The 144,179-nt window shown below is 33.1% G+C and overlaps 1 long non-coding RNA gene across 1 annotated transcript; it reads left to right on the forward strand.

Moving 5' to 3' along the window:
* Positions 1-18,666: 18,666 nt before the first annotated feature.
* LOC129532948 (uncharacterized) lies at positions 18,667-101,108 on the forward strand. The gene is made up of 5 exons (XR_008678918.2): positions 18,667-18,726; positions 94,282-94,507; positions 95,892-95,989; positions 100,604-100,714; positions 100,973-101,108. It is a non-coding gene; the product is annotated as an uncharacterized lncRNA (long non-coding RNA).
* Positions 101,109-144,179: the final 43,071 nt, after the last annotated feature.

Consider the following 144,179-nt stretch of genomic DNA (forward strand, 5'->3'; position numbering starts at 1 on the left):
TTTGTTGGAAGGATGCGTTTGGTTACTGATTTTATCTCCCCACTAATTACAGATCTATTCAAATTTTCTATTTCATTTTGACTCAGGTAGGTTTATGTTTCTAGGGATTTTTCTACTTTTCTTGGTTATCCAATTCATTGTCATATGGGTGCTCATACTTGTCTCCTGTGATTCTTTTATATTTTAGTGGCATCAATTGTAATGTATTTCCTTTCTTTTCTGATTTTGAGTCTTAACATTTTTTTGCTTGTTTTTAGCTATTACTGCTAACCATTTGTCTGCCTTGCTTATTTTTTAAAAAATAACTTTTTATAGATTTTAAAATTGTTTTTATATGCTTGATGAAATTGCTTTGTTCTCTAATCTTCATTATATTTTTCCTCTGGTAATTTGAGTTTGCTTTAATTTTTCCATTTATTTGAAGGATAGGTTTAGATTGGTTGTCTGAGATCTTTCTTTTTCTAATGTAGGCATTCTCATAATAAGCTTCCTTTTTAGTACTGTTTTTGTTTCATCATATAAGTTTTCATATCTTTTCATTTCTATTTCTCTCAAGGTATTTTCTAACTTTCTTTCATTCTTCTTTACCCCATATATTGCTTAATAGAATCTTATAAAATTCCTACACATTTGTAATTTTTTTAAGTTTTACTTCTGCTATTGAGTTCTAGTTTTATTTCGTTGTGATTGGAAAAGATTGGCATAATTTTAATCATCTTGAGTTGTTATGATTTGTTTTATGACTTAACATGTAATCTATCCTGGAGAATGTTTCGTGTGCACTCAAAAAGAATGTATATTCTGCCGCTGTTTGGTGGAATGTTCTGGATAAGTCTGTTACTTCCATTTGATCAATAATGTTATTCGGGTCTCCTGTTTCTTTATCAATTTTCTGCTTGCATATTCTATCCATTATTGAAAATGGAGTATTGAAGTCCCCTGTTATTGTATTTCCATCTATTTCTCACTTAAGTTCTGTTAATATTTGCTTTGTGTATTAAACAGCTTTGATATTGTGTGCACATATATTTTAATTGTTGTATCTTCCTGGTGGATTGACCCTTTTATCAATATATAATAACTTTCCTTATTTCTTGTAACAGTTTTTGACTTACAACGAATGCCAAGTATACTACTAAACTTAATTTTATTCTTTGTACTACCTTTCCTACTCTTTTTTTTCTATATTTGGTAGACCTGTGATTATAACTTTGTAGAAATATTTAGCATGTATGTAGAAACAAATTCTGATCAAATTCTGATGTTCTGCCATTGTGTCCTACCTACCTTAGGTTCAGATTTTACATCAGATATGCAGGAATATAAAATTGAATATTTTTAATAACTGAAGCTCAGATTCAGAATGTAAATTCTGAAAATTTGTGGACCTTATTCTCTTTCTTTTTCTATATACACAGGGGATCTTTTCAATATTCTCTATCTTAGTTTGTCTGGAGCAAGGTCAAAAAAATAATTAAACACCTCATTGTAAAACATTGATATTCCTCTCAATACTTCAGATTCTATTAGTCTGGACCATATAAAAATGACATTTTTAAAAGTCAAAATCTTTTGACTATGACAGTTGCATAAGGCTTCACTTAATATTTTCAAATATTTCAAATTTTCTTTAGACGTGTCCTAAGTTATTGAGAACTATTGAATGACAAATTTTAATATTTTCATAATTCTGTTAGAGGTATAAACATGTTTCATTTAGTTTAAATTTCAAAAAATCTAGTGTTCAATTATATGTCTGTATATGGTGTTCAATTATATTATGTTACAATTTACTACAGAAATTTTGATGTATTTTCTTCTGCACTATTGATTGATCATTATTTGTTGATTCCTCTGACATTCATTAAATTAAAATCATAACACTATGATTTATGGAGTTCTGATATTATGGTTATAAATGGACAAGTTTCATTTTTACAGTATGAAATTTTCTCAGACTATTTTATCATAATAATGTACTTTACAAAAGATTTAATACTGCTTCTCTATCCATCTGAAATGCTTTTAATGTGTGTCCAGATATTATGAGAACAGACTTTTATGAATAATCCAGAGCTTTCATTTATCTCAGCTTTTTGTTCTAGATTGCTGTCATCACATACGCACATACACTGAAAAATGGTCCAATAAGCTAGTACCCTAAAATGTTTTCTGTTACCATGAGCTTTCTATAGAACATGGCTATGACAAAAAAACAAATATTTGGAGAGTATTTTAAGACAAAACAAATCTTATAAGACTTTCAGCTGAAATAAAAAAGTAATAAGTTAAAAATTTATTAGAATAGTTATTTCAATCCACTTCCATCTCTATCCTCCAACTTGTAACCACCACTACAAAAGCCTATAAATGTATTTGCTTCTATTATAAATTGACATGAACTTTTATTTTAACTGCTAAAACAGCAATTATTTAAATATATGTTGAAATAAGAAATTTTTCACTGGAAGTTGAACCATTCGCTTTATTTTTGTCTATCTCAGAAGTAAGATATGTCTACCATTAACAGATTTTCTAAAAGTCTACATTTAATTAAAACAAAGTCCTAAATGGCAGGTTTTAAATTTTTCAAATACGTTTAAAACTTTTTTTTTATATGATGTGAAAGCTTCTTTTTTGAAGGTTTTTGTTTTTCCTTTTGTCTTTCTCTGAAGAGTTGTGGTACAACATTATTTATATCTGAATACATGTGCTTTGGAGACAGTCCTGGGCTTTAATCCTAGATCCACCACTTACTATCGCTAATAAAGTCCGTGAAGCTTTGCTTCTTCATTTATAAACCAGTGATAATAGTATCTCTCTCTAAGCATTCTGATGAGCATTCAAAGCTATTTAATTTGTAAATTTATATTGCATGCAATACGTACAGTTTATATGTCTACCTACATACATCAAATGCTACATGATCAATACATGGAAGATACTATTGTTCCAACATGTATAAAGTCAATTCCATTATTAATTAACTATTTGAAGCCTCAGGCTAGGAATACAATTTCAATCCATTGGTTAATATTATCCCTACAGTACAAGGAAAGTTGTCTTAAAATGAAAATAAAATGTCAAAATTACAAGCAAATCTGATATTTTAAGATTTAATTTTATGCTGTCAATGTCATTTATGAAAGTAAATTAAAGATTTTATATTTATTCTCACAGAACCAGTTACATGAGACTTCTATTTGTTAATAAATGTGTTCCATAGATGATTCAAGGAATCCACAGATATGAGTATTGCATATTCTAAAATGAACAATTAATATATCCACCTAAACCACCATTTAAAGTATAGGTTAACTCCATTTTAGAGTTAGAAAATTAATCAAAGATTTTAGACTACTTAATTTCAAGCTAACACAGACACAAATACACACAAACACACATGCCCTCACATATCATGCAATGTGATAATCTTACATATTAAAATGTATAAAATTAGCCAAATAAAATACTAACACAAAATTGTATAGGAGAAAATCTGTAAACAAATATTTGCTATATATTAGACAAATATTATGCAGGTATGTAACAAGTACACATGTGACAAAACTTTCTGATATCCTCCATTGCCCATCTGGGTGGCATAAAAGAGTGTAAAGATATCCACACAGTAGCCACTCAGATCAAGAATATTTAAATTTTATCATTGAAGCAAAGTAACATTTTACTTATACTATTTATTTATTTATTTATTATTTTTCCATAAGTTATTGGCATACAGGTGGTATTTGGTTACATGAGTAAATTCTTTAGTGGTGATTGGTGAAATTTTGGTGCACCCATCACCTGAGCAGTATACACTGCACTGTATTTGTAGTCTTTTATCCCTCACCCTCCTTCCACTCTTCCCCCTCAAGTACCCAAAGTCCATTGTATCATTCTTATGCCTTTACATCCTCATAGCTTAGCTCCCATATATCAATGAGAATGTATGATATTTGGTTTTCCATTCCTGAGTTACTTCACTTAATAGTCTCCATTCTCACCGAGGTCACTGCAAACACTATTAACTCATTCCTTTTTATGGCTGTGTAGTATACTATCTCATATATATAATATATATATTATACATATATAGAATATATATAGAATATATATTATATATAGAATATAGAATATATATTATATATAGAATATATAATAAATAGAATATATATCGAACATATATTCTATATCGAGTATATTATCAAATATATATTCTATAGAACATATATCGAATATATATTCTATATAGAATATATATAGAACATATATCGAATATATATTCTATATAGAATATATATAGAACATATATCGAATATATATTCTATATAGAATATATATAGAACATATATCGAATATATATTCTATATAGAATATATATAGAACATATATCGAATATATATTCTATATAGAATATATATAGAACATATATCGAATATATATTCTATATAGAATATATATAGAACATATATCGAATATATATTCTATATAGAAGAATATATTCTATATTATATAACATAGAATATATTACATATATTCTATGTTATATAATATAGAATTATTTTATATATTCTATATAATATAATATAGAATATATTATGTATATTCTATATTATATAATATAGAATTATTATATATATTCTATATGTATATTCTATATTGTACAATATATTCTATGTTCTATTATATATATGTTCTATTATATATATGATACATATATATGTATATATCACAGTTTATTTATCCACTCATTGATGGGCATTTTGGTTGGTTCCACGATTTTGCAGCTGTGAATTGTGCTGTTATAAACAGAGGTATGCAAGTGTCTTTTTTGAATAATGACTTCTTTTTCTCTGTGTAGATAGCCAGTGATGGGATTGCTGGATCAAACGGTAGCTCTACTTTTAATTCTTTAAGGAATCACTATACTGTTTTCCATAGTGGGTGTACTTGTTTACATTTCCACCAGCAGTGTAGAAGTGTTCCCTGTTCATTGCATCCACACCAACATCTACTGTTTTTTGGTTTTTTGATTATGGCTATTCATACAGGAGTGACTTGGTATAACATTGTGGTTTTGACTTTCGTTTCCCTGGTCATTAGTGATGTGGAACATTTTTTTTCATATGTTTGTTGGCCATTTGTATATCTTCTTTTGAAAATTTTCTATTCATGCCCTCAGCCTACTTTTTGATGGGATTGTTTTACTCTTACTGATTTGTTTGAGTTTGCTGTAGATTCTGGATATTTAGTCCTTTGTTGGATATATAGATTGTAAAGATTTTCTCCCACTCTGTGGGTTGTCTGTTTACTCTGCTGACTGTTCACTTTGCTGTGCAAAAGCTCTTTAGTTTAACTAGGTCCCACCTATTTATCTTTGTTTTTATTTCATTTGCTTTTGGGATTTTGGTCATGAAATCCCTGCCTAAGCCAACGTCCAGAAGGGTTTTTCCAATGTTATCTTCTAGAATTTTTATACTTACACTTTTTAAATTGCCACTTTATCAACAATGGAAAGAATGGATAAAAAGAAAACAAGATTTTACTAGTAACCTATTGAAAATCTATCATATAATATCATTGTATTGAATTTTATTTTCTATTTCAATTTGAATTATTCAGCAATTCTGACTATTGGCCTCAATGTCTCTGTGGAAGCAAGCATTTTCTGAAGCAACAACAATAAATACATAACAGTCAAGAATTCTGAAAAAAAATCATGCCTTTAAGAAGTATACTTTAAATATTTTGTTAATATAGAGAATAAGTGGTAAGATTCCAATAAAAATTGTCTTACGAAAGGCATTTATGCATTTTCTATTTTAAAAATATAATAATTTTAGATTTTTCTTAAAATATAACATAATAGTCTATTGGTTATCTAATATCATAGCTTATATAGAAAAGGCAGAATACTTACTCTACTTACCAGTATTCAACATAATGTTCTGATTCACAAAACTCCCTTTTTGCTGTATAAATATGACTCATGTATTTTAAACATATTTGATCTGTGTCAATCCATTGCAAATATTACACTTAATAACAATTTTCTTTTTATATGCATTTATATTTTTCAGACATATAATGTATACAATGTTGAATTAAATTTATCTTTTTTAATCTGTAGTTTTAATAGTGAACATAGGAACTTTGTTAATTAAAAAGAAATATTAAAATATTAAGACTTTGTTTTACTTCTGGCTGTAAGATGGTGTAGCTTTGAAGGCCCTTTGACCCTACAGAAATACAAACCTACTCTTGATGAATTAAAACCATCCCACCTCTAAGTACATTTTTACTTCATCTGAAATCTCAACATAATGTAAGATCAAGCTGAAACCAGAGCAAGAAGAGATCAAGGAGGTTGGATGAAATGGGGACAAATGCTGATGGCTGGAACCGAAGCTTTGGAAAATAAAGTTTTCAAGGCAATGGAGAAGATATTTAGATCTAAGACACACAATGAAAAGAAAGCAATAGAAGGACCAATATCATCTGTTAAAGTGTGGCACAGAAAACATCAACCTTTAAGAAGAGTATCAATAAAAAATGAGGATAGTGTTACTGATATTTTGCTTAATCACAATTAATGTAAGTTCTTAATTTTAAAAAAATCAAACACATGAAGAGACAATCCACTAGGAGCAATACTGAGTAAAAATACCAAATAATAGATTGAGTACCCTGGGACTTCAGATGTTGAAATATATACAATATAAAATAATAACTTATGAGGAGGGTTTCTAAAAAGTTGTAATTAAAAATAAAATAAAAGGAATGAAAGAATGAAAATATATATGTTTGAAAATATACCAAAACAGAACTTTTAAAGATAGAAATATTATATATATATATGTCACTAGATGTGCTAGATAACAGTTTAACACTGAAAAGTAGAAAAGAAGATTATTATGAGAAAAATGAAAGAGTCATGGAATGATGAATCTTATATTAGTGTGGGAAACTCAAGATATTTCTCTGATTATTTTTAAATTTTTGTTATAGAAAAACTTCAACCTATTCAAAAGTAGGTAGAATGGCATGGTGGACCCCATATACTCATCACACAGCTTCCGTAATTATTAATCCTGCTGGTTTTATTTCAAATACGTACCTATTATTTTAAGAAAATTCCCATTATCCATATCATTTCTGCCCATAGTATTTAAGTATGTTTTACTATCAGATAAACACTCTTAAAAATAGGCATAAGTTCAAATATCTACTCAATGTTTTAAATTTCAATTATCACATCAAGTTCAATTTCATCTTCAGTTTGTTTGAATGAATATTCAAACATGTTCTACACATTTCAATTTGTAAGACTCTTATGTCTCTTTTAATTCAGAAGTGCCGCCTACATTTGTTTTTTTTTCTGCAATTCATTTGTTGAAGAAACTGGATCACTTGACCTCTAGTACTTCTCACAGACTGAATTTTGCTAACTATATCCCTGTGGCATTGTCTCTGTATTTTTTGAAATGTGGTCATTGGCTCTAGAGGCTGATCAGATTTGGATTTGCTTTTTTTTTTTCTTTCTTTCTTTCTTTTTTTTTTTCTTTTCAAGTATCCTTAATAGGCAGTGGAGAGTACACTTCTATCCTGGAATACATGCTATCTAGTTACCTCTCTTTTTGTGAAGTTAGTAATCATTGATGATCAATGCTTAGGTCCATTAATTTATTCCAGTGTCTCAAAGTTGACTATAATTCTGTCAATCTTTCCCGCTTTACTAGCTGGAATGTTTTTGGAAAGAAAAATATTTCCTCATCTATTATTGGTTATCTGATATCATAGCTTACATAGAAAAGGCAGAATACTTACTCTATTTACCAGTATTCAACATAATGTTCTGATTCACAAACCTCCTCTATTAATTTCCCTTTTTGCTGTGTAACTATGACTCTAACTATGATTCACGTATTTTAAACGTATTTGATGTGTGTCAATCCACTGCAAATATTACACTTACCAATGTCGAGATTTTTCCATCTTTGGAAAGTGTAACTATCTGCAACTTGGTTCCTGAGTCCTTTTGGCATGATTTTTGCATTCTTCCTTGTTTCTTTGCTGTTTAATATGTCAAAATATTAAAGGAAAATGGTATTTAGAAAACAGACTCTGGGTCACATGTTTATTGCTACCGAGTTGGTTGTGCTAGCCCTTATCAGTGGACTAGATCGAATAAATAGTTAAATAACTTTTTTATTCTTAAAGAGAGCACACATTATAAATTTATATTAAACTTTCTATTAAGATTCAAGACTACAAAGGCTTATCCTCTTATATCACACATTCTTTTTCTCTCCCAGAGCATCTCAATTTGCAACTACATGAAAAATAATGAAATTAGAATATCATATTTGCTTTACCCCATAATGCAAACACAAAACCTTAAATTACCAATTCTAGCTACAACAAAATATATTTAACTATAAATACTTTGTTTTTATCCTTATAATATGTATATAGCATTAAGGCTTTAAAATCAAATTATCATATTTAAAGTCCCACTTTCTGATTTTCATCCAAACTCCACATATGTGCATTGGCATCTTTTAAAAACTATTTCCCGAACCACCTTATGATGTTTGTCAAATGCTAATTATTTATTTCCATCATTTATTCTACATGTATTAGTTGGCATTTTATAGTGAAACAGAGTTTATCATTCACCTCAGGTATTTATATACTAATTTATATATTTATAATGGAATAGACTCATGAATTTTTCATTTATCCAATAAGTTACAATGTCTTACTTTCATTTATTTTGATGTTCAAAATTAACCAGATTTAGCCAGCATAAACAGTGTTAAGAGGAAAGGTTCTCATGTTAAATGACTATTTCAAAAAGTTAGAAATATCTCAAATTAACAATCTGACATCATTATCTAGAGGAACTATAAAAACAAGAATGAGCTAACCTGACATATCACAGAATAAATAAAATGAATAAAACCAGAACAGAATTAAACAAAATTTAGACCAAAAATTCCATATAAAGAATCATCAAAATCAACTTTGTTCTCTGAAAGGACAAACATTATTGATAGATTGGCAGATAGATTAATGAAGCAAAAAAAAAGAGAAAATCAAAATAAGCACAAACAGACATGAAAAAGATGAAATTACAATCAATCCCACAGAAACATTTAATACAAAAGATCTTCAGTGACAATTATGACCACTTCTATGCACACAAACTGGAAAATCTGAAGGAAATGAATAAATTCCCAGAAATATACAACCTCCTGAAATTAAGTCAGGAAGAAACTAAAACCTTGAACAGACCAATATTGAGTTTTGGAACTGAAGCAGTATTAAAAAACCCACCAACCAACAAAAGCCCCAGATCACATGGATTCACAGTTACATTCTACCAGTCACACAAAGAAGAGCTGGTAGCAATTCTGCTGAAACAATTCCAAAAAATCAAGGAGAAGGGACTCCTCCCTAACTTATTCTATGAACCAAGCATCACTGCATCACTCCGCCACCAAAACCTGGCAAAGACACAACAAAATAAAGAAAACTATGTTCAGGCCAATGTCGCTGATGAACAAAGATGCAAAAATTCTCAGCAAAATACTAGCAAACTGAATCCAGCAGCACATCAAAGAGTTAATTCACCATGATCAATTAGGCTTCACTCTTGGGTTGCAAATTTAGTTCAACATACAAAAATCAATAAATATAATTCACCACATAAACAGATATAAAAATAAAAAACATATGATCATCTCAATAGATGTGGAAAAAGTCTTAGATAAAATCCAATGTCCTTTATGATAAAAACTCTCAAAAAACTAAGCATTAAAGGAACATACCTCAAAATATTATTTCTTGGTTTCGCATATGAAGTTTTTTCTTATGGCAGTCAATTAAAAGTTGCTGCTTTTCAGATTATTTTTCCTTTTACTCTTAAATCCCTATTCTCCTAGAGGTGTCATTCAATATTTCACTGTCAAGTGTAATATTAGATCTAGGTTCTTCCTTGGTGTTCTTTATCAGGTTGAAGGATTTACATTCTACGCCTACTTTACTAAGAGTTTAATAGGAATATATCTTGGAATTTGTCAAATGATCAATCTGACATTGATGGACATTTCAATTTTAAATAAGACTTTTGTTTCTGAATAGACTCCACTTGGTTCGGATGTGGTGTATATACATTCATATGTGTGCACATACACATATTTTGGTGTATACAACTTTGTTATTTGCTTTGTTGAGGATTTTTGTATTCATGTTCATGTACTATACTGATGTGTAATTTTTTTTGTACTGGTTTTGGTATTACAATTAATAGTGGCCTCATAAGAGTCAAAGAGTTTTGCCTCCTCTTCTAATTTCTGTGAGAAGTTTGGTAGAATTTGTGTTTATTGTTCTTTAAAATCTGTATAATTTTCCAGTAAAACCATGTGGACCTGGAGATGTTTTTTGAAAGCGTTTTAAATTACAGAGTTAATATCTTAATTGTTATAGTACTATTCATATAATCTTTTTCATCCTGAGTGAGTTTTGGCAGTATTTATCTGAAGAATTGGTTCATTTCGTCTAAGTTGTCAAATGAATGCAAGTAAATTCATTCATATTGTTTCATAATTATCATAATTATAGTATTAATGTCTGAGGGGTCTTACTTATATACTCTCTCTCATTCCTAATTTCTGATACTGGCAAATTTGTTCTCTCTGTTTCTTTATTATATTTATTGATGAAATTTCAAAGAGTATTTTATAATAAGATGTTATGCCCAGTCACTATCTCAGAATCATGAGTGCATTTGTGTCAAATTCCAGTGATGAAATATGTAGGAGAGACCCATGTAATCTACAACTGAAGAGAATCCTGATTGTATCTTCTCTCAGTTCTTTCTTTACCACAGTTCATTCCTTCAGCTAATTGTATGGGCACACAGAAATCCGTCAGATAAGTGCATTTTTTGCTTAAGTAAAATACAGTTGATTTTTGTTTTTTACCTCTAAGAACATTAATGTGTACCTATAAGACCTTATAATATACACAGAAAAATGCTGATAGATACTTGTTAAGGGAAACAATTCATTTATTCTGGGTCACATATAATATGAAGCCTTGAAGGGAAAACATCCAAAGAAAAATGTGTACGATGGTACTAGGTGACTTTACAAACACTTGAAAATGAGCAAGAACTATAATTTTAATGGAATTCTTCTTTTAGTTGAAGTATTTAATTTCTGAACCTACACTTTATTTTCTGTAAAATTAAATTAATGAGGAAAAATAATGGAGGAGATCACAGTAGCAGATACTTTAAGAGCCAAGATGAAAAGAAGCTCCTGGAAGCCAACAAAGTGAAGATTGAGGGACACAGAGATATAGAGAAAGCTTCTCACTCAACATGGTTTTCTGAGAAACTATAAAGTGCCATTTAGAAAAGAACTTTACAGAAACTTTCAGTTTCTAAAATATGTGTATATATACATATATACATATACATATACAATATATACATATACATACACACATATTTTTAAAACCCTGAAAAAAATTGGTTACCTCTGCCTACCACACTTTATAATTTTGTTGCTTTTATTTCTAACTAACCATGACGAGAAAACAGATCTAATATTTGTTTAGGAAATATATTTAAATCACATTTCATCTACTAAAAATATACCTTATATTAGTGAATCATGAGCATAATTCCTTTGCCCTTCTGCTATCAATATTTCTATCTTTTTTCCTTGAGCAATCTATGGATATTTTTATAACCTTTTTCCACGCTCAACATTTAGCCTAATAGATAAAAATTTCCAAGACCATTCCTGGGGTGATATGAATCAATTGCCAGAAGAACAAGTGCAAGCACAGGATTTAATTCAAATAATTTAAATTTGTGGCTTTGAGCCATTAGTCCAATTAAAAGTGGCATCATTGCCAAATAAGTAGGACAACAGAAGAAAGAAAATGGGGCCGTCTGAATAGAAAACAATATCTACCTTTGACATATAAAAATCTACTCTTGATATATCCCTAAATATTTATGGTGTCAATTTAATTTAAGCATAAGATTATATTTAAAAAATACTTGCTAAATGCTTTTTCAAATAATTAGGAATTCATAATTGTAAAGTCTTTACTTGTGGCTATTACTAAAATAAGATCTTTTAGGATAGTGAGAATTAAGACACTCCAAGGCGCAATTTCAGTCATGTAGTACTAGTTGATAAAACTAAGGTAGTAGGCCGGGCGTGGTGGCTCACGCCTGTAATCCCAGCATTTTGGGAGGCCAAGGCGGGCGGATCACGAGGTCAGGAGATCGAGACCATCCTGGCCAACGCGGTGAAACCCCATCTGTACTAAAAAAACTACAAAAAATTAGCCGGGCGTGGTGGCGGGCGCCTGTTGTCCCAGCTACTCCAGAGGCTGAGGCACGAGAATGGCGTGAACCCGGGAGGCAGAGCTTGCAGTGAACCGAGATCGCGCCACTGCACTCCAGCCTGGGCGACAGAGCAAGACTCTGTCTCAAAAAACAAAAAACAAAAACAAACAAACAAACAAAAACAACTAAGGTAGTCAATAAATTCCCTCAGTGAATATACTGAACTTTTTCCATATGCAGAGTGAATTTAATTTTGCACCTCATAATATAATCTTTGTCCATTAGCAGACGTTTAGAAACCAAGTGCTTTGCATCTTTTTTCAGTTACACATTGCCCCAAATAATTGTATTACTAAGAAGAAGAACTGAAAGTAATTTGATCAGAGTTAAATATATTATTAAACGAAGGACATAGCTTCTGGTTTGTAGAAAGAGGATTTTCCAATGACTGAGTCTATGTAAAATATTGGAATTGATTCCTTCAATAATGCCTTAGTTGTAAAATTGCCCCGTAGCTACCACCTAAATCATTGCCTTAGGACGCCCTGGCTGCAGAGATATCAAGGAGGTTTTTTCTGGGATTTAGAGAAAATGATTTTTTTTTTGGAAGGTTTTGCCTTGTAACTCCCTTTCTTTGCTTCTATCTTAGCAGTGGAGTATTAAGTTATAGAGTCAAAATATTAAACAGTGTGCTCTAAGAGGAGCAGTCAAAGGGTTTATTAGGCTCTGCTGTATGATGGAAGGGATTTTTAAGCTCTAAGATTCATCTAAGGCAGAAAATCCACCTAAGAGTTTAGAAATAAAAGTTAGAATTCTAAAATGCTTGATTGTGCTGTATGTCTTTGTGCACTTCTTGCATGGATTTGTGGCAACCGAGGATAGTATAGAAGATATTTGCATACCAGTTCTTAGAATAGCGTTTACATCTCCTTTAAAGAAGAAAGGTGACATACTACATACATGTGAAGCACGTATTGCTTCATTGCTTCAGTCCCTATTTTGGCTGTCATAAATCTGTCATACAAAATACACTTTCTAGATTAAGGCATTCATAAAATTATTTTCTTGTAGTATTATTTATGTTGAAAAGCAAATTCAAATGTATTCATTATATATGTAATGTTTAAAAAGTCCCAGTTCATAGTATCACTAATAATTTGATAGTTGATAATGTGACCTTGAATGCATCTTCTTATTTATATTAATATCCCTACATGATGGAGTTATATGGATAAATTCAGGGCTAAAACTTTAGTCGTTCTATGCAAATATGTTTCCAGGTTTGCAGACTACTCCATATTTACAATCTACTAATCAATTGTCATTTTTAAGGTATTAAAAACATATTCTCAGACATTTAAGTGCAAAAGTCAAACCTAGGTAAGATTCAATAGCTATTACAGTAAATAGAGAGAAGAGAGGTGAAGAACGTGTGTGTGTGCATGTGTGTGCATGTGCGTGTGTGTGAGACTGAGGCCAGGTGAATGTCAGCCTAGAAATAAAAAGAAAAAAAAGCAGAAGTCCTAAACTAATATCTATGCTCTAAGGTAATTTTCTAGTTGGAGTTATTTTCTTTTATCTTCATTTCCTTGATCCACTATTTATCTCATATTTATCAAATACTAGCAAATTAGAAAAGTCATATCAATGCCAGGTGAAGATGGAAGGGTAACATCATATCAGCTCCCAAATTTGGGTGATTATATTATTGCAATAGGATAAAATAAAATCATTTCTAGTTTTGATATTACAAAACAAGTCATCTATAAATACTAGTGTACAGGTTTTTGTGTTAACATAAATTTTTATTTCTTTTGGGCAAATATATAGATGCGGAATTACTGGGTAGCATGATAAGTTTATGATTATGTCTCCTAGAAACTGCTAGACTATTTGCCTAAGTGCCGGCACCATTTTGCATGTCCACCAGCGATGCAAGGTAGTTCAATTTCTAAGCATCTGTACTAGTACTTAGTATTTTACTACTACTACTACTACTGCCGTTACTACTATTATTTTGTATTCAAGGCACTATAATAGGTGTGTAGTGATATCACATTGTAGTTTTAATTTGCATTTCTCCAATGACCAGTGATGTTCAGTTCCCTCATATGTGTTTATTTGCCACCGATATAATTCTTGGTGATTTGTCTATTTAAATGTTTTGTTGATTTGTAAAAATTATGTTATTTCTCAAAATTGAAGGTTTAAGAAGTTTTCATATATTCAAAAGATAAATGGTTTATCAGATATATATATTATAAATATATCCCCCAATATATGATGTCTTTTCAATTTCTTAAAATGTCATTTTAAGACCAAATGGTTTTAATTTTTATTAAGTTCAGTTTATCAAATTTTATTCCATGGAGTATGCATTTGGTGTCATATCTAAGCTATGCTTTGTCTATTCCAAAGTCACATTGCTAAATATTTCTCCTATATTTTCTGCTCCTCCTCTTCCTCTTCTACCTCCTCCTCTTGTCTCTCCTTTAGTTTTAGATTTATTATCTATTTAGAATTAATTTACATATATCATGTAATAAATTATAAACAAAATAATACAAAAAAGTCAAGCTTTTTTTTAATGTGGATATCCAAATATCCTATCATTATTTATTTAGAAGAATTTATTTCTTAATGGATTTGCCTATGTATCTTTGTTGAAAATCAATTGGCCAAATATGTGTACTTTTATTTCCAGACTCTTTTCTGTTCATTTGTTCTATGTCTAGTCTTTTGGTGGTACCACAGTGTTTGATTACTGCAAGTTTAGAGTTCACTCTTAAATAAAGAAAAGTGCCTTCCAGCCTTTTTCTTTATTTTTTTGAAAATTGTTTTACTGTTTTTTGTTGCTTTACTTTTGAATATAAGTTTTAGAATCTGTTTGCTAATTTCTAGAAATTCCTGCTAGAAATGTGATTGGAGTTGTGTTGAATCTATAGGCAAAACAGAGCAAATTGATTTTTTTAAATATTGAGTGTTTAAAACTATGAAAATAGTATATTTCTCTATTTAAGTTTATTTTGATTTATTTCATTTATGTTTAGTACTTTTGACTATATCTTTCTTGCCCATAAATATTTTAATATTACTGTTACATAGTTTCATACATATGTTACAAACATAATATATAAAATATATATCCCCATATAATTACAAAAACAAATTCAATTTTGTAAATATAATTTTATATATTTACTTTGTATCCTGCAAACTGCTAAACTTATTATTAGTCTTGATAACATTTTTGTCATTTTTGATATTTATTTTAGATAGACAAATAATATGCAAGTAGAGACAGCTTTATTATTTTTAAAAAATCTGTATGACATTTATTGATTTTTCTTATCCTATTGCACTGACTAGGGTCTTCAGTACAATAGTAAATAGATATGTCTTTGTTCCCTGTATAAGAGAAAACCTTTTAGTCTTTCTACATTAAATATTTTAGACATAAGCTTAATGTGAGTTTCTCAATCTTTATCAAGTAGAGGAAGTACTACTTTCTTCTCAGTTTGCTGAGAGTCAGCCTGTCTCTGTGTGTGCGTGTGTGTGTTTATATGACGATGTAAAAATTTGCTAAATTTACTTTCCGCAATGCACTTTTGTATCTGTGGAGATGATTATATGGTTATTCTTCCTTAGTGTGTTGACTTGGTAGTGTAGTCTGAATGTTTGTGTCTCCTAAGTTTCATACGTTAGGACCTAAGCCTTAATGTCATGGTATTGGGAAATGGGACTTTCTAAGAGGTTATTAGGTCAGGAGCACGGAGCCCTCATGCATAGTATTAGTGCCCTAATAAAATACGCTGAAAGGAGCTCATTTATCCTTTGCAACATGTGAGAAACAGTGCAAAGGTGTCATCTATGAGAAAATAAGCCTTCACCAGACACCGAATATGCTGATGTTTGATCATATACTTCTCAGCCACCAGAGCTGTGAGAAATAAATTTACTTTGTTAGTAAGCTGATCGGTCTTAGGTATTTTGTTTAAGCAATGCAAATGGACTAAGACATATAATGAATTGCACTGATTGGTTTTCAAATGTTAAATCAACCTTGCATTTTTAAAATAAAACACACTTGGTTGTAATGTCTTGTCCTTTTCTTAAATTTTTGGATTGATTTGCAAATATTTTGTTGAGGATTTTTGCATATACATTCATAAGGAACATTGATCTGTAGTTTTATTTTTTAATAATTTTTTTTTCCAATTTTGGTACCAGGGAAATGTTGCAACGTCATATTATAACAAGTTCCATCTCATAAATTAAAATATTTATTTAGTATTTAGAAATTTGAAATCTAAAGTAAAATGTGATAAACTTATATGGAAATGAATAGCTGATATTGAGACTTTTTAAAAATAAAGGACGAAATGGAGAATGTATAATACTAGCTATTAAGATACGTGATTTAAAGTTTTAGGAATAAACGCAAGGTGCTGTTAAAGTAGAAATATCCAAGAACTCTGGATCCTCTATTACAATGATTTACTCAAATAATGTATTTGTAAAACAAATTCAAAACTGTGAGTTTTGTTTCTTCTTTTCCTTTCGCCTGAAATTATTTTTTCCTAAATAACCACATGGAGGTTATTCTCTACTCTTTTAGCTTTCTGTTCAAATATAACTTTTTTCACCTTCCTTTATAAATTATCACACATCACTATCATGCTGTATATGTTTCCTATGAATATTTTGTTCTCATTGCACTTATAATCACCTTACATACTTCAAGTTAATGTGTTTGATGATTGTCCATATCCTCAAAAATAGGTAAGCTCCACTGAGAAAAGTGATTTTCTAGTATTTATTTAGTTTGTTAGTTAATTAGTTTTTATTACTTTTAATTTCTGTACCCTAAATGCCTAAATTTGGGCCTGTTAAAAAAATATAAAGTCAATAAATTTATTAATAATGAACGAACTAAAACCTGTAGGGAAAAATGTCAACTACTTTGACATGAAAAGAAAACACAATTCTATACAAGTCTGAAAGAGAATATTTGCAATTTCTAAAACTAATTATACATTAATATATTTTAATCCTGAAAAAAACTAAGAAAAATAGTAAATATATTAGAAAAATGTTCAAAGGATGTAAATGGCCAGTACATAAAAGGTAAACAGGTATAAAAGATGTCTGACAATATTCTTAGAGTAATAAGCAACACAAATATGAGCAACACTAACATAGCACCTTAGCCTGTTAGGATTAAAAGAAGTAAAATTTTGGTAATACCAAATAATCACAATGATATGGATATTTGACAACACTTTCCCTTTCCTGTTATGAGCAGATGACTTTGACATTAATGTAAATTCTCTACGTACTTACTATCTCAAAATTGTATTTATATGCTTAAATTTAGTAACAGATCATTTTAGGAACAGATATTAATATATTCATGATACCAATAAGAGGGGTGGCAGAAATTTAGATATAAGGTCTATCAGTGGGAGTATGAATAAAAGTAAAGTGTGCTGGGTATGTAAAATGGAATGCTGTGATGCAGGCAAACACAACTAACTGGTTGTGTACAGAAAAATAAAAAGGGTAAAATTTAATTTTATGTTAAAATATGATTCATAAAAATACTGGTTTTGAAAATAAAATATAATTCAATACTATACCTTCAGATGATATTTATTATATATATAAAGGTATGTCTTATTTTAAGTAGAGCAAAGTAGGTGTCTATGTATGGAAGGGGATAGAAATTGGGTCTAGGATTGAAAATGAATATCAAGGGCTTTTGCAGGGACAAATGAGAGTGAATAACCTGAGGTTAGATTAATTCAACTATTTGCATATGTGGTCTTACAACTTTTAAAGAGAGTTTAAATATCCAAGGCAAAGAGATACAAGCACATGATGATAGCATATGTCTAGAGTGATTTAGTTGGGAACCTGTCACGGCCTATGTGTTTGGTAATTGTGTTAGAAAGATCCGTATAGTGAAGATTAACATATCAGTACATGTCAGACTTATGACACAAGTCATCAACCTACTTTGAATAAGCTATTTTGATAATCACTGAGAAAAATTCAGATGATAATTGGCAATCCAATTAGGTTGGAATATAGTGACAGGAAATACTGAGTGAGCACAAATATCTTGTTTGCTTATTACATTTCTTTTTTAAAAATAAATGTGACATTTATGTTTTAAGTAAATGTGTTTCTTATTGAGTGTAGTTTCCATGAGAGGATTTGGGAAGCTATTTTCTTATTACTGAAATAACAACTGATTTTCCAGGCTTGCAATGGTAAACAACAGACCCTGGAGTTTGGGGACAACACCAAGGTACTGCCATACTTGAGGAGGAGATGGCATTTCTCAGGTGAGATACTCCTCCATTTCAACATTTCTGTTCCATCTAGGATACCATTTCCTCCTCAGGTTGTAAGGTTAAGGTAAGAATCATAAAAAATTAATTATTAATTTCTTTGTTAATTTTTAAAATGGTGATTATTGAGATACACATTAACACCATAGTAGACATTTTACATCTCATTAAGGAAGGCATGTTAAAAAGGTAAAAAATGGAAAAAATGACAGAGGAAATATTATTTTTTCAAAAAACAGAATAATTTTTTGTACAAAACTTGCCTTTTATAGAGGTTGCAGTGAGCCGAGATTGTACCACTGCAATCCAGCCTGGTGAAGGAACGAGACTAAAGTCTAAAAGACAAAAAATAAAACAAACAAACAAAATAAACCTTGCCTATTCATTTACCTCTACATAAGGATTACTACACTCCACATTTCCTCATCTGACATGAAAATGTCTATGTACTTGTATCATTTTAGCTTTAGAAAAATATTTCAAAAGTGGATTGTTTGGAGTAATCTAAAAATCGATCTATTGTAATATTTAGAAACTGGTGGTTTTCAGTTTGTTTGCACCATATAAGTATTTTGTATTGGCTGCTGAAAAATATTTGGACTAGCACTTAAAAATTAGCATTCAGACATTTGAAATAAAACAGTTTGATATGCATGCAAATAAAGAAATTTGCTGTATTACTCCAAATTCCTGCATGGTAACAATTTCAGAAGACCATTTTGGAAGGAGTATTTACTCTTTAGTTTGCTGAAATTGTCACCTGATAAATTTAATTAACTTAAATTACCTATCACTTCTGTGTGGATATTTGAATCTATGTCTCATATTCAGACTAATCATTTAATTTCACAGGTGAGAAATTAGAGTTTAATTATAATTAGAGATAGGTGACCTCACAGAAGATGATGGTGACGAAAATTGGTTAGAACAGAAGAAATCTTTAAGTTTGATTTATGTTTCCATCATACAGTGGTAATTCATCCATTCTGACAGTTTGAAAATTATAAGCAATGTCTTTCGATTATTCTAACACATAACCACATTTTAAAAATATAAAGTTAATTGTCAATCACTCTTAAGATTAATTGTCATTCTTAAGAGGTACCTTGGCTAGGATACACATGTTAATTTATTTAAATAATTTAATGAGCAATAGAGTAACATTTTGAATTTCTGAACTTTACTTCAATTTTCTAATACTAATACAATGAGAAGGTGTAAATTGCTCCAGTGTTTAATGATTGGTAAATTTTTTAAAGGTAGAATTCAGCATGCAAGAATATATCAATAAGGCATAGAGCATAGGTTTTGTGTTGTATAGTTTTGCAGATAAGAGAATACTCCATTTAGGACATTAATTTTATTTTTTTATAACAATAACAATTTGTATTAGAGCCTTACTGCCCGGAAAAGTGTGAACAATGGACTTCCCAAAAACATATTTTTGAACTTACTTTTAATGGGAGCAGCTCTCCATTCTAAAGCTGTACTCTGTTTTAGTTTATCAACAAGGCAAATCTAAGTTACAGATAATTAACTATTTTGCTTAAGTTCACAAAGCAATTTCAACACAAGAAGCAAATACAAACAAAACCTCTGTCTCATAAAGCTTGCAGCCATGGCTTCTAGAGTTCCCAGTAATTTTATTCTTTATCCTTTCTCGGGAATCTCCTATCACCCAGTTGAAATACATGTCTCCTAAACCTTTCTTTTTTCTGATTTGTAGATAAGTTAATTTCTCTCTTTGCTCTTATTTATTAGCTGATGAAATCAGATAATGTTAAATCTATAATGATTTCATTTAACTTTAAAATGTGTTTTGAGATGAATTTTGCATAAAAAAATGTTATAGAAAGTAACACTCTATTGTATGGCATTATGACCAGTCATTAGGTTTGGTGAATTGGTTCTTCTTGCTAATGTTTGTGTTAAATTAAAAACACGAAATTGAGATAATCATGCATGAATCTTGCATGAGGCATTAACAATATAATGCTGGAAACAAAACTGATATCTATTGCACTATAACTAGTTAAAGGAGAAGAAAATCTTAATGCTGCAAACATTGTATGATACTTTCATCTCCTCTGGAAAGAAACAAATAGTATTATTTCAGTTCCAACAATATTAATATGGTACAGTATAATTAGGAAAAATATAAAGGTAAGTAACTACATTCAGGCAAGCCAAAAACAAGTATGTTTCTGTAGAATTACTATTTCCAAGTAATGAAAGATGTGTTAACTACCAAGGTTTACTATTTCGATTTTTTTTAAAAAGAAAAGTTTTAAATAAGAGTAAGAATTAGCTCACAGCAGCTTAATCCCATGGCATGCTCCTAATAAATACAAATCTACTAATAATGCATTTGCCCTAGGGAGCTTTGCAAAGGCTTACAGTACTTGTTCATTCCAACAGAGTCATTTCACTCATCTGTTACCATTTTTGTTGTTTTCCTGTCTACTGACTTTTAATAATTGAGATTGTATACTGCACCCACTCCCTTCTCTGTAAACATTGACCCTTAGCTTCGGTGGCACTTGCCATCTGGAACTGTCTGTCCTCCTCTCTTCACGTCACTGGAAACCTAATTTACTGTTTGCTAAAGTACAAAACTCCCATTTAGCTCAGTGGGAGTTTGAAGAAAGATGACTGGTAGATTGAACACTGATAATCTCCTGCCCAGTTTTGAAATGCAGCCAAAATATCGACACTTTTCTAAAAAAGGTACCTATTTTCCATGTTAGGAATGAGCATATTTTTAAAGAAAATATCACCTCAAAAAGAGTAGTTGATCAAACATACTCATCTTAGTCATTTGGAAACATATCAAGCACAAATTGCAATGCTTCTATTTCTGTGATGGAGGCAGTTGAAGAAGTAACCACTACATCATGAAGTTAAATACCATAAATCACATATGTCAGTTAGGTGATCCCTTGTGATTTATAAGTCACCAATACTTTTGTCTTTATTTATTCGAAAAAGGGAGATATTCATGATTATCTCAATAGATGCAGAAAAGGCCTTCGATAAAATTTAACACGCCTTTATGCTAAAAACTCCAATAAACTAGGTATTGATGGAACGTATGTCAAAACAATGAGAGCTATTTATGACAAACCCGCAGCCAGTATCGTACTGAATAGGCAAAAGCTGGAAGCAGTCCCTTTGAAAACCAGCACAAGACAAGGATGTCCTCTCTCACTACTCCTATTCAACATAGTATTGGAAGCTCTGGCCAGAGCATTCAGGTAAGAGAAAGAAATAAAGCGTATTGAAATAAGAAGAGAGGAAGTCAAATTTTCTCTGCTCGCAGATGACATGATTGTATATTTAGAAAACCCCATCATCTCAGCCCAAAATCTCCTTAACCTGATAAGCAACTTCAGCAAAGTCTCAGGATACAAATTCAATGTGCAAAAATCACAAGCATTCCTATACACCAATAATAGAGAGCCAATTGTGAACTGCCATTCACAATTGTGACAAAAAGAATAAAATACCTAGGAATACATCTTACAAGAGATGTGAAGGACCCCTTAAGGAGAACTACAAACCAATGCTTGAGGAAATAAGAGAGGACACAAACAAATGGAAAAACGTTCCATGCTCATGGATAGAAAGAATCAATATCATAAAAATGGCCATACTGCCGAAAGTAATTTATAGAATCAATACTATCCCCATCAAGCTACCATTGACTTTCTTCACAGAATTAAAAAAAACTAAATTTCATATAGAATTCTTAAAAATCCAAAAAAGAGCCCATATAGCCAAGACAATCCTAAGCAAAAAGAAAAAATCTAGAGGCATCATGCTACCTGCCTTCAAACTATACTACAAGGCTACAGTAACAAAAACAGCATGGTACTGGTAACAAAGCAGATATATAGACCAATGGAACAGAATGAAGGCCTTAGAAATAATGCCACTTATCTACAACCATCTGTTCTTTGACAAACCTGTCAAAGCAATGGGGAAAGAATTTCCTATTTAACAAATAGTGTTGGAAAAACTGGTTAGCCACATGCAGAAAACTAAAACTGGACCCCTTCCTTACACCTTATAAAAAATTAACTCAAGATGGATTAAAGACTTAAGTGTAAGATGTAAAACCATAAAAATATAGGAGAAAATTAGGCAATACCATTCAGGACATAGGCAAGGGCAAAGACTTCATGACTAAAACACCAAAACCAATGGCAACAAAACCCAAAATTGACAAATCAGATCTAATTAAAATAAAGAGCTTCTGCATGGCAAAAGAAACTGTCATCAGAGTGAACTGGCAACCTACAGAATGAGAGAAAATTTTTTTCTTTTTATTTATTTATTATTATACTTTAAGTTTTAGGGTACATGTGCACAATGTGCAGGTTAGTTACATATGTATACATGTGTCATGCTGGTGCGCTGCACCCACTAACTCGTCATCTAGCATTAGGTATATCTCCCAATGCTCTCCCTCCCCGCTCCCCCCACCCCACAACAGTCCCCGGAGTGTGATGTTCCCCTTCCTGTGTCCATGTGTTCTCATTGTTCAATTCCCACCTACGAGTGAGAATATGTGGTGTTTGGTTTCACTAGGCAGCCATAAAAAATGATGAGTTCATGTCTTTTGTAGGGACATGGATGAAATTGGAAAGCATCATTCTCAGTAAACTATCGCAAGAGAGAAAATTTTTGTCATCTATCCAACTGACTAACAGCTAATATCCAGAATCTATGAGGAACTTAAACAAATTTACAAGAAAAATAACAAACAACCCCATTAAAAAGTGGATGAAGGCTATGAACAGACACTTCTCAAATGAAGACATTTATAAGGCCAATAAACATATGAAAAAAGGCTCATCATCACTGGTCTTTAGAGAAACAGAAATCAAAACCACAAAGAGATACCATCTCACGCCAATTAGAATGGCAACCATGAAAAAGTCAGGAAACAACAAATGCTGGAGAGGATGTGGAGAAATAGGAACACTTCTACACTGTTGGTGAGAGTGTAAATTAATTCAACCATTGTGGGAGACAGTGTGGTGATTCCTCAAGGATCTAGAAGCAGAAATATCATTTGACCTAGCAATCCCATTACTGGGCATATACTCAAAAGATTGTAAATCATTCTACTACAAAGACATATGCACATATATGTTTATTGCAGCACTATTCACAATAGCAAAGACTTGGAACCAACCCATATGTCCAACAATGATAGACTGGATTAAGAAAATGTGGCACATATACACCATGGAATACTATACAGCCATATAAAAGGATGAGTTCATGCACTTTGCAGGGACATGGATGAAACTGGAAACCATTATCCTCAGCAAACTAACAGAAGAACAGAAACACAAACACCACATGTTCTCACTCATAAGTGGGAGTTGATCAATGAGAACATGGACACAGGGAGGGGAACATCACACACTGGGGCCTCTCAGGGGTTGGGGAGATAGGGGAGAAATACTTAATGTAGAAATTAGCAGAAATACTTAATGTAGATGACAGGATGATGGGTGCAGCAAACCACCATGGCACGTGTATACCTATGTAACAAACCTGCACATTCTGCACATGTATCCCAGAACTTATAGCATAACAATAAAAAAGAGAGATACTTTCACATAAACTCAAGTAATAAGAGTTTTATCACTATACACAAATCAATTCTTACTATACAACTTGGTCTTTCAATAACTCAGAATAATCAATAAAATTAGGCTTCAGGGGAATAAGGAAAGTAATAGAGCTATCAGATAATATATCTTAAAGGGTATCTAAAATTCACAACAGCCTCACCATATCAATTTTTATCCCAGCACAAACTATTTTATTCATTAATAATAATTATAAAATAAACTAATTTCATCAATTGCACTCTATTCTCTCTCTCTCTCTCTCTCTCTCTCTCTCTCTCTCTCTCTCTCTCTGTGTGTGTGTGTGTGTGTGTGTGTGTGTGTGTGTGTGTCAGGACTGACCCTAGGTTGTGAGGGCCCAGTACAAAAATTTTTTTTCCAGGGTGTCTTTCCATATCCATGTGCTCATGGATGTATATCAACTTGTCAATAAAAAAAGGCTTGTTACTTGTCTTTATTGATGAATAGCACAAATTTAAGTCTTACCCAGAGTGTACTGGAAAAAGTGGATGATTATTTATTTTCTGGTTATATTATATTTACTACTGGAATATTCCTAGCATAAATGTAGAACAGCATATCTGCCAACTATTTATTCCCTTAGCTTGTTTCTAGTTTATCCTGCTGGATATTCAATTTTTCCTTATAGGCCTCAATAGGCTCAGAAATGTCACTTCGCAGATTCTACAAAAAGAGTATTTTGAAGCTGGTGAATCAAAACACAGGTTCCATTCTTTGATATAAAACAGCACATCACAAAGCATTTTCACAGATAGCCTGAAATATGCATACTGTAACCACTGCATTGTATAGGGATTATATAATATATTTTATAATATATTTTAATATTGATGGCATCATGATTCCGGCACCATATGAAGGAAAATGGAAGGGATTCATGAAGAAAGCAAAAAGAACGCTCTATTTGTGCAAAAATGTACATCACTTAGCCAGATCAGATGAAGATCTTCCCAGGATAGTATAGCATGATCAGAGGCCAAAGCAAGCATCAATGGAAGTATCTGTCTATTGGATTTGTAAACCAATAAAGTCTTTGAGGAAACAGGTATGACCACTTACAGAGGATAACCTGAACAAATGTAGAGTCTGTGGTGGGGTTTGGGTAACTACTCTGGGTGTCCACAGCAGAGGGTAAAGACAGCCAAGAAGGCCTTCTATAACATCTGCCCTTCTTTTTTTTAATTACTATTATACTTTAAGTTCTAGGGTACATGCGCACAATGTACAGGTTTGTTACATATGTATACATGTGCCATGTTGGTCTGCTGCACCCATTAACTCGTCATTTAGCATTAGGTATATCTCCTAATGCTATCCCTCCCCCCACCCCACAACAGGCCCAAGTGTGTGATGTTCCCCTTCCTGTGTCCATGTGTTCTCAATGTTCAATTCCCACCTGTGAGTGAGAACATGTGGTGTTTGGTTTTTTATCCTTGTGATCGTTTTCTGAGAATGATGGTTTCCAGCTTCATCTATGTCCCTACAAAGGACATGAACTCATCATTTTTTATGGCTGCATAGGATTCCATGGTGTATATGTGCCACATTTTCTTAATCCAGTCTATCATTTTTGGACATTTGTGTTGGTTCCAAGTCTTTGCTATTGTGAATAGTGCCGCAATAAACATACGTGTGCATGTGTCTTTATAGCAGTATGATTTATAATCCTTTGGGTATATACCCAGTAATGGGATGGCTGGGTCAAATGGTAATTCTAGTTCTAGATCCCTGAGGAATGGCCACACTGACTTCCACAATGGTTGAACTAGTTTACTATCCCACCAACAGTGTAAAATGTTCCTATTTCTCCACATCCTCTCCAGCACCTGTTGTTTCCTGACTTTTTAATGATCGCCATTCTAACTGGTGTGAGATGATATCTCATTGTGGTTTTGATTTGCATTTCTCTGATGGCCAGTGATAATGAGCATCTTTTCATGTGTCTTCTGGCTGCATAAATGTCTTCTTTAGAGAAGTGTCTGTTCATATCCTTCACCCACTTTTTGATGGGGTTCTTTGTTTTTTTGTTGTAAATTTGTTTGAGTTCATTGTAGATTCTGGATATTAGCCCTTTGTCAGATGAGTAGATTGCAAAAATTTTCTCCCATTCTGTAGGTTGCCTGTTCACTCTGATGGTAGTTTCTTTTGCTGTGCAGAAGCTCTTTAGTTTAATTAGATCCCATTTGTCAATTTTGGCTTTTGTTGCCAATGCTTTTTGTGTTTTAGACATGAAGTCCTTGCCCATGCCTATGTCCTGAGTGGTATTGTCTAGGTTTTCTTCTAGGGTTTTTGTGGTTTTAGGTCTAACATTTAAGTCTTTAATCCATCTTGAATTAGTTTTTGTATTAGGTGTAAGGAAGGGATGCAATTTCAGCTTTCTACATATGGTTAGCCAGTTTTCCCAGCACCATTTATTAAATAGGGAATCCTTTCCCCATTGCTTCTTTTTGTCAGGTTTGTCAAAGATCAGATAGTTGTAGATATGCAGCATTATTTCTGAGGGCTCTGTTCTGTTCCATTGATCTATATCTCTGTTTTGGTACCAGTACCATGCTGTTTTGGTTACTGTAGCCTTGTAGTATATTGTGAAGTCAGGTAGTGTGATGCCTCCAGCTTTGTTCCTTTGGCTTAGGATTGACTTGGCAATGTGGGCTCTTTTTTGGTTCCATATGAACTTTAAAGTAGTTTTTTCCAATTCTGTGAAGAAAGTCACTGATAGCTTGATGGGGATGGCACTGAATCTATAAATTACCTTGGGCAGTATGGCCATTTTCAAGATATTGATTATTCCTACCCATGAGCATGGAATGTGCTTCCCTTTGTTTGTATCCTCTTTCATTTCATTGAGCAGTGGTTTCTAGTTCTCTTTGAAGAGGTCCTTCACTTCCCTTTTAAGTTGGATTCCTAAGTATTTTATTCTCTTTGAAGCAATTGTGAATGGGAGTTCACTCATGAGTTGGCTCTCTGTTTGTCTGTTATTGGTGTATAATAATGCTTGTGATTTTTGTATATTGACTTTGTATCCTGAGACTTTGCTGAAGTTGCCTATCAGCTTAAGGAGATTTTGGGCTGAGACAATGGGGTTTTCTAGATATACAATCATGTCATCTGCAAACAGGGACAATTTGACTTCCTCTTTTCCTAATTGAATGTCCTTTATTTCCTTCTCCTGCCTGATTGCCTGGGCCAGAACTTCCAACACTATGTTGAATAGGAGTGGTGAGAGAGGGCATCCCTGTCTTGTGCCAATTTTCAAAGGGAATGCTTCCAGTTTTTGCCCATTCGGTATGATATTGGCTGTGGGTTTGTCATAGATAGCTCTTATTATTTTGAGATATGTCCCATCAATACCTAATTTATTGAGAGTTTTTAGCATGAAGAGCTGTTGAATTTTGTCAAAGGCCTTTTCTGCATCTATTAAGATAATCATTGGTTTTTTGTCATTGGTTCTGTTTATATGCTGGATTACATATATTGATTTGTGTATGTTGAACCAGCCTTGGATCCCAGGGATGAAGCCCACTTGATCATGGTGGATTAGCTTTTTGATGTGCTGCTGGATTCAGTTTGCCAGTATTTTATTGAGGATTTTTGCATCGATGTTCATCAGGGATATTGGTCTACAACTCTCTTTTTTTGTTGTGTCTCTGCCAGGATCAATTTAACAAGAAGAGCTAACTATCATAAATATATATGCACCCAATACAGGAGCACCGAGATTCATAAAGCAAGTCCTTAGTGACCTACAAAGAGACTTAGACTCCCACACAATAATAATGGGAGACTTCAACACCCCACTGTCAACGTTAGACAGATCAACAAGACAGAAAATTAGCAAGGATATCCAGGAATTGAACTCGGCTCTGCACCAAGCGGACTTAATAAACATCTACAGAACTCTCCACCCCAAATCAATAGAATATACATTCTTTTCAGAACCACACCACACCTACTCCAAAATTGACCACATAGTTGGAAGTAAAGCACTCCTCAGCAAATGTAAAAGAACAGAAATTATAACAAACTGTCTCTCAGACCACAGTGCAATCATACTAGAACTCAGGATTAAGAATCTCACTCAAAACCGCTCAACTACATGGAAACTGAACAACCTGCTCCTGAATGACTACTGGGTACATAACGAAATGAAGGCAGAAATAAATATGTTCTTTGAAACCAATGAGAACAAAGACACAACATACCGGAATCTCTGGCGCACATTTAAAGCAGTGTGTAGAGGGAAATTTATAGCACTAAATGCCCGCAAGAGAAAGCAGGAAAGATCTAAAATTGACACCCTAACATCATAATTAAAAGAACTAGAGAACCAAGAGTGAACGCATTCGAAAGCTAGCAGAAGGCAAGAAATAACTAAGACCAGAGCAGAACTGAAGGAGATAGAGATACAAAAAACCCTTCAAAAATCAATGAATCCAGGACGTGTTTTTTTGAAAAGATCAACAAAATTGATAGACCTCTAGCAAGACTAAAAAGAAGAAAAGAGAGAAGAATCAAATAGACGCAATAAAAAATGATAAAGGGGATATCACCACCGATCCCACAGAAATACAAACTACCATCAGAGAGTACTATAAACACGTCTATGTAAACAAACTAGAAAATCTAGAAGAAATGGATAAATTCCTCGACACATACACTCTCCCAAGACTAAACCAGGAAGAAGTTGAATCTCTGAATAGACCAATAACAGGCTCTGAAATTGAAGCAATAATTAATAGCTTACCAATAAAAAAAAGTACACGACCAGAGGGATTCATAGCCGAATTCTACCAGAGGTACAAAGAGGAGCTGGTACCATTCCTTCTGAAACTATTCCAATCAATAGAAAAAGAGGGAATCCTCTCTAACTCATTTTATGAGGCCAGCATCATCCTGATACCAAAGCCTGGCAGAGACCTCTGCCCTTCTTGCCAGCCATATAGTGGAGTCTGCATTGCAACCACAACACAGATGCAAAGTCAATTCATACCCTCTCACACACAATTACACACCTCCAGCTCAAGAACTGATAGCAGACTATTGGACATCCAAGCTAATGTCCTCCTTTCAATGTCTTCCTTAGGGAGCAATAGTGTAGGTTGGGGAATCCCTCCCACATTGATGGCCATTTTATTTTTATTTTTCAAATTTTTTTCCAACTTTATTAAGGTATAATTGGCAATTAAAAATCATATGTAATTAAATATTTAGGCTGTATAACTTGATAATTCGATATACATATGCATTGGGAAATAATCACCAGATTTGTGAATTTTGACATATATATATTCGTGTAAACACCACCACAATCATGGTACTTAGAACAGTCCTATCACTCCCCAAAACTCCCTCACGCTATGCCTTTATAGTCACATCACTATGGCAACAACTGATCTGTTCTCCAACACTATGGTTTTGGCTTTTCAAGAATGTAATATAGATAAAATCATACCGTAGGTAACCTTTGGATAGTGGCTTCTTTCACTCAGCGTAAACCTTTGAGATTCATAGAAGTTGTTGCATGAAATTCAAGTAGCCTGTTCCTTTTTATTGCTGACTAGTATTTTAATGCATGAGTCTACCACAGTTTGTTTATCCATTCAGACACTGCAGGAAATTTGGACTGAGTCCAATTTGGGCAATTATGAAGTAGCATTTCTACCAATATTGACATACAGGTTTTTCTGTGAACATAAGTTTCCATTTCTCTAGGGTAAAGGCCTAGGAGTTGGCTTCCTTGGTGAAATGGAAGTTGTGTGTTTAACTTTATAAGAACATGCCAAACTGTTTTCTGGAGTGGCTGAACTATTTCGCATCCTGCTAGAATTGTAGGAGAATTCCTATTGCTTCACATCCTTGTCAGGAATTGGTATGGTTGTTTTTTGAAATTATTTTAGCTATTCTTATAGATGTTCCCCATTTTATGTTGTGTCACAGAACCATAGAATGGGTAGTTTACAGACAAAAAAAAATCATGAAGTGTTTTAGTTCTAGAGCTTGGGAAGTCCAGTATCAAGGTGCCAGAATCTGATGAGGGCTTCTTGCTGTGTCACCCTATGCAGAAGGCGGAAGGGCAAAGGAACACACATGAAAGAGAGCAAGAAGGGGCCATACTCACTTTTTATAACTAACCCTCTCCTGTAATAACAGAATTAATCCATTCATAAGGGCAGAGCCCAGGACACAAGCCTTTGTCACCCAGGATTGTGTGCGGTGGTGCAATCATGGATGACTGCAGCTTCGACTTTCTGGGCTCAAGCAATTTCCCACCTTAGCCTCCTGAATAGCTGAAACCACAGGCACACAAAATCATGCCTGGATAATCTCTTGATTTTTTTGTAGAGATGGGGTCTCATAATGTTTCCCAGGCTGCTGGGCTCAGGCAATTTGCCCACCTCAGCCTCCCAAAGGGCTGGAATTACAGGCATGAGCCACTGTCCCTGGCCATTTGCATTTTGTTCTTTTTTCTTCATAAGTTATTGGGGAGCAGGTGGGTTTGGTTACATGAATAAGTTCTTTAGTGCTGATAAAGAACAGGAATAGACAATTCACAAAAGATGATAATATACAAATAGCCAACAAACATATAAAAAAATGCTCAACATCACTAATGATCAGGGAAATGAAAATCAAAACTGCAATGTGATATCAACCTGCCCCTGAAAAAATGGCCATAGTAAAGAAAAATTTAAAAATAGTAGAAGTTGGCATGGCTGAAGTGAACAGGCAACACTTCTGCGTGTGAGAAGATTCCTTAAAGAATGAAAAGTAGAGCTACCATTTGATCTAGTAATCCCACTACTGGTATCTATACACTGGAAAAGAAGTCATTATGTGAAAAAGATGCTTACACACACTTGTTTGTAGCAGTACAATTCACAATTGTAAAAATGTGGAACCAACCCAAATGCCCATCAATCAACGAATGAATAAAGAAACTATTATATATAAATACACACAATATATATAGTATATATATATATACACGTATAAAGTATTCCATCAGTAATTTAATATATCATATATATATATATTATAACTGCTCAGTCATAAAAAGGAATGAATTAATGGCGTTTGCAGTGACCTGGATGAGATTGGAGACTATTATTCTAACAGAAATAACTCAAGAATGGAAAACCAAACATCGTATGTTCTTACTCATAGATGAGAGATAAACTATGAGGATACAAAGTCGTAAGAATAACACAATGGACTTTGGGGACTCAAGGAAAAAGGGTGGGAAGGCAGTGAGAGAGAAAAAACTACAAATAGGGTGCAGTGTATGCTTCCCAAGTGAGGGATGCACCAAAATCTCACAAATCACCATGAATGATGGTCATTTAAAATGAGCTTAAGAGTTACTTTTTGTCAGGCTAAGAGAGTGGAGAAAAATACTTATGGGTGGTGGGTTCAGGTGTATCACTGCATCCAATTTCATTGACTATTTTATCTTGATGTACCTGCTTTTTTTTTCAGCCAATCTTGGCAGATTGAGGTACTGCAAAAATCATGAGCAGAAGACTTTATGCCATTGAATGCCATTGAGACTGTCAATGTAACAAAGGACAGCTGTTTGTTTTTCTTCTGCTTTTCATGGTCCAGTATCAACTAAAGATTGTCAATTTTTAAGACCTTACTTAAGGATGCAATGATTAGTAAAGAAAATTCAACAATCTTATGTTTACCTCATAAATATCTTATGAGTGTATGCTCCAGGGTACAACAGGGGTGAAAGGTTAATCTGTCATTTTGTTTTCTTTTTTTCTTTTATTTTTTTTAATTGAGACGATCTTGTTATGTTGCCCAGGCTGGTCTTGAACTCCCGGGCTCAAGAAATCCTCCTGCCTTGGCGTCCCAAAGTGCTGGGATTAAAAGCGTGAGCCACCATTCAGACTAATTCTGCTCTCATGTAAATGTACTATCAGTCTCACAGTTTGAAATCTGTAGACTGGCACTGCCTTCTATCTACTTTAGCCAAGCCCAGGTATCAAATGTGGTCAATGGTATACTCTATATCCAGTACCCTCAAGAATTAGAATATTTTTAGTTAAAGGGACAAGTTTAAAAAGATGGCTGACTCACATATTACTTAAGGTCTGTAAGCCTAATGTCATTAAAAATATGTTTTTTGCTTCCTACTTTCATCAGTTTTAGCTTAATTTTCAGTCATTTGAAGAAGTCTAACAATCCTTTATATATATCATTCCTACATCCTTGGGCATTGGTTTTGCTAGACACCATTATCCCAACACTGGTGACAAAAATGAGTCTTAATGATAGAGTTGTATTGTGTGTTCAGACCAAAATATGTGTGTATTTATGTTGTGAAGATGTTACTACTTCATGAACCACATGAATGAATTGAGAGTAAAGAAATGATGGCTCTCGAGAAGAAAATCAAATATCATTTGCAGAAAAATTGAGTGAAAACTTGGCTTTTTATAGTGGTAATCCATTCTAAGAATTTAAAATGTGCTGTAAATAATGTAATGTAAAGAATGTAAGTAGTATACACTAAGATTGAGAATTAGTATGAGCAGTATAAAAAGATCATCCAAGTTCTCTTTCTAATTTCATTGATGGGTAGCATTAAAAGCTTCTTTATTATTTACTGATTCATGAATCGTAGAGATTGTGAAAAGTAAAGAAACAGCTCTAATTATTTCTAAGAATTGGTGATTTCAGTCTCTTACGTACTTGTGAAACTTGAAGGCAACTCCTGGAGCAGCTCTCTATAAGTCAGTCAAGAGATTCTCAGGACTGTGGTGCAAGACACAGAATTGACAAATATCTAGATTTTGTTATGAAGCTAACATGATGTCCAGTCCATATTCTATAAATAAATTACTATTAGATTGAAGAATGAGATATTCTGGTAAATCAAATATCCAGGAATGAAATTATCATGTTATTATATTTAAATTTTTAACAAATAATTAGACTATAATAAAAGATACTTACAAATACTATATTCAGCATTAACTTGATAAGTTACATGGGAATTTTTCATGCAAGCTGTATATTATTTCCAGTAAACTATTGATTACTACTTATATCTATATGTGACCTCTCTATCTCACTAGTCCAGATATCTCTTGAAAAGCCACTCTGAAGTTTCAAGATATTTACAAATAAATATAACTTATATTTGTTTGATTTTATTTTTGAATATGTGCTCTCCTGCTGTAAGTAACAGCAAGCTGTCAAAGTTCATTTTTAAAAGAATGCAGTGGCTCTAAAGGTATATCCAAAATTTATTGAACGTTGGAGTCATTATCATGAAGTTCAGTTTTTTCTACAATACAGTAGTATAGAGATGCCAGTTAATAGATAATTTGTTATGTGATGAAATGTGAATAAAATTGTTTCATCTCACTGAAATTGCACACCATTTTCTTTAATTGTGTATGCAACAGTATCTTTCCTTAAACTCCTGAATTTCATAGTATAATATTAGATGTTGTTAAGACAGCAAAATAAGTTTTTAGATTACTCCACGTAAAACAAGCAAACTAAAATATTCCAAAGGCAGATACAGTAATGTAATGGTTTTCATTAAAAGAAATAAAAATCTCCAAAACTTTTGTTCTTCAAATTTCTCCCCTACATTAGGTATGCAGATTCCACACACATAATATCTGTAACAGAATGTTAACTTATTGAATATTATGATTTGCTGCCCAGGGCAATATATATTAGGATGGCTACATTTCAATTTTGTGAGAACTATCATTTACTATCCCTGATTAGACTCATCAGTCATTCCTTTTTTATGTGAGAAACAATTTAGCTTTTCCATCCCCAAGACTTCAGTGCCTTCACAACAAAGGACCACATGGTCATCTTTAAATTGCACACTTGGCTCTAGTAGCCTTAAGTCTCTCCTATCTCACACCATAGCTTCATCATTTGCATTATTTTAATAATCTCTTTCATCTTTAGTCTTTTTAAATTAAAGATTCAGTTATACAAACAGTCTTGAATTTATGCCTATGTTCATTGTGTGACATAATTTTCAAAGAATGATTTCACTTCAAATCAGGAAAATTTGCTTTTTGAGGTGTTTAAGAATTATCCAATAAGGCCGGTTGGAAAACGATTTTTGTAAAAGGTGAGATAGTAAATATTTAAAGCTTTTCTTCTGTCACAATTATTCAAATTTTCCATTGTAGGGCAAAAGCAATCGTAGAGAATAGACAAATTAGTATGGATGTATTTCAATATAAGTTGATATATGGAAACTGAAATTCTCACTTCATACAATTACCAAAAAATATTATTTATTTCATTTATTTTCAATCTTTAAAAGTATAAACCTGTTAGCTTGCAGGTCATATGAAAAATAGGAGGTGAACCAGAATTAGCACACAAGCTGTGGTGTGCAATTCTTGCGCTAAGACAAAGGAAGCCGTCTATATATAGCTTAATTTTAATTTAATTTAATTTAATTTAAAATAGTTTTAAATTATATAGAATACAAAATTAAAGCATTATAACATATTACATATATAATAACATTATAGAATAACTTAAAATTAAAAATAAAATTACTTTCTATATTCCCTGAAATAGATGGCATCACTTTATTTGTTGTTTATTTAAAAAATCCAATGTACATGCACACATATTAGTTTTAAAATTATAGTACAAATAGTATTGTAATCAGAAGCAGCAAATCAAACACGATGTCTCATCATTGAATCTCCTTTTACTATTCTTGTTATTCATTGTTCTGTCTTAGAAGAAATATTATTGTGATATGGGAACTACAAAAAACATTTTCTAATTATCTTTTTTTTATCATTTTTGACTACCTTTTGAGAGCTGAACTTGGCATAGTCTTTCAAAGTATCCAGTTCAAACATTCACATTTTCAGTACTTCAGATAATCATGTATGTCAAAATAACATGATTACATTATTTTTTGATTTATCAACTTTCCAGTGCTCTATATTCAACCTCTCATCAAAGTATCGTTTTTTCATTTATTTCATTAAATAAACTTTGAAACTTTGTGATATTTTAAAATTTTTAGTTCATATTATATTGAATATGAATAATTCTTATCTTCATAGCCAACATGTTTTTATGACAATCATAGATGCTCTACTGTATAAAACAAAAAGTATAGTGTCAAAGTAGGATATGTGTTTTATTTATTATTATTACCAAATTGCTGAGTTAGCAATTATTTTAATGTTTATAATTTCTGCTAAGATTATAATATAGAAGAATTAAATAGAAGATGTCATAGTTAATAAACCAAATATCAGTGCTTTATTTCTGTGCAACTTTTCATGTTCTAGGCTGCTACATAATATAAATCCTTTATAGTGGCAGCAGACAGGCTTGGGCTTTTGGTGTGCCATGTGTATGCTGCTGATATATATTTATAGCTTAACTTCTCCAGTGTATCACTCAATGAATCATTGGCCTGCAAAGGTCATCCTGGAATCAACCTCTTGTTCTAATCTGGATGCTTTGCTCTCTATGATTGAAGCACAACTGCAACCTTGGAATTTCTCTAATCTGCTATCATTTGTTACGGCTACTGTTTTATGAACCTCACATCTTCTTGTTTTAATTTATCTCCTTGATTTGTTAGAAAGCATCTTCTATTAGCTTCCTATGAAAGTATGCTTAAGAGGTAGATTTTTCTGAATCATATCCTGTCTTTATTTTGCATTTACCTTTGGAGTGTGTAACTAGACATAAATGGTACACTAAAAATCACTTTCCCAGTGTATTAGACCATTTTCATGCTGCTGATAAAGACATATACAAGACTGACAATTTACGAAAGAAAGAAGTTTAATTGGACTTACAGTTCCACATTGCTGGGGAAGCCTCACAATCATAGCGGGAGGCAAAGAGGAGCAAGTCTCATCTTACATGGATGGCACCAGGCAAAGACAGAATGAGGAAGATGCAAAAGCAGAAACCCCTGATAAAACCATCACATCTTGTAAGACTTATTCACTAACAAGAAAACAGTATGGGGAAGCCATCCTAATGATTCAAATTATCTCCGCTGGGTTTGCCCACAACACATGGGAATTATGGGAGTAAAATTCAAGATGAGATTTGGGTGGGGACACAGAGCCAAACCATATCATTCCACCTCAGGCCCCTCCAAATCTAATGCCCTCACATTTTAAAACCAATCATGCCTTCCCAACAGCTCCCCAAGGTCTTATCTCATTTCAGCATTAACCCCCAAATCCACAGTCCAAAGTCTCATCTGAGACAAGGCAAGTCCCTTCCATCTGTCAGCCTGTAAAACCAAAAGCAAGTTCATTACTTCCTTGATACAATGGGGGTACAGGCATTGGGTAAATACAGCTTTTCCAAATGGGGAAAAATGGCCAAAACAAAGGGGCTACCAGCCCTATGCAAGTCTGAAATCCAGCAGGGCAGTCAAATCTTAAAGCTCCAAACTCATCTCCTTTGATGCCATGTCTTGCATCTGGGTCATGCTGATGTGAGAGGTGGGTTCCCATGGTCTTGGGCAGCTCCCACCACTGTGGCTCTGTAGGGTACAGCCTCCCTCCTGGCTGCTTTCAGGGTCTGGTGTTGACTGTCTGTGGCTTTTCCAGGCACATGGTGCAAGCTGTTGGTGGATCTATCTTTCTGGGGTCTAGCGGATGGATAGTGGCTCTTTTCTCACAGCTCCACTAGGCAGTGCCCTAGAAGGGACTCTGTATGGGGGCTCCAACCCCATGTTTTCTTTCCACACTGCCCTAGCAGAGGTTATCCATGAGAGCCCCATCCCTGCAGCAAACTTCTTCCTGGGCATCCAGGCATTTCTATACATACTCTGAAACCTAGGCAGAGGTTCCCAAACCCCAGTTCTTGACTTCTGTGCATTCGCAGGCTCAATACCAGTTGGAAGCTGCTAAAGCATGGGACTTGCACCCTCTGAAGACATGTCCGAGCTCTACATTGACCCTTTTTCATCATGGAAAGAGTGGCTGGGACACAGGGCATCAAGTCCCTTGGCTGCCTACAGCACAGGGGCCCTGGACACAGCCTATGAAACCATGTTTTCCCTCCAGACCTCCGGGCCTGTGATGGGAGGGGCTGTCATGAAGACCTCTGACATGCCGTCAAGACATTTTCCCCATTGTCTTGGGGATTAACATTCAGCTCTTTGTTACTTATGCAAATTTCTGCAGCAGGCTTGGATTTCTCCTCAGAAAATGAAATTTTCTTTTCTATTGCACTGTCAGGCTGCAAATTTTCTGAACTTTTATGCTGTTTTCCTTATTAAACTGAATGCCTTTAACAGCACCCAATTCACCTCTTGAATTGTTTGGTGCTTAGAAATTTCTTCCAGCAGATACCCTAAATCATTTTTTTGAAGTTGTAAGTTTCACATATCTCTAGGGCAGGGGCAAAATGCCACCAGTCTCTTTGCTAAAACATAACAAGAGTCATCTTTTCTTCAGTTCCCAAAAAGTTCCCCATCTCCATCTGAGACCACATCAGCCTGGACCTTATTGTTCATATCACTATCAGCATTTTTGTCAAAGCCATTTAACAAGTCTCTATGAAGTTCCAAACTTTCCCACATTTTCCTGTCTTCTTCTGAGCCCTCCAAACTGTTTCAACCTCTGTCTGTTACTCAGTTCCAAAGTCACTTCCACATTTTGGGGTATTTTTTCAGCCATGCCCCATTCTACTGGTACCAATTTACTGTATTATTCCATTTTCACGCTGCTGATAAAGACATACTTGAGACTGGGTAACTTACAGAAAAAAGAGGTTTAATTTGACTCACAGTTCCATGTTGCTGGGGAAGCCTCACAATCATGGTGGAATGCAAGGAGGAGAAAGTCCCATCTTACATGGATAGCAGCAGGCAAAGAGAGAATGAGGAAAACATCAAAGCAGAAACCCCTTTTAAAACAATCAGATCTCATTAAACTTGTTCACTACTAAGAGCACAGTATAGGGAAACCACCCCATGATTCAAATTATCTCCCACTGGGTCCCTCTCAGAACAAGCAGAAATTATGGGAGTATAAATCAAGATGAGATTTGGGTGGGGACCCAGAGCCAAACCGTATCATCCGGCATGCTCTGTTTGTATTCTGTTTTCTAGAGTGGGTCTTTTTTTTCTGTAAGACACATATTCTTCAGTCTTTAGGAAGTTTTATTATACTATTTTTGATATATTAATCTTCTCCTTCTTATTCATTGTTCTGTCTTTGAAGAAATATTATTGTGATCTGAGAACTCCACAAAATCATTTTCTAATTGTCATATTTTCTTTTTGTCATTTTTACTACCTTTTAAGAGGTTAACTTGGCATAATCTTTCAAATCTTCTATTGAAAAATTTCAAATTGTAGATATTAATTTTCTTAAGAGCATCTTTTCATTTTGTATTTGTTTTATTTGTTTTGTTTTGTCTTGTTTTGTTTTTTGCAGAATCCTGAATCTATTCTTAAATTCATGGTGCACATCTTTCCTTTGTCATCCTTAGAATCTAGTTTTATTTTAAATTAGATCTCTTGTTCTTTCAAAACACATTGTTACCTCTGAATTCTTTTATTCCTCATTTTGTAGATTGTCATGTTTGGATATTTGCTCTCATAACTTCTGATTCTTGATTATCTGTTTCTACTAAAAAGAGGAAAGTACTAAACCAACGAGAAATTTTTGGCTGTGCATAGGGACAGTCAGCTTGTAGGATTCACTGCATTACAATTGCTGCAGAGTAAACTACTTTAATGAGGCATCCCCCAGATTTTAGTAGATGGAAGTCTTTTCTCTATGCTCTTTGCTTTCTTCTTATAAGATCCATTTGATAAGTTGCTTTAGAAAGAGCTACCTTAGTGTCTGTGTTCCACATAAGGTGGAGAAATCTAATTATTCAATACATTTTCTTTTAAATTGGTGTTTAATGTGCATGCAATAAAGTACATGAATATTTACCATATCGCTCAATTAATTTTATGTATCAATATTATTTACTGTCACTATATACATTAGGAGAGATTAGTATGCAAGAAGGCTGTAGCACATCACCCTGTAGACAATATGTCGCTTAACCACTTACCTGACCTCTACAACCATAGATCAATTATTTCTATATTTGAATGTAGTACAAATACAATCTTACAGTATATGGTCTTTTATGTCTGTCTTCTCTCATTCAGCATTATTTCTGCAAAATTCATCCATGCTGTTGTTTCACCAGTGGTCTATTCTTTTTCACTGATATGTAGTATGACATTGTGTAAATGTACAAAAACATATTTTATTTCTGTGGGTTGTTTCCAGGTTGGAATTTTATGAATAAAACTGGTTTAAAACTTTGTTGCTCTTGTTTGTATGTTTGTATTTTGGTGGACATGTAGTTTCATGTCTTTTGGCTATATAGCTAGGATAAAAATTGTGTGTCACAGTGTAAGTACACATTTTATTAGAGTCTGATAAAGAGTTTTCTAGGGTGGCTGTAACAATTTATACCCACAGAAAATCTATGAGAGTTTCAGTAGTTTCAGTAAGTACGTTTTGGTTGATCTAATTTGAACTTGAAACACAGTATTTTGTCTAGTGTTAGTTTTTTGTTTAGTATGCCCGGTATTGCCATTATTCCTAGGATGCAGATTGGAAGATTCAGTATTGCTAAGATGTCAATTCTTCTCCAATTCATCTATAAATCCAATGGGGTCTCAAATATTATTCCAGAATTCTTTTCATTACCAATGTTGAAATTTCCAAGCTGATGATACAATTTATGTGGAAAATAAATGGGGCTTTAGAATATCCAAATTTATTTTGAAAAAAAGAAAAAGTTCCTAAGACTCACCGCCTTACTCCAAAACTTATTAAAAAGATCCAAGAATAGACTTAATATGACTAAATAACATTGTCAAAGTTATTAAGACAACCCAAGTTAAAGCCATAACATATTTAATAGACAATATAGCAAAATATTTCCATGAAGGCAACTCTTTTGTAGACAGGTAACAGAAAGCAGTGAATATAAAGAAAAATATAATAAAATGGAATTGAACAAAATTAAAAATTTCTACTCATCAGAAGATGCAGACAAAGTTAGAAAAATAAATACACACATGCTGGAAAATGTTAATATAATATATATCTGATAAGGGATAACCATAGATCAATTCTTTCTATATTTGAATGTAATACAAATATTGTATTTGTATTAAGAACCTATGCAATTCAGTTACAAAAGGCAAGGAAAGTCAGAATAATTCAGAAGAAGTAGTTGGAAAAATGGAACTACTTACTCTAAGTGGTTAGAGAAATGGAAAGTTGTTAATCATCTAACAAGGAGGAAAAAGAAAAGTTTATTTTAGGCCAAATACTTATATAGTTAAAAGCAAATCTGAGACTAATGATTTTTGATAAAAATTTACCCTATCATTTAATTAAAAGAAGACTTCTCAACGTATGTTTATATTTTATGATTTTAGCATTTACTTTAGATTTGGGGGTATATTTGCAGGTTCGTTACATGGATATATTACATGATGCTGAGGTTCGGGATATGAATGATCCCATCATCCAGATAATGAACCTGGTACCCAGCATTAGTTTTTCAGTCTTTGCCCCTCTTTCTGCCTCCCTGCTCTAATAGTCCCCAGTGTCTATTGTTGCAAAGTTTATATCCATGGGTATGCAAAATTTATCTCCCACTTGTAAGTTATAACATACAGTATTTTGTTTCCTGTTCTTGTGTTAATTCACTTAAGACAGTGGCCTCCATCTGCTTCCATGTTGCTACATGAAGTACAAGATTTTGTACTTTCTTATGGCTACATAGTATTCCATGGTGTATATGTACCACATTTTCTTTATCCAGTCCACCACTGATGGACACCTAGGTTGGTTCCATATATTTGCTATTGTGGATAGTGCTACAATGAACATATGAATGCATGTGGCTATTTTGTAGAATAATTTATTTTCTTTCAGAAATACACCCACTAATGGGATTGCTGGGTGAAATGGTAGTTCTGTTTTAAGTTCTGTGAGAAATCTCCAAATTGCTTTCCACAATGGCTGAAATAGTATACATTTTCACCTATATTGCATAAGTGTTCCCTTTTCTATGGAGTCTCACCACTATCTGCTGGTTTTCGACTTTTTAAAAATAGCAGTTCTGACTGGTGTGAGATAGTATCTCATTGTGGTTTTGATTTGCACTTCTCTAGTTATTAGTGATATTTAATATTTTTTCATATGTTTGTTGGCTGCTTCTATGTCTCCTTTTGAGAAGTGTCTGTTTATGTCTTTTGCTCACTTTTTAATGGCGTTATTTGTTTTTTGCTTGTTAATTGTTTAAGTTCTTTGTAGATTCTGGATATTAGATCTTTGTTGGATGCATAGTTTGTGAATATTTTCTCTCATCCTCTAGGTTGTCTGTTTAGTCTGTTGATAGCTTCTTTTGCTGTGCAAAAACTCTTTAGTTTAATGAAATCCCTCTTGTCAAATTATTTGTTGCAATTGCTTTTAAGGTCTTAGTCATAAATTCTTTGCCAAGGCTTACATGCAGCATGGTATTTCCTAGGTTTCCTTCTAGAATTCTTATAGTTTGATATTTTACATTTAAATATTCAATCCATCTTGAGTTAATGTTTGTATATAGTGAAAGGTATAGGTCCAGAGTCATTCTTCCTCATACAGCTAGCCAACTATCCCACTACATCTATTGAATAGCAAGTCCTTTCTCCATTAGTTATTTTTGTGAACGTTATTGAAGATCAGATGGCTATGGATGTGCAGCTTTATTTCTGGGTTCTCTGTCAAATAAGATTTTTGAAATTTGTAGGGCTTGATTATTTTTCAAATAGTTTTCTCTGCATACTAATTATGAAGGAATTAAAATATGATGAAATCTATAAGAAATGCTATATTTTTAAATAATCTGGGCAAATTTTGCAGTATTTGAAAGTTTAGTGAGAAAATTGGGAATCTATTGATATAGAGATTCTAAACTAGGTATAGAAAATTCAAATGTCTGTTGTGGCTACACTGAAAACATAATTATAAAACATTGTCAGAGTAGTTCATAAAGAAGTGGTAGTCTGTAGGTAGAGTAAAATGTAATCCCAGTTTAGAGTATTAAAAGTATTCTTTGTAAACATTGATGAGAATTAAACACTTGGCCAACTTTCCAAAAGCTTTCCTACATTAGCACATATTGCATAGTTACTAGATGTATTAGTCAGGGTTCTTTAGACAAGCATAACTAATAGGATAAATAAAGGAGAGTTTATTAAGGAGTATTGACTCACACAATCACAAGGTCAGGTCCCACAATAGGCCATCTGCAAGCTGAGGAGAAAGGAAGCCAGTCTGAGTCCCAAAGCTGAAGAACTTGGAGTCCGATGTTAGAGGGTAGGAAGCATCCAACATGGAAGAAAGGTGTAGGCCAGAAGACAAAACCAGACTAATCTTTCCACATTCTTCTGTCTGCTTTTATTCTGGCCCCACTGGCAGCTGATTAGATTGTGCCCACCCAGAATAAGGGTGTGTTTTGCTTTCCCAGCCAGCTAACTCAAATGTTAATCTCCTTTGGCAACATCCTCACAGACACACCTAGGAACAATACTTTGCATCCTTCCATCTAATCAAGTTTATACTCAATATTAACCTTCACACTAGATTTTTAGCTGCCAAAATTCTAACTCAAACTTTTGGTTCTATTGTATTGAAATACTTCCAAAACCAACTATATTATATTATTTCTCTACTAGAATAGAAGTTTAGGAAGCAAGTGCATATATATATATATATATGTGCATGTATATATATACATACACACACACACACACACACAAAATGAGGTTTTATGTGTTTCCCAAAGTATCAGAAAAAAAAAAACAAGAAACGTTGCTGATTATAAGCACGTCATCATGACATATTAAGAAAACACAAAGGGAGATTCCAAGAGCAGTTCTGTTCCAGAAGCTACATACCTGTGCCTATAACCTGTATTACATGTAAATTTTCAGAAATATTCGTGTTTTTAATTAAACTTCAGAATATCTCTTTATGTAAAACACTTTAACTTGCTATTAAAGTGCAAATATTTTTAAATATCCGTGGACTATCATGAAATAACACAACAATTTTGAAAATACTTTTTCAACTTAACAAATTAAGAATGTTAATTCTAAGAACATTTTCTAGGAAATTAATATGGCCAATAAGAGTTTCAGACTAAAGTTTCTGCATCAATAATAAAATAAAGTATAATAATAGTTTTAAAGTTTACAGAATATAAATAAATCTAAAGGATAAAATAGCATTTTAAAAGTGAACTTAGGTAGATAGGCATATTTTTTCTTACAGACAAACCCCAAAAAGTGTCACTATCATCATCAATAAGAAACCTATAAAATAAGATAGAACGGTATTCAAAATATGTAAAATGTGAACATATTTTATCAAATAATATAAATTAAAATACATGTAAAAATTCAAAACAATATTTATGTTTCAAATATGTATTTTTCTTCTAAAGACAAAATTTATCTTTACAATTAAAAGAAAACTTGCAAATAAATTATAGTACTTGAATGTCAAATGTCTAAATCAAAATTATTTAAATAAAATTATTTTAGAAAAGTAAAAAATATTTATGTAGTACTTGGGTACATTATAAATAAAGTTTAATAGTAGAAAACTCTTGTATGTTATGATGCTCAACTCATTATTTTTATTGCTTTCATTATTTTAATAAAGATGAAAGACTCAAAGAAAAGCCACTGAGAAGGCTTAATGAAAATATGCTAACTTTACTTCAAACTAAAAATGTTCAAACATACAAATAAAACTTGCAACCCCTCTATTCCAAAACAGAATCGTTTAGCACAGTATTTCTGTTAATGATGTCATCATTCTCTGTTATCAGACTCAAAAATAATTTTTTTGAATTTTCTGTCTTTGTGCCTAACATGCTGTTTGTAGCTATGAGATTTAGATTTATTAAATAATCTAAGGCATTTCCCTGAGAATCTCTGTGTTTCAGTGTTCTGACAATTTACATGATAAAAATCATGTTTGTGTTGAAATTCTATGCATTACCAAATTAGTAAATGTTTTTAACTATTACATAATGTCAGGTATTGTTATTCTCACAGGAAACAGACACTGTATTTTCTTACCTTAAGGGAAATGTAATGACTTAGGACAATGTTAGCTAGAAAGTTTACCTTTCAGCTCGTAGCCTGATGGTTTAGTTCTTAATATCACATTTCCCTGTAGAGAGCTTGAATGTTTTATGATGCATAAAGAAAATATTATTCCAAATGTTTTATGTATTATTACAAGCTTCAGGTTTATTGTGATATTGGGAGAAGTAGCACAATTCTGAATTAATATGGTTGTAGTTTTGAAAACCATAGAATGTAATTCAAAAACTATAATATTTACTGTATAAAGTCTAAAGGTAATTAGAAAAAAATAACTGAATAAGATGAATATTTCTTGCTTAAAAATAGGATCTAGAATTTACTCATGACTTAATATATATTTGGAACCAGGCTAAATGCTGTATTAGCCACATTATCTGTGTAAAGTTCTATTATCACCTTCGCTTTACAGATAAATTGATATATTGAGACAAAAAGTAACTTACTCAAAATCATACAGATAAAAAAAGTTGAAAATAGGGTAAAATTTCAATATTGGTGACGATAAACCTAACACTTTTAAATATTACACCTAGTATTTTTAGAAGTGTGGTCTCTGAACCACCTATATCATAACTGACTGAAGTGCTTGTTAAAAATGCCTATTTCTAGGTCCCACACAAAATTTTAACTAAACTTACATATTGAGGGAGAGAGCCAGGGAATCAGTATTTTAGAGGTTATCTTAAGATTGTACAGATTTGAGAGTGAGATTAGTATACTACACTCTGTAAATTAGCACATCATATGTATGAAAAACTCATGTGAAATATAATATATATTCTATGACAAGAAGATATATTCATATCTTAGTGTTATGTAAAAGTAGGATAGTTTGATCTTCTACTTTTAGGTAACTTAATTAGGTTAAAGCATCTAAGTACAGAAGACGTAATCTAGAGTACAGTTTATCTTTTTACAAACTTCATATTGTTTCCTTGGAAAGAAAAATAAATATAAAACAAATGATCATACACCAAATACAATTTAAATAGGTAATAGATATATGATAGATAGATGATAGATAGATAGAGATAGATAGATATAGATAGATAGATATAGATAGATAGATAGATAGATAGAACTAAAATAAAAGAGGAAATAAGGCAATGCAATGTCAATCTAATGGGTATAAAGAAGTAATTTTATAGTGGAGAAATTTGACAAGTGCTACCTCAATCAAGGTCAACTTCTACAATAAGTCATGCTTAGTATGATCTTATGGAAATGAAACTTTACCTCTGTAGCCTTCTTACCCAAACCTATCACACAAATGCAATCAAAACACAAATATCAGACAAACACCAATAAAGGAACATTACATAAAATTTCTGGCCAGTGCTATTAGAAATTGTCTAGTCATCAAAAAGAAAAGGAAAGGAAGAAAATGAGATATGAAAGGAAAAAGGAAAGGAGAGGAGAGAAGGGGGAAGGGAGGAGAGGAAAGGAAAGGGAGAAAGAAAGAGGAAAGGAAAAAGGAAAGGGGAGAGGAAAAACAGAAGGAAAAAGAAAAGGAAAGGAGATAAGAAGAAAGAAAATGAAAGAAGGAAGGAAGAAAGGAAAGAAAGAAAGAATAAAGAGAAAGAAAGAAAGAGAGGAAAAGAAAAAGAAAACAAAAGAAAAAAGAAAGGAAGGAGAGAAGGAAGAAAGGAAGGAAGGAAGGAAGGAGAAGGGGAAGGGGAAGGGGAGAAAGAGACAGAGAGAAAGGAAGAAGCCTTTAGAAATTACCAGGAGACATGACATCTAAATATATTGTGTTTTCCTGGATAGGATCCTGAAACCCAAAAGTGGCATTAGGTACAAACTAAGAAAATATGAACAAAATTGACTTTAGTTAATAATAATATACCAATATTGGTTCATTAATTCCAGCACATGTATCATACTGATGTAAAACTGATTGTAAAAATACTTGGAGATAATCTAGAAATTTTATTTTCACTTCTCAGATTAAAATTGTGAATTCCGTTGAGGTTATGTGACATTTCTAAAGTCTTATAGTTAGTTATTAGCAAAACTGTGTGGAATCCAGGCTTCTAGCTATGTTGTTCACTAAAATAGGAGGTTATTCGTAGCCCATACATAATCTGGTAAGTATCTTGTGTATTTATAAACGTTTTAGTTTCATGTTTAAGTCAACCAATAAAAGAAAATTTTTTAAAAGTAAAACAGAAATTTATGTGTGCCCTTCCTGCAAATGATCTGACAGAGAACAGAAAATAACCGTGGGCAGGCCAGGAGATCATAAATTCCCCCTAACATTATTTAGGGAGTGAAAGAAAAAAGGAAACATAGTGAAATTTCAGCAGAAAAGGTAAAATAAGCTAATCATTAAAATAAAATAAGATTAATCATTTATTCAAACAGTAAAACAAATACGGGATATAATCAGTATTCTATTTATTGAGCTATATTGAAGATATTGCAGGAATTTGTCTTTTAGCTTAACAATGTGAACAGAAACAATGCTTTTAAAAATACTACATAAACTTCAAGCAACTTTTATCCTCCAAGCAACTTAAATAATTTAGCATCAATGTCAGCAAACCACCACACACTCATGAATACATTTTGCTCCTGAGGACTGCTCTGTTCAATGTAGAAATTTAAAGCAATAGAACCAGAGAGAGTAATACAAAAATTGACATGAAAAATGAAGATTATCATAAGAATAACTCAGTAAGTAATCCATTCAGGAACACATAGAAATCTTAATGGACAAGTAGAACATTTTGTAAAACTTGAATAAATTACTTCTTGGGTCAAACATAAATCAGATGGGATTAAGGAAAAGGCATACTAGACATGGTTTAATTATGAGAAGAAAGAAAATCCTACACTTGAACTTTTACATTCCTCGTAACTTTCCCATAAACTTGAGATACAGTCTCCAACAAATATAAAGTGTAAAAGTTGAAAATGTGTATGCATTCTCCCATTTATCTCAGCTTGTCAGTATAGATTACAAAATATAAGCAAATGTTTCTGAGTTTATTGCAAACATCTACGAAATTCTGCTGTTCATGGCCTCCTCACAGTTATTTTCTGATCTCTGTCAGATCATTTACAGAAGGTATGTATACAAATTTCTCCTTGGTGTTTTTTAACCCAAGCCTATCATCTAACAGAAAATGCACGTTGGTCATGCATTTTTTTTTCTCTCCTTTTGCCATCATGAGGAGTTCTACTGATACTCACATAGTCCAGTTCTCTATCAGATAAATATCTCTTTTCCCATTTAGCCAGCTAGAATCAGATACATTTTTTGAGTTTTCAATTCCTCGGTACCATAGTTACAACACAAACTAGAAAATGTGTGGTTTTGGAACAAAAGGGGCTACAAGCAATATCATTTAATATAAAGAAAATAATGGAGGAAGAGTTGAATCAACAATAAAATATTAGTGTAAACAATATATGATTCAGATCATAAGTATTATCCAAAGTATTATACTAAAGAAAATTAACCAATAACAACATTTTAGATGTATAACATGTTTTCAAACATTAAAAATACTTTCACATAATTTAATGTAATGAATCACATGCTGCCAGGTATGTGAAATGAACCCATGAATACAATGGATTCTTTTACATTGAAGCAATTATTTCTAAGAATGTTTGTTCCATTTACTCATAAATAAAGCACAAATATAACAATGTTTTAATGTCTATAAAGAATTGCAAAATTTTTGAGACTGTTCAGTTTACAGGAGAAAGTTGATTTACTTAATAGCTTATAGCATCTTGTTTTCTAATAAGTAATGATGGAAACATTTACGTTTATTTTAACATATAATAGACCAATGCTCCAACGAATGGTAGACATTTCTAATATATTAATAATATTATCTGTTCACATCTTTGAGGCACATGTGTAACTGCATGTTTTAGTTTCATGCAGCTGAAAGTGGCAATGTGACTAATGAAAGCCAGTATTTTGTGATCAGAAGTAATACATATTGCTTCCTAGCCAAAGCATGTAATTGCCAATTTGGGAGCCTCTGGAATTCTGTAACCTTTTCAATGTTGTGGGAAGTCAGGAACCCCAAACTGACGGTCTGGGTGAAGCCATGGCAGAAGAACGTAAATTGTGAAGATTTCATGGATATTTATTAGTTCCCCAAATTAATACTTTTATAATTTCTTACGCCTGTCTTTACTGCAATCTCTGAACATAAATTGTGAAGATTTCATGGACACTTATCACTTTCCCAATCAATACCCTTGTGATTTCCTATGCTTGTCTTTACTTTAATCTCTTAATCCCATCATCTTCCTAAACTGAGGAGGATGTATGTCACCTCAGGACCCTGTGATGATTGCATTAACTGCACAAATTGTTTGTAGAGCATGTGTGTTTGAACAATATGAAATCTGGGCACATTGAAAAAAGAACAGGTTAACAGCAATGTTCAGGGAACAAGAGAGATAACCTTAAACTCTGACTGCCAGTGAGCTGGATGGAACAGAGCCATATTTCTCCTCTTTCAAAAGCAAATGGGAGAAATATTGCTGAATTCTTTTTCTCAGCAGGAACATCCCTGAGAAAGAGAATGCATCCCTGAGGGTAGGCCTCTGAAATGGCCACTGCAGGGGCGGCTGTCTTTTACGGTTGCAGCTGTAGGGATGAAATAAGCCGTGGTCTCCTGTAGTGCTCCCAGGCTTATTAGGATGAGGAAATTCCCGCCTAATAAATTTTGGTCAGACCAGTTGTCTGCTCTCAAACCCTGTCTCCTGATAAGATGTTATCAATGACAATGCATGCCCAAAACTTCATTAGCAATTTTAATTTTGCCCTGGTCCTGTGGTCCTGTGATCTGGCCCTGCCTCCATTTACCTTGTGATATCTTATTACCTTGTGAAGCATGTGATCTCTGTGACCCACACCCTATTCGTACACTCCCTCCCCTTTTGAAAATCACTAATAAAAACTTGCTGGTTTTATGGCTCAGGGGGCATCACGGAACCTGCCGACATGTGATGTCTCCCCTGGACACCCAGTTTTAAAATTTCTCTCTTTTGTACTCTTTCCCTTTATTTCTCAGACAGGTTGACACTTAGGGAAAATAGAAAAGAACCTACGTGACTATTGGGGGAAGGTTCCCCCAATATTTCGATATGATGCAGTGATAAGATAATGAATGCTTTCTTGGCCTCCATAATTCCTTTATGGAAAACAAGTGTCTAATGATTTCACTAAAATGTGATAAACAAGAACTAGTAATGTTCTATATCAGTAAGATTGTTGTATTATTGAATATCAAGCTATGTCATAACTATCCTGACAAATAAAATTGACAAATAATAATTCAACTAATATGTTATTTAGTCAACTTTATAGATATGGTTAGGCTGTGTTCCCACTCAAATCTCATCTTGAATTGTAGTTCCCATAATCCCCATGTGCTGTGGAAGGGACCCAGTAGGAGGTCATTGAATCCTGGGGGAGGTTACCTCCGTGCTGTTCTCATGATAGTGGGTTTTCCTGAGATCTGACGGTTTTATAAGGAGCTCCCTGACCCCCTAATCACTCTGCACTTCTCCTTCTTGCCATTGTGTGAAGAAGGGCATGTGTGCTTCCCTTTCCATCATGATTGTAAGTTTCCTGAGACATTCCCAGTCCTGTGGAACTGTGAATCAGTTAAGCCTGTTTCCTTTGTAAATTATCCAGTCTCAGAGAGTTCTTCACGGCAAAGTGAGAACAGACTAATACAATAAATTCATACCACAGAGAGTGGGGTGCTGTTACAAGGCTGCCCAAAAATATGGAAGCAACTTTGAAACAGAGGCTGAAACAGTTTGAAGGGCTCAGAAGAAAACAGAAAGATATGGGAAAGTTTGGAACTCCTTAGAGACTTGTTGAATGGCTTTGACCAAAATGTTGATACTGATATGGACAATGAAGTCCAGGCTGAGGTAGTCTCAGACAAAGATGAGGAACTTGTTCGGAACTGGAGTAAAGGTTACTCTTGCTTTGCTTTAGCAAAAAGCCTGACAGCATTTTGTCCCTACCTTAGAGACCTGTGGAACTTTGAACTTGAGAGAGATAATTTAGGATATCTAGCAGAAGAAATTTCTAAGCAGAAAAGCATTCAAGAAATGACAGAGCATAAAAATTTGGAAAATATGCAGTCTGATAATGCAGTAGAAAAGGAAAACCCATTTTCTGGGGAGAAATTGAAGCCTGCTATAGAAATTTGCATAAGTGATGAGGACCAGAATGTTAATTACCAAGACAATAAGGAAAATGTCTTCAGGACATGACAGAGACCTTTGTGGCAGCCCCTACCATCACTGGCCCAGAGTCCTAGGAGAAAAAAAAAAATGCTTTTGTGGGCAAGGTCCAGGTCCTCTCTGCCGTGTGCAGCCTAGGGACTTGGTGCCCTGCATCCTAGCCACTCTAGCCCTGGCTAAAAGGGACCAAGGTACAGCTCAGACCATGGCTTCAGAGCATGCAAGCCCCAAGCCTTGACAGCTTCCTTGTGGTGTTGAGCCTGCAGGTGCAGTCTGGAATTGAGGTTCGGGAACCTCTGCCTAGATTTCAGAAGACATGTGGAAATACCCGAATGTGCAGGCAGAAGTTTGCTGCAGGGATGGAGTCCTCATTGAGAACCTCTGGTAGGGCAGTGCAGAAGGGAAATGTGGGGTTGGAACTCCCACACAGAGTTCCTACTGGGACACTACTAGTGGTTCTGGGAGGAGAGGGCTACCATCCTCTAGACCCAAGAATGGTAGATCCACTGACAGCTTGCACTGTGCACCTGGAAAAGCCACAGGCACTCAACACCAGCCCATGAAGGCAGTCCAGAAGGGGCTGTACCCAGAAAACCCACAGAGGTGGAGCTGCCCAAGGCCATGGGAGCCCACCTCTTGTATAAGCATGACCTGCATGTGAAACATTGAGTCAAGGGAGATCATTTTGTAACTTTAAGGTTTAATGACTGACCTATTGGATTTTGGAGTTGCATGGGTCCTATATCCCCTTTGTTTTGGCAAGTTTCTTTCATTTGAAATGGATGAATTTACCTAATGCTTGTACACCCATTGTATCTAGGAAGTAATAACGTGCTTTTGATTTTACAGGCTCATAGAAGGAAGGAACTTGCCTTGTCTCAGATGAGAATTTGGACTATGGACTTTTGAATTAATGCCGAAATGAGTTAAGACTTTGGGGGAATGCTGGGAAAGCATGATTGTGTTTTGAAACGTGAGGACATGAGATTTGGGAGGGCCATGGGTGAAATGATATGATTTGGCTGTTACCCCACCCAAATCTCATCTTGAATTGTAGTTCCCATTGTCCCCACGTGTTGTGGGAGGCACTAGGTGGGAGATCATTAAATCATAGGGGATGTTACCCCCATGCTGTTCTCATGACAGTGAGAACATTACTAATTGTATCACTATAAACCAATTTTATGGTGATATAAACATTAGAGGTAATGCTGTCAGGCTCTCATATTAATGCCTCAAAAAACACACTAATATATTGTCTGATTATATCTCTTACAAAACTGATATGCAAAGACCAAGTAGTAAAAAGAAAGCCAGAATATCGTGCTATAAGTCCCAGCAAAACAATGTAAAGTCAATGGGTATCTCTTTTAAGCATTTAGTGTCACTTCTTTTAACAAATATATGAATTTATTTAACATAAAATGACAAACAGCAATTAAAGCATTCTTTCTCAGAAATAGAGACAAGGTATATATCTTCCTCTAAGTCAATATTTACTTGATTGGGAAAAAAACATAATTATTGATTTAAAAATTATTTAGAGTAATCCTTTTAAAAATCTTTGTCAAAAGAGAACATAGGCATTCAACATAATTTCCAATGCCTGCACACTTTTCTAAAATCCCCTGCACATTGAAACAAAATTATGTTCAAGATGCATGCATGAGTATCTGCCACACGTTGGCCATTTATAATAAACAAATCTTATCTAAAATGTAAAAATTGGTTTTATTGTTATTCATCTTTTCCATCATTTGTGAGATGCAGTTATATTTCAATTATATCTGTAAAATGGAAAGGAATGTTCTTCAATACCACTTACCTTGCTTTCTTGACAAATTTTTGAAGACAAAGAGAATTAAAATGACCCCATAATATTATGGCAAGTTTTGCTTAATATTGGCTGTTCTCAGTGAAAGTCATGGTAATCACCATACCAATGTAGAATAAAATGCTATTAAAAAGCGAAACAAAGTTCCACAAGATAAAGTCTACTAAAGAAAGAAACTAAAAAAAGCAAGATATGTTACATAAGAGCCTTAATGTGTTACTTTGATATTTATCATGCATTCTCACTTTAAAACGCATGTTTTATGTAAAACCCAAGTACTCATTACAAAAATATATCACGTGATAATGAGAAATGAACGAAATTTGTCAGAGAAGTTGAATGACACCTCTAATGGTCACTTAGCTTTGCTAAAATGTGTTCATTCTTTATCAATGTTATGCTATAATTCATATAACTAGAAAGTGTGAGATGGAATTGGGTTGACATACTTTCTGTGGATAGAGAAAATAACTGATTCTAGGCTCAACTACTGTAAGAGAAACAAAAAGGAACATAATCCTTATTACCATGGAGCTCACAGTGCATGAGGGAAGACTAATCACATTGAACAATTATATCAGGAAACCTAACTCAATTTAGTGTTCAGAGAAAGCCTTCCTGAGTGTGTGACATTCAAGGTGAGACTTTAAGAATACGTAAGATTTAATCTGCAAAAGAGTGTACAGAATTGCTCTCAGGCAGAATAAAAGAAATCTGTATAAAATATCTGTCTGAAATAGCTGAATTTCCTGAAAAGGAGTATCAATATGGTTGGAGCACAGTGACAGATGGGATGAGTGACATTAGATGAGGCTAAAGGGGGAGGCAGTGACTGGATAACACAGAACACCACAGGGCACAACTCTTTTATTTCAATAAATACTCACCACAGAGTTTGGCACTAGATAATAGCGTTATGTACTTTATGTTTTATAAAGGCCTTTCTAGTAGAAAATGTGAATGATAGATTGAACATAAGGGGAATAGGGTCAGGAAGAGCTATTGCTATTATAGACTATTCCCAAAACACTACCCAGAGTAATTCTATTAACAGATTAAGTCAGATTACACCAATTCACTGCTCATAAACCTGCAATGGCTATGTCGCTTAGAGAAAAAGCCAAAACCATTCAAATAAAATTATAAGCCCTATTATCGCTCTGCCCTCTTACTTCTCTTGAACTCTTCTCCTTCTCCCTTGTTGTTGCTTATTCTTTACCAGCCATATTGGTTACTGGGCTATTGATTAAATTTACTGAGTGTCTTTCTATCTTACAGCTTGGAAACTGGCAATCTCCTCTATGCAGAATTCTCATCTCCCAGACCACCTCATGACACAGTCTCTTGACTACTTTGTTAATCTTTGGTAAAATGTCAGTTTCCCAATAAAGCTGTCCACAGTTTAAAAAATTACAACTTAATTTTAAAATTTAAAACTGGCCCACACCCCAACCTTCGTTTATCCTGCACTGCATTATTTGTCATTCCAGTGTCTAGATCTCAACAACAACAAAAAATTAGCAACTTATTTTTAAGTTTCCTGTTTATTGTCTAAATCCTTCAACTAGCATCGATAAGAGAAATTATTTGTTTCCTTAATTGCCTCAAGTACCCAAGATCCCAGAATAGTACATGGCATATATACTAACTAAATGAATATTATTAGAATCAATGAATGAATGAATGAACCCCTCTGAGCAGATATAGTGAAATAGATCTCCCTTACAGCCTCCAGAAGGGAATGCAGATCTGCCAAGACCTTTATTTTAACCCAGTGGGACCTATCCGGGAGTTCTAACCTACACAAATCTACGATAAAAATGTGTGTTTTAGACCACTACGTTTCTGGTAATTTTCTACAGCAGCAGTAGAAAACTAATATACTAATTTTGTAATAGTGGAAAACATCCACTAAGTCATAGTATATAACTCATTTCATATGTTGCTAGATTTAATTTGCTAACATTTTGTTGAAAGTTTTTGTGTCTATGTGTCTATATCCATAAGGGACCTTGGCCCACAGTGTTCTATTCCTATGAAGGTCTTTGTTGTTAGTTCGCAGGATTTTACTGCATCAAAGGATGAATTGGCAAGTATTGTCTTCTCCTAATGTTTGAAAAAGTCTGTGAAAGACTGACAATAATGCTTTTTATGAATTTTTGTCTGTTAGTTACACCAGCTTAGCTATCTGGGTCTGGGCTTTCAGTGTGTGTGTGTGTGTGTGTGTGTGTGTGTGTGTGTGTGTGTGGATGAAGGAAGTTTTTAAATTTCTAATTTAATTTTTCTGCTTCTTATAGGTCTATTCATATTTTTTATTTGATCTTGAGTCAGTTTCCATAGTTATTATCTTTATAGAAATAGGTTCATTTTGTTCATATTATCTGATTTGTTGGCGTGCAATTGTTCCTAATATTCTCTTATACTTTTTTTATTTCTGTAAATTTGTTAGTCATATGCCCTCTTTCATTCCTGGTTTTATTAACTCGATATTTTTTCTTTTTGCTTTGTCAGTCTACCTAAACCATTATCAATTTTTGCTGATTATTTCAAATAACAAATTTTTGGTTTTGTTGATTCGCTGTCGTTTCTCTGTTTTCTATTTCATTTATTTTACTTATAATTTCATTATTTCTTTTTCCTTGCTTTGAGTTTACTTTGTTATTTATTTTCTAGTTTCTTAAGCTGGAAAGTTCAGTTATTAGAGATATTTCTTCTTTTTCAATATAGGACTCCACAGCTATAGATACCCTCCTAAGTGTTACCTAAGTCACATCCCACAAGTTTGGGAATATTATATTTTCAATGTAACTCACCTCAAAATATTTTCTAATGTTTCTTGTGATTTATTCTTCGACCAGTTAATTACTTAGAAATGTGTTGTTAAATTCTCCTGTTACTGTGATTTTCCAAATTTTCCTACTGTAGTTAATTTGTCATTTTATTAGGTTTATAAAATTATTACGTGATTTAATTCTTTCAAAATTATTGAGATTTGTTTAATGGCCTCAAATATGATCAGCCCCATAAAATGTTCCATGTGCACTTATGAAGAATATGCATTTTGCTGCTGTAGAAAAGGTGTGTTAAATAGAAGCCTGTTAGGTCTAATTGTCTTATAGTATTGTGTAGTATAATACTGTGTGTTATGAGGTACTTCTCTTAGAATATTAAAGATCCTTTCTTTCCATTTGGCTTTTGACAGTTTGATAATGATGTGCCTATGAGTGGATCTCACTGAGTTTATACCACTTAAAGTTTGTTGAGTTTCTCAGATGTGTAAATTAATAGCTTTCATCGAATTTGAGAAAATTTTTGTAATTATTTTTTCATTTTTTTCTATTTCTCTATCTTCTCTCCTTGAAATCTCATTGTGTAAATATTCAGCCACTTGTTGGTCCCACATGTCCTGATGCTCTTAATTTACTTTATTCTTTGTCTTTCTGTTTCTCAGATTGGATAATGCTAATTAATCCTTTTGTTTTATTTACCAATTCTTCTTCCAGGTTAAGTTTGATGTTGAGCCTCTCCATAAATTTTCATTTCAGTTACTGTACTTTGCAATTCCAGAATTTATATTTCTTTCTTTTTTTTTTTTTTTTTTTACAATTTCTATCTTTGTATTGATATTCTTTATTTGGTGAAACACCATTCTCACAACTTCCTTTGCTGATTTAGGGACACGTAGCATATATGGCAACTCTAGAAGCCACATTTCAGTGTTTTGTGTTGTTGCTGCTGTTTGTTGCCATTGCTTTGTTGTTGCTGTTTGTTGTTTTTATAGTGATTTTCTTGAAGAATTCTGTAAAGTCTGTACCATGATACAATAACTGCCAAACTCTCTGCTTATTAGTGTAGTTGTCACTGATGATTAGAAATTTCCGTAAATATCTTAAACTATTGAGCTGCCCAGACTTTGCCAATGGGCTTCCTTTGCATGTTGAATCATGTCTTCAAATGTTCCAATAGGGAGTTTACAATTACAACTTTAATTCCTGCTTGTGAAGTGTCTCCAGGTTAGCCAGATGCAAGAAATTAGTGACTTCTCATGTATTTCCTGGGTATGCCCACCACCCTGTACATGTTTGCGTCTTTCTAGATTGCCAGAAATATACTGATGCTATTTAAAGCTTCCTATGGACATGTGAATCCTCAGGTTTTACTTTTAAGTTTTTTAGTCACCTTAATGTTTTTCCTACCTGGTATCACTGCCTCAGGTAGCTGCAAATTTAGCAATTACCACTAATACTTTCCAAAATATACCCTTGGAAAAAATTGTTTGCAGTTAGCAAGCTCTGCATTAGGTCACATAAAAACAATGGGGGTTTCCAGGGAACTGCTGTAGAGGTCATAATAATAATTTCCTGGGAATGGGGCTTTTGGACAAATCTAAATCTATTCTACTCCTGCTGTGAGCTGATAGGCTACTGATTTACATGACTACCATGGCTGTTAGATTGTTGGTTTTGGAAAGGGGTTGTTTTGTTTTGTTTTGTTTGTTTTTGAGATTGAGTCTTACTCTATTACCCAGTCTGGAGGGCAGGGGTGCATTCATGGCTCACTGCAGCCTTTACCTCCTGGGCTCAAGCGATCCTCCCATATCAGCCTCCTGAGTAGCTGAGAGTAGCACCACCATGCCTGGCTAGTTACTGTTATTATTATTTATTTTTTGTAGAGACAGGGTCTTCCTAAGTTGCCCAGGCTAGTCTTGAACTCCTGGCTCAAGTGATCCACCTGACTCCACCTTCCAAGGTGTTTGGATTACAGGCATGAGCCACAGTACCCAGTGGATTGTTGGGCTTTAAGACTACAATGGAGCAGAAGTGTTTGGAATGGAAATACAGCAAGTTGAAATGTAAAAATACTCCCTATATTTTACTGAGATCCGGTTACTTTTTTTGACTAAATGTTTCTTAGATTGCTACAAGATCTTAGTAAATTTCAGAGTTTTAAAAGTTGACTTTGACAATGTTTAGTAGTATTCTTAATGATTTAATGGAGGAGAGGATTTTAGGAGATTTTTACTCAACCATAATTGCTGACATGACTTCCTGCTCTTTTTCTAAGAATGTAATGGATAATGGATAAACCACATACAAGGACTTTTATATAAATCATGATGAACCTAAGGAATTAGCAAGTTATCCATTTACAACAAGACTTTTAAAAAGTCTAGTTTTACTGTAGTAAAAGACTCATTTTTGTCATCCTGTGACAAACCTCAAACCATGCCATTTACATTAGAAAAGTAATGTATCATTTCTATTCAGTCCATCAATTATGCCATTTTTGTATTATTTTAATCTACTTTCTATATAATATTTTCTCAAAATTATTTGAAATATTAATACATATTATTTTTCTGTTTCAATGAAATTTATTTTTTCCTTCAGGAGGTCACTCAGCCTTTTGGACACTTTCATAATAGTTCTGTCACAGTGTCTGCAGAAAGAGTTGAGCTTATACATTTATACATGCCACGTGTAAAAGAGTTAAGCTTTTACACGTGCCATGTATAAATGTCATTTTCTTTCATGTTTGAATTGGTAGCAAAAATTTTCTGCTTTATAACAATAAAGTTACCTTGTTGTTGTAAAATTAAATATTTTAAAGTCACAAAAAAAAAACAGAAAGTATCACAAGATAATTTTTCTAGTTAGCATCCAGAGCCTTCTTCCACTGTGTTATAATTTCTTTCTTTCATCATAATGCCCTTCTACCCTGATTTATTATTTCTTTGTCCAGGTAAATTTCCAACTCATTCTCCTTTGCACATAGATTCTAATAAAATTTGCTTCTCACAATGTCTTCTCTTAGCTAAAATTCCTGTATTTCACTCAATGTTCATTTCCATTTCATCCTCTCTGAAGCCTCTCTTAATTTCCCTGGGGCACAAGTGAGCACTCACTTCAAAATTCCCACAATCCTTTTTCACTCCTGAGACTTGTTATTTTAAAAAGAAGGAGAAAAGGAATCTGAGGAATTAAAATTAAATTTAATTTCAACTTGAGAAAAGTGCGTAACTCATATCTTTCTCACTGGAAAATGGTTATATTAATGACTGCATCATAAGGCTGTCAAATATGCAAAATGAAAGTATGCACATAAATGTGACTTTTTTAAGCAATTAATGAATATAAGTTAGTAATGGAATGTTGTGCATTATCTATCCAACAATATTTTTAATTCTGTACCTGCTGTACTTACACTGTACTGTGATTTATGCATGTATTAATTTATTATATGGAAAGAATAATTTTTGTAAGTAAAAAAATAAAACATTTGCCAAATTTCCATATAGATTAACTCCTTTAGATCTTATTAAGATATATATATATATATATATACACTTAACGTGAATTTATTATTTTAAATCATCTGCCTTATATCAACTTTTCAGAAGTATGGCTGGTTTTAGGTTGTGTAAGTCTATATAAATGTTTTTATATTTACAGTATACTAATTGCTATTTAAAGATATGTGTTTTCACTGCATTTAAGTCAACAATGTAAAATTTTATTCATAAGATTATCTTGATGAAAAAACTTGAAAATTAATTTAAAAAATGTTCATTAGGTCTTGGTGATAAGAAACTGACTGAATTAATTCATGTCCTAAGTGAGTTACATAATGAGCATGATAAAGAATACAAAGATACAAGTAATAAACCTTTGTCATAACCATATGGAGTTTTTGTTTGTTTATTTTTTGTTTTTTTTTTTTTTTTTTTTGGTCGTTGCTGTTGTTTTTTAGACTGAGTCTCACTCTGTTGCCCAGGCTGGATTGTGGTGGAGCTGTTATTTTGTCTCACCCTCCCGAGTAGCTGGGATTTCAGGCATGTGCCACCACGCCTGGGTAATTTTATTGTGTATGTGTGTGTGTGTGTAGAGATGAGGTTTCACCATATTGGCCAGACTGGTCTGAAACTCCTGACCTCAAGTGATCCTCCCACCGCGGCCCCCCAAAGTGCTGGGATTACAGGAGTGCGCCACCGCGCCCGGCCCTATATGGGGTTTCTTAGTTAACTGGATTTGCAGTGTCATATTTTTAACAAGAATATAAAATGTTACCATATCTCTATTGCGGGATCTGGCCCTCAGCCCACAATGCAACGGGGCTCTCTCTTTGTTCCCAGGCGGATCAGCAGGTTGAGAAATAATAGACACACACAAGATAGGGAAAGCTGGGTCCAGGGGTGTCACCACCTTCTGGTCCCATGGTGACAACAATGCACTGGATATACCAGCATTTATTATTAAGTTTAGTGAGGGCGGGGGTAGGTTAGTGAGGGATTTAGGGTCATTTGATTATGAGGTGAGATGGTCACATCGGGATGAAGTAATTCTTTAACATAACATTTGTATGTAGAAGTACAGTACATTTGTATGTAGAAGTACAGTATAGAGAAATAAGAGTTTACAATATAGTGTGTACGTCAGTAATTTCTAACAGAGCCTTAGAACAGAAACACAGTCTTTCCATAACCTATGATTAGCAAGATATTAATCAGCAGTAACAATTGCGACAAAAGCTGGTTACAAACAATCCATGGAAACAGGATGTGAAGCTAGACAACCGGTTAGACCAGAAATTCTCAGAAGGGAGTATGCCTTAACCCTAAAGAGGCCTAGAAGAGCCGAGGCAAGATGAGGGTGTTTATAGCCTTGTCTTATCCATATGGACAGGCGCCCTCCATGAGTCCGTTTATAGGCTCCCCACAAGGGTCACATTCCATTCCCAGAGCTATGAACATCTGCTTTTCTGAGATAGGAATCTTGGTGATGTGAAACCTCCCTTACTGCATGTCCATTCATAGGCTGTCTGCAGGGGGAAGTGCATCATGCACTGTTGGCTCATTCTGGCAGTTCAACCTGGCATTGTCTTTACACAATCCTGCATGCAATTTTGTATTTACAATAATCAGGAGCATTTCACCTTTTATTCCATAGCAATAGTTTCAGGGGGTCTCCCTACATATCTCCACACACCTAACCCTTCAATACAGAGTAAGACACTCAGAAACTCTATGCTTATAGTCAGGCTACAAATGACTTCCTTGATTTTCTGTATAATGTACTTGCTTGCATTATTTTAACATCTTTTCAGATACTAGTCACTCTATTATCTCTGCAGTCATTACAGATATGTGACAAAACTCCTTGGAGGTGAATCCAGGACAATTTTCTTAAAATATGGCCATATTTTATCTTTTCTGCATAAATTTAGAAAATAGTCATTATGCCAAACACAATCAGTTGAATTCTATCTCCAAAACATTTCTAAAATTTTGTGGAATACATGCAATAAGTCTATAAAATGCTGTGGTCTTGTCTTATTTTAGAAATGGTTTGGTTAGTGCATTTGGATTGAGTATACTGACAAGACATGCTCTTGGGTTTCTTCAGATACTCTGTGAGTGATAATAAGATAAGATGAAGGAGGAGAAATCCAATAATATGACCCTGTCAAGGCTTTCCTGGCTCTGATCCTTCAAGACAAAACCAGGAGATCTGGAGAAATTGACTCAAAATTGTTTTCTCAAGAAGACACTGTTGTCTTCTACACAGATATAAGCCAACATTCTTAGTAAGACTCTTGCTGTTAGACCAATTTGAAAACCAGGGTATTTTGACTATTAGTGCTAAAGAATTCCTTTCTACTAAGATAAGTTATTGTAAACTTAGTTAAAATGGAAAATATTTCCCCCAAATTTCCCTTTTCTATATGGTTACATTTTAGAGTTGACAAAAGAGGAACTGTACAATATTAGAAGATTAGAGTGAATCGATGGTCCTTACTCTCAAAGGTAAAACATAGTGGTCAATATATTCAGAGGTCCTGGCGGTTACTACCTCCTCTTCATTCTTCCGCATCATGCGTATCTCATCTTAACAGCTGCCATCCTAGTATCCAAAACAGACTCAGTTTCACAACCAGACACTTGGATGTAGACCACAGAGGTGGTAGCTACACAGAGGCAACACTTTCCCAGGATTCTTGACAGCCACATCTGCTCCTTACCCACACCTCAGGGGCTGGATGCGCTTGGGTTCTCAAATTCTCATGAAAGCCCTAACGTTCCCACACAGGTAAGTAAGTGCTTTTCGTAAAATGATTAAATGACTCCAGTCTCTAATTAGCCTCCTCCTTCAGATCTTCACTTTCCCAGCTTTTGCCACAATTGTATAGGAAATACTGTAGTTTACTCATACCTTCATCTTGTGGTTTTGCTTCTCCCAAACACTGACTAAATATTCTTTTTATATAAACTATTTGTTTAGTTGGTTGGTTGATATAAATTTTTTTCTCGAGATTTTAAAACATTCTTTAGATCATTATTCTTTTATTGGCTGGTCCGCTGTATATACTCTTGATAATCAGTTTGAGATTTTTTTATTATTTTGTCTGTAATTCTTACAATTCATATTACTATAAGTTCTGTTGCTTAGATAGTCAACCTCCAGGATTGACCCTCCTTTTTGTTTTTGTTAATTCCTGAGGTTCAACCTTTCTCTTTCCCATCCTCATGTCAAATTTCGAAGATTTATTTTTTCAAACTTATATTCCCTCCCTTTTTTAAATGAGGTCTTTTTTTTTCATTTAACAGCTTTTGCTTACTGTTCATATTTCACTTTTTAAAAAATTATTGACATGGGAAATGTGTTTGGCCCATCAATTATGAATAATCACATCACTAGTGTGCTTAACAGAAATGCAGAATTTTAGGACCCACCCCCCAAACTAATACATCAGAATCTACATTCTCAGCAAGATGCTCAAGTGAGTTTATATCCACATTAAAGTTTGAGAAATAGGTTTAGATCAAATTTCATATGTATCCAGTTAAAACTGAAACTGTAAGTTTTCTTCAGTAAATGAGTTTTCCATGCTCTATTAAATCTTTTTATGCTGGCCATTAAAAAATCATGTGAAGAATCCAATCCTGTTTTTCTGGCTGTTTCTGATTGGCTGTCAATATTTTGTATCTGGTAGAAATTTAAATGTTGGTTCCTTTTGGGGCTCACTCGTTAATTCTTTGTAGATTCTATGGTATCTCTAAAATTATATTTTAACTGTGGTTTGACATTGTCCAATTTCTCACCTTCTATCCCTCGTGATAAAATGCAGAGTGGTAAAACAGTTTATGCTCACTTTCTCTTTGTGTCTGCTTTGTCCATGGATCACTAACTTATCTCTGACAAATCAAAATATAAACAGTTACACAGTTGTGCTTTTTCCCCTCCTAATATCTTTTTTAAATGTTTTTCCAGGCTCAGATAAACACAGGGAAGCAAGCCTATTACCTAATTAGAATCCAAATGGGAAATAAAATGTAGATGCATATCCAGTAGCCATTTCTAAATTTGAAGAAAAAAGATACTCCTTGGGAGCATCCCATCTAACTGAGTAAGATAGAGGGCAGAGGAAGTAATCTCCCACCAAAACAACTACAATTTAATTAGATGATTCATTCACATATCAGTCTTTAAGGACTGATCTGAGCCAAATTTCAAGGCAAACATATACGCTGAGAAAATGAGGGTAGAATCCTTAAAAGACGAAAAGCACAGAAGGGAAACCCAACATTATGTGGATAAACTTTCTCCAAATCACTAGCTTATTTTGAACCATATACACGTGCAAAAGTCTCAAAGTAATCAGATAAGGACAAAAGAAATGAACTGAGATTTTTAACTGCCACCTAAGAGAAACATTGTGTTTGAATCCAACTGTTAAAACAAGTCAATATTCCTTGACAAAATATGAGGAAATCCAGTCTTTCCACAATATGACATTGCACTGACTGACATAAAACTCGAAATTATCAAGCAATAATAGACGAAAAGTGACATATGTTCAGATAAAAAAATAAACTAAAGATAAAGATGACCAGATGTTGGAATCAGTAGACAAGAATGTTAAAGCAACAATTATAGTTGTATTTAATGATGCAAAAGTAGGCTTACAATCAAGAAAAAGAAAATCTCAACAAATAGAAACTGTTACAAAATATAAATGCAAATTCTGAAATTGAAAATATATAATGTCTAAAAAATTTAGCAATCAAAATCACGTTACCTTCAGAATAGTAAACAGAAAGAATATGGAAAAGTGAATTCTACTTCCACATACTAACAGATAAAACTACTGTGTTAGAACAGGATAGTAATGTTTGTAGAATAAAGAGCTACATTAATAAAGTGCTATAGAAAGCTTAGAATACATCTAAATATAAATAGCTATTTAGCATATTACATACAGTAAGATGAAGTTATACATTTTTCAATAAATTATTTGAGAAAACAGACCTTTTTGAGGCTTAAATAAATTATCATATAGACAATATTTAAATACAGTATGACATAGTAACTGTCATAATTTTTCTATTTGTATTAGTAATATTATTTTTACTGATCATGAGGGTATGGTTGATAATGGACTGTTTCTAGGGAATAAATTTTCAACAGGTATTTTGTAATACATTTAGTCATACCCTTTGTCCCTAAAAATCTAATCAAAATTTATGCTAAGAAATAAGAAAGGATAGTCAGAAGTTTTGTAGTAAAATTTCTAACAGCATAAATGTCCAACAGTAGTTGATTGATTGAATGGTTCAGGATGACTTATATGACAAATACTTTTACAACCTAAAAACACTACTAAACTCTTTACAGAAGCAACGCAATACGTAAAGTACTATCGCAGACACTGTATGTCAACAGACATCTCTACCCCAATTTGGCTTTACTACCTTCTAATAGATAACATAAATGACAGAAATTTGAATTTACCATCACCTGTATAGCTATAGGTGGTTCTATTTCAAATTCAGTGTGGTAAAATGGGGAAGACAACCTATAATCTTGTGAACAACTTCCCTTCATTGACATAAGAAAAGAAGAGAGGAGTTGCTGGTACAGTTTTTTGCCCTTTTAACTCCCTTGAAAATGGAAATGAAACCAAGAACTATGGTACCCATCTTTCGAACATGAGGTTACAAGTGTGAAACGAGGAAAAGAAAAAGAAATGTATAGAGGCATAGAATAAGAGACAGAATCCGGATTATTGATGATATCCTAAAACTACTACCAAGTCAGAAATTATCCACCTCATATATCCTGCAAGAATTAATTAAATATGTAGTTTATTGACACTACTGTTATTTTATTTATTTATTTATTTATTTATTTTGAGACATGCTTTGCTCTGTCTCCTAAGCTGGAGAGCAGTGGGGCTATTTTGGCTCACTGCAACCTCTGCCTCCCTGGTTCAAGGAATCTTCCCACCTCCACCTCCTGAGTACCTGATACGACAGGCACGTGACACCATACCCGGCTAATTTTTTCTATTTTTGTAGAAATACAGTTTCACTATGTTGCCCAGGCTGGTCTCGAACTCCTGAGCTCAAGCAATCAGCCTGACTCGGCCTCCCAAAGTGCTGGGATAAAAGGCATGAACCACTTCACCCAGCCTGCCACTGTCATGTTGTTACATATAGCTGAAAACATTTCTTACAGATGCAAGATCTATCACAATAAATCAAACTGAACAATTATACTATCATATGTTATGTTCAATTTATGGCTAAGTACAATTTCCAGAGATTACATAGGGCTGGTCTAATGGTGTAAAGAATGTGTTTCATATGAGGTGAACTCTAATGTCAAACTAATAACCCTAATCAATACAGGGATATATTTTGAAAAGATTAAACACAATGGTGGGTAGGAAGACGTATATATGATTGTTTAAACCAGAGCACTTATGGACTGAAGATATCTTCTTAATAATTATGTAGTGTTGCAAGTGACTCAAACTCTCTTGGGCAAACCACAATGTATGGTCTCACTATTTGGGGGCCAGGGTGGTTATTCTGCAAGGTTATCTAAAATTTTTTTTTAAAATGGATTGATCTATGAAAAGTAACTAGGGCTTTTTGTAATCTGGCAAGTAAATAAGGCTTTAAAAAATAATCAGGCATATGAGAAAACTAAAGGCTTCTGCAAATTCCCCTGTACTATGTCCGTCTCTTTTGTTCTTGCCTGTCATCAACTTGTAGTACAGAGGCATCTTGTTCATTGCTGCAATGAATATATTAAATATATCTTTGCTATGCTAAAGATTTGGGTCATTATGGCATTCATGTTCATAGGTGGATGCCGCTCTCTCGCCAATTGAGGAAAGTTAATGTTTCCTAAAAAAAAAATCATAAAAGAAAACAAAACCATTAAGCAGTTGACAATTATGGGCAATACGGTAACTTTATATAAGAGACACCCATTAACCAAATGTTGTACTTTCATATTTAAAAGTCACATGGAAAATAAAAGACAAGTAAAAAAACAAATGATTGCTAAGAGCTCATGTTGACTGCTCAGCTGATTCAGCACAGACTGACAAGTCTAAACAGTACTAAATAATAATTGAAAGCAGTCTTGCCACAAATGTGCATTCGCCCCAAATTTAATTGGTTATGCATTCTAACTTTCATTTTATTATTCTGAATTATGCCACTGGAGTTTTAGAAATTAGGTAAAAAGTAAATAATGCTTTCAAATGCTTTAGGAAAGAATGCATACATATGATTAGTGCTGTCCACAAACTAGTACTCATTCCGTAAATCAAATATGGAACTGTCTTACTTTATTGTATCCATATCTTCAATATCCCAGCAGGTTTCTATAATATAAATGGGACATGTAAAACTTCCCAATCTAGATCTTGTAAACTAAGTCTTAACGGTTTTTCCCACCAATTTTGAAAGCCTCTTTGCATTAATTTATTACCCCAATTTAAAAAATGCATTGAATACGCATTCTTAATTGTCATAAATCTTAAATGTTCAGTTTTTATCCATTTGTATTACAGCTATTGATGTCATTTCCAAAACAATGCAAAGACTTTAAAAAGGTCAATTTTTCTGTTTCTAAAATTAAAGGACTTGCACTCTTATATTTTTTGGAAGTGATGGTTATTGGAGGGAGTTGTATTTACTTTCCTATTAAAAAGACATAGTTTGGTCAAGCAGGGATTGATTGATTTATATCGGAATTTGAAGTGTTTATCAACACTCTTGTCACATTGAGATAAGCTTATTATAGCTACTTCAGCTGGTTTCCCTGATAAGAGTTTGTTTAAATGTGTGGGCAAAACTATTTATTCAAAAGAGAATACTTCTTTTTTATTTTATTTTTTGTGAGTACATAGTGGGTACATATGTTTATTGGGTGTATGAGATATTTTGATACAGGCATACAATGTGTACTAATCACCCTGGGGTAAATTGGGTATCCACCGCCCTAAGCATTTATTATTTCTGTGTGTCACAAACATTATTCTGTCTGTTCAGAAGCCTTTGTACTCTGTCACTTACAAGTGCAACAAAGCATTTATTCCAGAGTTACTTGTCCTAGTGCTTGAATTACCTGTGGCTTTAATCCAACACATGTAAGAAACTTCTAGCTTGTATGTAGCTATGAAGACAAAACTATCTGACTGTTTGGTATGTGCAGAGTTTAAACAGAAAAACCTTTATAGGTCATATACATATAATCGTTGGGAAATTCTATTATGTAGGTATGTACACCATAGGAATCAAAGGCATTATCTGGGCCTCTATATTAGTCTACAGCCAAGTGTGCTGCCTGAGGCACTGGTCAGTTCCACAAAGTTGTTTGGGGATAATAAATACAAATTTTAGTCTTAAAATATCTAAGAAGTTAAATAGAAAAACATATTAAAGGTAATAACTCATCATAATTTTAAATTTTACATGTTTACTTTTCAAATCACAGTTAAATAATTTATTAATAAAATGTTAATGAAACAGCAAAAAAATTGGCATTTATTTATATTTTTGTTTTTTAGAGAGAGAGTTTCACTCTGTGCAGTTGTATGATCATAGCTCCCAGCTAATTAAAAAAAAATTACAAAGATGGGGTCTTGTTGTATTGCCCAGGTTGGTCTTGAACTCCTGTCTTCAAGAAATCATGCAGCCTTAGCCTCCCAAAGCACTAAGATTAACAGAGTGAACTACTGTGTCTGGCCACAGCCCAGCATTTATTATTCTCCCTTGCCACTACCTGGTTATAACTTTATCACAACAACTTTCTTTTCCATCACGTCGCAGTGCTGAAATGAAAAGCCCTTAATTTTGTTGTTGTCACTGTTCCTGTCATCCCTAACAAGATGCCATACAATGTGTGACACACTCCTAGAGACAGATCATAAACAACTGACTGTAAATTTGTTGGAACTGTAAGTTTGGTGAAACAACAGCTTTCTCACATAAGCATCTTTATATTTTACTCATTATAACCCTCAAAGGGTTATACTATAATCTGGCCTTCAGCTACCTTTTAACTTTATTTTTTACTAATTCACCTTTTTAATATTATGTCATTTGTATTCTTCAAATGAGCCAGAGTTCTGATTACCTGATGACCTAGTACCAGGTCTTAGAATTCAGACTTTGTACTCAAATGTCTCTAATTTCTGCAGCTCTTCCTTCCAATAAAAGACTTATCCCACATATTTGCAATAATCCCATTCCTGTTATGTAAGTCAGCGTCACTTGCAACTTGAGTTAATATAAAAACTGGTGTTTAAATTTGAATGATGTCATAAGTGACCTTCAAGTATGAAACTGACCGAACTGAGAGAGAAAGGTAGATAATGAGGATTTCTTCACTCTGGGCAGTGAGAACAACCATTCTTGTGATGTAATGGCAATGAAACTAGTTAAATGATTGCTACAGGGAATTTTAAGCTTTAGGGCAGTACTTACTTTTGAAAAAAAAAAAATCACACGTGTAGACAATTGTATTTTCTTATCTCACCAAATAAACATTTGATCCTAAAGAAGTCCAGAGGCTTGCCTAGAGGTTCCCATAGTCTTTGTTTCTGCCATGTCAACTCAGGATTGAGGGAATAAATACGCCACACACATGTCCCTGATGGAGAGCTTTGTTGTGAGGGACCTGATATAAAAGATCAGAATACTGGATACATGGCTGCTACTTGCAACCTGTGGTAAGACGTTTCAACGAAAGAGCTGCTTTCCAAGCTGGCCTATCTGGAAACAGAAAGAAATAGCAAAGAGAACCATCCATGTAATTGGTTTTGTTAAAAATGCCCTTTCTGCTGTAACCAGTTATTTATGAATGCAAGGTTGAGGGAATTGTGCATCTTTAAGATCATGAAGCTAAATCATGCGCCTCATACTGAAGTTGTAATGAAAAATGACAGGAATGTGGAAAACTCAGTAGGAGATAAGATGAGCACTCAGGAGGAGATGGAGAAATGGGGCAAGCGTGAATTTTCCTGGCCCTTCAAATTAATATTTTAGACAATCATGTCTCCCTCATTGTCCCAAAACAACATTGTTAATAGTCTTTCCTGAAAAGCATTATTTATGAAAATGTATACTGGCAAATAGCAAGGAGCTTTTTAAATTAAACATCATGGCAAAGTCCATGCAGTACCCTGTAACTGAGGTTGCAGAAACCTCAACTGCCTTCTAAAATAGAAATCCCCAAGGCAGGGCTAAGATACAAATAAATCAATAAACAACTGTTTTCATGGTATTGCGTTGCCCCTGAAACTCTGAAACAATAAAAGGGAGTTTTGTGATTGTTCTTTACTAGAGCAAATTTCAGGTTATCATAATACCTGGTTATCATGTAATACCCATTTGGGGAATGCTCCCCAGTACCCCATGCTGATATGTCCACTGAGTACACAAAGGAAATATTAAGGGACTCACTCATTAAGCAACCAGAAGATACCTATAAAAAATAAAATACCTATAAAAATAAAAATCTTGTTTAGAAAGCTATGCATTTGCTTTGACCTATAGGCTGTAAAATAAAATTCCTTCATCTTTTATCTGTGCTTACAGTTTCTGGGGTTTATATGTATATGTATATTTTTGCAATAAGTTGCAGAATGAAGAGAGGCCACTTCTACAATTAATAAAAGGAACTCACATTGATGAGATATTGATATGATGTTCAACACAGTTTTAAATATTATTGTGGACAGTCTTTTTTGGAATTATTTACGATTGTATGTGGATAGTTGCATTAAAGTTGGGGGCATTCTGAAAATTAAAGGAAATATGTATGTTTATGTGTGTGTGTGTGATCATGTATGTTGGGCAACCAAGAAGTAACTTGTGACTATGGACCTTTTCTGCCAGCATCTCTACCCTTCAGTTTCTATTAATAGACCTTATTTTCCTGACCATTGAGGGTTGGTTATGTGGCTGATGCTGGGAGACCATGGTCAGAGAAGCACCTGTGCCTTGAGTCTCTCTTTTTTTTTTTTTTTTGAGACAGAGCCACACTCTCTCATCCAGCCTGGAGTGCAGTTGTGTAATCATAGCTCAGTGCAGTCTTGAATTCCTGGGCTTGTGTCTTCAGCCTTAGTAACTGGAATTCATCTTTGGAATTATCCTTCTTGAGTTCCTGGGAAATGTATCCTTCTTCCTCTTTGGTATAAGGCTTTTAAGATAATAACTCAAGAACTACCTAAAACCATGCTGAAGCACACAAGATAAAACATGAGAAAAAACAAACAAAAAACCACTGTGACATCAAGAATGAAAACGGAGAAGAGATACAGAGAGTTTCCTGAGTGTCCAATCCCTGAGAGGCCTAGAGCTGGGTCATTTCCTGAAGTGCCATTCTGAATTCTCAGAGTTACCCCCATTCTCCTCAAATAATTTGTGTGTTTTTTTTTTTTTTAGTCATTCTTTCTTAGGTCATGTTGACTTGGGTTTTTATCACTTACAAGTGAAAGAGTTGTGAATTATGCAATTGACTTTCAACTCTGACATTCTTAGATGCTAAGATATTAAGTCTGTCACCAGGAACACACCCAAGACTGTTTAAGCATTTGATGATAAATGTGAAAAAATCACTAATCAAAGCAGTCCTTCCCTGATTAAGTTTGTCATTCATATTTCAGCCTGTACTGATGACAGTAATTCAATCCTAACAACCACCTTGGAGAGCCATCTGTAAAAATGAAAGGCAGTGAAAACACTTGATTAAGGAGAATTATTTCCTGCATTTATTCATCTCCTTTGTTCCACTTAAAATAATTTATGAGATTGAGTTTCATTGAAATAATATAATTAAATATAATATTAATTTTCACTAAACTTTAAAAGGAACAAGAAGACCACATCTGTTTTGTTGAACTCTGTATCATATAAAACACACTGTGTTAATATTTACAGACCTCTAAAATGATTATTTTTCACTCTGCTACTTGTTTTCTTGTGATCCTGGGCTGCTGACCTCTGTGAGCCTCAATTTACTCGTCTATAATAGTGGATATATGACAGTGAACCAACATAGCTATTCAATTAATGTTACAATCTCAGAATACAATTGGTAGATTCAAGCAAATAAGGATTTATCTACCACCGAATACGTGACCTAGAACAAGTTACTTGACCTTATTTGTGCTTTTTAAGAAAGTTTTAATTATGTGTAGTGATTCTATCCTATGTCTCCCATCTCCATAAGTCTTGACATCTATGGATTGATTCTTTGCCCTATTAGTTTCTTCAAAAAATTAATTGCAAGTAGTGAGTATGATTACAAAGCAGATCAGTTTAAATCACTCTAATATCCTGTGCAAAATCTTTTTAAAAATAGCTTAAAAACTGCAGCCATATGGTTCTATATTATAAATTATATGTGAAGATTAATATTTGTAAAATTAGTTATTTCTTACTTTTTTTAATTTGCTATAATGTAGAGGTGAAAGTAAAGTACCAGTAAAACAAATGTAAGATTGACAAGGAATATCTTTGAATAAATGTTTAAGAGTATGGAAATTAGATGGTATAAGTAAATCAGAACGATCTTTTTTTATAAAACAAGATAAATTTGGGCTTTTAAAATTACTATTTCAAAAGAGGTAAATATAACCAGAATTCAATTCCTGGCCAATCTATGTACTGCAGATATCTGAAAACTGGAGCACAGAACAGATTCTTACTCAGTAACCAAGAACATATGGTACTAGATCAAGAAGAGCTGAAGAAATTTTTTTTTCTGTATCTTCAATTATTCAGTTAACAATAAATTGTAGAAGAATAAGAGGGGAAATAGAGACAATTAGTGAAGGCCTTACATTTCTCTAGGTAGTAATGTGAAAATCTTAGAACTAAAAGATAAGAGAGGAGGTGTTGAGAAGTAAATAAATATGTGGTTTAGAAACATATTTTCAAGGTAGATGGAAAAGGAACTTGTGGAATTACATGTTAGGGATAAGAGGAAAAGAAGAAAATTGAGTGATTCTAGGACTGTGTCTTTACCAAATATGTGCAAAGGAGACATAAGTGGACAAGACTGAGAGAAGACCAGATTTAGGGTGGGAGAAGGAATTAAGATCTTTTGAGGTATTCTCTAGATGAAGAATTCAAGTAAAGTGATTCAATATATTAAGTTTGGGATGAGGGCAAGATGAGAGCTGAGATATGAATTTGGATGTTATCTGTACATTATAAATGGTATTTGTAGCCCAGGATCAAATGTTATCAACTAGTGAGAGAGTACAAACCAAAAGGGAGTCAAGGTTTAGTCTCTGGGTTACACAAACACCAAGAAATCTGCAAAGAAAAAGAATCTCCTAAGAGGAGCTTAAGTGGTCAGGGAGATCAGAGAAAAATAATGATCATGGTTTATTCTAGAAATCAAATGAATAAATTGTACTATGTACAGTATGTTCAAGAATATCAAAATCTGATAGAAGTGAAGTTATGACTCAATGATGTGTTTTAATTGACCATTGAATTTGGAAAGAAATCGTTGGAAAAGTGTATAAGAATGTTTTTGACAGTATATTGTGAGCTATATTCTTATTGAAAGAGTAAAAAAAGGGAATAATATATAAGGGAAATCAGATATTGAAAACTTTCCTAAGACATTTTCTTATAAAATGGATGATGTGAATAGGATGGTAGTATCATGCATGTAAAGAGTTTTTTAATTTTAATATTTGGTGAGCAAATTAAAACAGGGAAAAACATCAGGAAAACATCTTTGAGATGGCAAGATGGCATGAGGAGATGAATCCAACGTATAATCATCAGTGCTTCTAACTAGACGGCAAGATAAATCTCTCTTTGCAACCTAAAATAAGGCAAATAGATTAAAGCATACAAATCAAGTCCTATTTTGAGGCTTTCCTAAAGTAAACAACCAAAAAGTCATCTCTTAAATAATACACACGAATAGTTTTTCTAATGGTTATGTAAAATGTTCAACAAACTGTTTCACTTCTAAATGCAACATAAGTCAGCAGAGTAACAGCTAACTAGGCACTTGATAGGATCTTGCTGTTTTCTCCTCATGACATTTGCTCTAAATTAGCTCTGAATGCCGTATGTTATTAAATTTCTTAAGAAAATATGGTTAATATGCTGTGGACAAAAATATAAAGTATATGAAAATATTTACTTGATCAAAACAAATGACAGCAACACTATTCCTTGGGCTAATTTAATGAATGCTAAATGCATTCGTATGTTGTATGCATACAGTCCTAAGAGAAGCCTTTCATTCATCTTGTGTCCTATTCAATTCTGAGAATAAAATTATCATTGACTTCGATCAGATTTTATGTTTACCAAGTATATTGACAAAATAGGACCATACACTAAAACTTTTTCTGCATAATTTTTAACTTAAAATATGTTCATAAAAATCATTCATAACTTGTAAAATTATTATGAGAAATTTGTTATGAGTAGTAAAAAGTTTGCATGGAAATTTTGTTATAAAATTTAAGTTTTTAAAATTCTATTAGCAATACAATATCTTAGCTGAAAGCACAAATTAATTGAGTTGACCTAAATGTTGGCATTTAAATCCATAACTTTCTGGGGTTTTTTGTTTGTTTGATTCTCTTGTTCTGCTCATAAAATACAAATAACTACAAGTTCAAGAGGATTTTATTCCTCAGTTTGATGATTTCATCACTGTTTTTATGACCTCATCACTGACCTATATGAAATAAGATAGCTTCTATACAAGAAAAATGCATTTATTTGTCATATGGGAGATGAGCAGTGATCACCAGTTTATTGCACAAAAGGAATTCTGTTTTCTAAGAAAAAAGGGGGGAAAAAACCTCTTCCTAAATCTGCAATCTATTTAGCCCAATGTCCATTGGGAGAGAAAACAATCTAAGCAAAAACAGTTCAATTTCTATATCCACTTAAATCTGGAACATTGTGAGAAATGGTTTTAGGAGATAGCAATAAAGAACAAGTACTGTTTTTCTCTCTCTGATATTTTGTGTAGATAGTATCTCTTCATGAAAGCAAAAATTACAAAGTTACTGATAACTACATTTTCCTTGAGATTGTTGGACATGGACATCTTTATTTTGGGATCTGCTTTGCCAAAGAGATTATCTTGTGCTAGGAATTTTCCCAAAAGACATCTATAAAAACTTACAATTAAAATTATACTTTATGGTAAAAGACTAAAAGCTATCCTCTAAGATTGGGAATAAGACAAGAATAATAGCTCTAAGCACTTCTACTCAAAGTAGAACTGTAAGTTATATCCAGTGCAGTAAGGTAAGTAAATATAAATAAAAGTAATCAGATTAAAAAGATGAAGTAATATTCTTTTATTTGCAGACACCATAGTCCTATATGTAGCAAATCCTAAGAAATCTACAAAAAATACTGAAAGTAATAATTTGAGTTCAGCAAATAGGCAAAATATAAAATCAATACATACAAATGAATTTTTAGTCTATATACTAGCAATGAGCTATACAAAAATTAATTATGAAATGCTTTTAAAGTTGCATCAAAAAGAAAAAAGTTTAAAATGAAATTAACAAAGAAGTGTAAGAACTGCACAATGAAAATCAGAAAGCTTTACACAAATAAACTGAAGGTCATCTAAATAAATGGATAGTCATTGCAATTTCCTGACTTTAATGACTCAATTTTATTAAAATGGCAATTTAACCCAAATAGAAAAATACATTCAAAACAGTACCTATAAATAACCAAAGAATGTAAAGAGTCATAGTAATTTACAAACTGATGCTGAAATTTACTCAGACATGTAAAGGAATTAAAATACCCATAGTGATATGGTTTGGCTGTGTTCCCACCCAAATCTCAACTTGAATTGTATCTCCCAGAATTCCTACATGTTGTGGGAGGGACTCAGTGGGAGGTAATTGATTCATGGGGGCCAGTCTTTCCCAAGCTATTCTCGTGATAATCAGATCTCATGAGATCTGATGAGTTTATCAGTGATTTCCACTTTTGCTTCTTCCTTGTTCTCTCTTGCTGTCACCATTTAAGAAGTGCCTTTCATCCTCCGCCATAATTATGAGACCTCCGCAGCCATGTGGAACTGCAAGTCAAATTAAACCTCCTTTTTTTCCCAGTCTCAGGTATGTCTTTATCAGCAGCATGAAAATGGACTAATACACCTAGAAAGTTTAAAAATAAGAAAAAGAAGTTGGAGGACTTAATGATAGTCAATTTCAAAATTTCAAAATATAACTGTGTGGTAATTAAGACACTGTGGGAGTGATGTATGAGGACACACATGAACCAATGAAATAGAATAGAAAGTTCAGAAAGACAGTGTGTAATTTTTTTTGTTTCTGGATTTTTTTTTCTGAATTTAGTTAAGGAATTTCAATTTTATCCTTATATAATATATTTGTCTAGTGTTCTTGTGACTCTGTCTTTAGTAAAATATTAATAATAGCCTCAAAGATGAACTGGTAAATATTTTCTCCTTATATTTTCTGTAAAAGCATTCTGTATAAACACTATTTTTGTTCTTTAAATACTTGATAGAATTCAGCCAGTAAAGGCATCTGGGCCTGGGGAAGTTTTTAATTACTAAATCAATTTATTTACTTATTGTAAGTATATTCCGATTTTTCATATTTTCTAGAAAGAATTTTGGCAAGAAGTGTTTTATTATTAGTATGCTGACTCAGTGTAAGTTGTCTAATTACATAGGATACATTTATTTACAATATTCCTTTATTATAGCATCTCTTTAATTCTTAATTACTCTATTTGCCTTTCCTCTCTTATTTGCTTCTTTTCTTCTCTTGCTTCTCTTTTTGTCAACCTAGCTAAAAGTTGATCAATTATTTGATTCTTTCTATGAATGAATTTTGGTTTCATTGAGTTTTCCAGTTGCTTCTCTCTTTTACTTATATTTATTTTCCCTCCGACATTTATTATTTATTTTTTCAGCTTCATTTTTGCTTAATTTGTTCTTCTTTTCTAGTTTTTAGGATGAAACCTCGATTGTTATTTTATATATTTTTTATAATATAGGCATTTGAAACTAATAATTTCACTTTAAATATTGTTTCAGTTGCATCACATAAATTTTGATAGTTGTGTGCTAGTTTTCATCTAGTTTAAAACATTTTCTAACTTCCCTTGTAAATTATTTTTGACTATTAATTATTGTACAGTTTAATTTCTAAATATCTGGAAATTTCTCTTAATATCTTTATGCTGATAATTTTAAGTTAACTTTATTGGTTCAGAAAACAAACTTTGAATATTTCAGTATTTATAAATTTGTTGAGACTTGTTATAGGGCTTCTTTTATATTCTGTAGTAAAGAATGTCCAATGTGTGTTTGAAAAGAATAAAAGAATATTTCTTTCTTTCTTTTTTTTTTTTTTTTTTTTGAGACAGAGTCTCACTCTGTGTCCCAGGCTGGAGTGCGGTGGCCCAATCTCAGCTCACTGCAACCTCGGCCTCCCGGGTTCAAACAATTCTCTTGCCTCAGCCTCCCAAGTAGCTGGGACTACAGGCGTCTGCCACCATGCCTGGCTAATTTTTGTATTTTTAGTAGAGATGGGGTTTCACCATATTGGTCAGGCTGGTCTCGAACTCCTGACCTTGTGATCCGCCCGCCTCGACCTCCCAAAGTGCTGGGATTACAGGCATAAACCACGGCGACCGGCCTAAACAATATTTATTTCTGTTGTTAGACTAAGTGTTCTCTCTCTCTATATATGTATATATATACACACACACATATGTATTTATATGTATAAATATATGTAAACATATATATAAATATGTGTAAATACATATTCATATATATATACCAATTATATATTTTTGTATCAGTTGATTCAAGTGAGTTGATAGTTTTACTTCAGTCTTGAATATGTTTATGGATATTTTTGTCTAGTTATTCTGTCAAGTCTGAGTGAGGTATTGTCATCAAAAATCATAATCACTAAGTTATCTATTTTTTCAAATATGTCAGTTTTCAATTTATGTAATGTGAAGTTTTATTTTTAGGTGAATATAGGGTTATAGTTGTCATACCTTCTACATGTATTAACCCTTTTATTATTATAAAATACTCCTTTATTTTATGGTAATATTTATTGTCTTGATGTCTATTTTGTATTATTATTTAATATAAACATTCCTGCTTATTTACCATATTTTTCATAATATATTTTTCCTTTTTAAAAAGTAACGTATTTAGAAATATATTTGGATCTCATATATTATCTGACAATATCTGAAGTTTTATGGGAACTTTAGTCTATTCTCATTCAATAAAACCATCTTTGTACTCTATTTATGCCTGGTATTTTTTTGTTTTCTATATGGATTATATTTATTTTGTTCCCTCTGTTGAACCTTTATAGTCTTATCTTTTGGTAAATAAATACTTCTGATGTGTCATTTAAATTCTTCTGTTGATATATTTTATGTGTACTTCTGAGTTATTTTCTTAGTTTATCAAGAAATTACGAGTGACTATCATAAACTACTTCAGGTTAACGTTGGTATTTTTTGGTAAAATATAGCAACCTTCTGCAAATACTAACATTTTCTTCCCTTATTTTGTTTTATTATCATATAAATTATCAATTTCAACTGTAAGAGTGAGAAAACAGCGCTAGAATTATTGATTTGCATAGTCTTACATATTTTTATAAAGTAAGTAAAGAAAGAGAAGGTATTTAGGGGGTTTTCAAATGTTTTCCAATATCTTACCATTGCCTTTGCTGTTTATTTTTTTCTACGGATTTGATTTACAGTCTAGTGACACTTTCTTTTAGCCTGAAGGAATTTTTTGGCTAAAAAATTCCTTCTAGAAACAAATTCTCTCAGGGTTATTGTATTTTTAAATTCTCTATATGTATTTACTTTGCTTGTGTTTCTAAAACGTTTTTTGGCTAAGATGGAACTCTTTGATAATAGTTATTTTCTTTCACCATATACAATGTACAATTTGATTGGCTTCTGGCTTCATTTGTTTAACATGAGACATCCACTATTAATTGTATAGAGTCAGCTGTAGATTGTATAGATGTTCCCTTGAATATGATGTCATTTTGTTGTGTTGCTATTAAGAGATGTCTTTGGGTTTGTATTTTGGTAATTTGACAATTATTTGTTTAGAAGTGGATCTTTCTCATGTTCATCTTATTTGAGATTTAGTAAGCTTTTTAAATTTGTAGATTTTTTCAATCAAATTTATTTTAGTCATTATGTTTTCTAAGCTATTATTTCTTTCCTTTCTTCCTCTCTTCTCTTCTCGGACTATGTTAGTGCGCTTTACGTCTTCCCACAGGTCTGATGCTTTGCTCATTTGTCTTCAAATGTCATTTTACCTTGGTTGTCTAGGGTTTGTAATTTACATTGAATAAACTTCAACTTCTCTGATTCTTTCATCTGCTATTTAAATGTGTCCACCATTATTAATATTTGCTATAATCATTTGGAAGATACTTACATTAAATTAAAACAGGGTATATGGTTAGGTTGAGCAATAGCAAGCATAATCACAACAAGGTTTAAGTTGAAAAATGGGGCTTTCTCAAAAATTAGAAAATGTAATGTCCTATTTTTCCAATGTTGGCTGAGAAGTTGGAATTTTTCTTACAGTGGAATTATGTTTCTATTTTAAACATACTTTTAAATGTGAATAATACCTATTATTGGAGAATTTATGCATAAAGCCATAATTTAATAAACATTTCCCAGTGAATACATATACAGTTTAGAAAGAAATCTATTCTCTTATTTGTTGAAAAATCTTGATTTAATTTTTTTAAAGATAAAAGCTTGAGGAATCTTCAAAAATTAGGTATTTGGGCTCTAATTAAAAATTTCTAGTAGCAAGAGCTGCCTCATAGAACAATCAATCTGATTGTTGACATGAAATATTCATTCTAATGATTCAAAATGAACACAAGTCCATTTTCATGTTTCTAGAAATATGTATTATGGCATCTTGTATATAGTTTCAAAATTGCTTTTGTATTGTTGCACAAATTAGTAGTGACATAAATCATCTTTCCAAGAACTCTCTCCAAGAGTTTTCCAAAAACTCTCTCAGTTTTCAATTGTTTAGATGAATACATACAAGGAAGTTTATTCACGCACAAAATTATAATAAGGAACTGCAAACTTAACCATTCTACAACTTATCTAAAATATAATTATATGTTTTTAAAACGACCAGCTCATATAAAAGAAAAAAATGTTAATTGAAGTTATGTATAGAGCATATCAGAGTGTTGGCAAACATACCCATTGTGTAGGCTATCCACCCTCTATTCACTGCCAACATTTTTCAGACTAATGTCTGGCCTTAGTCCTCTTAAATATATTTCTTTAAAAATTAACAAAAAATATAATTTTCAAATCTCAAGGTATATAAATCGGCACTATTTGAAATATGGTAATTTATTTCTGGAAAATCTGAATTTTTCTACATTCCATTTATATTTCTACTTAGGTTAATTTAGTATTTTATTATCCATAGTTTGATTTCTGTCAATTTGACTTCCACCAAAGTATTCACTATCTACACTGACTACATATGTATGTGTGTTTGCATAAATACAGATATATGCGTCAGTATGCTATACACCTGAAAAAATGTAAACTTTTTTGAAAAGGGGCGTTTCTCTAAAACTAGCTAGCAGTATTTCAGTGTTTTAAATACTAACCAAATACTGTCACTATTTTCAACAACCCTAGATGTAGAAACTCTAGTTATTCCTATCTTCTAGTTGGAGGAACTGAAGCATTGGAAGGTCATTTACCATGTACAGGGTCATACATTTACTAAATGACAGAATCAGGTTTGGAATAAATGGGAATTGATTCCAGAGCCTGTGTTCTTAACCACGTTCTCCAGAAAACTTGTACTACTATTCTGTATAATCAATCAGGTTTTAAAAATAAAGTAAACAAATCCAGTGGTATCTTTGGATTAAAAGTTATTTTTTATAACTTAATCACTGGATCACTTAACAAAGAGGAGAAGCACTTTCCTGTGTTTAACCGGCCTACAAGCAATTCCTGGCTTTAAAATGAATTTATGTCATAAACCCTCCTATATTGCTGAGGATAAAGATGCAGAAAATAACTTAGAACTGCTTTGACAAACAAGTTCATATAATGATGTAATTTCATGTAAAATAAAAATGAGTGTATTTTAGTTTCCATGGAACAGAGAAAATACTAAAAACAAAAAAGAGGGAAATGTCAATAATTATATACACCAAAGTATTAAATTAACCATATAGGGCACAGTTGGGTAGGAGCAAGGAATAAATACTTTCTCTTTTTATTTTTCACTTCTCAAATTTATTTAAAATTATTTTACTGGGCACCTATTTAATCTAAAATTAATATTTTAAATCAATAAATATAAGAGATTCAAAAGGACATTTAAATGCATATAATATCTAGGGAGTATAAATATGTTTATCATGCTGAATCTCTCTAAGCACATGGTATCTCTTTCCATCTCTTAATATATATTTTTATGAAATGCAATTGTTTTTAAAAAATGACTAATTTTGTTTAAATGTTTCAAGTCAACAGATACAGGACAAATAAAGCAATAATATGTAAAAGCTATATAAAAGAGTATTTTTAAAACATTTTGCAGTTGTCTTTTGCAAACATTTTCCCCAAGTCTATGGCGCTTGTCTTCTCATTCTTTTGACAGTGCCTTTTGAAGAGGAGTTTTTAATTTTAATGAAATCCATCTTATTTCTTTTTAGTGAATAGTGCCCTTGAAGTTCTCTGTAAAAGTCATTGTCATACCCAAGATAATAAGGGTTTTTTTCTATGGCGTCTTCCAGGAGTTGTAGAGTTTTGTATGTTACATTTAGTTCTATGAGCCATTTTAAGTAAATATTTTTGAAGAGTGTAAGGTCTGTATTTATACTCATTTTTTTGCATGTGAATGTCCAGTTGCCCCGCATCATTTGTTGAAATATTATCTTTGTTCCATCATATTTCCTTTGCTCTTTTATCAAAGATCACTTGATTATATGTAGGTATATTTCTAAGCTCTCTACTCTGTTCCACTGGTTTATTAGTCTATTATTTTGCTAATACCACACTGCCTTGATTACAGAAGACTTGTAAGTCTCAAAATCATATAGTGTCAGTCTACTCACTTTGTTCTTTTCCTTCAATATTGAGTTGGCTATCCTGGATATTTTACCTCTTCACATAAATTTTAGGATCAGTCTGTCTACATCCACAAAATAATTTGCTGGGAGTTTAATCAGGATTGTACTGAAACTACAGATCAAGATCTTGGGAAGCACTGATATCTTAACATATGTGAGTCTACTTATTTATGGACATGGCATATCGTTCCATTTATTTAGTTCTTCTTTGATATTAGTTCATTTCTAGAACGTCTTTTCGTTGGAATTATAGAGTATGTAGCATTTTCAAATTGGCTTCATTAACTTAGCGATATGCTTTACATTTTCTCCATGTCTTTCAAGCCTTAAAGCTCATTTCTAAATAATATTCAACGATTTGTTTATCACTGAGTAGCACATTTAAGTTCCCTGCCAGCCCATGGAATTTTTTAAGTCCTATATAAGCAGAGGGGATATTCTATCCTATTGGTACTATAAAGCCTGCCTCCAAAAGTCTCTGATAGCTCACTCTGATCCTGAGTGAACATTTAAATGGCCCTGCCTGGCATGTGATATTCCTTCTCTCCCAGGTTGTGAATACATCTGATTTTAAACTTCTGTTGACCTCATCTGTCCAGTGTCTTATGTCATGGGACATCCTCATGAACTAGGGTGGTAATCCCTCTTTTACTAACAGGATGAATGTAAGGTGATTGCAAAAAGTTGATAAGATTTTAATGTATACCGTTATTCATATTATTCTGAAAATAAACATGACATTTGTGGGGCAGAGATAAATACATTATTATTATTATTATACTCATCCCCAGCAATAACAGATCTTCCCTTTACCTCATTTCTTTTCTCCTGGGACGATGTGATGATAGCTTATCCTATACATTTTTGGTTTCGAATTACAGGTAAAGAACCACGTTTGCTTAATTTCAGAAAAGTTTTCTTCAATTATATTTTGAATTGTTTTTTTCAGGTTTTCACTGCCAGCCCCAATTATGCATATTTTAGATTTGCCTTTTCCTATAATTCATATCTATAATTTTTCACTTTAATATACTGTTTTCTCTTTATATTTGTATCATTGTATTCACATTTTTCTATTCTCTATGTTCTCATTATGTTTTGTGTCATGTCTATTTTCTTCAGTCTTTCTTATTTATTCATAATTTTAAAAAATTATAAAGATTTTTCAGAACCCATTTTACATTTCATTGTATTTTACTCATCATGTTGCACTTATTATTTGACTATTACTTGAATTCCTGTGTATCTACTTTGGTATCACTTCATAAATCTAATTGCTTTTTTAAAAATTTATATTGGAATTGGGTTATCATTTTTTAAAAAATCATTGTTAAAACATTTTTCTGGTGATATTTTATTATTATTATAAATGGTACGTTGATCATTTTAATATTCAAGTCTAATTCTATGAATCTTTGAGTATTCCTTTTCTGGCATTTGTGTTGGAATGAATTAATTTTTCTGACTAATAGCAAGAGGTTTTTGTGGACTGGAGAAAGGGAGTAGCTTGTGAGGTTTCACATTTTAAGGTCTCCCACCTCTGTTATTACAGTGGTGGACTGTTTTCTTAATTCATGCCACCAGTGTGTGGCCACTCTTCCTGTGACCCTCAGAACCTAATCTATTTCATAAGGACTTCTACTAATGGACTGTGTTTTCTTTCATTTCTGTACAGTCCACTGTTTCCAAGAGACAGAGTCCTTTTCTTTAAATGTGAAGCAGTCACTTTTAGAAGTTGTATTTGGCAGGGACTTTATGAGATCAGTCACCTCTGGGTATTCCCACACACTTTTGTGCCTTCCGTCTTCTCAATTTACAGTGATAATATTATACTTACTACAGATTATTATCAGGATGGAACTTTTTTTATTCTGGGAGTGGATAGATGCTAGAGGTACTTGAAATATACAACCACAAGAAGATTTTCCTCCCAAGTCTTCTTCCCATGTGGGCTTGCTAGCTGGCTTAGCCCTTTGGCCACATTTAGAACAGATAAGGAATTTGCAAGATTTTCTGTCTCCTCATTTAGATGAAAATGTAGTTTTTATCTTTTAAAAAAAAATAGTTTTGATGCTCTGGTTGGTTTCTAATGAGAAGTTAAAAAAAGTAAAAAATTAAATTCTTTACAGCAAAAATAAACATTTTCTCTTAAAAATTTTTGTTAAATATAAATTTAATATTTGGTGTGTGCTTCCACTTGGTTTCAATCCAACTACACTTGGTTACAACCCAATTATTTCAAAGAAAACTTGATATATCCTTTACATTGCAATGATTTAGAGAAAAATGAAACCAAAGGCTAAAGATAAATCCTAATTTTCTCAACAGTCTATTACAATGCATGTGTCTATGTGTATAAGAAAAAAAAACTATTGAAAATGTAATATTTAACCTGACTCATATTTATAGTACTGTTAACGGTAAAAAATAGAACACTCAATTAAAATTTGTACTATTGGAAAATAAAAATGAAATGCACACAGTACAATAAAGAGATAAATTTTGTTATGCCCTTAATATTAGAATGTAGGGAACATTGTGATTTTTAAAAATTTAACTCACAATAAGCATTTTAATTCTAATAACCTGACCTCAACTTCTTTTACTGTTATCCAAATAATTTATTTTATTGGGAATGACTTTTTTCACTTAAAGCTACTCTCTCTTACTCTCTCTCATTTTCAGTCTTTCTCATACTACTATTCCAATTAATGTAGCATCTATTATAGGTCCCAACAATTCTCTTTCTCTCTCTGTTTTTCTCATGCTAACATTATACTTGATGTGGCTGCAGTTGTAAAGCCCAATAATTATCTCCACATTTCAATACCATTATCTTATATAAAATGTTGCCTAAAATTCAAATATGTTATTATTGAAGTTATTTATTGGAAAGTTAGGAGATACTGATAAAAATATTTTAAAATTATGTAACCATAATTACTTTTTCCAAATTTGAATCATTGTTATCAAAATCAATAGCTCAGAAAATATTCAACTTATTTTTTGGAAAAAAATAGGGTAATGTTCATATTATCTTGAGAGGTAGGTGACAAAATATATTTCATTATTAGTGACAGTAGAACTAAATAGTATATATAATGATGTATATGAATTATAATCATTATAATTAAAAACTTGCAAAAATAGTAAGATAATCCTAATATCTCATACTTCTTTCTGCTGTGTAATTTTAGATCTTAGGATTCTGAGGATAACTCTCAATGTTACATGCTTTTCTCCCCACAATATTTTAAAAGAATTTACTGCTCATTCAGAAGGCTGTAAATTCTATTTATAAGCTAATGCTATTAGTATATTTACCAAATGTAAAGCAGAGTTATTTAAATTATCAATAACACAAATTCCATTCTGTAAATCGCCTAAGATGATGAGACAAAAAGTGCTACCATTTAAGTTTGTACTAAGAGAATTTCTAGAAAAAAAAATATCTGTAATCTACGTAAAAACTGTCTAGCAATGCAGGAGTGACGCTTAGGGAAGACCTGAGGGAGGCCTATGAACAGATGAAGAATATTGAAATCTCTCCTAGTGGATGCCTGGATCTAATTAAGTGGGATAAAGAATCACAGTAGTCCAAATGTAAAGCTCCAAAAAAAAAAAATTTCCTCATGAGTCCATGAAGAATATCATTAATGTCTATTTACCTCCTCACAAACTTAAGAACTGGTTATACCTTGGTCTTGGGAGCAGTGGATAGCTCCTTCATACCTGACCATGTTGCATATATGGTGTTTGGAAGAGACTTCATGTTTTGTTTTGTTTTGTTTTGTTTTTGTTTTTGTTTTTGACAGATTCTTACTCTGTCACCCCGGTTGGAGTGTGCAGTTTCATGACCTCGGCTCACTGCAAACTCCACCTCCAAGGCTCAAGCGATTCTCCTGCCTCATCCTCCTGAGTAGCTGGGATTACAGGTGTGTGCCACCACTGCCAACTAATTTTTGTATTTTTAATAAAGGTGGGATTTCACCATGTGGGCCAGGTTGGTCTCAAACTCCTGACCTCAAAATTATCCACCTGCCTCGGCATCCCAAAGTGCTAGAATTACAGGCGTGAGCCACCACAGCCAACCTCATGTTTTTTACATCTCCTGTGATAGTCAGGACTCTCGGTTCTCCAGAGAAACAGAACGTATCTATCAATATCTCTATCTATCTATCTATCTATCTATCTATCTATCTATCTATCTATCTAATCTATCAATCATCTATATATCTATATACAGACATAAATATACAGGCACACTTCAAATATACTGCAGGTCCAGTTGCAGACCACTGCAATAAAACAAGTCACATATTTTTTTTGTTTGTTTCTCAGTATATATAAAAGATATTTTTATGCTCTACTGTAGACTGTTAAATGAGTAATATCATTATGTCTAAAACAACCAACGTACTTACCTTAATTAAAAATATTTTATTGCTAAAAAATATTAACACGACCTAAGTCTTTGGTGAGAGGTATTCTTTTTGCTAATGGAAGGCCTTGCCTGCATGTTGATGGCTGCTAACTGATCAGGGTGGTGATAGCTGAATGTTGGAGAGGCTGTGGCATGTTCTTAAAAAAAAAAAAAAAAAGAAAAGAAAACAAAGTTTGTTGCATGGCTTGATTCTTCCTTTTAGGAAAGATTTTGTGTAGTATACCATGCTGTTTGATAGAATTTTACCCATAGTAGAAATTTCTTTCAAAATTGGAGTCAGTCCTCTTGAGCCCAGCCACTGTTTTATTAGCCAAGTTTATTTAATATTTAAAATACTTGCTTGTCATTTCAACAATGTATATAGCATCTTCACCAGAAGTGGATTCTGTCTCAAGAAACCACTTTGTTTGTATATCCATAAGAAGCAACTCTTCATCTGTTCAAGTTTTATCATGAGATTGTGGCAATTCAATGACATCATGATGCTCCACTTATAATTTGAATTCTCTCACTATTTCCACCTCATCTGCAGTGACTGCCTCGACTGAAGTCTTTAATGTCTCAAAGTTATTCATACATTTTGGAATCCACTTCTAAAGTCCTGTTAATGTTGATATTTTGACTTCCTTCCATAAATCACAAATGTTCTTAGTGACATCTAGAATGTTGAATTCTTTCTGGGAGGTGGTCAATTTTCTTTGCCCAGATTCATCAGAGGAATCAGTATCTATGGCAGCTATAGCTTTAGAAAATTTATTTTAAAAATTATAAAACTTGAAAGTCAAAATTATTTCTTGAGCCATGGGCCAAAGAATAGTTTTTGTTAGCAGACATTAAAACAACATTAATCTTATTGTACATCTGTCTCTACCAGAGCTTTGGAGTGACTGGATGCATTATTAATGAGCAGTAATATTTTGAAATAAATCTTTTGTTCTGAGCAGTAGGTCTCAACAGTGAGTTTAAAATATCCCATAAACCATGTCGTAAAGAGATATACTGGATGACCAGGCTTTATTGTTCCATTTATAGAACAAAGGCAGAGTAGAGTCAACGTAACTCTGAAAGTGCCCATGATTTTTAGAATGGTACATAAGCACTGGCTTAAACTTGAAGTCAACAGCTGCATGTGCCTCTAACAAGAGAGTTGGTCTGCCCTTTGACGCTTTGAAGCCAGGCATTGACCTCTCTGCTCTAGCTATGAAAGTCCTAGATGGCTTCTGCTTTCAAGAGAAGGTTGTTTTATCTACATTGAAAAATCTGTTGTTTAATGTAGCCACCTTTATCAACTATCTTAGATCTTCTGGATAACTTGCCGCAGCTTCTCTAGCCTCACTTGTTACTTCATTTTGTACTTTTATTTTAGGGACATGTCTTATTTTGTAAATATTGTAAGGTTTGCTGACTTCAAACTTTTCTTCTCCAGCTTCCTCACCTCTCTCAGCCTTCACAGAATTGAAGAGAAATAGAGCATTGCTCTGGATTAGGCTTTGATTTAAGGGAACATTGTGGCTGGACTAATCTATCTAAGCTACCAAAACTTTCTCCATATCAGCATAAGGCTGTTTTGCTTTCTTACCATTCATGTGTTTGCTGGAGCAGCACTTTGAATTTATTTCAAGAACTTTTTCTTTTCATTCACAACTTGGCTGTTTTGGGCAAGAGACATAGTTTTCAGCATATCTAAAGCTTTTGACATGCCTTCTTCACTAAGTTTAATCATTTCTAGCTTTTGATGAAAAGTGAGTGACGTGCCACTCTTCCTTTCACTTGAACACTTAGAGGCCATTGTAGGGCTATTAGCCTAATTTCAGGGAATAGGGAGGCCTGAGGAAAGGGAGCATGACTGAAAACAGCTGGCTGGTGGAGCAGATAGAACACACGCAACATTTATGGATTAATTTTACCATCTTATATGAGCATGGCTTATGGCAGCCCAAAACAGTGACAATAGTACCATCAAAGATCACGAATCACGTATCACCATAACAGTTATAATAATAATGAAAGAGTTTGAAATATTGTAAGAATCACCTAATTATAACAGAGACACAGTGTGATCACATGTTGTTGGAAAAATGGTGCTGACTTCCCTAATCCAGGGTTGCCACAATCTTTCAATTTGTAAAAACCTCAATATCTTTGAAGAACAATAAAGAGGAATTTAAAAAAACACACACAAGGTATGCCCGCTTATTTGTATACATAAATGAAATTAAAAATAAGACTTAATAAAGGAAGTGGTTTACACCATATAGAGGCTAAGAAGTTCAGTAATCTGCCATCTACAAGCTGGATACCCAGGAAAGCCAGTAATGTATTTGAAAGACCTGAGAGCCTTACAGCCAGAGATACAGTGGTATAGATTCCATTCTGATTCTAAAGTCCTGAGAACCAGGATCACAAATAGAAGAAGATGGATGTCCCAGCTTAGCAGTCATTGCTGACTGTGAATTCAACTTTCCCCTGCCATTTTGTTCTACTCAGTCCCTCAAAGGTTTGGATGATGCCTGTCTATGCACACTGGGGAGGGCCATCTGATTTACTCAGTCCACGAAGTGAATTGCCAATCTCTTCCTAAAACATCCTTACAGACACACTAAGAAATTATGTCTAACCAGATATATGGCATCTGATGTTTAGTCAAGTTAACACATAAAACTGGCCATCACATTCCCCATTTAAACTTTTGACATATCAACTTAGAGGAAATAAAGAAACAACAATACACTTTTTAAAAACCAGGAAATTCTGGGATTTTTTTCTAAGTTTATTCAAAAAATAATATTAGAGAAAAACTCAGTTACTGAAAATAGAAGTATATTTAGATTTGAAACAAAAAGCCATACAAGAATTTCTGAAGTTATTTAATATGCTTAAGCATACTTTATTCCTTTATTTTGTAAGATTAAGATAGGCATTGTTCAGGAGGGAACACAGGTTCCCAGAGATTGATGGCCTGCCCACCACTACATGTGTACAGTCAAAAAATAACTAAAAATAGAGCTTTGATTTCACAATTCTACTTCAGGATTTGGATCACCTTAGGGTTTCATGAGATCATATTACCATAATGTATGATCTATTTTTTGGACACTATAAAGTGCCATTATCCTAATGAGAATATGTCCACTGTGTTTGTACAAATTATATACAGCCCATAAATTGCTCAAGAGTATCGTGTTTATCTCACATATCAAATAATTGGTCTTACATATAATCTTTAGATAATTCACAAGTGCCTATGATTAGGTTGGTGCAAAAGTAATTGCGGTTTTTGCCATTGCTTTTAATGGCAATACCGCAATTACTTTTGTACTAACCTAATAGCTACCTCTGCCTTGTAGTAAAGTACTAGTACCATTATATTTTCCCCCACCCTCACAAAAAAATCACAGCCTCTCTTCCTTCTTTCTTTAAAATTGTCTGGAGTGTAGAGGTGCATAGGTGATAGTTGTACAGACCTTTTCAAAATTTGTCACATCTGACATAATCATATTGGTAGAAATTGTAGTGATGTGACGCAGATTTCATTATTATTACAGCTTTTTTATCTCTTCAGCAAAAGTTGTACTTCTCTCTAGTTTAGAGTCCACTGAGTGAGAAAAGGTTGAGTTTTTAGTTCAGAAAGCACAGGGTTATTACCTGATTGCCTCTACTTTAATTTCAATAACAATTTTTAAGAATATCTACCAACTCTTTGTCTGCCATATCTTTTTCTTGAAAACTGTGGCGGAAATGAAAAGATTTATAATATCATTGTCATGTTTGTCATGTTTTCATCATAAGAAACATCTTTGAAAACATGTCTCACAATGTCAGCTCAGAGGAGAGTTAATGACAAAGTATTTTAATTTAGAAAATATCTCAGAAAATATAGGTAAACTCACCCACAGGTTAAATGGTTTTTCTAGAGTTTAACAATTAATTAGTTAGTGGGTTCTGAAAGAAATTCTGTTCTTGTGACTTTAATTTAGGTTTTTAAAATTGTCCAGCAATCTGCTCATCTATTAGTTATCATTTAAAAAAATTTGAGACAACCATGAAAAGAAAAGAGAAAAATAGGTTAATAACAAGGATTTTTAACTTTAAGATAAAAAACAGGTAGTAAAGAAATCCATGTTGGTAAAAATTCTCTAAAATGAATTTCATACTGTAACTTATGGATGGCAGAAGATTGATTCTAATAATATTGTAATTACAAATATTTATACAGATCATATAAAATAGAGCTTTGTTATGCACAAGAAACATCTTATCAAATTAACAAAGAAAGTTTCAAAATGGAATTTCCCTTGAATGGTGGGTAAATAAAATTAATTATTAAGTGAATGAGCTGAGTAACATGTAAATCTGTCTTATTTCTCATCATCAAGTGTTAACGTTCCTAAGCGGTAACTTGTAAATAGTAAAAAATATTCTATGTAAAGCATATCAAATTTGGAGTTTTTGAGTCTACTTACTAATATATGTCCATTATAGGTGACTTAATGAAAGCAAAACCAAAGCAAAAATTGAGAAATTTTGAACCCAAACTATATTTGTAGTAGTCTACGTAATAAAAATGTTAGACTATTTAAATACAATTTCTCATTTCTAATACAATTTCCAGTTCCTTTTCATGAAACCATTGAACATTCTAAAAAAAAATTCTTTTTTGGATTTTTCAAATTCTGCTGACTCTTTCTGGCCTACCATCCTCACCTTCCATTCCAGTCTCTGCTTGGATGTTTCTTTCTTTTTTAAAGGCCTTATACTCCATTTCCTATGGTTTAATCAAGTTGTTTATAATCAAGGTTTTTTTTTTAATATTGGTTGATATGTACAGAGGTTTACTCCTTCCAATAACAAGTTTGCAGCTAATGCAACTAGTTTTACTTTTTCCACAGTTCTGGTTTGTCTCTGTTGTACAGGTACACATGGGAGTGACTGAGAGTTTTATCACACCTTTGATTCAAAATTAGTTCCTCTTTCCTGAGAAAAGCAAGAATCACATTTATTTAGCAGACTATAGAAATCAAGAAGTTAACAAAGTGAAGGGATTTCAGAAACAGGAATATGAAAATAAAAATTAAAGAGCTGGAAGATGGAAAGAAAGGAAGAAGACAGAAGAAAAGTTGCCCAGAATCTGTTTTGTAGCTTGCTTATTTGTTTTGTAACTTATTTATTTGTTTTATATTTTTAATCCAGTGAGGAAAAGCTACCAGGTTTTTAACTCAGTTAAAGATACTGGGGAAATATTAAAAGACAGTTGGAAATTAGGGCAATAGAGAGAGCTTTTTAAAAAACTGTGGTCTGACTTGAAATTTTCTACATTGGGCAGAAATGTCCTCAGTACATTGTTTTCTGAATAAAGATAAACACACATCTCCATTCTAGCTTTCGAACATTAGTGAATGGTTTATTAAATATTTGGCATGCTACATAATGGTAACTATGTAACAACTGTCAAATACACTACTAATACGTAACAACTGATGAGAGAGCAAGGTGACAACATTGGGAAGGTTAATGATAACAACTATCATTTTTTAGTCTTATGTGCTAGGTATTGTTTTAATCATTGCTGTGAGACTGGCACGTCATAAAATATACCATGAGTGTAAGCATATGTGTAAGCCAATGGTGAATTTTACGACACATCATTCTCATAGTTCAGAAGTTCACACACTTTCTGAACTAGGTGCTATGAATATTCTAATTCTATAGAAACTTAAAGAGAAATATAAGTAAAATGTCTGGAATATTAAAACCCAAAAGAATTCCTGAGAACAGAGCATCTGTACTAAACTCAAAATATGGGTCTGGGCTCAGCCCGTTTGGAGGCTGAGGTGGGTGGATCAAGAGGTCAAGCGATTGAGACCATCCTGGCCAACATGGTGAAGCCCCATCTCTACTAAAAATACAAAAATTAGCTGGGTGTGGTGGTACGCACCTGTAGTCCCACATACTTGGGAGGCTGAGGCAGGACAATTGCTTGAACCCAGGAGGTGGAGGTTGCAGTGAGCCGAGATCATGCCACTGCACTCCAGCCTGGTGACAGAGTTAGACTCCATCTTTCTCTCTCTCTCTCTCTCATGTATATATATGAATGACAGAGCTAGACTCCATTTATCTATATATATATATAGATATATAGAGATATACATATGGATACATTGAAATGCAAAGGCTTTCATGTCACTCACCACAAATTTTGAACCTATTACAAATCTAATGGCCTCAGAACTTGTGTACACAAGTATACAATGATTGTCATGGAAACTATTAGCTCATAATAAGCTTTGGATTCTGTTGAATTTCAGAATTTTAGAGATGATAAGATGAATGACTGTTAGAGATGGAAGGGACTCAGAGAGCCTCTGAACTGCTTTCTAAATTCACAGATTGAAAATCTAAAACCCAGAGAGTTCAAAGACCTTACTCAAAGTCAAAGAGCTAGTGGGTGGTCAAGCTTACATTAATTCTAGATTTGTCAATCCAGGTTGATGGATTCTGCATTCTACCATCTAAGATTAAAATTTGACTGGAAGAATACTCTAGATGTTCAATCAAAAGCTAAAGGTCAAAATTTGCATGAAATAACTCATGAATTCTATTTCCATTGTTTCAATTGAAAATTATTTGCAAAATAAATGTGCATGTACATTATAAATTTGATTGGCAATATTGATTTAAAACGGAGGTTATCAATTTTTTTAAGTACAAGGTGTCAGAATTGTACTGAACTCCTAAAAGAATAAACCCAAAATAAGTTTTAAAATATGACCAAAATTTGATATTAAAATCACAGAAAAAGAGTAATAGAACCCTGGATTGAGAATAAAAATGACTGTATTCTGCCTTAGGATGTACTCCTTTAAATGAAGAGTAATTCCTTGAAGAAGTCTCTGTGCATATCTAAATTTAATTTTCTTCAGTGCACACTAAGGTATTTGAATTTAATAATATCTATGATTCTTCCTAATACTATGTTCCCATACCTGTTTGATCTTTAATTACCTCAGTCCTATTGAAATTTTTCTCTAACAGTAAACCTACTTTTCTGTTTCTTTTATTCTAAATTATTTTACTGTCTATTGTCATATTCACTTTCCTAAACATTTTCATGATAACAGCATTCATCCAGAATTTTTAATGACTGTTCGTTCCATTCTAAATAAAACTCAAATGCATGATCTTGAAATTTAGGACATTTTTCTTTCTTTTTTTTCAATAGTGGGCTCATAAACATACTTTCAACCTGTATTAACCACTTCATCTAGTTTAGGAAGATTTAAAAACTATCTATGGAGATCAATAGTCATAATTCCATAGGATAAAACTACTCTCTTTTTCCTTTAATGAAAACAAATCATTTATACCAGTGTATTTTTCCTTATTAAAAACACATACATTTTTGCATATTTTATATACTGAGTTGTTTGCTTCATTCACCCTTATTATTTCTAGTTCAGTTATATATATTGATTATATTTTTAACCATTAATAACCTCCTTTTACAGAGAAAACCAGGAAGTAGAAAATTGTCGTTTACTAGCATTCTCTAGCAGAGTAACAAATTTATGAATATACTATTTTATAATTTAAGAGGCATATACATTTCCAAAGTATAATTTTTAGATGGTATGGCATAAAACTGTTTATTAACAGAACATATATAATCATAGTCTCTGTATTCTATAAGATGTCAAAAGTATGTAATCTTGAACATATGTTAGTAATTAAGTTTCGGTAGTTTACTTTATTTAGAAATGGCCCAGACATTTAATAAATATCTATTACTTAACTTGGCATAGCTTTAGTTACAAGTTATTTTAAAAATTATCTTTAGGCAGACATATGATAACATTAAACAAAGCTAACTATCATCTCAAGTTATTTCCCTGTTAAGTATTTTATAGCACATGCAAGGTATGCAAAGCATCACAAAAGCATAAACCTAAAAAGTTAAATACATGAAGTTTTGTTTATTTTTATTTCTGTGCTTGATATACATGAAGTAATGTATTTCAAGCAGTTCATTTTTATTGTATCTTTACTTGTACATTTGTTCTTAGGTTGAATTTTTATTTTTAATAATCTTAAACATCTAATAGAAATAAAAACCTTAATTAACTAGTAAATCCAGGTAGAATAAAAATATATGCCAATATTATAATTAATGATGAAATACCAATTTTTATTAAACTAACAATATTGAACTAATTTTATTTATCAAAAGATGTTTACCCAAGTCATATGAACATGTTGAGCATTTGGATTAGTTTCCATATTCCTGGAAGGCTTAGAAATATTTAATTTAGTACCTGGTTTGGTGGCACACACTTGTATTTCCAGCAACTGGGGAGGCCGAAGCAGCAGAAACACTTGAGCCAAGGAATTTGAGGCTGTAGTGTGCTATGCTATGATCACACCTGTGAAGAGCCACTGCACTCCAGTCTCTAAAACACATGTAAGAAGTCTTGGGTTTTTTTTTAATGATTAAGGACATGATAAAAGTGAACATAACACATGGGATATTAATTTGATAAGACACAAGATTGTGGTTTCCTAGGCAGATTATTGAAAAGGTAAAGAAAAACATTTTACTGTCTCTTATTAAAAGCAGACTAATAATCTTAAAAAAAAGTAATATGTAAGAAAACAAAATATCCAGTTTGTTTCTAATTAGCCTTTTTTTTCTTTTCAGCTTCTGATAGTTACTTTTGGGGATCGATGAATCGCTTGAGAATCTCCGATTGGGCAAAAGGCCTAAGTGTCTATAAGAAGCTGAGGAGCTGGAGTGGGAGCAGAAACGTCTGGCAGGGGGAATGGAGGTGAGGAAGAGGCAGAGGACTGAAGGAGGATATAGCAAATGATGCCAAAAGCCAAATGGAAGATCAAAGGTGGTAAAAAGAAAAGGTGGAAAAGCAGAGGTAATGGTGAGAGAGGTCCAAGAGGATTTAGTTTGGGGAGATGTTAAGTTTTCCAAAGGTGCTAAAATAGTTCCAAATGCTCTTTAGTAAAATTATGCCAACAAAAGCAAGTGAATAGAGGTGGCAGGGCATATGGTTAGCAAGGATCTGATAAGGTGATTTCAGTTGACTGAGAAGTTCCATCAGCAGAGCAGGATTAAATAGAGACATCAAAGGGAAAGCCACCACCACCCCCCCAAAAAAATACTGTTTTCCAGCCCAGAATTCGGGGAACGAATCCAAATCAAAACAAGGAGCCAGGCAGAAGAACTTGCAGCCCAGGAGGTATCTTTCAAAAGAAGCCTGGGACTCTAACCCAGCTTTCAAGGATATACTCCAAATCCTAAGAATCAAAATCTGTCCCTACCATCGTTCAACAAACTGTCAACCGAACACTGGCTCAGGAATTAGATGTACTAGTGGATCCCAGATCAATCAGAAATGAAGAAGAAATCTTCAAAGATACACACTTGGGGTCCTGAGTGAGAAGTCCAGGAGTCCAATGATGAGTCTGATTCTATCTGAATCACTGTACCGTAACTATAAAAAATTTATTCATAGCCCTTGTTAAAGATGGGAAAGAGAACTTTATTTAAGAGAGACTACAACAGTGAAGTTTTTCCGTAGAGGAAAGAGATTGGGTTCAACTCCAAAAATAACAAGAACAAATGGAGATTTATAGCTAAGAAGATAGGTAGAGGTCACAGAATAAAAAATTACTAAGGTATCATAATGTATAAGGACAATTTTGGCTAAACCTACTTGACGGGAATTTTGCTGAAGACAGGGCAGAGTGATAAGATATCAGGGGTGGGCAATGAGGATTTAATCAGATATCAAGAGTGGATGATTTTTCCCAAACTGACCTGAAAAATTCTTGCTAAAACTGGACTAAACAGGCCGTGGACAGAGCTCAAGGTTGGAGCTTTGAGGGTTTAGAGGAGTCTGACTAAAGTTATGTCAAGGGAAGTCTTTGTCTACACACACACACACACACACACACACACACCCCACATACTATGTTATACATATAAACATACATACACATACATACATGTATATTATGTTGGGGGAAAGAGGAACTCTCATAGATTTTTGGAGAAATCATTAGAAGATTTAAGTGAGTAATAAGTGGGTAGAGGAACATCAGTAGAATTGCAGATGGGATCAGACAAAGACTGTATAGATGTAGAGGCAAGAGGTGAAATGAAAGCAGGAGACATGTAGGAAATGGGGCTCACCCTGAGATAAGGAGATAAAAGGATTTGTGAGACAAATACGTGTGAATCAAATTGGAGCAACTTATAAGTCACTGTCTCCTCCAAACTCGTCCTTTGTTGAACAGCTGGAAGAAGTGGGATTAATCCATATCGTAAAGAAGAAAATATAGATATTTGGACCGAAGAGGTTAAAAAAGTCAATGGATGACACCATTCTCTGAAGGTAAGCTACAAGTATATCTCTTTGAACCCTATGTGCCATAATTTTGAGTAGTCAGAAAATTCAAGCATATACTTTTCATTAGAAAGACTGCTTGACACTTAGGGGAAACAACATCAAGAATGAGAACCTACAAAAATAAAACCTAAAAAAAGCTTGTTACTCGAAGAAATAATCAATAGGAGTGTTAGGGATGAATGTTTGTGGCCGTCAAAACTTATATGCTGAAATACTAGCCCCAGTGTGATTGTATTAGGAGGCAGGTTTTTTTTTTTTTTGAAGGTAAGTAGGTCAGTAGGATAGAATCTCATGAGTAGGATCAATGCTGTTATAAGAAGAGACACAAGAGTTTTCTTTTTTCTCTGATCTCTGCCATATGAGAATACAAAACTTCCATCTGTAAACCAGGAAGTAGACTCACAAAACACACTGGATCTGACATCTTGATCTTCAATTTTCTGGCCTCCAGAACTGTGAGCTGTAAATACATGTTGTTAAGCCACTCAGTCTAAGGTAATTTGTTATAGCAGCTCAAACTGAGTATCAAAATAGGGAAAACAGAAGTTTTAGAATAGCTTTATTTAATATTTTCAAGATATTTTAGAATATGTCATATACAACAAATAAATATCTATAGTACTTTTAATTTAAAATGTATATTTAAAGAATAAAAGTCTAATTCATAGACCAAAGGGCAGAATGAACTAAGCTGAGGAGTGCATTGCTGAAGTAGAAGAATGGGCTGTTAAAGGTCCAGGAAGACTAAAAGAATATTATTAACAAAAGAAAAAATAGAGATAGAAAAGGTACATAGAAAAGTACTAAGTGGGATGCTTGACTATAGGCTCTGGAGCCAGACTGCCAGGGATTAATCCTGGCTGTCCCTTAATACCTGTGTCAACTCAGGCAAGTAATTTAGCTTCCCTGTTTCTTTCTCACTTTCAGAATAGAGATAATAATAATATCAATAATAATAACCATTCTTTAGTGTTATTATGTGAATAAGTCATTTAATACATGTAAAGTCCTTAGTAATGTGTTTGACATTAATAATTGCTTGGCAAATGTTAGTTAGTATCACTATTGTAAGGATAAAATTATACAATTTTTTCCCATTTCCCTCAGTGTGTCTCCTTGAAAACATCATAAACTCCAAATTTGTCTGTTCTATTGTGGTTTTTCTTAAAAAATTCCTTAGTTTTACTGAAGTATAAGTGACAAATAAAAATTACATATATTTAGAGCATACAACATGATATCTTTATATACATATATACTGTGAAATAATTACCAAAGTCAAGCGAATTACCATTTTTAAAAGATGCCCATCCAGGACCTTATGGCTTCACTGGGGAATTTTCCCAAACATTTTAAAAAGATACAATCATTTAAGAATAATACTTCTCAAACTCTTACAGAAAATTAAAGAGGAATCCAAACTCATTGTATGAGGCCAGCATTACCCTGATACCTGATCCACAGAAGGACACTAGAAGAAAAGAAAATCACAGGCTAATTTCCTTGATGAACATAGATGCAAGGATCCTCAACAAAATACTAGCAAACCAAATTCAACAGCACATTAACAGTATCACACATGAGCAACTGGAATTTATCCCTGGGACAGAAGGATGGTTCAACACTGGCCTATTGTTTTTAAGGCTTTCTGGCTCTGGAAACTGTAAACTCTTGCTTCCAAAATGACCTCAGGAGTCTCCCAGGAATTACAGGAGACTATTCCAAGGTGCAATAATTTATCTCTCAAAGAGATAAAAGTTTAATTTTAATTTTTCTTTCTTCTGCTTTACCAAATTAATTTATGAAAATTCTATCTGGACTTTATAGCCTCTTTCACAGACTGCTTACAATATGCAGTGTACTCTAGATATGCTTATTCAGTAGTTAAACTCCTTTTACTGTGTCTTATGGAGAGGGCTCCCTCTATCATTTTTTGTTTTCTCAACACTATATAGTCAATATCTATTAAGAGAAGTTCTGAAAGAAAAACACTGAAAGAGGAGGAAAATAATAAAAGAAACAATTAGAGCAATACAACATAAATGCCTATAGCCAAACAACTAAAGGAGTTTTCATATTTAAGGGGCCCCATGAGTATCTCATTAAATGAGTGAAAAACCACTTATACCTAATTTAATTGTTGTGAAATCTCAGAACACTAAGATTTAATATTAGAATCTAAATATTGCCAGAGAGAAAACACACTACAGAGGAACTAGAATCAGAAAATTATCGCAATGTAGAAAATACTAGTTGAGAATAATATAAACAGATCCAATGGAAGAATAAGTATGTAATAAATGCATATAAAATGGCATCCTGAATTGACTTATCAACTCTTTGTTTCTTAAAAACTAGCAAATTTGTTTTTTTCAAGTTTGAGAAATTTCTTGACCTTGGTATGGTCTCAATTTTTCATCTTATTTTGTTCTATGTCTGCTTAAATATTTCAACTATTTCCATCTTTCACATCACTTGTTCAATCCACACAGCTCTAGGACAAATTTTTACTTTCTCAAATCATAATATTCATTATTACTTAAAAAATAAGACTCTATAATTGGGCAAAGATAAAATTAAAAAAAAAACCTCCATTAATTGATTGCTAAGATGGCTTTACTTTCTTTCTCTATAAAAATATCCATCTAGAGTGTTTTATTTCCTACCAGACAGTGGTTTCCATTTCTATTTGTGCTGTGCTGTCGTAGTTTTTTCTGTGTGTCTCCTGATAATCTGTCGTCATATTCCACCTGTTGAAATAATAAGCAATATTTTTCCAGATTGTCTTTCAGTGGGAAAAATAAACGAGATAGTTCAGAGCTGAAAATAGATTCCTAATTATGTAGAAATATGGGCACCACCGTATCTGCTAGAAATTATCACGTTTTTCTTTCAGTTGGAAAAGTTCTGGACAACTTTTAACCACTTCAGAGGCATTTTTATGTCACTTGCCCATGTAATTTTAGTGGACAAATGTGTCTAGGTCAAAGACCCTTTCTTTAGGGAATCAGCCTTCCTGAATTCCTTATCATCAAAGTGGATGTGTCAATGGTCATCTCTAACCTTCTCAAAAGGGACACATCTCCATGATCATATGATTAATTCAGGAAAAAATTTTGATTAAAGCCAAGTCGGTTACATAATTTTCTCCTAAGGTTAGAGGAGTAGATGCTCTTCTTCTCATAGGTTACAACGTAGGGAGGATTCTAATCTTGACCATTAATATCAATTTCCTTACTACAACTAAAAAGTGTGATAAAAGAGTTAAATCTACATACAGAGGAAGGGCATAATGTAAAGGAAGAAGGTAAAAGAAACTTGACTACATTGTTTGAACTCTCAGTATCCAGTTACATCTGAAGCTATTATATCTATAGATTTTTTAAATTAATTCAGATAATTTTTTTTCACTTGCACCTGAAAGATTCTCAATTAAGAGGTATTTTCTTAATTTGACGTAAGACGAGACTAAGGTTAAGAATTTAAGTAACTTTCTCAATGTACAGACATGCACATATGCACATACATACACATGTATTTATTCATCAGAAACATTCTTAATCCAAAAAAATGAAAATTGCAGAACATATTGTAAAACAGACATCTTCTTAGGCACATATTTGATGATCCAATTTTATTTTATGAAACAAATATGTAAATAAGTGAATACATAATGTATACGAGCTAAAATTATGGAAATACAATCAAGAGATCATTTGGAATAAATTATTTCCCTTTTCTTCAAAAACCATTTAGTCATTAAGACCATCTGAAAACATTAGTGTCTTAAGATATACTGTGGTACGTTGGATTTTGTTGGATGGTTTCTGAATGGAGTTACTCTGCCACTTATTTTACCATTTACAACACCAGCCCAATTCCTTAAAATACCAGTTAATCTCTATCATATTTTGCAGTATCAATGAAAATTTATGAGATATGGAATTAAAGTGGCAGAACATCTAGAAATTCACTTAATACCTAACTCAGATAATTTTGGGATAATTTGATGTGTTTCCTCAGAAGACACACACACACACACACATACACACACACACATATATATATACCTGTGTGTCACATATATATCTGCTCAGATATATCTACTAGGAAAATATAAACCTTCATTTCTTACTCACTGGTTCTTCATTGTAGAGTCTTTAAATATGTGTTTTTGATTTATGGGTTTCAGTTAAGTTCCATGGCTAGTCATCCTCTATATGTTATCAGAAGTAGCCAACTATTTACCTCCCAGCTTCTTTGACAATGACACATAATTCCCTTTCCCCAGTGTATTTACTAAGACTAATGCTGTTAAACTGTCTGTAGTCAGCATTACAGATTTTTCTACAGTTTTATACGTGATCTTGAGTGGAAAGTAATGATTTTTTTCCCCAAATTGGCTCCTAAATTTTACGGATGACATGATATTCTTGAAGAATCCACAATTATATGCAGTAGTGGGTAATGTCACATAGAGAACCAAGTATCTATTTCTGGATGTGAGAGCTTTTGAAAATATGTTCACAAATTTTCCTGCAATATGTTTTTGTATTTGTTCAAAAATATCCATGCCCCTCTTTGGTTTTATACTTACAGAGTCTCTCCCTAGAGGAGGAGCACACTTCTCACCACAGTGACTTCGGGATTGGACATGTGACTTGCTTTAGAAAAGGAAATATGCACAGGAGTGATATAAGCCACATCTGGGTAAAACTTCCAAGAGACAAAATTAGAAATTTTCCTTTGATTGGGACCCTAAAAGATAAAGGTGGTGATATGGTTTGACTGTGTCCCGCCCAAATCTCATTTTGAGTTGTAGTTTCCATGATCCCCACATGTCATGGGAGGGACCCAGTGGGAAGTAATTGAATCATGGGGGCGGTTACCCCCATGATGCTGTTCTCATGATAGTGAGTGAGTTCGCATGAGATCTGATGGTTTTACAAGGGGCTTTTCACCCTTTAGCTTGGCACGTCTCCTTGCGGCCACCATATAAAGAAGGATGTGTTTGCTTCCCCTTCCAACATGATTGTAAGTTTCCTGAGGCCTCCCCAGCCATGCTGAACTGTGAGTCAATTAAACCTCTTTCCTTTATAAGTTACCCATTCTCAGGTTTGTCTTCATTAGCAGCATGAGAACAGACAGGTGGTAAGCAGGGCCACATTTGACCATAGCAACATATATATGACCAAGAAATAAAACTAATATTGTGATATTAAGGGATTATTACTGTAGTATAACTACAGAAAGCTCACTAATATACTCACATTATTTATAATTCTAAGTGACTTATTTTAAGTGTCTGACACTTACTTTGGAAATCTCTTAGCCATTATTTCTTTCAATATTTTCTTTATAGCTTTATAAGTAATTATTCTATTGTGAAAATTTTAATTATTCTGGTAATTAATGAAAATTTTGACTAATTTTAAAAATTGTTCCCATTAGAAGAATCTGGCTGTGATATTCCTTATGATTCCTTTTATGTCTTTTTGAACCTATCCACTTTAAATAAATATTAGAATTAGAAAAATAGTTTTGTATGCTTCTTCTCATTTGGACTGTATTAACTACCCTTATAATTTAGACTAAATTCTAACTAAAATATGCTGAAATTTAACCTAGTTTAACCTCTCATATTAATATTTTTTCTGGTCTATAGATTGTCAAATAAAGGTTTAAGTAAACTTCCCCGTAAACATACAGATATATGGTTAGTAATTTCCTCAGAAATATTGTTCAAATTGAAGCTAGAATAGTCAAGACAGTTCCTTGGAAAATAAATTTCTTCCATTTTATTTCAGTTATTTCTGTATTTTCTTCTTTGAAGACTATTTTTATTTGTAATGTTATGAGGTTATGAAATTTATAAATCTACATTTTTATTTAAAATTTTCGATAGCTACTTACTGAGCATTTTCTCTTTCTCATGGATTGTACTTGTTCATGGATTTGCAAAAAGATTCCTGAACAGTATGAAAAATAACACATGATTTGGTGATTAACATATTATAATGTTCAGAGGGCAACAAAATCTGTGAAAGTATCAAGAGACACCTTAATCATGATGTATTATGTCATCTTTGGCAAGTCACTTAATCTCTAAGTAACTGCTCAGTTTTGTCAAACAGAAATAAAAAGACAATATCTCAGCTTTTTTCCCACAGAGTTATGAAGCAAAAGCAAGTGAATATACCTATGATACATTTCAACATATGAAAACTGCAAAACAAGTACAAATCATGAGATTAAATATTTTTTCCTCTGGACATTTTTATAGTAACTTATAAAATATATTACATATTACTTTATTCTTTTTGAAATGCAATTCCAACACAAAGTATAATGGAGAAAGTGGAAACTAGATTATGAAAATGGTTTAAAATCCTGTGTGCATATGTACTCTGCCACACACAGTTACTTTTAGTCTCCAAAGCATTAGCTTTCTAGAAACTGCCTTATGTATTCACAACCCTCATTATCAAATCATGAGAACTAGCACAGCTGTTCATGTCAGCATTAAAATGATTAGGTTCAAATGGGTTTTGCATATGTGAAAAGTAAGAGATTTTTCTCTCATGTTTGCCAAGTTTCTCACTAATCTACCTTCATTTTGTTTGAACTACATCCACGTTAAGCCATAAAAGGTAAAACTACAGGTTTAATTTCCAACTGCTAGCCCAGATATAATGATTAGAAAAATGTGAAAGGAGTTTCAATTTGTTCTTGGGTTTGCAGTATACCCTGATATAAATAATATAAATATTTTAATATACAGCTGATAGATTTTAATCACTCTGTATGCATATATGTTAATATATATATGACAGATGCATATTTATGCATAAATATATGCACAGATAAACATGGCTATTATTTGTGCATAATACAAGTACATGCACATGCATAAATTATAACTACAGCTTAACTTATATTCTTTTATTCATAGATGCATTATTGTGCAAAACCCTTTTTCCCAAGTAAGAATTTTTTCCTTCTGGCACATATGCCAACAAAAGTTTTTCTCACACTACATTATTTTTTCATTTCTTCCAGAAAGGAACAATAGGCGACCTGCCTAATTGGGAGCTTGTATATCAAAGCTAACTTTAATTCTACAGTACTGCTCTGTGTTCTCAACATTGCTTCAATATTGTTTGTCATTCTCTGGCAGGTTTGAATGACAAGTGCAAAAGCCACCATTTTAAATTTTGTTTGAAAAGAGAAAAAGACAGAAAAACTTATAAATAGTTTTTCTTGGTTTCTGTAATAAAGGGGTGCATGCATTTGTGCAGCTCAGTCAAAATCTGTAATTAGAATGACATGGATGCATCAATGAGGATTTAGCAAACACCGAGAAGCTGCTAAGTGTAGCTGAAAGCGTTATGAATACCAAATTATTACCCACTATGGTGCCACCTTTAAAGTCACATTTACTGAGGGAAATGTAAACTTGCTGAATGCTATTGAGAAAGAAAACATTATTTCATGCTCCAGGAACTGAAAGTACAGAACATTAGTAACCATCTATTTCCAGCTTTAATCCGTGCAATTAAAAAGGTCAGAAGTGTTAATGTTGATAAAGGTCTTTTAGAAAGAGAAGTACTAGATGAGACCCTAATTATTCATCATCATCAAGCAAAGTCGTGACAGCAATTACCACGCCGTCATGAAATAAGTATCTCGGAGGATTCCCAAGAGCGGAAGCACATTTTATACAACCAATCACACGTTATATTATTAAAGATGCAATGATAAAGGTACATTTTATACATCTAACACAAAAAATTATGCTACGATAGGTAAAATGTGCTATGCAGATTGAATATTTTCAGTCATAATTATGTTAAATAGAAGCTCCTACAATTTTTTACTATCAATGTGTCCTCTCAAACAACGCTCTCTGCTCAGAGAACAATATTTGCCCAAACAGATATTTGATTTTAGCTCATTATTATTATAATATTTTGGAGATTAACTGAAAGACTCAGGATTAATATAGAATTTTGGCTCCAAATAAATATTTAATTTAGAAAAGGAAAGTAAATACTGAAATGTTAAAATAAAAAAATCTAACCCAGAGATGGTGAATGAATCTAGAAAAGTTAGAATTGTGTAATAACCTTTAAAGCTACTTATTAACAATTTCACAGTTTGAAAAGTTCAATAGGAAAATATATTTAGTGATAAACATATTCATTGATTCATCTGTCTGGGGAGTTTCTATTAAGTGTCAGTAAGTGTACTAGCCAGTACGTGTACTATTATTGATGACTTTTATATAGAATATTAATAGTTATATAAAATATTGTGTAAATTCTTATTAGTTTATTTTACTATTTTACTATTTACTAGTTTACTATTAAACAAATATTTACATTAGCCATTGTGATAACTCCCAGTGATAACAATAAAGGCAAATTCTGGCTATTGAGTAACTCTAGTTCAAGTACATTGCATTCAAATGCATTGCAATATATTAATTGCTTTGTCAGAGTTGTACTGAAGATATTATGAAAGCCTAGAGGCTACCTTACCCTAACTGATCAAAGAACGGCTTTAGAGGTAGAAACAGTCAACATGATTCTGAAGAATTAAATAGGAAACCTCCAGCATACAGATGTGTAATGCATGTCAAGTGAAGGGAAAATCAGGCCAGAAGTGTCAAAGTTTATGGAATAGTCAGACATATAGGGAGTATGATGTCTACAGAGTTTAAGTTTAATGTTTCATGATTGAGGATCATGGAAGATGAGATCATAGAGGTCAGACAGGTTAAGTTAGTATGAAACTGTCAGATTTATGTTAACTTAAGAGGTTAAAGTATAATTTATATACAGCAACAAGTGTCTAAGTGTATAATTTAAGAATTTTCGGTAAATTTAAAGATTTCTGCAATCATCATTAAAATCAGGTTTTAGAACATTTTCATCATGCTCTGAAATATTTCTGTGTTCCTTTGCATTTAAGTCTTATTCCCACCAAGCCTAAGCAAACATTGACAGACTTTCTTTTTTCTTTTTTTTTTTTGATAGATATTCTATCTCTATAAATCTAACTTTTAAGAAAATTTCAAATAAATTACATCACTTATTATGTAGTATTTTTAATCAGGCTTTTTTCACAAAGCCACTTTTGAGATTCTTCTATGTTGTAGCATCTGTCAGTTTGTTCTTTATTGTTCTATAGAATTCCATAGATGTATGGATTCCATGGATGTATGGATTTTATTTATCCATTTACTTTTTGATGAACATTTGGATTGCTACAAAGTTTTGTCAAGACAAGATGAATAATTTCTTCAGAGAAGTGGAAACTTAGTTCCACTATAAGTGAAATCGAACTGAATTGCTAAAAATAAGACAAGAAAACTACTAACATAATTAAAGAATTATTTTAATGAAACCGTTAATAGATTCAACATAGTTGAGGAAATAATCAGTAACTTGAATATAGGTAAATAAAAATTACCACACATGCAATGCATATAGAAAGTTTCTTTAAAAATTCCAAAAAGAATGACACAATATAAAAAAGATTAATATGTGTGTAACTGAAACTGGGAAAAGACAGGAAAAATGTGGAGGAAGAAACATTTAAAGAAATAACAGCCAAGAAATTTCTAACTTAGTGTCAGTTAATTATAAGATATTTTACCTAATGAGTATTACCTAATATAATGCAAGGAAAATAGCACTTCTGTTGTATTCTCCCCCAAATTTCTAACTCCAACAACAAGATAAGAAATTGTCAGATGGAACCATATTTGGGGACATTCTATAAAATGCTCAATGAATAATTCTTCAAAACTAACGAGGTTATAAAAAATAAAGACTGAGAAATTAATATGTATTGGAACACTAAAGGGACATGACAAATAAATGCAATGTAATATTCAGGATTAAATCTTGGCACAATAATAAAAACCCTGGAAGACATCTTCGGCAATACCATTCAGGACAAGGAATGGGCAAAGATTTCATAATGAAGATGGCAAAAGCAATTAAAACCAAAACAAAACATTGACAAATAGGACCTAATTAAACTAAGGAACTTCTGCACAACAAAAGAAACTATCAACAGAGTAAACAGACAAGTTATGGAATGGAAGAAAATTTTTGCAAACTATGTATCCAACAAAGGTCTAATGTCCAGCATCTATAAGGAACTAAAAAAAATAAAATAAAAAGAAAAACACAAAAAAAACCATTAAGAAGTGGGTAAAGGACATGAACGGAAACTTTTCAAAAGAAGACCTACATGGAGCCAACATTCGTATGAAAACAAACTCAACACCAATGATCATTAGGGATATGCAAATCAAAATCACCATGAGATACCATCTCACACCAGTCAGAATGGCTATTATTAAAAGTCAAAAAATAACAGATGCTGGCTAAGTTGTGGAGAAAAAGGAATGCTTTATACTGTTTGTGGGAGTGTAAATTAGTTAAACCATTGTGTAAGACAGTGTGGCAATTTCTCGAAGATCTAAAAGCAGAACTCCCATTTGACCCAGGAATCCCGTTACTGTATATATACCTAAAGGAATATAAATCATTCTATTATAAAGACACATGCATGCGTATGTTCAGTAGAGCATATTCACAATAGCAAGGGCGGAATCAATCTAAATGCCCATCAATGATAGACTGGATTAAAAAAATGTAGTACATTTACACCGTGGAATACTATTCAGCCATAAGGAAGAATGAGATCATGTCCTTTGCAGGGACATGGATGGAGCTGGAGGCAATTATCCTTGGCAAACTTATGCAGGAACAGAAAATAAAAAACTGCAGACTCTTACTTATAACCCGGAGCTAAATAATGAGAACATGTGGACACAGAGGAGAACAACACACACTGGGGCCTATGGAGGATGGAGGGTGAAAGGAGGAAGAGGATCAGGAAAAATAACTCATGGATACAAGGCTTAATACCTGGATGATGAAATAAACTGTACAACAAACCTGCATGACACAAGTTTACCTATGTAACAAACCTGCATATGTGCCCCTGAACTTAAAAGTTAAAAGAAAGAAAAAAAATGAAAACACTGGGAAAATTTGAATAAAATCTTTAGCCAGTAGCGTTTCACTAATGTTAATTTCTTAATTGTGATAAATACACCATGGTTATGTCAGAAGATAATTTCTGGGAAAACTGGGTGAAATGTATAATAAATCTTCCTATACTGTCTTTGCAACATTTTTTAAACCTTAAATTGCTCCAAAATAAAATATTAAGAAGAGCATAAAAAAATAAACTTGGATATAAAAATATACAACCATACCTAAAACAGAAGTGCAAGAAATATGTAATTCTGTAAGCTATATATATTTTAAAAATCCATACTTTATTTTTATACTTTTCTGTTCTAATGGATGATACTTATAAGATATAATTGATTTAAACTGAAAATGTTCTTTGTGTAGATTTCAATTTAATATTCATGATGACACTAAGGTAAGTGTGAATCAACCTAGGTTCCATGAGTGATGGATTGGGGAAAGAAAATATATACATAGACACCGTGGAATACAACACAACCATGGAAAAGAGTGAAATCATGTCCTTTGCAGCAACATGGATATAGCTGGAAACCATTCTCTTAAACAAATTAACTCAGGAAAAGGAAACCAAATACCACATGTTCTCATTTCAAATGGGACCTAAGCATTGTGTACTCACGAACATAAGAATGGCAGTAATAGACACTGGGGACTTCTCGAGGGAGAACAAACAGAGGGGCTAAGTTTGAAAAGCTAACTATTGGGTACTACACTAACTACCTGAGTACAGGATCATGTGTACCTCAATCCTCAGCAACATACAATATACCCACCTAACAAACCTGCATGTGTACCTCCAAAATCTAAGATAAATGTTGAAGTTATTTTTAAAAAAACATGCATCAAAAGCTATTGCCATTATTATAAAACATATTAAAATTGTTTAAAAAGATTTAGTTAGATACTAAATAGCTAGAAGTTAAATAAATGGATTATCATATGGAAAAAGATAAAAATATAAGTGAATTACAATTGGAAAATATATTGTAATATTATACATATTACTTTATTTATATTAAATAAACATTGTGATTATATTAGCAAAATACTTTAGTCAAATGGAATGATACAATTTTATCACACATATACATATCCTCAAGAAATACTGCAAAAATATATTTAAATAATAAAAAGATTTATTGAACAGAAAAATAGTTACAAAAATCTGTTAACTAAAAATGCTTTTCTAGAACAATTAATGTAAATATAATTTTATATGTATATGTGTATAAATAAACCCTATATCAATACTAATTTTTATTTAATAGTAAAGACATTTTGAATGTTAAAAGAACATTTATATTGAGTGCATCCTTAGGTTTAGTTCTCATTTGTAGTTTTCCATGCACTATTTGTTTTTGCGCATGTGTAATATTTTAAATAATTTTTATGTATCATAGACTACGTTGACATATTCTTAAACTATTATCTCTGCTCTCTTCTTGCTGCCACATCATACTGTGAAAAATTATCTTTTTTTCAATGAAATTCAGCAGGATGTATGTGAATGAGTAGATATATGGAATGCTTGGGGGAAAGAAATTTATGAAGATGATAAGTGAAATGTGTGTTTGTCCAAATATTCCTCACATTCACTGCTTCATATTTACCCTTTTTAAATTTATTGAAAAAAAGACCATTGCAGTATACCAGGAAATAAGTAGCAAAGTTTATTTATCAAGCAAGAGTATCCCATTGTACTTCTTTACAACAAAACTCTTTGGATACCTCTCTTCTAAATGAGAATATGAAAGTAATTCTATTATCTGTCCTTTCCATCTATCCAGTTTTAAAAGATTTTTTTAAACACATACACCACACACACATACACACACACACACACACACACACATTTCTCCATAGCTCTCTGGGATTACAGCACCCATTGTCTCTGCTGTTCATATTGTAGCAATTTGTAATATTTCTTTTGCTGAAACTTTATATTTCATTATCGTTGTTTTGATTTTCATGTGATGTTGCCTCCACACAACACTATTAACAGTACAATAGCTCAAAATATATTTATGTGGTGGAGTGAAAATATCTTTTAAGGCACAAGTAGTTGCTGCAGAATATATAACACAATGCAATACTGTTAATTAGAATGTGATGCATATGGGTACATTATTGGTGATTATAGTATATGCCAACTATGAAAATGTAATCAGTTAATAAAGATAAATTGTTTGCATACCATTGCAAGACACTGACAAAAGATTTTAGCAATAATGCAATGCTAGCATTTTTGGACCTTATCTTTTTTTCTGCATATCTAAAATTTTATTTAAACCATTCAGCATTCAGGAATTATCTGGTTGGCACAATAGTAATTGTGGTTTTGCCATTAAAGCATGGCAAAAACTGCAGTAACTTTTGCACAAACCTAATATCTTCATTAGAACGTTTCTTTCAAAAATACATGATGGGGAAGCATAAAATACAGTCTTCTCATTTCAGCTCTAACATGTAAGAAGTATTCACTATCATCCCTATAACAAGAAAAAAGCTGAACAAACTGTAAATCCACAACTTTATTTGGACTCATCAGAGAACTGAGTTTGCAGGACAGATTGCCATCTGAATTGCAAAGAGACAGGTAAATTTAAAGAGTCCCAGCTAAAAATTGCTGTACTTGAGCAGAGGTCACTACAGCCATAAACTCTTAGAAATACGTAAATGGTAAAGTTTATGAATTGCTGGAGGCTAGATATAGACCGGCATAAGAGGGAGGGAATTCTGAGTGTGGCTGTCATAGGGGAGCCCTCACATTTTCACAGATTTTACTTGTAAGAACCCCACTAGGTTCTCATGATAAAGAACCAAGAAATACACCCTCATCCCTCTATATGAGCAAGGAAAAAATTAAGCATGATAAAATATATCTAGAGTGTTATCCGTAAGAAAGAATTACTTTTTAGGGAAAAAAAGTATTTATTAGAGCCTTCTATCAGCTGAGAGAAGAGAAATGCCCCCACTGCAGACCGCTTGTCTTCATGCTTCACCTAAGAAGGAAAATAAGGTAAGCAATATCTGTAAATGTCATAGCCCAAGGGCAGGAATCCACTAAAAGCCTGAGATTTAATTATACACCCCATCTCCACTTTACTGCCGTACCAATAAGAGCTCCAGCATAATAATAGTGAATTCCAGCTGAAATAGCTTCAAAAGGCAGACTCTGAGTAACAATTCTTGAGAAACCCCAAAGACAATAGAAGAGACAAAAGCAAGGACACCAGAGAAATGTTCAGCCTCTAGTAGCTGCAGCAACAACAAACATTGAACACTTCTTCACTCCTAGATGGATTAACATAAAACCTGACACTGAAGGCCTATTGACTTCACTTTCTGTTCCCTGACACACCAGGTCTGGCTTTCTAGAAAAAAATTACAAGGCATGCTAAAATGCATAATAATAACATAAAGGGTAAAACCATGCCTCAGGACTGGACTCAAATATTATCACAATTTGGAATTATAAGACAAATAATTTTAAATAACTACCATTAATATGTTAAGGGCTCTAATAAAAAAGGTAAACAACGTGCAAGAACAAATAGGTAAAATAAGCCAAGAGATAGAAACCCTAAAAAAGTAGGAAATACAGGAAACAAAACAAACAAAAAACTGGAAAAGAAACAAATAATGTTATTGATGGACCCCTTAGTCGACTGGCACAGTTAAAGAAAAAATTAGAAACATTGAAGTTAGAGCAATAGAAATTCCCTGAGTTGAAATGCAGATGAGATTAACAGTAATAATAAAAACCCAGAAAATCATAGAATTGTAGTACTATTTCACTAGATAACAGTCAATAGGCAGAAAACCAAAGGAGAAAATCTTGACAATAACAGAGAGAAATGTAAAAAAAGTGCAGAGGTCTTGGATAACATGAACATGAATAAAATATAAAAGTTCTTGAAAATCCTAAATTTAGTCAAAGAAATTGCCAAATCTACATTGTCAGAGAAAATTAGAGATAGATATATGTCTGGGCTACACTTGTTCTGCATAATTCAACAATAAATCAACCAATGACCAGTTTTAAATGTTACCCTCTCCAGTATCAGAAATCAAAAGACTACAGCAGCATTCTCAGTTCCAAGCTATGCCTTTTTGTTATTGATTTCAGGAATATCCTGAAAGATTTGAACTATATTATAATGTTATTCTTGCATCCCTGACATCATCATCAAAAACAGCAAATCTGTAAGTCGTGTGATAGATCACATATATTAAATAAAACCCAAAGAGTTTATTCTAAATTACTATTTAACCATTTATTTAAACCATTACAAGCTTGCTAAATTTATATGTGAAAAAAAGAAAATGTTGGACCCCATTTTGTGGTCTATTCTGAACTCTATGATAAAATAAATGCATATCTGCTTTAATAGCACAGGTGTCATGAATATGTCATCTAAATGACTGCATCAAGATTAGAAGGAATAATAAATACTACTGTTGAGAGCTATAAATTTCTAGCATACTTTGTGAGCAATTACGAAGAGTCTAGAATAAAATTCTTCCTTTTTGGAATTATTATTTTGAGCTCTTTAACTTTAACCCTTGAATTTTTTTGGACAATATGTTTTGAATTCTGAGTACAAATTTCTTCCTGGGTCCAATTTACTATTTCTGACAGGTAGTTCTCATGTATACATCTATTGACTGAGCAGTCCTCATTAACCAAGCAGTAGTTTATTATTTTATGTAATTTTTCCATGCTATCTTGAGAGGAAATTGAATGCGTTAGATAATCTATTTGTATTCTCTCTGGAAAATGCATGTGAAAGTACAGTTTCTATATAATGCCATTTCATTGGAATTTAAACCCAGTAAGTAGCTATGATAAATACACTTTTATTCTCACACTGACTGCGAAACCACAAAAATATGATTCACTAATTAAATACATACTGAAGAGCCTCATCCATAAATGATTCATTTCAATAAGAAGTTTTGGGTTCATTTTCGTTGTCACATATTTCAGGGTTTATTTCTTTGTTAAGACTGAATAGCATGTCATTGCATGTTCATACTACATTATATTTACCCATTCTTCTGTAGCTCGTCCTTGATGTTGTTTCTATAGGTTGGCTATTGTGATAGCACTGCAATAAACATGCTAAGTGTTATGATTAAGCTAGTTGCAAAAGCACAAATACGGCATGATGCCACTTAAATGTAGTATCTAAAATAGCCAAATTCATGGAAGTGAGAATAGAATGGTGGTTTGGGGAAATGGGGAGATGCTAATCAACATGTATAACATTTTCAATATGCAAGATGAATAATTTCTAGAGATCTAATGTACAACATTGTGCCTATAGATAAAAATACTGTATTGTACACTTAAAAATCTGCTAAGAATATGGATAGGTAGTGCTCTTACAAAATTTTTATTAAAGTTTGAGAAATATACAGTAATGAATCGTCGACCGAAATAACAGATTTTAAGCAGAAACAACACCAAATTTTGGAACCGTGTGTGTGTGTTATGTGTGTATATCTATATTGATATATAGACATACTGACCTTAATTCATATTAATATTACTACATTTAATTATATTAATAAGTCAATAATTAGGATTATTAATAGAAAGAGAAAGTAGGTGAGGGCTTTCCAGGGAATAAAGGGAGAAAAAGCTGGACACAGTGTTTTTTGGAATGGTAAAAATGTTTTGAAAGAGGAAAGGTGCTGGTTGCAATACATCTTAAATGAAGTAAATCCTACCTCAGTGCACACCTTAAAATGGTTAATGCATTTTATATGAATTTCACCTTGTTAAAATTATTTATAGGCAGTAAAATTTAAATTTCATATGAGCTGAAGTGCAGTGGTGCAATCTCGGCTCACTGCAACTTCTGCCTCCCGGGTTCAAGTGATTCTCCTGCCTCAGCCTCTCAAGTAGCTGGGACTACAGGCATGCACCACCACACCTGGGTAATTTTTATATTTTTAGTAGAGACAGGGTTTTACCATGTTGGTCCGGCTGGTCTTGAACTCCTAACCTCAAGTGATTCACCTGCCTTGGACTCCCAAAATGCTAGGATTACAGGCGTGAGCCACCATGCCTGGCCTATTCTTCTTTTCATCTTTTTTCAAACACATAGTATGTAACGTTCATTCTTAGCTGAAAGCTCCTATAAAAACAGGCTGTGGGCTGGATTTGCCCTGCAGGCTCTATTTTGTTGGGCCCTGGTCTAGAGACAAAATATTTCTACTTTCCTGAAAATAAACTCTTGCTCTCAGGCAGGTCACTGACTCCCCTGCATTCTTTATTCACTGAAGTGTATCATGTTGAGAAAAACAAGTAAATCAGTATAATTTCCACTGAGCCAGTGTAGCTACAAATCAACGAACAAAGTTTTTGCTTGTGTTATTGAATTTGCAGATAATTCCTATAAAAATAAGGAAAGCAATGAGCTTACAAATATTGATCTTTAAATAATAATAATCATTATTATTTTTTGAGATGGAGTTTCACTCTGTCGCCCAGGCTGGGGTACAGTGTCATAATCTCGGCTGACTGCAATCCCCACCTGCCGGGTTCAAGCAATTCTTCTGCCTCAGCCTCCTGAGTAGCTGGGATTACAGGCATGTGCCACCATGCCTGGCTAAATTTTTTATATTTTTAGTAGAGGTGGGGTTTCACCATATTGGCCAGGGTGGTCTCGAACTCCTGACCTTGTGATCCACCAGCCTCACCTCCCAAAGTGCTGGGATTAGAGGTGTGAGCCACTGCACCCCGCCACATGTTAAAATGTTAAGCATTTTCAAAAGATTTACCAATTCATTTGTACAAATGTAATTTGATATTTTCCCACAATTGGATTATACTGAAAATGTGAAAATAGTTTTAGTCATTCAAAACTAACCACATTTACATACCTCCTCCTCAAATAATTATTACTTTAGATTTTTATATACATATTGATAATTATCACTTATAAGCAAGAAATATTTAATTACAACAGTGCTTTATATATTAATTTACAACTTACTTTTATATGTATAGCAAATTGTACTTCCCCTAAGTAAACATTTTATATAGTGTATAATTACGGTAGATGGGTGGTTATTTGAATTAATGTTCATCTCACTCGACTGTATTATCTATGCACACAGTATTGATAACTGGATAGTATAGTGCTTTACACTTTTAGGCTTCATTTTATTTTATGTATGTACAACCTTTTATATATGTATATATATTTTATATATATACATATGTGTATATATATAATATATACATATATGTATATATATTGTATACACATGTTATATACACATATATTATATACACATATATTATATATACATATATTATATGTATATATAATTATATACACATATGTTATATACACATATATTATATACACATATATTATATATACATATATATAATATATACACCTATGTATGTATATATTATATACATACATAGGTGTATATATTATATACACACCTATGTATATATATATTATATACATACATAGGTGTATATATAATATATACATATGTATATATAATATATACATATGTATATATAATATATACACCTATGTATGTATATAATATATACACATATGTATGTATATAATATATACACATGTGTATATAATATTTATATACATTATATATACACATGTGTATATGCATTATATATACACATGTGTATATGCATTATATATATACACATGTGTATATACATTTTATATATACACATGTGTATATATATATTTTATATACACATGTGTATATATACATATGTATATATATAAAATATATACACATGTATATATATAATATATATACACATGTATATATATAATATATATGTATATACATAATATATATGTATATATATAATATATACATATGTATATATTATATATATACACATGTATATATTATATATATACACATGTATATATTATATATACATACACATGTATATATTATATATACATACACATGTATATATTATATATACATACACATGTATATATTATATATATACATATGTATATATAATATATATACATACACATGTATATATTATATATATACGTGTATGTATATATATTTTATATATATACACGTATATATAAAATATATATACACATGTATATATATACATGTGTATATATATAAAATATATATACGTATATATAAAATATATATATGTATATATATAAAATATATATACGTATATATATAAAATATATATACATATATATAAAATATATATACATATATATAAAATATATATACATATATATAAAATATATATACATATATAAATATATATACGCATATATTTATATATGTATTATATATACATATATATTTATATTTGTATTATATATACATATATAAATATATATGTATATATATTTTATATATACACACATATATATGTATATATAATACATATATAAATATATATGTGTATATATATTTTATATATATACATATGTGTGTGTATATATATATATACAGTTGGGTTTTATATATCACTTTTAACTGAAATGAAATTGGGTTATATCAACAGTTTTACCACATACAATGTTGTAAGGAATATTGTGGTAATGATGCAGGATTTTTTCTGCTCCTTAGCTCAGCTAGGTCTGAGTTCTCATCTCACAAGCAGGAAGAATTAGGCATGTGGACACTGGAGAGTGAGTGGAGTATAATTTATTAAGCAAAAGGAAAGCTGTCAGCAAACAGGGGATGCAGGGGATGGTTCTCCTACCCAAAAGCAGGAAAGTCCCTACCAATGTGGCTGAGCCTGGGGCTTTTAATGGCTCACAATAGGGAGTGCATGGTGATTGGTTTGTGATTATGCAAAAAATGTTAAAGAGAAGACACCACTCAAAGGTGGGGATAACCATGTAGAAAACCAATTAAGAAAGGGGGTGGGGATCAATCAGAAGAAAGCACGCCAAAAAGGAAGACAAGTTCTCAACTGGTCTGAGTTTTTAACTGGTAGCTTGGCTTTCGGGCTTCAAACTGTCTTCAGCTTGGAGGTGGGGTTTCACTGGGGACCTGCTCCTATCTTCCTAGGCATTTGGCTGCCTCCTGTTGCTATCAGTAGAAAATACAACCAGCTTTTAGAGGTGGATTTACTGGGTCAACGAGCAGGCATATATTATAATAATCCCACTAGTCGACTTTTCTTGTTGATACTATTTTGACAATGCATAAATAATTCCTCAATAGAACCTAACATATAAGATGTTTGCCATTATATGTCTCTCTGCCTTCTCTCTGGAGCCTTTATATTGATGAGGAAGACATAATTTAAACGCGTTGGTTATTATGCTTTACAGTTTTGGTGGATTACACAAATTTGCATAGGAAAAATTGCTAAATCAAACAATTTTAAAATTGCTAAATCAAAACAAAATATTATTTGAAAACAAACTTTACTACATAATGCAGCATTGTTTCTTTAAAAAGAAGCTTGAAATCCAAATACAGTAGAGAATATTTAACAGGCTTCTGGCAGTGTGCTTTGACAGATGGTTCTTTGTTAAAACACCTAGATCTTTTCAGGATGAAATATTTCTTTACCAAAGTTAAATAAAATCACAATGGTCACAGTGAGATATGAGTCACAGCTAGAGAGTCTAGATTCAAAGCCAGGTGGTATTCTCTGATTGGAAAATACAACCAAAATGCATATGCCCGTTGAAAAACAGCTAAGCAAGACAAATTATTCAAATTGGTGACTACAGACAAGAAACTGACACGTCTCCACCTACTGGATTTCTACTGAGAGCTTGTGAATGATGTATTTTCATTTGCAGGTTTTTAATTTGTCTTAGAAAAATTCAGAAAATGTGTCTCTAAGTTTGGAATATATATAACAGGGTCTCTTGTATTTGGAAACTTGCCAGAAATGTAATGCTAACTATATCACGAAACGCAATGATAGATATCTAAGAGTTAATTGGCTTTTGGTTATATGACATATCACATTGTCAGTAGTGCATCTTATTAAAGTTAAAATGTACATTTCCAAATACAACTTGAGTAGAAATTACAAGTATTTGAAAAAAATGTAATATTGTGACCATAAAGTGGAAAAGTATATGTTTCACTTGGTTTAGACCTAAATGAAAATGTTCAGAAACATTGTGAACACAAGAAGTTATACATATAATAGAACTTCAAGGACACTATATGTGAAAAGTCATTTCTGTTCAATAAAGCTTACTTATCTGTAGTCAAGTCTTTGTTATATTCTGTAATGGAGCATTCATAATGTGGCTGAAACCATTAACACACCCAGCTCAGATTAGAATGTGTGCACAATGACTCAAAAAGCTTCCTGAACTGTGTGCTGATTGTAAATCCCATCATTATAAATAATCAAGTATATTTCAGTTTATTCATAATTTAATGTGAGTTTTTTAGCTTTTTAGCATAGTACTTCATAGATTAGGGATTCACATTTCAAAAAAGTACTTAATACATTTTTATTATGGTTGCTAAATAAATTTAAACTATTTGTAGATAATTTTTAAATAAAAAAAGACTGTAAAAATATATTTATTTTATATTTTTTCTTCACAGATGATGTTTGTCTTGTGAAAAGATATATCGGGCTGGGCGCGGTGGCTCACACCTGTAATCCCAGCACTTTGAGAGGCCGAGGTGGGCGGATCACCTGAGGTTGGGAGTTCAAGTCCAGCCTGACCAACATGGAGAAACCCCATCTCTACTAAAAATACAAAATTAGCCAGGCATGTTGGTGCATGCCTGTAATCCCAGCTACTCAGGAGGCTGAGGCAGGAGAATTGCTTGAACCCAGGAGGCGGAGGTTGCGGTGAGCCAAGATCACACCATTGCACTCCAGCATGTGCAACAAGAGTGAGACTCTATCTCAAAAAAAAAAAAAAAAAAAAAAATCTGCTGTTTCTAAAAATGGGAAAGTTTGCTTGGACATTTCTTTTAAATTAGGTTTTATGAATGTATAAAACCTGAACTTTAGTGCAAAAAGATATGTTATTGTATTTTTTAAATTTTAAGACCAAAATATGTTATAATTAATATAAGAAATGTTTAAAATGTTTTACAGTTTTTATTATAAAATAATTAGTTTACTATTTGTTGTAAAATTCCAGAAAATTATAAGAAAAAAAAAACAAATGTAATCTCACCATGTGAAGGTAACCACTTTCTTTAATTAATTATTTTTTATTTGTAATTGACCCACCCTATTGATATCATTGTGAAAATGCTGAAAGACTTAGTGTGTTTTATTTTTTAAATAATAAACCCCAAATCATAATATATTCAACCCTCTATCCAGACTAACTTGACATAATATTGTGTACCTCTTTTCATATTAACAAAAATAAATGATCGTATTATCTTATTGGATTGTATTCTTATTGTAAACATGTATTAATCAAAATTCTTCTGTCTGAATATGATAACCACTCATCTGGGTGATGCGAATGTAAAGAATAATTTATTAATTCCATCAAATCCCTAGAAAATCAGCATGGACAGCTGTTTCTTAGGATAACTGCAATTCGATTTGTGACTGCATAACTGCAATTTGGTGTGTGACTGCTTTCCAGGACTTTTTGTCCAAGTCTTCTCTGGGATGTCCTCTGCATATATCCATTTCTTACTGGACTCAATGCATGAAAGGGTTACCATACTCGGCAACTTCACAGCCCTGCTATGACTGGCATCATCAACTGGATAAGTACAATTTAAGCAGAAGAGACATGTCCCCCGCAAGAATGTCATGCTGCTTTCATGAAATGTCGGTGTGACCAGACTAACAAGTGTTACCTGTTTTCTTTAGCAATGATCACCTTTTGCCTGCAATTGAGAAGTCTCTTAGCTAATATCCCTTTTCTAATCTTTACCCTCCTGCAGCCTAAATTCTCCCCAAACAAATCATAGTTGACTTCCTAGGTATGAATCAAATTATATCACTTCTCTTCTCAAAATCACCCAACAGCTTTCATTTGAAACAAAAATCTGAATTCCTTTTCATTATCTACATGGTTATAAATCATCTGCTCCTACTTACATCTCCGACCTCATGTGCTCTTATACCTCACCTCTCACTCTCTCATGTTACCTAAATCATGTTACTAAATCATCTTCTGTCCATTCCTTAAATACATTAAGCTAATTTTCAGCATTGCTGATTTTAAATTATGGTCTGCCAAACCCTGGAGGTCACCAAGACATGTTCAAGGGGTCCACAAAGTCAACTTTTTTTTTATAATAATAATAGGACTTTATATGCTTGGTAGTGACATTCTTTCACAAATATAAAGTGGCATTTTCCAGAGTCTACATAAACTATGATACCAAACAGATTGAAGGCAGAAGCAAATATAAGAACTAAGACATCTATTGTTAAAGTATATTGTACCAATAAACCACAAGAGCATTCTTCTCCATCCTTTTGTTGTTATTATTGTCTTGGATAATGTCATCATTAAATTAAAATGTCATTTAGGTAAACATGTAAGGGGTTTATTGTTGTATTTAAATGCATTGTTAAACTACTATATTTTTAAATTATCCATTTTAATTTCTAATATGGGAAATATTAATACAGATTGATTATCCCTTATCCAACATGCTTGGAATCAGAAGTGTTTTGAATTTTTATATTAAAATATTTTCATATACGTAATCAGGTAATTTTGGGATGAGACTCAAGTCTAAGTACTAAATTTATGTTTCGTATACACCTTATACACAGAGCCTAAAGGTAATTTTATATCATATTTTAAATACTTTTGCACAGGAAACAAAGTTTTTACTGCATTTTGCAACCGATCATATGAGGTCAAGTGTGGAATTTCCTGTTTGTGACATCATGTTCATACTCGAAACGTTTGGAATTTTGGCTCATTTCAGATTTTGGATTTTCTGATTAGGGATGCTCAACATGTAAAAATAGCCCCCAAATCAAAAGTTCTTTGAGGTCATCAGTAATTTGTAGGGTAAAGGATATTTTAAACCAAACGATTAGACACCACTGGAACAGATCTCAGAGTTTGCTTTTCCTCCTGTTTAAAATCTGTCTCAAAATTTTCACAAGGCTCTTTATCATGCTTTCTCTATGACCTCTCTCTTAATATTCAGATCCCTACGCAAATGTCAGCTCCTCTCAGAAGCCTTTCCTGACCAAACTCGCTGAAGTAGTCCTCTATTTCACATTGTTATCTTCTACTATACTGCTCTCTTTTAATTTTATTAGCACTTAAAAGTGTTTGTTTGAAGTTTTATTATTTCTTAATTCGTCTATGAATTTCTTTTCTAGCTCTTCCACTGAAAGAGAAACACACTTTCATTTATAAAACTTGTTTCGTTCACCATTGACCTAACACAAAGGAACATATTTCAAAATCAGATTTAAATAAATCAAATATAACACATTGCGTCAATGGCAGAAAAAATTTACTGTCATGAGCAAATGAAAAGAAGATGTGGGACTTTGATGGTGGCTTCCTGGGTCCTTAATTTTCATGTGATAAACACTTTCTCAGACTCAGAGTAATAAATCAGTTCTCTAAGTGAAGTTCGTGGGTTACCTCTTACAGGAACCATTCTGTTTATAACATCAAGTTATACACCAAAGCATTGTTTGTGTAGCCAACCTGACATTTTCCAGGAGCCTATGCTTGATACATTTAGAGGTTCTTGGTTTGTTTATCACGAGCTATCTGATTTGGGGACAACCTGCTAAAATAATTCCATGTAAGTTTTCTTTTCATAACAAATCTTTTTAGTCTATTTATTAGGGAGTCTGCTTATCAACATATTTAGAAGATTAGACTGGGCCACTGACTTTCTTCTGGGGCTTTGCTCCGGTAATCAGGAGAGAAAATGAGGTCAGCTACTTTAATACTTTTCTTCCAACCAGAAAAACACCAGTTCTTAGAATAATACCTATAATTTAGTAAATGTTATAAATATGTGCTATAGGACTGACTGGGTATCATTATTTCAATATTCTTTTAATATTTCACGATGTAATTTGACATAATTTATTCCTTTTTAAAAGACAACATGGGGCTATTTGTACAACATCATGATGAACATCCTTGCAATCCATCTTTGTACATTTACCTAACTTTTTCCTTAAGTCACATTCTCAGAAGTAAAATTCTGGGTCTAAAGACATCCATATATCACATTTCCAGGCCTGTCATAAAGTTGTCATCAAAAAATTGTGCTAGTATATATCCTTCATATTACACAAAAATTGTCTACAAAGTGACACTGTCGTCTGTATTTTCTAAAAATACATTTTAAATATTGCTAATCTTATTAGCCAAAATAAGACTAGCTTCTGAAATTTATTATTTATTAGTAATAATAAAATATATTTGTTTATTAATCATTTTGCATTTTTATAAATTGACTTGATGTCTTTTACGTATTTCTATGTTTCTATATTTTCTTTGTATTTTTTTATTCTCATGTTTATATGACTTAACCAACTTTTGTGTGTGTTTGTGCATATATATATGGGTATATATACATTTATGTGTATATGTATAAATACATACATGTATGTATATTTTCACCTGATTAAGTATTAAGCTTATCACAATTGTGTAGAAATTCATTGCTTAGTCTACTTTTTTGACATAATGACCATTATTCGATGAAGTTTTGACAGTAATTTTACCACAAAATGTGATTTATTGTTGATACGCATTGCAGCCACAAGGCAGGTATTATACAATTGTAATAAGTCATTATTTAGCTCTGAATTCTCCACTCATAATTTTTAGAAGACTTTTAGCTACCCAAAGCAGAATCTGGAATATTTTATTTTATTACTGACAATGTAATTTTTCTGCTAATTTTTAGAAGATAATTTGCTGCTGTTCTTCTAGAAGCATAAATCAGAAACAGAAGACATAAATCAAATGCCTCCAGGGAATTGACAGTTAGTTTTAATGTATAGGGAAAATATGTAACATAGCAAGGTGTGATGGCGTTGGTGGCCAACTGAAGAATACAAGCTCAACTAAATGCAAATTCATTTTGTAAAATTAATTTTAGTGAATTTAACAAAACTTGTTTAATACCTGAATCTAGGATCAGTTCCAACAGCTGTCAAACTTCAGACTGTAAGAATTATAAGTTGGTGGAGACCATCATTCCATGCAAGTTTCATAGAGTAAATTTGTCTTTCCTTTGAACAGACACGCACATGCATGAACTCATACATGAACATGCATTTGCATGCATATGCCTATATATATGTAATATATATAATATTATTATTATCAATTAATAGCAGATATATAGATGGTATTTTTGTCCTAGCACATATATATATGCTATATATATATATGCTATATATATGCTCTATATATGCTATATATATATGCTATATATATGCTGTATATATGCTGTATATATGCTATATATATGCTATATATGCTCTATATATGCTATATATGCTCTATATATGCTATATATATGCTATATATATGCTCTATATATATATGCTAGAGCTTTTAGATTTACAAAAACAAAACAAAACCAAAAATTATGCATGTAGGAAAACATCTACATGATAGGTCAGTTGGTACCCAACCCAACAATTGTTTTTTATGAAATACATTTGTTTACTTGTTTAACATATTTCTCCTTAACTAGAATAATTGAAAGCACTATCTGAAAAGAACAAATATTAATTGTTACTATCTCTTCATTTTTTTCCTAGAACAACTTTCTCCAAATGTTTGATTTTTTTTGCAACCGCTTCATTTAATGCAAGACTTTTTTTACATTCATATATTATACTGGTGCTTTAATGCATGTTCTTCAAGGAAGTTATGCAGAAACTATTTATGAGATATCAATTTTAAAGTATGTTAAGAAATGTGGCAATCTCTAGAGATAACTCTTTTGTACTTTAATTTACACAACTTGTCAGTTAAGTACAATTGAAATGGGAATTCAGCTGCCGTCTCTCAAAGAGATTTTCTCTTTCCCAGGTATTTAAAAAACTTGCTATAAACTTAAGGTTTTCTACTGATTAGTATTTTAAACTAACTTGTTATAAAGGCAGGAGTTCCTTGTATTTTTCATAAAGTCTTCCAGAACTATGTGTTTTCTAAGGATCTGAGAATGATTTGTTTTACTGACATACAGTGCTTGACTAAAAATATGTTATTCCCATTTAGTCTGCCTTTAATAATAACTACAGGAATAAATAAAAATTATATCATTTTTGATGTAGCATTTACCTTTTAAATATGATGTCAAATGAGATACACAAAAAACATTTACATTTTGACAGTGTTAAGTACAAAAGTAAATGGAAATATGTTCAAGCACATGAGAAAAAAACAACAGTATCTCTGTAATTAAAGCATATGAATAAAATGAAACAAGAATTCGAAAGAAATTTGATCCATTAAAACTTAGATTGCAATCCTGAAAGCACCAGTTTGGTAACTGTTTATTAAATAAGAATTAAATCATTGATACACATTTTATTTCTTCATTCTTTACATTTTTTTCTTCATGTAGTAAAAAACTTGATTTATGTTACTGAAGCAGAATTCACTAATCATGTAAAGATTAATTGATCCTTGAAATGCTGCATATCTAACATTTTTAGAAATTGGTCTCTCTGGGCCAGACAATATCTGAGAAAGAAAGAATTGGGAAGATACTTTCAGTTCTGTACAAAAATAATGAAACAGATCTGGTAAGCTGAAGATCTGAGCATTATTTTGACAGACATGGGAAATGGGGACTGCACCTGCCTATCTCACCTGGTTTTCAATGCTTCACTTGCACTGGCTTTTAGCCATTTTCAACCATGTATGAATGAGGTACATGGTTAACATTAAATGACAAGGTCACTACTAATGATGTCCTGGAGGGCAGCCAGCCTAGTCCCAAATCCTGAATTTGCCATGTGGAAAGAAATGAACATGCAACATGAAAAACTGCTGCCTCTAAATTCCAAGATAATAATACAAGTAATACATAGTTTCTTATGGTTTGCAAAGCACATTAACATACAAAATTTATTGAGACAATCACAACAAAAACTATGAGAAAGAGCATGTTTCTAGTTATACTTACAAACAATGCAATTCATATTCAGTATCAAATGGTATGTTCAGATTCAGATATTAATAAAAAAGGACAACTTTTAAGTAACACAAGGAGTAAAAAATGAAAACAGAAAGTGATCATTGTTAATTTGAGTTTAAGAATGATACCCAATAAAAATGTCCAAGTAAATCAATACACGTAAAATAATAGTAGTCCCGATAGCAAAAGGAAATAGAAAGCAGATGCATAGATGCCCTTTACACTCTGTCCAAATGTGTGATTTAGGGAGCCCTTAAATCCTGATTCTTTTTTTTTTAACACGCTCTCATGCTGTCACTCAAGACCCAGGCTGGAGTGCAGTATGGTGCCATCATAGCTCACTGCAGCGCTGACTTCCTGGGTTCAAGTAATCCTCTTGCCCCAGGCTCCAGAGTAGCTGGGACTACCGGAGTGCATCAGGCCTAACTAAAAAAAAAAAAAAAAAATTAGAGATGGGGTGTCACAATGTTGTCCAGGCCTGTCTCAAACTCCTGGGACCAAGCAATCCTCCTGTCCTGTCATCCCAAAATGTCAGGATTACAAGCTTGAGCCACTGTACTCAGCCATGATAGTTCTTAATCATCAATACATTTAGCTCTTATTTGAATATGCTATTCTCTCCCCATTTTCACCATAGATTTATAAATTTTTGTGCTAGGAGAAACCCCAGAAACACCTAAGGCTACTTGCTTTATCTTGAAGATGAGACAGGGGTTAAAACCTTAATCCTTACCTTAATCCTGACTTTAATCCTTCCAGAGAGAGAGTTCACATCCCAGTCACTATTATGCCATATACAGAATAGCCCTAGAACCTAGATACCTAATTTAAGAATTAATGTCTGATTTTTTCTGAGACAGATACCTATCCTTCTCCCGATTACATCAGGTGACGTAAAGGTGACTAGTTTAAAATCTTACTGAAAAGAGGAAAAAATGTATATCGTTAAATCCTTCAGAAATAATTATATAAATACAGAAACAAATTCAGAGCCCCCCTTTTGAATATTGAATTGAGTATGTGAGTAAAGAGCACTCTACTCAAAATTTACAAAATATGTATAAAACCCAAAACTGATCCTCCTAAATATTGTAGAATCATCAGTAGAACATGTAATCAGTTATTTATATATTTCAAAATAATAATAACTACATTATCTATAAAATATGTAATTTATATCAAGATTAAAAAATACAAACTATGATCTTTTTTCATAATACAACTAATGACATGCCATCTATGCCTCTATAATTCAATAAGTTTATGTGTCCACCTGAGACATTCTTGTTCACATTGACAGGTGGATTTCTGTGGCTTGTTATATTCTTCATTGTATCTCTTGAGTTTGGTATTTTGGAGATTGCTATCTATGGCTTCTTTCTCATTAACCAATTATTTGAAACTTTGGCCAAAACATATGTTTCCTTGCCCTATTACCCAACAGACATAGACATATTCTAATCTATTTCTATGCATCTCGTTTAGCCCACTTATTTCTTTCTTCTTTCATTAATTTCTCTTTTTCTTTCACTTGGTTAGAAATCCAAGTAGTTGTCAGATCTGGGTTATCAAGTTCCTGGTGATAAGAAAACTAAGAATGTTACTAATGCTAAATGTCCAGTTAATGGGTGCAGCATGGCACATGTATACATATGTAACTAACCTGCACATTGTGCACATGTACCTTAAAACTTAAAGTATAATAATAATAAAATTAAATTTAAAAAAATTTCAAAAAAAAAAAAGAAATACCAGAGACTGTGTAATTTATAAAGAAAAGAGGTTTAATTGGCAAAAAAAAAAAAAAAGAAAGCTAAGAATGTTGCAATGGTATTATGCAGAAACAGAAAAAAAAATGTCTCTAGCACCATCCAGCACTCACCTCCCCAAATATTTTACTTTATTACACCATGACAATAAGAGAATAAAGTTATAGCTCTGTATTTCAAGTAATTTATAATACACTAGTAGGAAAAAAAAACAAATACATATTATGGTACAGAATGTCTGTAAGTTGTGACCAGCAAGATACAAAGTGTTATTCAATTTAATTTGAAGAATACAGAAGGTGTTAACAAGCCCTGCGCTGCAGGCTGGATGGAAAAATGATGTTTTCCTAGCAACTCTCTGTCTAATGAGAGTGACAAGATAGTAAACAAACCATTAGGATACACTGAGAAAAGTGCTATGGTAGAGTAATGTAATAATAGTTCAAAAGAAAGACAGCTCATATCCTGCATACGACTCTGTCATATGCAGTTTTTAAAAAACTGTTTAGAAAAATAGAAAAACTTCCAAAGACCCTCAATGAGTAAACTTACATTAGACATTTGGCTAAATCCAGAAAATGATACATGTCTTGACACGTTGTTTCTCCAAAACTTCATGCTCTTGAGGAGTGGAAACTCAGCCAGAAGTAGTCTGAGAGGACAGTCATTTTAGATAGCCTCAACCTTCTCCACATTTTCTTCAGTCATCATATTTCTATTAATCCTAACACAGTAGTTTACACATTTGCCAGGTAATTCTTAAAAATGGATAAACTGTAATGTTACCTGAAGTCAAATTAAAAATTTCAGAAGTATAAACAATTGAAGCAAGAAGTTCAGCATAGCCAAGATTTGATGACACTCATGCATGTCACTTTGGCTTCTCAGAATATATTTTTAATTTCAAATTACATTACATATAACTCTAATAATTTTGAAATAAATAAATGAGCATTCATAGCTTTTGTTGTTTTGCTTTATTTTTTTGTAACAGGGTCTCACTCTATCACCCAGGCTAGAGGGCAGTGGCGCGCGATCATGGCTCTCTGCAGCCTCAAACTCCTGGGCTCCAGTGATCCTCTAACCTCAGCCTCTTTGGTAGTTGGTACCACAGACATGTAGCACATCAGCTAATTTTTAATTTTTTTGTAGAGATTGGGTCTCAATGCGTTGCCCAGGCTGATATTGAACTCCTGGACTCATGTGATCCTCCCACCTTGGCCTCCCAAAGCACTGGGGCTATAAGCATTAACACCACGCCTGGCCACATTTATAGTTTTATACTTTATAGTTTATAAAATAATTTAAGATAGACTACTTCATCTCAGTATCAGGAATACACCATGGAATAATCATATTTAGGATAGTTAGCTCTTCATGTTGCATTGATCCCCTTACCATTATGTAATGCCCTTCTTTGCCTATTTTGATCTGTGTTGGTTTAAAGTCTGTTTTATCAGAGACTAGGACTGCAACCCCTGTTTTTTTTTCTTTCCATTTGCTTGGTGAATATTCCTCAATCCCTTTATTTTGAGCCTATGTGTGTCTTTGCAAGGAGGATGGGTCTCCTGAATACAGCACACCAATGGGGCTTGAGTCTTTATCCAATTTGCCAGTCTGTGTGAAACCCTGTCTCTATTAAAAATACAAAAATTAGACTGGTGTGGCAGTGGGTGCCTATAATCCCAGCTACTTGGGAGGCTGGGACATGAGAATTGCTTGAACCTGGGAGGCAGAGGTTGCAGTGAGCCGAGGTTGCGCCACTGCACTCCAGCCTGCGACAGAGTGAGACGCCGTCTCAAAAAATACATGCATACATACATGCATACATACATACATACATATATACATACATACATATGTAAGAATGTTGAATATTCCCCCCGCCCCACACAATCTCTTCTGGCTTGTAGGGTTTCTGCAGAGAGATCCGCTGTTAGTCTAATGGGCTTCCCTTTGTGGGCAACCCAATCTTTCTCTCTGGCTACCCTTAACATTTTTTCCTTCATTTCAACCTGAAGACAGAGGCAGAGGGCAAGGAGTAGGTACAAGAAAGTATTTGAGCATTTATCTTTAACAGGCTTGTTTACTTATGTTGACCAGGAGCTGCTCTTTGATCATCTGTGCACGTGACCCGTTCTCTGAAAGGGGAACAATAAATGTTAATTTCCAGGCTTTTGGCAGTATGCCTGTACTGAATAAAAGCAAGCAGCGCCAGCTTCTTGAGGCTGCCTCTCTGGCCACTAGTGATGGGTGGTCCCCTAGCTGCTCTTACACTGCATACCTGTGTCTGATACTCCTTTCTTCCGTCACTTGGCCAGGTTCTGCGGACAGACCCAGCAATAAAGTGCACAATAAATGTAATGTGGGTGAATCATCCTGAAACCATCCACCCCCTTGCTGTCTGTGGAAAAACTGTCTTCCTTGACACTGATCCCTGGTGCCAAAAAGGTTGGGCACCACTGCTTTATGACATCTATATAGTCTAAAATTGTGCTGGGTCTGGTAATAATCTTATATCAAAGTTTTCAAATATAATAGGATATTCAGTTCACAGAGTAACGTGAAAGTGGCAATGATCAGTTGTGAATCACATATATAGTATGAAACGTGTATACCTGAAAAAGAATCTGAACACTGTGGAGAAATCACCACACAGAGGAAAGCACTGTTCAAGAGGGAATCATGCATCTCTCAAGGGTACATTTTCATGAGTTCTTTCTTTCATAAGAATATCCTTGCTGGTATGTATGGCGGTTGCTCCATCACAAATTTGGTATCATCCGTAAATGTCAAATCCTGAGAATTATCTGCATTGAGAAAGAATATAATCGTTGTGTTTAAATCAAAGATTACCGATTCTATCATACACAAGTTTCCATAAGCTGGTTAGGTCCAAAAGACTGTGAATCCTGTAAAATCCTCCCATATTTCTATGCACTAAACTCTTTGTTATTTGTTTTGTGAGATTTAAAAGAATCACATTCAAATATTTAGGAAGAAATAAAAATAATGACCAGAAAATCAATCTGCTTATTCTCATTCAGTAACCAAATAATTGAGCACATTGTGTTATAAAGTATGTTTAGAATTGTGAATACCAGTTATGTATACATTGTAGTTATTGAGTAGATATATGTTTACAGTTGTTTCCAGCTCAGTAAATGCCCTTGATTCACTTCATGTCAGATACCAGTCTATAGTTAAACATGAGAATATCTGCTAAAGTAATATGGCATAAGAAGGGTCAACATGCTGAAGAGAAATGGGAACAGAAGCTTGGGGAAAGAAGCTATATTAAACCAGCTCTGGATTAAGGTCTCAGTGGAGGTAGGGGATAGCTCTGACAATCTGTGGTATGTGCCATTTCCTCTGTTTCTGGTAATAGCATACCAGTTTGATCTTGGAAAGATATTCAGTCATTGTATCTTACAGTGGGAGAAATTAGAAGAATCAGTTACTCTCTGTCTAGAATTTAAATCTTGACAAGTTCCAAAAAACACAACAAAGTGTTGTTGCTGATTATTCCAGACATAGAGTGTTCATTAGTTTCACCTTCAGATATCCCCAGAACTCTTCTTCCTTAGTTCAGTTACATAGGGACCTTTTTTGTTCCACGACTATAATTTTCTATTCTTTCGATAAATTCACATTTAAATATAGTTTCCATAGTTAGAACCAAAAATATAAAGCTTACATTAAATTAATTCTAAATAGGTTTCAGTCTTAACTTTGCATGTAGACTTTCGGTTGAATTTTTTAAGTGAACCATTTAATAAGCCTAGTGAGTTTTTGGTTTCAATATGATTATTTTCCACTATATTAAATTGTTTATGTGTTCAAACAGCCTGTAATTTAAACTAATATAATATTATCAATAATGTTTACAATGGGTATTGAATTGATTTGAATTTTTTTACTATTTTAATTTTCTATTTTCTAGTATAATAGTGATAATAACAACAGCAATAATAATAATAACTCACATTTATTGACTACATAACTTCATGCCAGGCATTATTCTATATATGTATTATTTAATTCTCACAGTGATTCCATAAGTTCTAATATTAAAATTCATTTTCTGTATGTATTAGGCTATTCTTGTATTACTATAAATAAATACCTGAGACTTGGTAATTTACAAAGAAAAGAGATTTAGTTGGCTTATGATTATGCAGGCTTTACAGGAAGCACGATGCTGGCATATGCTTGGCTTCTAGAAAGGCCTCAGAAAGCTTTCACTTATGGCAGAAGGTGAAGGGGAAGCAGATAGGTCACATGGTGAAAGCAGGAGCAAGGAAGAGAGGAATAGTTGGGCGGGGCAGAGGGGGGGGGGATGCTACACACTTTTAAATGACCAGATTTCACTAAAACTCACTATCACAAAAAGCATCAAGACATAAGGATCTGCCCCCATTTTCCAAATGCTTCCCACCAGGACCCACCTCCATTACTGGAAATTACAATTCAAAGTGAGATTTCGGTAGAGATGAATATTCAAACTATATCAGTGTATGATAAAAGTAAGGCTAAAGAAAATGAATAGCTTACTCTACCTATCTTCATTTTTAACAGGCAGAACCTGTCCATCAGGTAGATTCTTCTGGTCCCAAATTTTATGCTATTACATTGGCAAAGACTTAATAAACACAAATATAACTGGACTAGATATTAATAGCCCGTTTTATTCCAGTGTAATTTTTAAAATCTCCAAGATAAAGATTTATATTAAGGATTTGATTTGTGTATTTGTTGTTAAAGCCATTGTCATACTAAAGCTGTTTTTTTTTTCAGTGAAAATAGGTAAGCTGAACAGAACCCGCTATTACTTGGCAAATATTCACAGTTATTATAGCACATGTAGTGAGCCTGAATCAATTGCATGGCTCTGCAAAACTGTTTCTTATCGGTTTTATGAACAAGGCTCCATGTTTTTATAATAAGGAAATAAAGCATAAAAATAGAATGGTAGGAGTGAAAAATAAAAATAGTTATTATAAATAAAAGTATAGCATTTTAAATTATCTAATCAATTTGACATACTAAAGATATGTTTCTGAATATTCCTGGAAATTATAGACAGTCTCACTTATATTTTTTCCTGAATCGTAGTGCCTAGCTAGCTATGTTACACAACGTAGGCACTCCATTTAAATGTAGTAAATGCTAATATGTTCAGCACTGTATGTTTCTCTTCTAAGAATTAAGAACTACCTTCTGTATTAAATTCTTCGTAGAGGCTCTATTTTTACATAATATATATAAATTATTAATATGGTAGTTACTGAATTACTACTGTATTAATTCATCTAAAACAAAGTGTAACATAATTGCTTTGTGAACTATTGATTGTAAAAAGTAAAAGTAAAAGCAGGTTAATGTAAAATAACCATGAAGGGAAAATAATACTTATAGAAATGTCGCACCATAGAAGACAGTTCAATAAAGAAATAGTATTAAATAGGCAAAAACGTAAGAGGACTATTATAAAAATATAGCATTTGTATAAAAGTCATAAAATGGCTTAGGCATTCATGGAATATTAAAAGATAGAACATAGCAGGCATGGTGGTTCACGCCTGTAATCCCAGCACTTTGGAAGTCCGAGGCAGGAGGCTCACGGGGTCAAGAGATCAAGATCATCCTGCCCAACATGTTGAAACCCTGTCTCTACAAAAAATACAAAAATTAGCTGGGTGTGGTGGCATGCACCTGTAGTCCCAGCTACTCAGGAGGCTGAGGCAGGATGATGGCTTGAACCCAGGAGGTGGAGGTTGCAGTGAGCCGAGATTGCACCACTACACTCCAGCCTGGTGACAGAGCGAGACTCGATCTCAAAAACAAACGAACAAACGAACAAAAACATAGAATATAAATGCATTATAATACAACAAGAAGGAGGTAATTCAATAGTGGTATTTCTTTCAACCGTTCCCACTATATACAGGATAGAGTTGATTACTTCTTTGTGGTAAAAATAATTATTCATAGTTTGGCCACTGCACACTTTTTCTATTTTGTCTATCACCAGACTTCTCATCCTGCTATGAGGCCAATCTCCCTGACAAAGCATATATATTCTGAATTCCAATTTTATTAAAATTCAGTATATTGGCAATGATCCTTCAATAATGTACTCTCAGACAATCATGCTATTATACATTAATATTCTCTTTTTTAAATACCCTGCTTCCATTCTGTGTTATTTTTTTGGTCTCAATTCTACTAGTAATGTTCTTGCCAGCAGAAGTTATGCTTTATTCCTTTTTATATTTCCAAAACAGGTCATATTGGGAGGTCTAAATAAATCAGCTAATAAAAATACAAGTATACTTTTAAAATAATTGAAAGAGAAAAAATGTAAGGTAACAGACGAAAAATATGCCAATAGATATAAAACAAGATTCGTTCAATTTAAGAAATAATGCATTGTAAACTAAAAAAAAGAAATTTTTGTTGAAGTACTTATCGCTATTTGGTCAAGTTCTTCGTGAAGAAACTAGAACAAAAGTACATAATTTTTAAAAAGAACTTAATTGAGAGTAAGTATACTGGAATTTTTCATATCTGCTATTAGCTGATTCTCTGATGTGGGGGACAACGTATCATCTCTACCATTATGGAAAAAAATTCTCTACATGTTTTTCTTCATTATGCAGTATTTGAGTTTATATCATATTTCAGGTAAAATTCATATTAATTTTTACTATATCATAAGTAGTGAGATGTTACAAATAATGTTTCATAAACAATAATGCAGCTAATAAATAAAAAAATTTCGTTATGATTATTTTCCATAATAAAATATGGTAGGCAATAAGATGTATTGAAACAACCGCATGCTTTGCAGGGGGTATAACTGTTATGGGTATCCCAGGTGATCAGGTGTTGACATGGTAAATCTGAGATGCTTGTTATATTTTGTGGGGGGAGGTTATGCTGCTCACTGATAAGTAGTCTCTACTCTTTCTAGGCATATAGAAGACTGAGCCTGTTGAGTCCCTTAAGTATGGGCATTTCTAGCATTAGCTATAGAGAAAAGAAGAGAAATATCATGTTATTTCCAAGATGTAACATTTAATTCCCAGTGTGATAAACTCCAGGGTGCTCTTTCCCCTGCTACAGTGATTCAGTGATTGTCGAAGCACCTGTTGAGATAGACCTTTATCAGCTAGGTCCCTTACAAAACAGGATGGGAAAATAAACTAACACCTCCTCAATCCTGTCAACCAACATAAAATAACTTTTGTTGTCTTAAGCCACCGAAGTTTTGCAAGGGTTTAATTCCACAGTATAACTAAGTTTACCAGGACTAGTAGAGGATATGGTTTGTATTTGTGAGATTTTGACATAAATAAAAGGCTAAAATAAGTAGCAATAGATTAGGTGTTCAGAGGCACGTAATTAGGTAAATGCCACCAATAGCTAGAAAGACAGGGATTGGGGCAGGTTTAATACAAAGTTAGTCAAATTTAGGCTTCATTTTCCCCCACTTTCACAGAGTCCATTTCAAAGCCCCTAGGAGGGAACCTGATAATGTGTTCATATGGATTTTACAAATAGACATATTCACAACTGTTGCGGGAAGTCAGGGACCCCAAACGGAAGGACTTGCTGAAGCCATGGCAGAAGAACGTGTATTGTGAAGATTTCATGGACTTTTATTAGATCCCCAAATTAATACTTTTATAATTTCTTATGCCTGACTTTACTGCAATCTCTAAACATAAATTGTGAAGATTTCATGGACACTTATCACTTCCCCAGTCAATACGCTTGTGATTTCCTATGCCTGTCTTTACTTTAATCTCTTAATCCTGTCATCTCGTAAGCGGGGGAAGATGTGTGTCGCCTCAGGACCCTGTGATAATTGCATTAACTGCACAAATTGTAGAGCACATGTGTTTAAACAATGTGAAATCTGGGCACCTTGAAAAAAAGACAGGATAACAGCAATGTTTAGGAAACAAGAGAGATAACCTTAAACTCTGACCGCCAGTGGGCTGGGCGGAACAGAGCCATATTTCTCTTCTTTCAAAAGCAAAGGGGAGAAATATTGCTGAATTTTTTTTCTCAGCAAGGAACATCCCTGGGAAAGAGAATACGTGCCTGGGGGTGGGTCTATAGTTGGCCCCCTTGGGTGTGGCCGTTTTCTATGGTCGAAACTGTAGGGATGAAATAAACCCCAGTCTCCCATAGTGCTCCCAGGCTTATTAGGAAGTGGAAATTCCCACCTAATAAATTTTGGTGAGACCAGTTGCTCTCAAAACCCTGTCTCCTGATAAGATGTTATCAGTGACAATGGTGCCCGAAACCTCATTAGCAATTTTAATTTCACCCCGGTCCTGTGGTCCTGTGATCTTGCCCTGCCTCCATTTGCCTTGTGATATTCTATTACCTTGTGAAGTACTTGATCTTTGTGACCCACGCCCTATTCGTACACTCCCTCCCCTTTTGAAAATCCCTAATAAAAACTTGCTGGTTTTGTGGCTTGTGGGGCATCACGGAACCTACCGACATGTGATGTCTCCCCCGGATGCCCAGTTTTAAAATTTCTCTCTTTTGCACTCTGTCCCTTTATTTCTCAAACCGGCTGACGCTTAGGGAAAATAGAAAAGAACCTACATGACTAACGGGGCAGGTTCCCTGATACACAACATATGAAAACATAGGATATTGCATACTCACTTTATTAAAATCACTGTCTTCACTAACTTCCTCTTCATCACATTTTATATTCATGTTAAGTGGAATTAGAATTGCCACACCATTTCTGGCATTTGGCTAAGGGAAAGTTGAGTTGGAGACACATTGGTTTAAGCTTAATGAAATATAACAGTGTGACTCACAATTTATAGCTAAGTTGTTGTTAGCCGTGCCAGTGCAGAAATGCTTCCCAGAATATTCTACAGCCCTCTGTGCCAATTAGCCCACTGTTATGCAATAGAAATGTGGCCTGTAGCAACTGGCTTCAGAGAATATGGGTTATGGAGAAATAAGAAAATTGGTATTTCACGAAGTTAGAAATAAGTATATGAGATTTCATTTTCCCATTATCAAATGTAAAAGTACAAGCAGAGAATTTGTTTCTTCGTAAAAGCCTAGTCAACACTGAAATTCTCTCCTTTCTGTAATATAGTAAATAATGTGGTGTATATATAAACACAATACATTTTTGTCTTTTTTATGGACATTATCACTATTACTACTAGCAGTGAATAATTCTGTGCATGAAATCATAAGTTTGTGTCCAGCTTGTCAACAATTTTTTTAAGTAAGGCTCCACTATACTAAGAAAGGAAAGAATTACTTTTCTACCCTCTGAGATATGATATTACAAAATTAATGTAAGATTAAATGTAATCAAAGAAAATGCAGCAAAAAAGACAGAAAAATAATTTTATAGGCATAGCAGGTAAATATATGTTTTTTAATGTATAAAGCTTCTGGTATTTGATTTTTTGTTTGTAATTATTTTGTAATTTATTTATTTTCTCATTATAAACAAGTATTTGATTTTGTACCTAATTTTATATTTATAATTTAGTATTGTCTTTTTTTTTTTTTTTTTTTAGACCGATTCTCACTCTGTCGCCGGGCTGGAGTGCAATGGTGTGATCTCTGCTCACTGCAACCTCAGCCTCCTGGCTTCAAGCGATTCCCCTGCCTCAGCCTCCCGAGTAGCTGGAACTACAGGCGCATGCTGCCACGCCCAGGTAATTTTTGTATTTTTAGTAGAGACGGGGTTTCCCCATGTTGACCAGGATGACCTTGATGTCTTGACCTCGTGATCTGTCTGCCTTGGCCTCCCAAAGTGCTGAGATTACAAGCGTGAGCCACCGCGCCCAGCAGTGTTGTCTTTTTAAAGAGGACTTCCAATTACATAAGTTTCTGCTCTGAAAACTTGAACCCAGGCCATCATAGTGATTCCCACTTTATGATAGTAAAACTTCTGGCAAATCTTGTTTTTGACCATTTGAAACTCAGATAATGTCTAGTAATCTTAAAACCCTGAGGCTATAGGTAGAAATACAGAGTATTAATACTGTATGTTCATTGTTATTGGCTGTGTTTTCCAAGGTATTAATAGAGATGAACTCAGAAAACAACTAACAATAATGACTGAAAACAGACTTTGTCCCTAAACTCATGACCCTGGAAAACTATTTATTAATAAATGACACATGTATTAATAAATGACACATGTATTAATAAATGACACATTAGTAATGTGTCATTTATTAATACAACTGAAAAGCAAGATATTTAGACATAAATATATAAAGCAATCTTATTAGCAATAGCTAAAAACTAGAAGTAGCCCAAATGTTCATGAATATGTAAATAAATACAGTCATTTTTGTCTATCCATAAAATAGAACACTGAGGAGTAATAAAAAGAGATGAAAGTCAAAATAATTATACTGAGCATAACAAACAGAATTCCGTGTATGTAAAATTATGGACAATGTCATAAATCCACCAGTATAAAAATATACAGTCGTGAAAAGTAGATTAGTTGTTGCCTGGGGGTAAAGGGCAGAAGGGAGGACATAGACATGAAAGAGTCAGAGGAAACTTTTGTAGGTATGCACAGGTGTCAAAATCTAACAAGCTATATACTTTAAATATATGTGGTTGATTGTCAGTTATAACTCAATGAAAGTATAAACCTAATTTATTTGAGAAAAGACTCCATTTGTGGCATGGATCAAATCAGGAATATAACCATCCTACTCATTGCTTAGTGACTCTGAAGGGATGAGTCTGTTACTCAGAGTGTCCTTTTAGTTGGGAGTAGGGGAAGAACATACATTGCAGAGAAATTAGACTGCACATGCAAATTTGTCAATGAAGGTTAAGAGGATTAAAAAAAAAAACAGAACATGGAATAAAACAAGTCTGTATCTAAGACTTTGAAACAATCCTTGGCCTGCAACCTTCCACAAGCCAGCTGCTGGCTGACAAAATATCTTAACTTTTTACCTCTCTGCCCTCCTGCAACCCACCACACACACAAAGATACTCACGAAAGCAAGCCCTTCCATGTCCTCTTTCTTTGCAGTCAACAATGTTATCCTTTAATAATGTTGTGACCATTAAAATGTCACAAAAAATCTCAACGACAACAAAAGCCAAAAACATAATAGGATGACGATATGAAATAATGAAGAGCTCGCTGATTGACGATCTTCATGTAACGGACAGGCTAGTGAGAACCAGCATAGTAGCAAAGAGGATGTCCTCGCATACGTCGAATGAAAGAAGTCAAGAAACAAACTATATTTTCTTGGTAAGCCAGTTTGTCAACTGGTTGTTTCTCCTTGCCCATCTTGTCAGTGTAGTAGGAAAAGAATACAGTGCTTCTAAAAGCAAACATTGAGATAAGACTTATTCTAGAAATTTCAGGTATACATTTGCATGCAATTCTGAAAAAAATGAAAATAAAGAAAATTAGAACTAGAGTCCTCTTGTATTTGAACTAACACCCACACCCCTTTATTCCTTGTCTATACACCTTGCTACACACAAGCTTATGAAATATGTCAGTAAATTTCTTTCCTCACTTATAAAATATCAACATGTTTTCATTGACATTAAACTACTTTTCATGAATTATACATTAATAGGTATAATACTATATTTATGACTACAATTTAAATGAATAAACATAAACTATGTATTCATAACAAGATATTATACAATATCACCAGTGTTTAAGATTCCTGCTCTGGCATAACACCAACTATTTTGACATGTAGATTCTTACATTTACTAGCTATACGGCTTCGGATAAGTCACTTAGCCTTGTAAAGCCTTAAGTGTTCATATCTATAAAAGCAGCACAAAAGTACAGGCACTTGTTGACTTAGGATAGGGTTACATCTCAACAAATCCATTGTTAGTTGGAAATATTGTAAGTCAAAAGCATGTAATTCACCTAATCAATGGAACATCATAGATCACCTAACCCATGTTAAACATGTTCAGAACACTTAATTTAAGTCTAGAGCTGGGCAGAATAATCTAACAAAATGCCTACTTTATAATAAAGCATCACGTATCTCATATAATTTAGAAAAAAATGTACTAAAAATGAAAAACAGAATGGTTGCATAAGTACTTGAAGTACAGCTTCTACCGAATGTGCATTGCATTTGCATCATGGTAAAGTATGAAAAAAAAATCTTAAGACCAATCATCATAAGTTAGGGACCATCTGTGTTAGGAACCAAATGTAATCATCCTGAGGATTAAATGAAATAACCCATTTTATGGGATCACCCTAATGCCTGGCACATAGTGAGAACTCAAACATGGCCATTATTTTTATTACATGAGAAAACAGAGTTTCTAAGTTGCTTCTTTAAGTCTCAGAAATGAGATACAATTATCTTTGCCTATGGCCTCCACAAAAAAGTAATGGAATTAAAACTTTTGGGAGAATAACACAGTTGGAAATCTCCAGTTCTCCATGATTTTTTTTCATGAAATGAACTGTGATTTGAAGTTTTCATTTTATATCAATTATTCTAAATCTATAGGAGGGTGGAGAGCTAATTAAATAAGCTTTTCTGTAGAAAAATTTCTCCTTGGCCTAAAGCCAGTAGATCAGAAAAAAAAAAAAATTAAGAAGCAAAGAAGAGAAAATAGCCTGGTGTTGATGAATTCTAATGAACATTGAGGGTTCACAGGTCAGGCTGCAATAGCATGGTATGCCATACATCATTTTCTTTTTTGCTCAATTGAACCTGCAGCAATTGGTGTCTTTTATGCTTTCTTCAAATGTAGACATTTGTAGGTTATGAAATATAGGTAGTAAAAAAAGTGTCAATTTATATTCTATAATAGGTTGACTAATGATTGATAATAAAGGATATGTAGCCACAGTATAAGTATTTTTTTCCAGAAACACAAGGATAGGTGGTAGAAGCAATATTACAACAGGTGTACATACAAATGAAGGGGAGAGGAAAACAGGTCAGATACGATAGCGTTGTTAGACGTGGTTAATTTGATTCAAGGAATAATGTTTAGGCGAGTTCAAAGGGACTATTTCCATGTGTTTTCTTAGCTTAATCTTTTAAACATGGTTTTGTAAGGAGAGATCATGTGAATTCCACACTAAATTGATCTAACATCTGGATCTGGATTAGAGGAAGCTCATGAACTTCAGCAGCTGTCTTTCTGTTTTGTTTTGTTTTGTTTTTTTGAGGTTTATTCAGTTTACTTGACATATATACTTCATATCTTCTGCCCTGCAACCTGGCCCAGAAAGCCAGGAATATAGTTTGTTAAAAAAGAAATTGCCGGCAACTCCACTTCAAATAGAGGGAAGCAATCTTTAAAATAAATATTTTGAAGTGTCAGATATAATTCTTCATTTCTGTGAATTGGGAGGTAGTAATAGAGAGAAGTTGTGTTTAAATTAAGAAGAGCAAGATAAGAGGTGGGATCTATCCTTAGGAAGATAGAAAAAGTTAATAGACACAGAGCAATTATTTAAGATTCAGAAAACAATTCCTTAGATTTATGTTGGTGAAAACAAACTTCCATCTAGGACAAGATGCTGATAAAAAGATGTAGGTTTATCAGCTAGGCAGATAGTACGTCTGTGCTCTGTTTAAATTTTGTTCACAGCTATCTTCTGAGAAATAAACCTGGAACACCACGGTCCCCATCCCGTAACAAACAGCTGATGATTAGCTCTGTGTGTATGCCCGAATTTCCTGTGTAGTCCCTGCTTCTGTTCTCTCCTTCTCTCTTTCATAGAAAAATAACTATCTTGATTTATTGTCTTTGATTTCCCTCTTCCTGTCATCTCTTCAATATACTATTAGGCTTTTATCCTCACCTTTCCACCTCAAAAAGAGTTTTTGTCAAAGTTATCAATGACCTATACTTTGCTCAATTCCACAATTAAATTTCATTTGACATTTTATTTAACCTTTTAGCAGCACTTGACTACATTTATCTTTTCTTCATCCATAAAATAAAGTCTTTGCTTTCATGGTTCTACATACTTCTATCTTTACTTTTTCCTCACTGGCTGCTCCTTACCAGTTCTCTTGCTATTTCTTTTTCATTTCTTTGACCTCATTTCATTAATGTCATAGTGCTTTCTGGTTTATTCCTTTGATATCTTTAGTTTTTCAGTCTACTTACTCTCAATGATCTCATCTATTCTTCTGTCTTTCACATTCATATATTGCTATCCAAAGCTACTCTTCTGAAATTCAGAAATAAACGTATATCTCAATATTTGACATTTCACCTTGGATATTTAATAGGAACTTCACACGTATTCGGAAGTGAACTCCCAGTCTTCCCCTGCAAATGTGATGTGCTTATATTACTCTCCATCTCAGATAATTATCCTATCTTTTCAGTTATTCAGATCCAATAACTTGTCCTCCTGAACTCCTCTTGTTTGCTCATGGTCTTTGTCCAATTTGTTAGTCTATCCTGCCACTTCCGTATTAAAAATATTCCAGCCCAAATATTTCAACAACTGCATTGCTGCTACCCTGTTTTAAGCCACAATTATCATTCATCCTGAACTCAGTAAATGTTTCCCTAACCTGTTTGTGCAGTCTGTTGTCAAAAGTCATTTTTGTCTCATCTAATACAGTAGGACCTTCCAGGGAATAATGTTTAATACATATTCCTTTGCACTGAGAAGAACCCTAGTACAATGATAAATATGACTCTCACAACTTCTAAAGAGTTTCCTTTTGGATAATTATTAAAGGTATTTCTAAATAGCGATTATTCTGAAAGATGAAAAGCAAGTAGCGACAGCAAAAATGTTTAGATAAATATCTGGCTAAACTGATGTCTAATGATAACCATAAGATTAGTATATTCATTTGTGTAATAGATTCTATGGGTGTCCTACCCATATTTCTTTGGATTTTGCTAGTCTAATGTATGCCAGAAGACTTCCAGTTACTATAAATGTATTTTTATTTATTTTATTTTTTTAATTTTAGTTTGAGGGTCTTCTCTGATTGCTGGAACTTATTCTGCCCGAGTGCCAAGTGTTGAAGATTTAGTGTACCCGACAAGAAGCCCTCAACTAATGACTCTTGGATGTTTGTGTATAAATGCTCCAGCTATTTTGTCCCTTGACTCTAACTGCTCACAGTGGTTACTTGCCTGAGAACACAAAATTCCAGCTGCCTTACCTTCTATATCTCACTTTCTTTTTTTTGTTTTTTTTTTTTTTGAGATGGAATCTCACTCTGTCACCAAGATTGGAGTGCAGTGGTGATGTCGGCTCACTGCAAGCTCCACCTCACGGGTTCACGCCGTTCTCCTGCCTCAGCCTCCCAAGTAGCTGGGACTACAGCCGCCTGCCACTACGCCCGGCTAATTTTTTGTATTTTTAGTAGAGATGGGGTTTCACCATGTTAGCCAGGGTGGTCTCGACCTCCTGACCTCGTGATCCACCCACCTCGGCCTCCCAAAGTGCTGGGATTACAGCCTTATCTCACTTTCTTACTGCCATTCCAGCATTTGGGAATTAATTCTCAAACATATTATTTACCCTCCAATACTTTTATATTATTATTTTCTACTAAGGGTATACAGGATCAGACATTCTGAGAAGTTTGTTTTATGAACATAATAGTAAAAGTCCAATAAAATGTGGAGTGTATCAGCTAGAATCTTCAAGGATGATCCTAAGTTACTGTATTTTAATGTTAATAATTCTATGTTATTAAATGAAGTGACCATCTGTACACAAATGAGTGCATACCACAAATATCCTATGCAAATATCAGATTAGTAGTAGCAGGAAGGAGATGAATGTTAAAAAAATTAGCAGCCTAACTAATGAGCATGCATCAGCCAAGTCTCTTGGATGCTTTTTCCTCTTGTGCTGACCCCTGCTACCTCATTTGTGAAATTCAGTTTAATTATATCGTGAAGTGATATGGACATAGGCCAATAAGCCACAAGGGGTAAATATGCACATTAAAGTTTTAACATGGTTCCATTGTAATTAATTCTTTAAACTTTGCTGAAGTCATTTCATATGACTTCTAAATTTCCACAGGTCTGTCTTAAAATATACCCATATTTCCTTTTTTATTTCAATTTTACCACAAGTCCACACACATTTCCTTGCCAAGTTTTGGGGTTCTCATTGGGTGACTAATTCCTAGCTATATCAATTATTAATGAAAGATACTTTCCGTTGTCAAGTTCTGTTCACTTTAAAATTTTTTTAACCTTAATTATTTGCCTTGAGAGCACCTCCACTCCAAATGATTTTACTGATCAAAAATAAATTGGCATGTCTATATAAACACCAACTAAGGTCATTTTTTCTCTAATGAATTTCTTGTAATTACCATAATATATGAAGAATAAAACACTAATTTCAGGAGGAATATATAGGTATCGGGGAAATCATATTTGAGTTAGGTAATTCTTTTCTTCTTTTTCTCCTTTTAAAGTACCACTGTTGAAACTCTCCACATAGAAAACAGGTCAATCTTGCACTAATCAATTGAACAGGAAAAAGGAGATAATTAGCAAACACTGCGTCAATTTAGTTTAATGGAAAACAAATTACAGCATAATGGTTTTAGAGACAGTGTTCTCACTTTGTAAAAACATTCAAAGACTAGTAATTCCCAAGAATTTCAAGGAGAAAGAGAAATCCTAGCATTGACAAAGTGCAGTATACTATAAAATTATTGTGGCTATAAGATTCATGATGGCCATGAGGCCCACTCAGACAATTCACAGGGCCTACACCATGTGTCACTTAGCAGTATGATGCAACCTGGCCAGGGGATTTCCAGGAGAAAAGACCATCTCAGCACAGACACAACTCTCATAAATCTTAAAAAGAAGCTACTGTTACAAGAATAGCTTAAACTTGATAACTAACCTCAAATAAGATATAAGAAAGGGGGAAGGATGCCCCAAACTCTGAGAATAGTCTCTAGATGGTCTCCTGTTCACGACACCGGCCTGCTCCTGCACTCCAGCTCATGCCAGCACAGCCAGAATAAACTGCTTGAAGATCTTCCAGTGTCTGAGATTCATCTTTGACATTATGAGTCAGACCAAAAGAGAATAGTAAGCCCTGGGGAGCTGAATATCTAGGACCAGTCCAGAGGCCCAAGCACAACACCAATTGAAACTATTTTCTATGAAGTATTTTGATTTTAGCATCAATTGCTCTAGAAAAGCATTTTTAGAATGAGACAAATACACAGATGAGAGTAAATTTGAATGTTCATATAAAACAAAAATGTATTATCCTTGAAGAAAGAAAAAAAACACTTTTATCTTACTGCAAAATAGCAATTCAGTGAAAAAAGAACAGTTCGAAATAGAGAGCACAAAAAACAGTCTATATTAATATTTGAATTTTATTGGGTTATTGGAAAAGTAATTGCAGATTTTGCCTTTACTTTCAATGATAATAATACCAAACTAATAATTCTAGACTATATATAGAAGTTGAAAATGGAGTAGAGATAAATAAAATCAGAAAAGTTAAATGGAAAGATATGATTTTGTCACTACTTTCCCCCCAGTGCATATCATTTTTTTCTAATTCAGAAAGCTTAATGGAGAAATGTTTTATGAAAAACACAGAGAAAATAAGTTAATGGGTAAATTATATTTATTTTACATATGATCTTAAAATTTAAAGTTTGCTTTTTAAACTACATAACATTTTGTATCCCAGAAATAAAGTTCCTCTAAAAATTATCTGTAAAATGCTAAAATATGATATAAACACATTTATTTTACAGAGCTTATGTTTTATAAAAAACAATATTTCTTCATCAAATATATTTGTGAAATAGTTACAATAATTCATACCAATTTTCTAATTTTAGAATTTTTTAGGAGTCATCTGTATGCTTTGATATTCGTGATATTTCCCAGAAAGCAGCATAGTGGGTAAAATCTTCCATTTTATTAGAGAACTTTTTCCCCTTCTCTAATTCTAGCTGTTACCCAACTACCCAAAGACTTTCACATGAATAGTGTTGAATAAAATGCTATAGGAGTTAAAAATATTGTTGATAGGATGGCAGGACCAGGCTAACATCTTTTGAAATATAGAACACCACCATATGGTGGTGCAGAGAATATATTAAAATTGAAGAAACCACCACTACCACAAACATAACAGTCAACAACATTCTTTGCAAGTGCTGCTTA

This window comes from Gorilla gorilla, chromosome 3, assembly GCF_029281585.2.
Source record: "Gorilla gorilla gorilla isolate KB3781 chromosome 3, NHGRI_mGorGor1-v2.1_pri, whole genome shotgun sequence".
NCBI lineage: Eukaryota > Metazoa > Chordata > Mammalia > Primates > Hominidae > Gorilla > Gorilla gorilla.